The sequence below is a fragment of the Dendrobates tinctorius genome, unplaced genomic scaffold (assembly GCF_039654945.1).
Source record: "Dendrobates tinctorius isolate UK_male_01 unplaced genomic scaffold, ASM3965494v1 ptg000151l, whole genome shotgun sequence".
Taxonomy (NCBI): domain Eukaryota; kingdom Metazoa; phylum Chordata; class Amphibia; order Anura; family Dendrobatidae; genus Dendrobates; species Dendrobates tinctorius.
In genome coordinates, this window is record NW_027361818.1 from 20,576,585 (window position 1) to 20,720,763 (window position 144,179).

The 144,179-nt window shown below is 46.1% G+C and overlaps 3 protein-coding genes across 3 annotated transcripts; 2 read left to right on the forward strand and 1 right to left on the reverse strand.

The window, feature by feature from the left end:
• Positions 1–22,382: 22,382 nt before the first annotated feature.
• On the forward strand, positions 22,383–54,552 carry LOC141050033 (olfactory receptor 5P81-like). Its single transcript, XM_073546868.1, has 3 exons — positions 22,383–23,295; positions 32,688–32,816; positions 54,479–54,552. The coding sequence occupies exons 1-3, from the start codon at positions 22,383–22,385 to the stop codon at positions 54,550–54,552; spliced, it is 1,116 nt and encodes a 371-aa protein (XP_073402969.1).
• A 15,407-nt stretch (positions 54,553–69,959) lies between these two features.
• LOC141050034 (olfactory receptor 5P81-like) lies at positions 69,960–70,904 on the forward strand. The gene has a single exon (XM_073546869.1). The coding sequence runs from the start codon at positions 69,960–69,962 to the stop codon at positions 70,902–70,904; it is 945 nt and encodes a 314-aa protein (XP_073402970.1).
• Positions 70,905–104,413: 33,509 nt separating this feature from the next.
• On the reverse strand, positions 104,414–105,256 carry LOC141050001 (olfactory receptor 11L1-like). The gene has a single exon (XM_073546840.1). The coding sequence runs from the start codon at positions 105,254–105,256 to the stop codon at positions 104,414–104,416; it is 843 nt and encodes a 280-aa protein (XP_073402941.1).
• Positions 105,257–144,179: the final 38,923 nt, after the last annotated feature.

Below are 144,179 nucleotides of genomic sequence, written 5' to 3' on the forward strand. Positions count from 1 at the left end.
GTGCCTGCTGCGGGCACCAGTGACTCAGCATCCCCCAGTTTTACCAGGCAACAGTCCTTTATGCGCTGCATTGTAGGACCTATCCGTACCCCACTGCTGCGGGACGAACAAATTGAAGCCATTGTCGGATGGATGGCAGCTAACGCATCGACTTTAATGACTTCCATATCCTCTCAGGGCCAGAGCACTGAAGAGCAACCATCTGTCTCTTCACCACCTGCCAAATTGCCCAGGCAGTCAGAGAGCCCTGGACAGGAGTCATCTCTACTTCTGTTCTCTGAATCTGTTGACTTGGAAACAGGGGGCCAGCCAAGCAGCATTCTAGAATGTAAAGAAGAGGGAGTATGCAGTGATGCGCAACTGCTTTGTCCCTCTGAATCTGAAGAGGCGGGTGGGCCAGTGCCTATGGTCAGCACACCTCAGTATGCATCAGATGATGAGACTCAGGTGCCACTTTCTGGTGAAAGTGCTGGCGAGACTACCCAGGAGAAGCAGGTGTTTGAGGAGGGGAGTGTAGATGATGAGGTCCTTGACCCATCATGGCGTGAGGAACAGGAAGGTGGTGGGAGCAGCTCTGAGGAAGAGATTCCCTGTATGGCCAAAACAGGAGTGAGAGGGTGGGGGCAGACTTGGTTGCCTGTAGCCTCCACTTCGGCATCCGTTAGGAGCATTCCTCTTCCAAAACCCAAAAGGGGCGCTCCCAGGACTTGCAGTGCGTGGTCCTTTTTTGACACACTTGCAGATGACATTTGCTTTGTCAAATGCAAGCTGTGTCATCAGAAAGTCAAAAGAGGGAAAAGTGTCAGCAACCTCAATACTACAAATATGTGGAAACATGTGCGGACCAAGCACATGGTGAAGTTACAAAGACACACTGAAGACGTAGGCCAACCTACAGCACCACCTACCATCTCTTCAGCTCATGTTGTAGCCTCTTCCTCCAGCTCACACACAGCTGGTTTGGCTTCCTCACAGGATCACCATGGAAGAACCTCTGGCACTGTTGCCCAGAGACCCAGTGACATTCCACCCACAGCACCACGTTCCCTGTCATCCTCACACTCCCAGGCCACTCTACAGCCATCGGTAGCACGGGCATGGGAGAAAAAGCGGCCATACTCGGCAAACCATCCCCGAGCACAGGCTCTGAATGCTGGCATTGCAAACTACTGGCCCTTGAAATGCTCTCATTCAGGCTGGTGGAGACTGACACCTTCCTTAACTTTATGGCATTGGCAGTCCCACAATACAACGTGCCCAGCCACTTTTATTTCAGCAAGCAAGCCGTCCCTGCCCTGAAAAAGCATGTGGAGGGAAAAATTAAACAAGCGCTACTAAACACCATCAGTAGCAAGGTCCACCTGACTACCGATGCGTGAACCAGTAACCATGGACAGGGATGATACCTTTACCTCACTGCCCATTGGGTCATTGTTGTGGTGCCGGGTACAGATCTTGAGAGTGGCGCTGTACATGTTCTGCCAACTCCAAGGATTGCAGGAATCCAGTCTGTACACATTGACTCCTCCTCATACTCCAGTTCCTCTGAATCAGCGCTGCAGGAGCCTGTTACGACCGATATGAGCACAGCCGTGGCCAAACATCAACAGGCCGTACTGAAATTAATTTCTTTGGGAAATCGAAGCCACACAGCGCAGGAGCTCTGGAATGCCATCAAGCAGGAGAGCGACGTGTGGTTTGTGCCAGTGAATCTCCAGCCAGGCTTGGTAGTGTGTGACAATGGCCGAAATCTGGTGGCAGCTCTGGACCTAGGCAACCTCAATCACATCTCATGTCTGGCATATGTGCTCAACTGGGTCTAGTAGAGCTTTCTGAGGGACTATCCGGATCTTGATGCACTGCTGTACAAGGTCCGCATAGAGTGTGCTCACTTGCGGCGTTCCATCATGGCAAGATCGCGCATTGCAGCTCTGCAGCTCCGTTTCCGCCTTTCGGAACATCGCATCATATGTGACCTACCCATCAGGTGGAATTCAATGTTACATATGTTGGAGCGGTTGTGAGAGCAGCAGGCAGCAGTAATGGAGTACCAGCTGCATCAGGCGAAACAAGTCGCACTGTGCGCCTTTCACACTTCAGCACCACTGAGTGGGCCTCTATGAAGGACATCTGCCACGTTTTGCGTGCCTTCGATGATTCCACGCGGATGGCGAGTGCAGATGATGCGCTAGTCAGAATGACTGTCCCCCTTATCTGCCTGCTTCAAAAAACACTGCAAGCACTAAGGGAGGAGGTTTTGGAAGAGATGGAGGATGAGGAGTCACAAATGCCATCTGCTTCTGGACAGTCTGCGCAACGTGGTTCCTCACAAAGGCCTAGGCAGGGGATACTTTGTGAGGAGGAGTCAATGGAGGAGGAAGACATCTCTCCAGAGGAGGGAGGTACACAATGCTCTAGTAGTCAGTATGTACAGCGAGGGTTGGGTGATGCAGAGCAGGCAGAGATGATGCCTCAAGCAGGGGACACCGTTGCTTGGGCAGTTGGGAGTCAGCAGCACATGGTTGATTTCATGCTGCAGTGCCTGAGAAACGACCGTCACATCACCCACATTCTCAACACGGCTGATTATTGGGTGTACACCCTCCTAGATCCTCGCTACCGGGACAACTTACAAAGCCTCATAACACCGTTGAACCGGGAGCGTAAAATGTGGGAGTACCAAGACACACTGATGCATTCCATCATGTTCTCCATTACACCCGAGAGCAGTGCTGCTAGTGCTTTACAAAGCAGTTCTGTGCATCGAGGCAGTGGAGGAAGCTCTGCACAAAGAGAGAGCAGAGGCAGCGCCTCAGCACAAGGCAAGACCAGTATGGCCCAAATGTGGCAAAGTTTTGTGTGCCCGCCACAAATGTCTACACCATCACAGACGGCTCCAGTCAGCAGGAGGCAACGTTTCCGTCAGATGGTGACAGACTACATGTCTTGCCCTGTCAGTGTACTCCCAGACGGCTCTTCCCCCTTCAAGTTTTGGGTCTCTAAGCTGGATACATGGCCAGAGCTTAGCCAGTATGCATTGGAGGTGCTGGCTTGCCCTGCTGCTAGTGTATTATCGGAACGCGTCTTTAGTGCCGCAGGTGGTGTACTAACAGACCGTCGCACGCGACTATCCTCCAATAACGTTGACCGGCTTACTTTTCTGAAAATGAACAAGGCCTGGATCTCGCCGAAATTTGCCAGTCCTCTTCCAGAATAAATAATTGGTTGGCAACAGTATCCAGGTCTCCTGTTGTGTTCATGTTTCTACCGCCTGAACTGTAATCCCTGGTCTCCAACACCGCCAGTTGTTGCTCAGAAGTGCCGTCTGCACAGAGAAAAACACTAGCTCCTGAGTTAGTGGGGTTAAGTAACGCCAGCTGCTCCCCTGCTGTGTGTCCGGCAAAGTCTCCTGCTCCCTCCACATTCAAACTACATCAGATTTTACGCTTGCTCCAAGTAGGCCTCAGCCTACTCCATGATTGACCCTGGGCTCCCACACCGCCAGTTGCTGCTCAGAAATGCCATCTGCACAGAGAAAAACACTAGCTCCTGTGTTAGTGGGGTTCAGTACCACCAGCTGCTCCCCTGCTGTGTGTCCGGCAATATCTTCTGCTCCCTCCACATTCAAACTACATCAGATTGTACACTTGCTCCAAGTAGGCCTCAGCCTACTCCATGATTGACCCTGGGCTCCAACACTGGCAGTTGCTGCTCAGAAGTGCCGTCTGCACAGAGAAAAACACATGCTCCAGTGTTAGTGGGTTTCAGTAATGCCGGCTGCTCCCCTGCTGTGTGCCCGGCAAAGTCTCCTGCTGCCTCCACATTCAAACTACATCAGATATAAAACTTGTTCCAAGTAGGCCTCAGCCTACTCCATGATTGACCCTGGGCTCCAACACTGCCAGTTGTTGCTCAGAAGTGCCATCTGCACAGAGAAAAACACTAGCTCCTGTGTTAGTGGGGTTCAGTAACGCCAGCTGCTCCCCTGCTGTGTGTCCGGCAAAGTCTCCTGCTGCCTCCACATTCAAACTACATCAGATATAAAACTTGATCCAAGTAGGCCTCAGCCTACTCCATGATTGACCCTGGGCTCCAACACCACCAGTTGTTGCTCAGAAGTGCCATCTGCACAGAGAAAAACACATGCTCCAGTGTTAGTGGGGTTCAGTAATGCCAGCTGCTCCCCTGCTGTGTGTCCGGCAAAGTCTCCTGCTGCCTCCACATTCAAACTACATCAGATATAAAACTTGCTCCAATTAGGCCTCAGCCTAAACCCTGATTGACCCTGGGCTCCAACATCGCCAGTTGCTGCTCAGAAGTGCCGTCTCAACAGTCAACATATGCTCCAGTGTTATTGGGGTTCAGAAATGTCATCTGATTCCCAGCTGTGTGTCCGGCAATTTCTCCTGCTCTGTCCACACTCACACAACTACAGATTTTAAATTTACTCCAATTAGGCCTCTGTCTCCACTCTGTTTGTAGTATTTTCCCTGGGTTCCAGCACCGCAAGCTGTTTCTCGGCATTGTCTTTGGCACAGGTACTCCCTCCTGCCAGCCTGGTTCCAGCACGCCTGCTGTTTCCGGGTTGTGTCAATGTCACTTTGCCACCAATACGTTGTCCTGTCGTGTTGCGGTCGGATTAGCCGTGTCTATGGTGCCTGCAGTTTATGGGCTTCCTATGTGGGCTGCGGGATCTGGCAACAAAGGCTGGTTCCATAGTGCCAATAGGACAAGCACCCCCTGTAGGACTGTGGGTTTCGATAACTGTGGCCGGCTCGCGGCCTTGCAACTTTGTTTTTCATGGGTTCCTTCTGCTACCCATCTGGGTTCCAGCACCGTCAGCTGGTTCTCGGCGGTGCCTTTGGCTGAGGTGCCTCCTTCTCGGTATCCGAGTTCCAGCAACGTCTGCTGGTCCTTGGTAGTGCTTTCTAGCACAGGTACCTCCTGCTTAGTAACCGGGTTCCAGCACCGTCAGCTGGTCCTCGCTAGTTCCATTGGCTCTTGCAGCTTCTGCTACCCATCTGGGTTCCAGTACTGTCAGCTGGTTCTTGGCAGTGCCTTTCGCATAGGTGCCTCCTTCTCGGTATCTGAGTTCCAGAAATGTCTGCTCATCCTTGGTAGTGCTTTCGAGCACAGGTACCTCCTGCTTAGCATCCGGGTTCCAGCACCGTCAGCTGGTCCTCGGTAGTGCAATTGGCTCTTGTTCCTTCTGCTGCCCCTCCGGGTTCCAGCACCGTCAGCTGGTTCTCAGCAGTGTCTTTGGCACGGGTACTCCCTCCTGCCCAGCCTGGTTCCAGCACGCCTGCTGTTTCCGGGTAGTGTCAACGTCACTTTGCCACCAATACGTTGTCCTGTCGTGTTGCCGGCAGGTTAGCCGAGTCTATGGTGCCTGCAGTTTATGGGCTTCCTATGTGGGCCGCGGGATCTGGTTCCGTAGTGCCAATAGGACAAGCACCCCCTGTAGGACTGTGGGTTTCGGTAACTGTGGCCTTCTAGCGGCCTTGCAACTTTGTTTTTCATGGGTACCTTCTGCTACCCATCTGGGTTCCAGCACCGAATGGTTTTTGGTTATCACTCTGGATCTCCCTGACGATGACCCTGAAGACGACGACCCTGAAGACCACCCTGAAGAAGACGACGACCACGAAAACGATGACCATGAAGACGACGACCCAGAAGACCACCCCGAAGAAGACCAAAAAGATGACCCTGAAGAAGATGACCAAGAGGACAAAGAGCATGAAGACAACCACCAAGATACAGAACAACAAGAGACAGAAGACCAAGAAGCAGAAGGCCAAGACGCAGAAGAACAAAAAGCAGAAGAACATTAAGCACAAGACTAAAGATCAGAGCAAAAGATATTATCTAAATTATAAGCAGAATAAGACTAAGCAGTGTATGGGGGTGAGTCCGTTCCTCCTCGTGGTGCCCATGGAAAATGCCTGCTACTGCAGGCCAAACTGAACGCGGACAAATCCTGTTGTAAATCTTTTGTAACAGGCAGAACGGAAGGTGTAATCTTCAAACTTTTATAGATAACAACTACAGGAATGACTGTCACAATAAGAATATGATGAAGAAGAAGAATAGGAAGAAGATGAGGAAATAGAATATGAAGAAGAATAATAGTTGAATAAGAAGAATATGAAGAATGTAAAAAAAAGAATAATAGGAAGAAGGTGAAGAAGAAGAAGATGAATAAGGTGAAGAAGAAGTTGATGAAAAAGATGCTGCTGAGGATGATGAAGGAGAAAGTGTGGGAGAAGTAAAAAAGAAGGTGAAGAGCATGGAAGTAGTGAAACATACATATCTGACAAAATATAAAAAAGATTAACATAGTCAATATTTTTGTAACTCCGAACGTCTTAAAAAAAATTAATTCCTGCTATTCCATTTGATTGGGCTAAACCTCTATGGCTTTAATGTCTCCTCCACCTCCCCCAATACATTCTACATTATTATTAGTTGTTTTTCTTTATGTAGAATTAACCTACAAGGAAAGAAAGGGTTTTTTTTAATTCCGATATTTCTGTCCCATTGACTTGCATTGGTTTCCGGTATCGGAATCGGCGATATCCGATTTGGGTATCGTTCGATCCAATCCGATATTTCACGATATCGGATGGTATCGCTCAACACTGGCAATAAGAGACCGGACAATTTAAAGGACCATTTGGTGAGGGCCGATGTAGACACTGCGAAAACATTATTGAGTCAACGGACTCAACATTTCCTTGCTTGGGGTGTTTGCTATGCTCTAACATACTCAAAGGAGATACATTTACCCACCCTCAGTCTGGTCGACGTTTTACTATTAAAAGTTTTTTTAGCTGTGAATCCTCGTTTGTAGTGTATCTGATTAGGTGTCCGTGTGGTCTCGGATATGTTGGAGAGACGACCCAACATATCCGAGACCGTATTTCACAACACAAGTCCACCATTAGGTGCGCATGTACCTTGATACCTATACCATCTCATTACATTTCTATGGGACATAAAATTTCACAGCTTAAATATCAAGTGATCAATCACGTTCCGGCTCACAGAAAGGGTGGCAATAGGGTCAAGATTCTTAAGACTCGTGAAGCATTCTAGATCCATACCCTACAAACCCTAATGCCTTTAGGATTAAAGAGAGAATAAGAAATTCAATATTAGTCTTCCCTTATGTATATGGTCTATATTATTAGCAATATAGATTTTTTGGATTTATATTTGTAGTATCATATATTTTTTATCAATTTAGTTTTTTTCTCCTAGATATCTCATTAGATTCTACAACAGGTATCTGTTAGTTAATGTTCGGTATTATACTAACATTTTTTTTTATTAATTCATTCTTAATTACCATGTTTTTAATTTACTAATATAGCCATTATGCACTAATCCATTAAACTATTTCATTATTGTATCTTTATTAATGAATTTAGTATTGCCGCTATTTGTTACAGTCTTAATTGGCTGGGACTTTGAAAAGAGTGCCATAGAATTTACTATGGGGACTTCACACATGCGCAGATAAACATCACGATTCTTAGGTAGAGTTGTAACATCTAGTTCGGGCTTTTCAGGGTTTTCCCGGTCTGCACACCCGCAGTATAGGCTATTGCCTTGTCGGCTCCTGAGGTGTCAGTGCACAGGCGTCTGACTCGCCCCAGAGACCGTGGGGTACTCGGTGCTGGGCCCATTGATTTCAATGGGAGATGTCACAGTGGCAGTGACCCGGTCCGTGGCCTCAGGCAGTCAATGTAAAAGGGATAGAGTGATGGGGATAAAGTTATTGTGATGATTCGTGATGCCACCTGTGGTTTCTGGTCAGTTTGACCAGCGCTGCAGGGTTGCTTCTCTGGGACAGATGTTGTGGTGCAGCAATGATGTTGAAGCTCCCCACAGGTGGAGCTATAGTCCCAGGGCAGTAGTAGATGAGGTTTGTAAGTGAGGAGATGGTGTAAGAAGTAGATGTAGCAGAGCCGGGTGCAAGATACAGGAATAAGTGTAGGACACAAGGGAATGTAGTTCCAAAGCTTTACTCACAGTCTGGTGCGCACAGATGCCCACTTCAGTGCCATGTCCTCCAGGTCAGGGGCTCAGCCAACTCCCAGGCAAGGTAAAGTACACCGTTCCAACACTCCGGCAACATGTGCCTTCTCTGAACGTCTCCTTACTAGCTCTTAAACTGAAGTACTTGTAGTTGTGAATTAATCTCAAGTTCCTCCCTCCAGAAGTTACTTAGAACTATACTTTTACGGCAGACAGCTGTAGCCTGCTTCAGGGACTTCCTACTATCGTGTCCCAGCTCACACAAGTTGCTGTTGTGCCCCCAAGTCTTAGATGGGAATAAAGTGATGACTAGAGTTAAGCGAAACGGGTTGAAAAAATTCAAAAGTCGCCGACTTTTGGCAAAGTCGGGTTTCATGAAACGAAACCCGACCCTAGGATGAGGTCGGCCACGAGGTCGGCGACTTACGCGCCAAAGTCGCGTTTCAAAAGTTTGTTTTGCGCTCTTTTTCAGCCAATCAGGATCCACGGACACTGTGGGCAACGTGATGACATAGGCACGGGTCACCACCATCTTTCAGAAGGGCATGCAAGTGATTGGCTTGCTTTGGTGGGCGTAACAGGGGGTATAAAAGGGCGTGCACGCCGACCGCCATCTTACTTCTGCCGATCTCAGGATAGGGAGAGGTTGCTGCTGATTCTGTAGGGAGAGCGTTAGGCAGGGAAGAAGACCAAAAAACTGCTTCTGCTGCTAGCGATTTGGCCTGCACAACACACCAGTCACTGTGTGTGCAGTGCAAGGGGAGGCTATATAGTGGTGTATCAGTGGTGTTGGTTGTTGGGCTGCCTTCTAAGGCTTCCTGACAGGCTGGCATTGCTGTTTACCCACTGCTCCGCAAACTGCTTTTTTAAAAGCAATCCAATCTCCCTTATCCTCTAGTCACTTTGGTCACAGCTGTGCCATCGAGCCTGTCACATAGCGCTCAGATATTCATTGGGCCTCAAACTGCTTTTTTAAAAGCAATCCCAATTTTTTTTTTTGTCCTGCTGAGAAGAAAAAAAAACTGCTTCTGCTGCTGATAGCAATTTGGCCTGCACAACAAACCAGTCACTGTGTGTGCAGTGCAAGGGGAGGCTATATTGTGGTGTATCAGTGGTGTTGGTTGTTGGGCTGCCTTTTAAGGCTTCCTGACAGGCTGGCATTGCTGTTTACCCACTGCTCTGCAAACTGCTTTTTTAAAAGCAATCCAATCTCCCTTATCCTCTAGTCACTTAGGTCACAGCTGTGCCATTGAGCCTGTCACATAGCGCTCAGATATCAGTGGGCCTCACACAATCCAAAAGTGTCCAGTGTCCAAAAGTGTGTGCAGAGATTCAAAATCTCACTTATCCTCTAGTCACTTAGGTCACAGCTGTGCCATCGAGCCTGTCACATAGCGCTCAGATATTCATTGGGCCTCACACAATCCAAAAGTGTCCAGTGTCCAAAAGTGTGTGCAGAGATTCAAAATCTCACTTATCCTCTAGTCACTTAGGTCACAGCTGTGCCATCAAGCCTGTCACATAGCGCTTAGATATCAGTGGGCCTCACACAATCCAAAAGTGTCCAGTGTCCAAAAGTGTGTGCAGAGATTCAAAATCTCACTTATCCTCTAGTCACTTAGGTCACAGCTGTGCCATCGAGCCTGTCACATAGCGCTCAGATATCAGTGGGCCTCACACAATCCAAAAGTGTCCAGTGTCCAAAAGTGTGTGCAGAGATTCAAAATCTCACTTATCCTCTAGTCACTTAGGTCACAGCTGTGCCATCGAGCCTGTCACATAGCGCTCAGATATCAGTGGGCCTCACACAATCCAAAAGTGTTCAGTGTCCAAAAGTGTGTGCAGAGATTCAAAATCTCACTTATCCTCTAGTCACTTAGGTCACAGCTGTGCCATCGAGCCTGTCACATAGCGCTCAGATATTCATTGGGCCTCACACAATCCAAAAGTGTCCAGTGTCCAAAAGTGTGTGCAGAGATTCAAAATCTCACTTATCCTCTAGTCACTTAGGTCACAGCTGTGCCATCGAGCCTGTCACATAGCGCTCAGATATTCATTGGGCCTCACACAATCCAAAAGTGTCCAGTGTCCAAAAGTGTGTGCAGAGATTCAAAATCTCACTTATCCTCTAGTCACTTAGGTCACAGCTGTGCCATCGAGCCTGTCACATAGCGCTCAGATATTCATTGGGCCTCACACAATCCAAAAGTGTCCAAAAGTGTGTGCAGAGATTCAAAATCTCACTTATCCTCTAGTCACTTAGGTCACAGCTGTGCCATCGAGCCTGTCACATAGCGCTCAGATATCAGTGGGCCTCACACAATCCAAAAGTGTCCAGTGTCCAAAAGTGTGTGCAGAGATTCAAAATCTCACTTATCCTCTAGTCACTTAGGTCACAGCTGTGCCATCGAGCCTGTCACATAGCGCTCAGATATCAGTGGGCCTCACACAATCCAAAAGTGTTCAGTGTCCAAAAGTGTGTGCAGAGATTCAAAATCTCACTTATCCTCTAGTCACTTAGGTCACAGCTGTGCCATCGAGCCTGTCACATAGCGCTCAGATATTCATTGGGCCTCACACAATCCAAAAGTGTCCAGTGTCCAAAAGTGTGTGCAGAGATTCAAAATCTCACTTATCCTCTAGTCACTTAGGTCACAGCTGTGCCATCGAGCCTGTCACATAGCGCTCAGATATTCATTGGGCCTCACACAATCCAAAAGTGTCCAGTGTCCAAAAGTGTGTGCAGAGATTCAAAATCTCACTTATCCTCTAGTCACTTAGGTCACAGCTGTGCCATCGAGCCTGTCACATAGCGCTCAGATATTCATTGGGCCTCACACAATCCAAAAGTGTCCAAAAGTGTGTGCAGAGATTCAAAATCTCACTTATCCTCTAGTCACTTAGGTCACAGCTGTGCCATCGAGCCTGTCACATAGCGCTCAGATATCAGTGGGCCTCACACAATCCAAAAGTGTCCAGTGTCCAAAAGTGTGTGCAGAGATTCAAAATCTCACTTATCCTCTAGTCACTTAGGTCACAGCTGTGCCATCGAGCCTGTCACATAGCGCTCAGATATTCATTGGGCCTCACACAATCCAAAAGTGTCCAGTGTCCAAAAGTGTGTGCAGAAATTCAAAATCTCCCCTGTCCTATAGACACCTTGTACCTTGTCTTACATACTATATAGTTTGTTGGATTTTGTCTACATTTCTACCAAAAATGAGGAAGGCTGGTGGAAGAGGCCGTGGAATTGGGCGGGGGTTGGCAGCTGGTAATGATGGTGTTGGTGGTGGATCTGATGGTAGTGGCAAGAGCAAAATAGGACCGAATGCAGGAGGTGTTGAGCCTGCGTCATCGTCTGGCTACATAAGGCCTCGAACGCTTAGTTTTCTAGGAGTTGGCAAACCGCTTTTAAAGCCAGAGCATCAGGAAAAAGTTTTGTCTTACATTGCTGACTCAGCCTCCAGCTCTATCGCCTCCTCTTCTTCAGTTGTAAAAAGTAAAAGCACTGAGTCGTCATTGGAGGCTCATGTTCATGAACCACACCTTTCCTTGTGTCCTTCACCCCAACCAAGATTGAAGGATGACGCAGGCCATACTACTGATTACTCCATGGAGCTGTTTTCACATACCATGCCTGGATTATCAAGTCAAATGGTGAATTACCCAGGCCAAGATGAATCTGACATGGAGTGCACTGATGCACAGCCGCTGATGGATGATTCTGCTGGTACATTCACTCAGAGCACTACATTGTCCTCGCAGTGTACAGAGCCAGATTCTGACCCTGATGAGACTCAGGTGCCCCTTCCCGCACACTATACCACCATACACGGTGACACAGAGGAAGGTGCACATGACATAGAAGAGGAGGTGATGGATGACCCAGTTGTTGACCCAGATTGGCATCCATTGGGGGAAGAGGGTGCTGCTTCCAATAGCTCAGATGAGGAGCATCCACAGCAGACATCGACATCGCAACAGCTGTTATCTGGCAGGCCCGGAGCACTCCAAAGACAGGTTCCAAACATCAAAAGAGTTGCTGGACAGCTTGTCCAGAGGGTCAAAAGATCACAGCGTGCTAGGCCGCAAAATGTCTGCCAAAGTAGGAAGAGTGCAGTGTGGCACTTTTTTGAACAAAATCCTCATGATCAGGCCAAGGTTATCTGTAAGAAGTGCGCAAAGACCTTTAGCCGAGGGAAAAATCTGAAAAATTTGAATACCAGTTGCATGCTTAGACATTTAACCAGCATGCACTTGCAAGCGTGGACACAACACCAAACCTCAAGTGCCACATGTGCAACTGATCACAACGAAGGTAGTCATCAACGCTACATTGTTTCCCCCACTGTAAGCCCACCGGTTAGCACAGCAGCAAATGTTGAGGTGTCGTTGCAAGGCCACAGCAGTCAGGGAATCCCACTGTTATATCAACGAAATACTGATTCTAGGCCATCAGAAAGAACACCAACTCCATCACCATCATCAACCCTCTCTCAGTCCGCCCTGTCCACCGCTACTTCCACCATATGCCGCTCTCAAGTCCAGCTCACCCTCCCAGACACTATGAGTAGGTCAAGAAAGTACTCAGTCTCTCATCCGCGTACACTGGGTTTGAACGCCCACATTGCCAAACTAATCTCGTTTGAGATGATGCCCTTTCGGTTGGTGGAAAGCACAGCTTTCAGCGAACTCATGGCCTATTCAGTACCACGCTATGACCTACCCAGTCGCCACTTCTTCTCTCGCAAAGCCATCCCAGCCCTCCACCATCATGTGAAAGACCGCATTGTCCATGCACTCAAGCAGTCAGTGAGCGGAAAGGTGCACCTCACAACTGATGCATGGTCCAGTCGGCATGGCCAGGGCCATTACGTGTCCATCACTGCGCACTGGGTTAATGTGGTGGATGCAGGGTCCACAGGGGACAGCGGTGGTGGGACAGTGCTGCCTAGCCCACGGTATAGGAAACAGTTGGCTGTAGGCGTTCCACCCTCCTCCTCCTCCTCCTCCTCCTCCTCCTCCAGAAGCGAAAGCTCGTCCACAGAGCGCAGTCGTACGAGCACTCCATCTGCAGCTGCCACTGTTGCACACGATGTGTCCCCCTATCGAGCAGCTAGTGGAAAGCGTCAGCAGGCTGTGTTGCAGATGATGTGTTTGGGCGACAGACATACCGCCGAGGTGCTGGCCAAGTACTTGAAGCGACAAACTGAGTCATGGCTGGGCAGTGTACATCTTGAGGCAGGCAAGGTAGTTAGTGATAACGGCCGTAATTTTGTGGCAGCCATAGCCCTTTCAAAACTCAGCCACATACCTTGCTTGGCTCACACCTTGAACCTGGTGGTGCAGTGCTTCCTCAAAAATTATCCGGAGTTAACAACCCTGCTCCAGAAGGTGCAAAGACTGTGCGCGCACATCCGCCGGTCGCCTGTACACTCCGTTCGTATGCAGAAGCTGCAGCGATTGCTCCACCTTCCCAACCATCGCCTCATTATCGACATTGCAACAAGGTGGAACTCCACCCTGCACATGGTGGAGCGGCTGTGCGAGCAGAGGCAGGCCATAATGCATTTGTGGGAGGATACACGGCCAGGCACTTTGAGAGCAGACATGGAGTTGACAGGTGTGCAGTAGTCGAAGCTGAAAGACCTCTGTAAAGTCCTTCAGTGTTTTGAGGAATGCACACGGCTGGTAAGCGCAGACGACGCCATCCTAAGCATGAGCATCCCACTTATGCGTCTGCTCATGCAAACTTTGACGCACCTTAAGGAGCAGGCGTCTGCAGCCAATGTTGATGAGGAGGAAGAGGAGGAGGGAATCCTTGATGACATTCAGCCATTGTCTGCTCAGGGACCTCTCCTGGACGAGGTGGAGGAAGAAGAGGAGGAGGAGGATGATGATGGGGATGATTACTTAGGGGAGGAGGATGCATCTCGTGGGGCAAGTGAAAATGTTGGCGTGGCAAGGTCTGGTACAGGGTTTGTGCGTGACTGGAGGGATGTGGATTTGCCAGAAAGTGCTCCTCCAACCAGCACTCGCAGTGCATCATTGACACCGAGAACATTGGCCCACATGTCAGATTATGCCTTGCGGATCCTAAAAAGGGACCCCCGCATTGCCAAAATGATGAACGATGACGACTACTGGTTGGCCAGCATCCTGGATCCACGCTATAAAGGCAAATTCCAAAACATCATGCCACAGGAGAACCTTGACCTAATATTGGCTAATAAACAAGCAACTCTGGTAAATCGGTTGCTTGAGGCATTCCCAGCACACAGCAGCGGTGATGGTTCTCACACGAGCCATACGGGCCGGGGGCAGCTTGGCAGAGGTGTTCGTGGTGCACACCGCAGAAGTGGCGTTGGAGACAGGGGTTTCATGACAATGTTGTGGACTGATTTTTCAAATACCGCTCACACAACTGGTAATACTGCATTGATGGAAAGTGACAGGAGACAGCAGTTGTCAACCATGGTTACAAACTACTTTTCCTCCCATATCGATGTTCTCCCACACAGGTCATTCCCCTTTGACTATTGGGCCGCTAAACTGGACACCTGGCCTGAATTGGCACAATATGCCTTACAGGAGCTCGCTTGCCCAGCTGCAAGTGTGCTATCGGAAAGAGTCTTCAGTGCAGCTGGATCAATCCTGACAGAAAAAAGGACCCGTCTGTCAACCCAAAATGTGGATGATCTAACCTTCATTAAAATGAACCATGCATGGGTTTCCAAGGATTTTGTCCCACCTTCCCCTGATGACACATAGGGTGACAGAAAAATGGCTTGCTTTGGTCCACCTCTTCCTGGGACTTGACCTATTTCGCCTTTTGCATCAGCTGAATGTCCAACATCAACATATGCCACTTTCTAAAACTCCCTAACTGTGCTGCCTCCCCCCCCCCCATGGCCGGGGTCACCACCTAGCGCACGACACCGTGCGAGTGCCGTTGCCCTGGACAGGTGGGTAGGCCAACTCTTGGGCGCGGGCACTGGCACAGGGTCCCTCATAGTGCAATCAAGTGTCTCTGACGGTGGTGGTGCACACCCGCCGTCAGACACACCGCTGTACTATGAGGGGCCCAGTGCCAGTACCGACGCCCACGAGTGGGCCCCCCTTGCTTGGGCAGGGCCCCAGCATTTGCAATCTTTACCTCTCCCTGCTCCTCCGCTGTGTAATCTGGGCCATCAAATCCATACTGTGCCTGACACCGTCTGAGCCTGCCTCCTGAGACATATATTTTGAATGTGTACGCTATCCATACATGTTATCCGGGGATACGGTACCCTTTCTAACCTTTGTGCAATCACGTGCAATCCATACTGGGCCTAACACCGTCTGAGCCTGCCTCCTGAGACATATATTTTGAATGTGTACGCTATCCATACATGTTATCCGGGGATACGGTACCCTTTCTAACCTTTGTGCAATCACGTGCAATCCATACTGGGCCTAACACCGTCTGAGCCTGCCTCCTGAGACATATATTTTGAATGTGTACGCTATCCATACATGTTATCTGGGGATACGGTACCCTTTTTAACCTTTGTGCAATCACGTGTAATCCATACTGGGCGTGAGAACGGCTGGCGAGCTGTTAAGCAAGCTACAGCACCTGTGGTTTGCACACGTAAGTTTTTCATTTTTTCAGGAATGACGGTTAGGCCTAATTCCGGAACTGCAGTTGACCTGCACTTACTGGGAAATCATTGTTCGCGGGTAATAATTGTAATCAGTGATCCCCATCACTAACGTTGTTCAGCGGGTTATCTGCACCTGTAAGCGACAAACGCTGGCCTTTTCAGTGTAGCGCACATGCAGCCACGGACATGTAAGGGCATGACACACCAGTTATTGGCCAATCTCATGTTCCAGAGCCTCACGTGTCCCTCTAGTAAGCCGGACTCGGACCGCGGGGCATGACGGAGTCTCGTTCGTTAACGGAATTAAGCTTGCAATGTGTGCATCTGTTCTGTAGCTGGCATGGTTGAGGTTTCCCAGGTGGAGTCGAATTTAACCGTAGGTTCCACTCCTGGTGGTGCCCTTCTGGACATTCCTTTAAGGTTCAGCCTTGCAACCATACTGCCCATGTAAAACAAACACTTTGCCTTCATGAACGCTGTTTGGAGGGTCATGACTCGTGGGAATAACGCCGCCCAATCAGTTAACCTGCTAGAGAGATCCTTCATTGCTCCCAAGCATGACATCACACTCCCTAGGAGGAAGGTAATGCCACTGTGGCGACCGTACTCCTGGGGGCGACACAAGTGCACTGATGCCCAGCCACTGCTCGATGAATCTGCTGGTACATTGACCCAGACCACTACATTCCCCTCGCACGCTACACGGCCTGAATCTGACCCTGATGAAACTCAGGTTACCCTTCCCATATACAGTTCCATCTTACACGGTGACAAAGAGGAAGCTGCAGATGAAAGTGCAGGTTCGGCCCACCCGCCATCAGACACACCACCGTACTATCAGGGGCCCTGTGCCAGTGCCGTCGCCAACGAGTGGGCCCCCCCTGCTTGCTCAGGATCACAGCACTTGCAAGGTTGAAATACTGTGCAGTGAGATGGAAGATGGGGATGACGAGGAGTCCAGACTAGTACAGGGATTCCCTAGCGAGGAGACTTATTTGATTGTTTTCAATGTTGGGACAGCAATTTTTGGGGAGCACGTTACTCTGGAGAATGATAGATGGGGCCCACCATACACTGGAACATTCCAAAGGTGGACATCAGACACTGGAGCAGCATTTACAGGGCCCATTATACACTAGAGCATTAGAAATGGGGCCCATTATGTTTGGAGCATTATTTGGGCCCATAAGACAGTGGAGCTTCATCCATGGGGACCACATATACTGTAGCATTATGTGGAGCTCATCATATACTGTTTCAAACATTATATGGGACCAATGATTCTGTATGGAGAAATAGATGGGCCTCGTCATGAGATGTAAAAAGTGAAGTATTTTTCATTGTACTATACCGCTATTTCTCTGCCGTATCGGAGCATGATCATTGATGAGTTGTGGTATGTGTTAAAGGGGCGCTCTTTCGCCCAGGGCACATGAAAACCTGCAGCCAGCCCTCCCCCCCCCACTTTAGCCAAATAACCCCCATTTTTCAGTGCGTAACTTGTATTATGAAGTTAATTAAGGTTGACAAGCTTAAGTAAGAAGAAATGATGCTTTTGGCATTCAAATGGGCACTGTAGGTGTGTTTCCTGTCCTCCTCTCACTGCCGACTTTTATTCCCCATTGACTTACATTGGGATTCGTGTTTCGGGACGACCCCGACTTTTCCCTATAATCGGACGATCTTGCTCGACCCGACTTTTGGAAAAGTCGGGTTTCACGAAACGAAACGCGACCCTAAAAAACCAAAAGTCGCTCAACTCTAGTGATGACGACTCCTATTCCTCCGGTTTCTGTTGCAGGAACATCAGTATCCATACAACCTCGGAGACCGGACTCCGGACCATGCGCTCCTAACTTGAGGAAGGGCTCTGCTCTGACACTAGTCCTTAGTTTTCTTCTCTTTATGTTCCATACTAAAGTGTCTTCCATCTGAAGAATCAGGCTTTATCTTGCTCTTTCCCGTGCCAGCAGCTCCAGGTCACAGAAGTCTGCTGCAGCACTTGCTTTCATTCCATCCCACTCTGGGGATCTTCTCTCAATAACTGACCACTTCCTAACATTCTCCCGCTCTCTTGTGCAGTCTAAGCTCCTCCCACCTCCCAGCACTCTTCGTGTTCCAATCAGGGGGCCACAAAGGTTGCTCTGCTACACTACCGGTGTGTGTGGGATGTGAGTGTTGGAGTGTGGACAGGTGTCTCCACCTTACCTGGATAGTGGGATACCACACCTCAGGAGGAGGTGCAGTACCTCTGTGGCGACTGAACCCTCATGGGTGCCACACATCCTCCTCACAGGAAGCGCTCGGTTAACCTGTGACATTGAACGCTCAGCCATCCTGAAACAGGAAACATGCGGGAGACCACAATTATGGTGCTATAAAAGGGGCGCTTCTCTCACTATGTACACGGGCTCTGGCACTCATATGTGATAACGGCTTCCTGACAGGTATGAGATATCTGTGATAATTCTATGGCTATCTTGTGGGGATTTTGAGTTTAGTCTAAAGCTGTTTCTTGTTTCTCTACTTTACCTGATGTGTATATCATTAAATTGCAGTCAGCAGATTCTTTTGTTCCCCGTTTGGGGATAGCACCATTACTGATTGCCCCATATGTGGACTCTATTGAGAGCTAGATAAACTGATCCTGCATATTTCAGGTAATATGATTTCATTCTTATTTAAAGGAACAGTGTGTTCCTATTGGAATTTAAATGATTGTAAATTTTTCTCATGTTTTTCTATGATTTGTAACTTTTTCTCTTTTTCCTATTATGATTAATGATGAGATTAACTATTGATATGTCTATGACAACATGTCTTTTTCTTTTTGAATATTTGACCATCATTTTGCGATGGGACTCAATTAGATAATACTTTTTGAAATTTCTGTGTAATTTCACGGATTTCTTTAAATCTTTGGCTAGTGATAATTGAATTATCTCTTATGTATATAAATCTTATACTGTGTTTTATATTTTCATGCAGATAGAGGCTTGACAAAGGCCTATATTAGCCGAAATGTTGAACGTGTCTGAATTGCAAGTGTCTGAATTATCAAGAATTTTTAGAATTTTCTTTGAAAGGGTTGTGTCATAAATGCCCTGATTTTCTTTCTGTACAAGCCCCTGCCTGATATTTTGTGAAAAATAATAAAAATAATTTTGAGTGCCGAAGTTTTTTTGATTATTCAGGTACTCATAATGGCCATCCCTGGTGTTAAATGCTGTCTTCCATTCATCCCCCTCACGGATTCGTATCAGGTTATAGGCCCCCCCAAATCTAATTTGGTGAAAACTCTCGCTCCCCGTAATCTATCAAACAGTTCTGATATCAGGGGCAAAGGATACTTGTTCTTAATGGTGATGGCGTTAAGACCCCTGTAATCGATGCACGTATGTAGTTCTCCATTCTTCTTCTGGACGAAGAAGAATTCCACCCCCGCTGGTGACACTGACTTCCTAAGGAATCATCTTGCCATATTCTCCCTGATGTATAGAGTCATGGCCTCTGTTTCCAGGAGAGATAAGGGGTAGACTCGACACAGAGGTGGCTCAGCACCAGGCAAAAGGTCAATAGGACAGTCATAGGGGCGATGTGGGGGAAGGGTTTCTGCCACCTTTTTGGACAACACATCCGCATACTGTCGATAGTGTTTTGGAAGTGAGGAAAGATCTGCGGGGACTTCAGTGGAGGCAACCTGGACGCACTCTCTCAAACATCTACCCTCACATGACTTACTCCAACCAAGAATTTTCCCCGAGGACCACTCTATATTGGGGGAATGATACTGCAACCAGGGGACTCCTAGAAAGACCTGGTCGATACCCTCGGGTATGACGAGGAGGGATATCGTCTCCTGATGAGATGGAGAAACGGAGTGTATCAAAGGGGCGGTCTGGTGGATAATCTGTGAGGGTAGAGTTACACCATTCACCACTCTGACGGTAACTGGCTTAGATATCATAACCAGAGGTATAGCGTGCCATTGAGCGAAGGCAGATGACATAAAATTGCCCTCTGCTCCGAAATCCACGCACACCTCCACTGCCAGAGTGGAAGAACCAAACTCAAGTGTCCCCTTAAAGGACAGCTTTGAGGAAAACGCTGATTCTAGCGAGCCGCCTCCTACGACAACTAGACGCGAGAGTTTTCCCGGCCACTGTGGGCACCAGCTGGCAGGGTGACCAGACTGCTGGCAAACATGACTAGTCACAGGAGCTCAAACAGACCGGGGCTAGATCCCGCACGGGAAGCCCCCAGATGCTCGGACTCCCGATCGGGAGATTCCAGAGTTTTAGTAAAATTAGGTGCCAACCTAAATCTCTGCCTACACTGGGACCGCTCCAACTTTCGCTCGGTAAAGCAAAGGTCTATGCAGGTGGAGACGGTGATAAGCTCCTCCGGTGTGGCGGGAACCTCCCTGGTGGCCAGGGCGTCCTTCACATGGTCGGCCAGACCTGTCCAGAAAGCCGGAACGAGGACCTTATCTGGCCACTACAACTCTAAGGCCAGAGTCCGGAACTGGATGGCGAAGTGGCTGACCAAGGATGAGCCCTGTGATAATGCCAGCAGCTGGAGCGTGGTGTCACGGGTGGCTTGTGGCCCCCAAGAAGACTTACTTCAGAGCGGCCAAGAACTGAGAAGTGCTCTGCACCACTTGACCACCACATTCCCACAGCGGTGTGGCCCACTCCAAAGCCCTGCCCGACAAGAGGGAAATGACAAATTCCACCATAGCCCGCTCTGAGGGGAATCGTGCCACCAGCAGCTCTAGCTGTATAGAGCACTAGCTCACGAAGCCCCTACATGAAGCACTATCACCCGAGAACTTCTCGGGCAGCGGGAGACGGGACAAAGTCGGGGCAGGGATGGCAGTGGTCACACGGGAGACAGCCTCCGTGGCTGCCTGAACAGTGACAGCAGTAACATCCGCAGCTGAGGCTAAACACTCGAGAGCCGCCAACCTGCCCTCCAGTTGCTGGATGTACTGCAGCAGTCGCTGTTCATCCGCCATTACTGGCCAGACCCTGGCGCTAGTATAATGTTAGGCTGGTGGAACCCACCAAATATTAAAATTGACCATTAAGTGCGTTCACAGCCTGTGGTCCACAGTGCAGAGGTGTAGAACTGCTGCTTGGTAATGGTTGATGTTATACAGCAGACAATAAATGAACACACACGGGTGAACATCACTGGGTGTGTACAGACGTGAGTTGTTACTTCACAGAACCGTGGTGCTGCACAAGTAAATGCCGAAGCCTGTTAAGCTCACAGGATTTGGCCTGATGAGCGATAGATTACGGACACAGGACTCTGTCCCAAGGACACAGGATTAGAGTCCATCTAGTCCACTAGCACTCGGCGCTGCTGCAGCGGTGCCAGCATGGGATAAAAATGTCAGATAAGCGTGCAGGTGCACACAGAGCCACTCAGGCAGACGCATCTAATCGCCAAGGGTTGGGCCAGATAAGCGCACAGTTTGCGTAAGCGGCTGCACAAACGGTAGCTGCCACTTGCCATGGTACAATAGTCCCCTGCAGTTGGCGACACCATCAGACACTAGTGTGTGCAGAGTACTAGGAGCACAGTGGTGTGAGCGTAGCCACCCATTGGCGTTGACTCTAACTCTGAATCCTTAACACAAACACAACCAGAGGGAGGGAATCTTAATGAGTCAGTCACCAGATACATGCATCCATAATCATACACACAAATAAGCATAAGAGTCTAAACTAGCGCATGGCCATGCGGTCATGTGACTCTTCTATAGCAGTGTCCTTCCTGGACCTTCCTACCGGTCCAATGGGAGCAGCAACAGGACCTGAGCATGTGACCCCAGACCTCCAATGAGAGGACTTCCCACAGGCACGCTCAGCGGACCGAAAGAAGGACTTAGTCCCAGGAGCTGCTCGCTGCTGCCTGTTGCAGGTTACTATAGCTGAACCTGATTAGCAGGCAGTAACCAAGCCAACAGTAGTAGACTGAGCAAGATGCCAAGAACGACATCTTTGCTGAGCAGGCTCCTCTGTGGCCGGAGAGGAATGAAAGACCACAGACGGCAAGGATCAGGATTCCTCCTGTGCAGAGGCAAGAACCCGATGCCTAACAGATGTATCATATAATGACACAAAACTTTTAATTAGCCGTATAGTTACAAAATTTGTCAGTTGTTCTTCTGAAACTTTGCTTTTTATCACATCTAAAGAATACATTAGAATGCAAAAATAGGAAAATTTTCATAATTTTTTATCTGAAAATAAAATATGTTCTTGTGAAAAATAATAATTATTAGCAATAATAAACCATTAGGCTTTACAAAATAATGATCCATAACTAGACTTCCCCTTGGACAGTTATACTCTCATTTAATCTAAGCAGCCAGTCTTGTGTGTGTTTACTTCTTCCAGCAGAATGTGATTATCGGGATCCAGGGGGAATTTGCCATGTTTTTCTGACATTATAAAAGACGTCCACATTTGGGAGATTTCATCTTTACATGAGAAGACTCAACAATGGTTACATATCACATCATGGCTGAAATGATCAAAAGTCTCTTGAGAGCCTCCTGTAAGAAGAACTATCATAAAATGTTTTACTGTGATATATTTCAATAGTTTATAAATGATTTTTATTAAATTCTCTTAAATGTTTAGGAGATAAACATTTTTTGAATATTCATGGGCCACAATTATGTGTGAGGAGAACCAGACACAAGTCACGCAGATACGTCTTCTTGGATTCCAAAGTCTATCCAAATACAAACCTCTTCTATTCCTTCTGCTTACCCTGAGTTACATTTGTATACTGGCTGGAAACCTTCTCATTATCCTTCTAGTGACCACCATTGACCACCTCAAAATCCCAATGTTTCTTTTTCTCAAACATTTATCCATTGCAGACGTCTTACTGACCACCAGTGTTATCCCCATGATGTTGGACATAGCAATTGAAGAGGAAGGAGTTATGTCCCTTTGGGGCTGTCTATTGCAGCTTTTTGCCTTTGGTATATTTGGATTTATTCAATGTTTAATCATCGCCGTCATGTCTTGTGATCGATATTTGGCCATCTGCCATCCATTACGCTATTCTTCTCTTATGACTCCAGATCTTTGCCTTCGGCTGGTTATTGGGTCTTGGTGTTTGGTTATTGGGTTGATATCAAGTGAGTTCTTTGTTATTATCCAGTTTAACTTCTGTGGCTTGAATTCCATTGACCACTTCTTCTGTGATTTTAGTCCCATATTGCAGATGGTCAGTTCAGACATTTCTATTTTCATTTTGCAAGACTTAGTTTATAGCATCTTTTTGGTTTTTTTCCCATTTAGTCTTATTATTATTTCCTACTTTTGCATTTTTGTCAACATCCTTAAAATTTCTTCAACTAATGGTAGAAGAAAAGCCTTCTCCACTTGTAGCTCCCACCTGACCACAGTGTGTGTGTATTACGGCTCCCTAATCGCAGTCTATATAACTCCATCTGATGAGAGCTCATCCAACATCAACAAATACAGATCCCTGTTGTATCTAGTGGTGACACCATTGCTGAATCCCATTATCTACAGTCTGAGGAACAACGAGATCAAGAGAGCGATGCAAAAAATGAGTGATAGGTTTTTAAATGGATGGAGAAGGTAAAACGATAAGTTCAAAAGTAAAATTCAAAGGTTTCATTCAACTTTGAATCTCAAAATCCTATAGCTGAAAACATTAGTCACATCTCAGGTTGTTACCCATGTCTTTATTTTGCATCCACTAAATGTGTTGAATGTATAGTTGAATGAATCAATTGAAAGCACATCAAATTCACTACAAAATTCAGATTAAGACAAAGATTCTTCAGAATCAAATTTCTATTAATGTCATCAAAATGACATCTGGCAAACTAACATTTTCTCTGAGTCTTTTTTAAATTGAGGCTTGATAATAAACTATAATATATAATACCTAATTTCCCCCTCTGTTGTCTTTCTGCACCTCAATGTTTGGTCCTCTCCTTGCTCTCCATGGTCTTCCAGTACTGACTCCATGGTCTCCAGTTGGTCTCACTTTTATTAATTCTCACTGATTTATGCCAATCACTTGAGGAGTCTGGAAAGACCTCAGCGCAAAATAAACATCTTTTAATGGCAATCCGGAAACATTTTATTCTCATAGAATCAAACTATTCAGCTGAATTCAATCTAATATCCTGAATTCGATTTTGGGAGACACGATCTTCTCTAGTTGTAACAAGTAGAAACTGTCTGACCTGCAGTGTATCACTAGGTCTCTGCATGATGCAACACATAATTCTTTCGATTGAAAATAAGGTTTTGATTTTTGTTAATTTCGATTTAACCTATGAAAATGGATGAGTTTCCCACCCAAAAATATTTAATTATAGTAATTTAATCGGGAACTCTCCCTGTACCTCTATTGAGGTCTGATATTAACTATTAATAATTAATATCCACTTAGTAACGTCTTAACATTCTTTTCCTTATTACATACTAGCTGAGACAAAACAGTGCATCAATAAATGGTATTTATTACACACACAAGTCTACAGTCTGTTACATATAGTTGTGATCAAAGTTTACATACCCAGGCAGAATTTTGCTTTCTTTGCCAGAGACTATGAATAATAATATCAAAACCTTTTCTCTACTAATGGTGGGTGGTTGGGTGAAGCCATTTATTGTCAAACTACTGTGTTTTCTCTTTATAAATCATAATGACAACCTAAAACATCCAAATGACCCTGATCAAAAGTTTACATACCCCATTTCATGTATTGCCTCCTCTATCATGAATGACAGCTTGAAGTCATTTGTGGTAGTTGTGGATGACATTCTTTATTTTCTCAGATGGTAAAGTTGCCAATTCTTCTTGGCAAAATGCCTTAAGTTCCTGTAAATTCCAGGGTCGTCTAGCATGAACTGCGCGCTTGAGATCTTCCCAGAGTGGCTCAATGAAATTGTGGTCAGGAGACTTAGATTACAACTCCAGAACCTTCACTTTGTTCTGCTGTAGCCAATGACAGGTCAACTTGGCCTTGTGTTATGGATCGTTGTCAAGTTGGAACATCTAAGTACATTCCATGCACAGCTTCCGAGCTAATGAATGCAAATTTGCCACCAGTATTTGCTGATAACAAGCTACATTCATCTTTCCTTCAACTTTGACCAAGTTTCCTGTGCCATTGTAGCTCACACATCACCAAAATATCAGCGATCCACCTCTGTGCTTTACAGTAGGAATGGTGTTCCTTTCATCATAGGCCTTGTTGACCTCTCTACAATTATTTTTATGGTTTTGGCCAAAAAGTTCAATTTTGGTATAATCACTTCAAATAACTTTATTCCAGAAGTTTAGAGGCTTGTCTCTGTGCTGTTTTGTGTATTGTAGCTGAGATACGGTGTGGCATTTGCGCAGTAATGGCTTAACACATACCACAATTCATGATGCTCCGATATGGCAGAGAAATTTTGGTATAGTGCAATGACAAATACTTCACTTCATACATTACATGACTGATATCTATATTAAATTCTACAATAGCTCAAAAACCGGACAGTATATACCTCCATACAGTATTATGGCCACCACATAGTGCACCATACAGAATAATGAGCCCTATATATTGCTCCATACAGAATAATTGGTCCCATATAATGTTCCATACAGTATATGATGAGCTTCACATAATTCTACAGTATATGATGGTCTCCATAAAATGTGCCATACATTATAGAGCGGTCCCGATAGAGTAGAATGAGCTCCACATATTGCTCCATACAGTATAATGAGTCGCATATAAAGCTCCATACAGTATATGATGGGCCCCATATTTTGCTCCATACAGAATGGGCTATATATAATGCTCCATACAGAATAGGCCTCATATGTGCTCCATATAATGCTCCATACTCTTTATGATGCCCCATAAGTAATGAACCCCATATGATGCTCTAGTATATGATGGGCCCCATATGATGCTCCAGTGTATGATGGGGCTATACACTCTGTGCACAATTATAAGGCAAATGAGTATTTTGATCACATCATCCTTTTTATACATGTTGTCCTACTCCAAGCTGTATAGGCTTGAAAGCCAACTGCCAGTTATGTAAATCAGGTGATTTGCATCTCTGTTATGAGGAGGGGTGTGGTCTAATGATATAAACACCCTATATAAGGTGTGCTTAATTATTAGGTAACTTCCTTTCCTTTGGGAAAATGGTTCAGAAGAGAGATTTGAAGGTCTCTGAAAATTCAAAAATTGTGTGATGTCTTGCAGAGGGATGCAGCAGTCTTGAAATTGCCAAACTTTTGAAGCGTGATCACTGAACAATCAAGCGTTTCATGGCAAATAGCTAACAGGGTCGCAAGAAGCGTGTTGATAAAAAAATGCTCAAAATAACTGCCCATGAATTGAGGAAAATCAAGCGTGAAGCTTCCAAGATGCTATTTGACGCCAGTTTTGCCATATTTCAGAGCTTCAATGTTACTGGAGTATCAAAAAGCACAAGGTGTGCCATACTCAGGGACATGGCCAAGGTAAGGATGGCTGGAAAAAGACCACCTTTGAGCAAGAAACATAAGATAAAATGTCAAGACTGGGCCAAGAAATATGTTAAGACTGATTTTTTTAAGGTTTTATGGACTGATGAAATGAGGGTGACTCTTGATGGGCCAGATAGATGGGCCTGAGGCATGGATCAGTAAAGGCCAGAGGACTCCTCTCTGACTCAGACGCCAGCAAGGTGGAGGTGGGGTACTGGTATGGGCTGGTATAATCAAAGATGAACTTGTGGGACCTTTTTGGGGTTGAGGATGGAGTGAAGCTCAACTCCCAGACCTACTGGCAGTTTTTGGAAGACATCTTCAAGCAGTGTGACAGGAAGAAGTCGGTATCGTTCAAGAAAAACATGATTTTCCTGCAGGACAATGCTCCATCACATGCATCCAAATACTCCACAGCGTGACGGGCCAGTAAAGGTCTAAAAGAAGAAAAAATAATGACTTGGCCCCCTTGTTCACCTGATCTGTACCCCATAGAGAACCTGTAGTCCCTCATAAAATGTGAGATCTACAGGGAGTGAAAACATTACACCACTCGGAACAGTGTCTAGGAGGCTGTGGTGGCTGCTGCACGCAAAGTTGATCGTAAACAGATCAAGCAACTAACAGAATCTATGGATGGAAGGCTTTTGAGTGTCATCGTAAAGAAAGCTGCCTATGTTGGTCCCTTTTTTTTTCTTTTTGAATGTCAGAAATGTTTATTTCTAAATTTTGTGTTGTTATATTGGTTTACCTGGTGAAAACAAACAAGTGAGATGGGTATATATTTGGTTTTTATTAAGTTTCCTAATAATTATGCACAGTAATAGTTACCTGCAAAAACAGATAAACTCCTAAGGTAGCCAAATCTAAAAAAAACCCACTCCAACTTCCAAAAATATGAAGCTCTGAAATTTATGAGTCTTTTCGGTTGATTGACAGCATAGTTGTTGTTCAATAATAAAAAGAATCCTCTCAAATACAAATTTCCTAATAATAATAATTATGCAAACAGTGTATAATGCTCCATAAATAATGGGCCCCATTTATAATTCTCAAGTGTATAGTGGGCCCTATCTATGATGCTCAAGTGTATGATGGGCACCATATATAATTCTCCAGTGTATAATGCTCCTCATATATTGCTCCAAACATTAAAAAAATGAAATACCTGTCCTCGCTAGGCACTGCTCTACTATAGACTCCTCAGCGTTGCCATCTTCCAGCTCTGTGCATTTGGACTGTTCAGGCAGCGGGCGTACAGACGTGATGTCATCGTGCTCTCTGACCAGAATGTCACTGTCAGGAAATGTGGAAGAGGTCACAGCGGTGGAGCAGGAAGAGGTAAGTATTGCAAGTGCTGGTGCCCTGAGCAAGCATTGGGGCCCTCTCGTGGGCGACCGCTCTGGCACAGGGCCCCTCATAGTAGAATGGTGTCTGTAATGGCGAGTGGGCCCCCCCACTGTCAGAGACACCGGCCTACTGTGAAGGGCCCTGTGCCAGTGTCGTCACACACAAGTGTTCCCCCCCACCTGCTCAGGGCCCCGACACTTGCCCGCGTGTGCCAGATGCTGACGCTGGGTCTGGGGGGATGGGACAGCCCAGTTAGGGAGGTGAAAAAACTGGCATATGTTGAGGTGTAGACTGGACGTTCAGCTGCTGCAAAAGGAGGAATTGGAGAAGTCGGAGGAAGAGGAGGACAAAGCGAGCCATTTTGCTGGCAACCTATGTGTCATCGGGGGAAGGTGGGACAAAATCCTTTGAAACCCATGCATGGTTCATTTTAATGAAGGTGAGATCATCAACAGTTTGGGTCAACAGCGGGGTCCTTCTTTCTGTCAGGATTGCTCCAGCAGCACTGAAGACTCTTTCTGATAGCACACTACCAGCAGGGCAAGCGAGCTCCTGTAAGGCATATTGTGCCAATTCAGGCCAGGTATCCAGTTTACAGGCCCAGTAGTCAAAGGGAAATGAACTGTGAGGGAGAACATCGATAGGGGAGGAGAGGTAATTTTGAACCATAGTTGACATCTGCTGTCTCCTGTCTGTTGCAATCGATTCAGTATTATCAGTCGTGTGAGCGGTCCTCGAGAAATCAGTCCACAACATGGTCATGAAACCCCTGTCTCCAACGCCAGTTCGGCTGTGTGCACCATGAACACCTATTCCATTTTGCTCAGTACGGCTCGTAGTAGAACCTGCACCGCTGCTGTGTGCTGGGAATGACTCTAACAAACCGTTTACTAGAGTTGCTTGTTTGTTCGCCAATATTAGCCCTAGGTTCTCCTGTGGCATGATGTTCTGTAATTTGCCTTTATATAGTGGATCGAGGATGCTTGTCTAACAGTAGTCCTCATCCTTCATAATTCTGACAATGCGGGGGTCCTTTTTAGGATGCACAAGAGATAATCACACATGTGGGCCAATGTTCCAGCTGTCAATGATGCACTGATAGTGGTGGGTGGAGGAGCACTCTCTGTCAAAACCACATCACTCCAGTCATGCACAAACCCTGTACCTGACCTTGGCAAGCCAACATTTTCTCTTGCCCCCCGAGAAGCATCCTCCTCCCCAAAATAATCATCCACCTCATCCTCCTCCTACTCTTCATCCTCCACCTCGTCCGGGACTGTTCCCTGATCAGACAATGGCTGACTGTCATCGAGACTTCCCTCCTCCCTCTCCTCCTCTTCCTCCTCCGCTGCAGATGCCTGATCCTTAATGTACGTCAAAGTTTGCATGAGCAGACGCATAAGTGGGATGCTTATGATGGCGTCATCTGCGCTTACCAGCCGTGTGCATTCCTCAAAACACTGAAGGACTTTACAGAGGTCTTTCAGCTTTGACCACTGCACACCCAACAACTCCATGTCTGCCCTCAAACTGCCTGCCTGTGTATCCCTCCACAAATGCATTACAGCCTGCCTCTGTTCGCACAGCCTCTCAACCATGTGCACATCTATGATTAGGCGATGCTAGGGGAGGTTGAGCGATCGCTGCAGCCTCTGCATACGACTGGAGTCTACGGGCGAGCGACGGATGTGCGAGTACAGTCTTCGCACCTTATGGAGCATGGCTGTTAACTCCGGATAATTATTTAGGAAGGACTGCACCACCAGGTTCAAGGTGTGAGCCAGGCAAGGTATGTGTTTGAGTTTTGCAAGGGTTATGGCTGCAACAAAATTATGGCCTTTATCACTGACTACCTTGCCTGGCTCAAGATGTAGACTGCCCAGCCATGACTCAGTTTCTTGCTGCAAGTAGTCGGCCAGTACCTCCACCGTGTGTCTGTTGTCGCCCAAAGACATCATCTTTAAAACAGCCTGCTGATGCTTACTACTAGCTGTTCGATAGTGGGACACCACGTGTCCAACACTGGCAGCTGCGAATGGAGTGCTCGTGCGACTGCACTCTGTCGATGAGCTTTCGCTTCTGGAGGAGGAGGAGGAGGGACCGTGGGCTAGGCAGCACTGTTCCACCGCCGCTGTCCCCTTTGGAGCCTGCATCCACCACATTCACCCAGTGTGCAGTGATGGACAAGTAATGACCCTGGCCATGCCTACTGGCTCATGTATCTGTTGTGAGGTGGACCTTTCCACTCACTGATTGTTTGAGTGCATGGACAATGCGGTCTTTCAAATGCAGGTGGAGGGCAGGGATGGCTTTTCTAGAAAAGAAGTGCTGATTGGGTAGGTCATAGCATGGGATAGCGTAGGCCATGAGGTCTCGGAACACTGCGCTTTCAACCAAACAAAAGGGCATCATCTCTAATGAGATTAGTTTGGCAATATAGGCGTTCAAAGTCAGTGTACGCAGATGAGAGAATGAGTACTTTCTTGTCCTATTCAGAGTGTCTGCTAGGGTGAGCTGGACTTGAGAGCTGCATATGGGGGAAGTAGTGGTGGACCTGATGGACTGAGAGGGGGTTGGTGATGGTGCTGGTGGTGATGGCCTAGATTCAGTCTTTCGTTGCAAAAACATTGTGATTCCCTGACTGCTTTGGCCTTGCGACTGCACCTCAACATTTCTTGCTGGTGGTGTGCTTACCGGTCAGCTTACAGTGGGGGAAGTGATGGAGCATTGCTAGCTACCTTCAGTTGGAGCAGGTGCACATGTGCTACCTGAGGTTTTGTAGTCCATCCACGCTTGCAAGTGCATGGTGATTAAATGTCTAAGTATGCAACTGGTATTCAAATTTCAGAGATTTTTCCCTCGGCTAAAGGACCTTCCACACTTCTTACAGATAACCTTTGCCTCATCAATAGAATTTTGGTAAAAAAAGTGCCACACTGCACTCTTCCTACTATGGTATAAATCATCAGGGCTTGCACGCTGTGCGAATTTGACCATCTGAGCAAGCTGTCCTGCAACTCTTTTTGTTTTTTTACCACATTTTTGGACAGTTACGGGCCTGCCAGATAACCGCTGCTGCGATGTCGATGCCTGCTGCGGATCCTTCTCCTCTTCTGAGCTATTGCCAGCAGCACCCTGTTCCCCCAATGGATGCCAATCCGGGTCAACAACTGGGTCATCCATCACCTCCTCTTCAATTTCAGCTGCACCTTCCTCTGTGTCACCATGTAAGGTGGTATAGTATGCGGGAAGGGGCACCTGAGCTTCATCAGGGTCAGATTTTGGCTCAGTAGACTGCAAGGGCAATGCAGTTCCCTAGGTCAATGTACCAGCAGAATCATCTAGCAGTGGCTGTGCATCACTGCACTCCATGTCAAATTCATCTTGAACTGGGGAATTCAGGATTTAACTTGGTAACCCAGGCATGGTATGTGAAAAGAGCTCCATGGAGTAATCAGAAGTGTGGCCTGACACATCCTTCACTTTAGGTGGGGGTGAAGTACACAAGGAAAGGTGTTGTTCCTGACTAGAAGCCTGCATTGACAACTCGGTGCTTGTATTTTTGGACACTTCAGAAGAGGAGGCGAAACCCGACTTTGGCGAAAGTCGACAACTTTTGAATCTGACCGACCTGTTTCACTCAACTCTACTGGTTGCCATTGAAGGAAACATGAGTGTGGCCAAGTACAGAGATATGCTGGATGAAAACCTCTACCAGAGTGTTCTGGACTTTAGACTTGGCCGAAGGTTTACCTTTCAACAAGACAATGAACAACTCTGTGACCATGCTTGACTGCCCCCACCAGAGCTCTGACCTAAGCAAAAATCAGCATTTCTGGAGAGACCTGAAAATGGCTGCACACCAACGCTCCCCATCCAACCTGGTGAAACTGGAGTAGATCTGCAAGGGAGAATGCCAGAGGATCCCCAAATTAACTTGTGTAAAACTTGTTGCATCATACTCAAGAAGTCTCATGGCTGTACTAGCTCAAAAGGTTGCTTCAACTCAATACTGAGCAAAGGGTCTGTATACTTATGACCACGGGATATTTCAGTTTTTCCTTTTTAATAAATTCGCCGAAATTTCTACATTTGTATTTTTTTCAGTTAAGATGGGGTGCAGAGTGTATATTAATGAGACAAAAATGAAAATTTTTGAATTTGCCAAATGGCTGCAATGAAGCAAAGACTGAAAAATGTAAAGGGGTCTAAATACTTTCTGTACCCACCGTACTTTCCGTAAATTACCTGTGTTACTTTCCTTACATTTTTCTATCAATATTACTGCATGAAACTGATTGTTGTGCCATTTGATTGTGGCTGGAACTAAAAAAAAAAGTTGGAGGTGTTGCATGAGGTATCAGGGCTCTTTCTTATGAATGCTTAAACCGCTCCATTAATCATCAGATATCCAGTGAAAGTTCAATTCCAAGCTGTAAATGATGGGCCAGACCCTGATACCTCATGAATGGCCCATGTCTGACTGATTCTGTGACATTTTAAAAGGTTCTACCATCGGTGAATTGATCAATCAACTACCAGTGTTACTTTCCTTACATTTTTCTACAAATATTACTGTGTGAAACTTATTTTTTGCTCTCTGAGTGTGACTAGAAAAAAAATCTAGGTGTTGCATGAGGCATCAGGGCTCCCAGCTAAGCAGGTCTACACTGCTCCCTTTATCTTCAGGTTCTCAATGAAACTTCAATTGCAAGCAGGAAATGCTTGGCCAGACCATGATACTTCATGCATGGCCCATGTGTTATGAATGAGTCACAGTAGGAGGCCAAAACAGAAATGCTAGCTAAGTCCAGAAAACCAGAGAAGTTGGCAGCTATCGGATTGCAGACCCCTGAACCTATCAACAACAACTAGCAGTAGCCGTGGGGGGTTCCTATCTAAACTGCCCCAGAGCAGACCCCAAAGCAAAAGGCAGCCCCCAACATATAATGACGGTGAAGCAAGATGAAAAAACACTAAGACAGATAGAAAGATAGACTGAGCAAATGATGGGGCCCAAGCTAACTAGATAGGACAGGATAGGAAAGCTGCTGTCTGCAATCCGCGAAAAACCCTATCAAAATAAGAGCCAACAGACAGGGAAAAAGGCCCTGAAGACGCTAGGCTTCAAAAAGACTATGTCAGTACTCAGGTATTTTCTGAAGACACAGCAAACCGACAAAAAAGGAATTCAGCTCACCCCAGCAGGGAATGGCAGAATCCAGAAAAGCAAGGCAAACTAAAACCAAAACACAAATGCAAAAAGGCAAAGCAGAAAACTTAGCTTTTGAGGAGCAGGAATCAGACTGGTCTCCTAGAATTCCACAGAGAAATCACCAGCGAGGCAGAAGGGCGTCGGCTGCCTTATATCTAGTCAGAGATCCCTGTCGCCCAGTCATCCTCTCCCAGCTCAGGTGCTTGGTAATCAGCCTCACTACCTTCCTTCACCAGAAGAGGGAGTTCATCAGACCTCAATGGTGAAGGGGAAAATGAACTCATAACAGTACCTCCCCCTTGAGGAGGGGTCACCGAACCCTCATCCACGCCACCAGGGCGATCAGGGTGAGCCAGATGAAAGGCACGCACCAATCTTTTGGCATGAATATCAGAGGCAGAGACCCAGGAACTATCCTCCTGACCATAACCCTTCCACTTTATCTTTATCTTCCAAAAGGTAAGGGAGAAAACAAGGGGAACTGCTACCTTGGATCTAATCCTTATAAACAGGGAGGAAATGGTTGAGGAGGTAAAAGTGGCTGGGACCCTAGGAGGTAGCGACCATGCTATTTTAGAATTTTGGATAACTAGAGGCGGAAGACCTGTGAAGACTCAGACGTCAAGGTTAGATTTCAGAAAGGCAGATTTTAAGGGATTCAGAAAGAGAATTGGAGGGATCCAATGGCTGGATATCCTTAAAGACAAAAATGTCCAGGAAGGATGGGAAATCTTGAAAAATTAAATTCTCAAAGCACAGTTGTTAACAATTCCGAAAAGAGGGAAGAATAGGAAGCATTTAAGGAAACCAGGATGGATGAACACAGAACTTAAGCATATGCTAAAAAGGAAGAAAAAAATGTTTATAAAATGGAAAGAGGGAGGCATATCTAAAGAAGAATATAATGCTGTCTGCAGAACCTGCAGGGCACAAATCAGATTACTAAAGCTGAAAATGAATTGAGGCTTGCAAGAGATGTCAAAAGCAATAATAAAGGATTTTGGGGATATGTCAAAAGTAAAAGAAAAGTCAAAGATGCTATAGGATTTTTACAGGATGAAAATGATGAAATGGTAAGACAGGATGTTGAGAAGGCTGAACTTTTAAATTCCTATTTTGCATCTGTTTTCTCTCAGAAAGGAAATGTAACATCAACTGTTATTCACTGTCCTATTAAGGGAATAGAAGAATTCAGGATATCTATAAACAGAAAGATAGTGAGGAAACACTTAGCTAACCTAAATGAATTCAAGTCTCCAGGTCCAGATGAATTACACCCCAGAGTACTGAAGGAGATAGCAGAAGAAATTTTTGAACCCCTCTCCATAATCTATGAAAATTCTTGGAGAACAGGAGAAGTGCCAGAAGACTGGAGAAGAGCAAATGTTGTTCCTATCTTCAAAAAGGGGAAGAAGGTGGACCCAGGCAACTATAGGCCGGTGAGTCTGACTTCTATACCAGGAAAGATCTTTGAACAAGTTATTAAACAACATGTATGTCAATACCTGGATAAGAATGAAGTGATTAAACAGAGTCAGCATGGGTTTGTAACTAATAAGTCATGTCAGACTAACTTAATTTCCTTCTATGACGGTATCACTGATTGGGTGGATCAAGGAAATGCTGTAGATATAGTATATCTTGACTTCAGCAAAGCATTTGACAAAGTCTCTCATACAATCCTTATTGAAAAAATGACTAAGTATGGAATGGACAAGGCAACTGTTAGGTGGATTCATAACTGGCTTAGTGATCGGACCCAAAGAGTGGTCGTAAATGGCTGCACATCCAGTTGGAAGAATGTCTCAAGTGGGGTACCACAGGGCTCTGTCCTGGGCCCTGTATTGTTCAACATCTTTATCAACGATTTAGATGAAGGAATTGAGGGTAAACTGATTAAATTTGCTGATGACACAAAGCTAGGAGGGATAGCTAATACTAGAGAAGAGAGAGAGAGGATTCAAAAAGATTTAAATAAACTGGAGAAGTGGGCAGCAACTAATAGAATGGTTTTTAACAGGGAGAAATGCAAAGTACTACATCTGGGCAATAAAAATGAAAAAAGCATATATAGAATGGGAGGAATAGGGCTAAGTGACAGCACATGTGAAAAAGACTTGGGTATACTAATAGATCACAGACTGAATATGAGTCAACAGTGTGATGCAGCAGCAAAAAAGGCAAATGCAATTCTAGGATGTATTAACAGAAGCATACAGTCTAGATCACGTGAAGTCATTATTTCCCTCTACTCCTCTTTGGTCAGACCTCATCTGGAATATTGTGTCCAGTTTTGGGCACCACATTTTAAAAAAGACATCAACAAACTGGAGCAAGTTCAGAAAAGAGCGACTAGAATGGTGGCCGGTCTGCAAACCCTTTCTTATGAGGAAAGGTTGCAGGATTTGGGAATGTTTAGTTTGCAAAAGAGAAGACTGAGAGGAGACTTAATAGCTGTCTACAAATATCTAAAGGGCTGTCACATTGTAGAAGGATCAACTTTATTCTCATTTGCACAAGGAAAGACTAGAAGCAATGGGATGAAACTGAATGGGAGGAGACACAGATTAGATATTAGAAAAAACTTTTTGACAGTTAGAGTGATCAACGAGTGGAACAGGCTGCCACGAGAAGTGGTGAGTTCTCCTTCAATGGAAGTCTTCAAACAGAGGCTGGACAGACATCTGACTGGGATGATTTAGCGAATCCTGCCTTGAGCAGGGGGTTGGACCAGATGGCCCAGGAGGTCCCTTCCAACTCTACGATTCTATGATTCTATGATTCTATGATTCACTTAACCAAACACTGGAGTCTCCGTCTAGCCAGACGGGAATCCAGTATCTTCTCTACCTCATATTCCATGTTACCTTCAACCAATAGAGGGTCCGGAGGTGCCACCCCAGGAACTACTGGTTCAACAAACCTCTTCAACAAGGACTTATGAAACACATTATGGATTTTAAATGTGACAGGAAGAGCCAACCGAAAAGAGACCGGATTAATGATCTCCAAAATCTTGTACGGCCCAATAAATCTAGGCTTAACTTAGGAGAAGCTACCTTCATAGCGATATTTTTTGATGATAACCAAACCATATCACCCACCTTAAACTGGGGACCAATGGTCCTATGTCGGTTGGAAAACCGCTGGGCATTTTCCTGAGAGAGAGATATGTTGTGAGTTAATTTTCCCCTTCTTCACTGAGGTCTGGGGAACTCCCTATTCTGGTAAAGGAAAGTAATGAGCCTGATTATCAGGCACCTGAGTCTAATGAGGATGACTGGCTGAGTGGAGTCACTGACTGGATATAAGGCTGCCGACGCCCTCCTGCCCTACGGGTGATTTCTCTGTGGACTTCTAGGACACCAGTCTGATTCCTGCTTCCCTAAAGCTAAGTTTCTGCTTTGCCTGTTTGCATTTGTGTTTTGTGTTTGTTTTCCTTGCTTTTCTGGATTCTACCATTCCCTGCTGGGATGAGCTGAATCTCCTTTTGCCGGTTGCTCTGTCTTCAGAATATTCCTGAGTACTGACATAGCTTTTTTGAAGCCTATCGTCTTCAGGGCCTTTTTTACTGTCAGCCTGTTGGCTCTTATTTTCATAGGGTTTTTCACGGATTGCAGACAGCAGCCTTCCTGTCCTTTCCTATCTAGGTAGTTTTGGGCCCCGTCTTTGCTCAGTCTATCTTTCTGTCTGTGTTAGTGTTTTCATCTTGCTTCACCGTCATTATATGTTGGGGGCTGCCTATTGCTTTGGGGTCTGCTCTGGGGCAGTTTAGATTTCCCCTTTCTTTCTTTAGGCCTATTTAATTCTCCGGCTGTGATCGAGGGGTCTAGGGCATCGTAGGAACCCCCCACGGCTACTGTTAGTTGTTGTGATAGGATCAGGGGTCTGCAATCCGATAGCTGCCAACCTCTCTGGTTTTCTGGACTTAGCTAGCATTTTTGTTTTTGCCTCCTACGGTGACTCAATCATAACAGAATCACCCGCCATACCGCAGATCCTAGGGTACTCAATAGCAGGAAAGAATTGTGTTTAAAAAAAAAAAAAAAAAAAGTGTGTGTATATTCTTTCCTCTATATCTCTGAGGCCGTAGGGGGAATTTTTTTTTCTCTCAATGGAGATAAAGCAATTGTCTGATCGTGTGGAGCAGCTCGCTTCGGAAGTGCTGGGAATTTCCGCCTACCTTGCTCGTTCGCATGCTGTTGAACCAAAGATCCCTACACCTGATGTATTTTTTGGGGATCGATCTAAATTTTTGAGTTTCAAAAATAATTGTAAATTATTTTTTGCCTTGAAGCCTAACTCGTCAGGGAGCTCCACGCAGCAGGTTAAAATTGTCATCTCTTTGCTGCGTGGCGATCCCCAGGATTGGGCATTTTCTTTGAAACCAGATGATCCTATTCTGACTAATGTGAACGCATTCTTTCAAGCTTTGGGGTTGTTGTATGATGAACCTAATGCTATTGATCAGGCTGAAAAGACCCTGTTGGCATTAAACCAGGGTCGAGATTCTGCAGAGTTGTACTGTCAAAAGTTCCGAAAGTGGGCGGTCCTTACTACCTGGAATGATAATGCCTTGGCTGCTCTCTTTCGGAAGGGTTTGTCAGAAGCCGTAAAAGATACTATGGTGGGATTTCCTGTTCCCTCTGGTCTGGACGATTCTATGTCATTAGCCATTCAGGATGATCGGCATTTACGTGACCGCAGGATTGCACGAGAGGTGTTGCCACCGGTTGAACTGACGTCTGAACCTATGCAATGTGATAGAGTTTTGTCTAAGGCACAACGTCAGGAGTTCAGAAGGCGTAATAAGCTGTGTTTTTTCTGTGGAGATGCCTCGCATATTATTTCTGTTTGTCCTAAACGAGAGAAACGCTTTGTACACACGTTTTCTGTTGGTGGTGTTCAACCTAAGTTTCTTCTGGCAATTACTCTGATCTGCTCCCTGTCCACATTTTCCGCCAAGGCTTTTGTGGATTCGGGAGCAGCGCTAAACCTAATGGACTTGGATTTTGCGAAACGTTGTGGATTTCCGATGACACCTCTGCAGACGCCTATCCCTTTGAGGGGGATTGATGCTACTCCTTTGGCTAAAAATAAACCTCAGTTTTGGACCCAGGTGGTCATGCGGGTCGCCCCAGACCATCAAGAAAATTGCAGATTTTTGGTGTTGCATGGTCTGCATGATGCCGTTGTTCTGGGGTTTCCCTGGTTGCAAATTCATAATCCAGTTTTGGATTGGAAGTCTATGTCTGTGGTGAGTTGGGGTTGTTGGTGTGCCTTTAGTGAGGCTCCGGTTTTTTCCACCTCTCCTCAGTCGCATGATGTTCCTGACTATTTGGCGGACTTTTATGATGTATTTAGTGAGTATGAGTCTGCGTCCTTGCCTCCTCATAGGAGTTATGACTGTGCAATTGAACTAAGCCCGGGGTGTGAATTTCCCAAGGGTCGGCTCTTCAATTTATCTGTACCCGAGCACGAGGCTATGCGGTCCTATATTAAGGAGGCGTTGGAGAAGGGTCATATTAGACCATCCTCTTCACCCTTAGGTGCCGGGTTTTTTTTTGTGGCCAAAAAGGATGGTTCTTTAAGGCCTTGTATTGATTATCGTGCCCTCAATAAAATTACTATTAAATATCAGTATCCGTTACCCCTGATTTCGGATCTATTCTCTAGAGTTAGAGGTGCTTGCTGGTTTACCAAGCTTGACCTCAGGGGGCGTATAATCTTATCCGCATTAAGCAGGGGGATGAATGTAAGACGGCGTTTAATACTCCGGAGGGATATTTTGAGTACCTGGTGATGCCTTTTGGGCTCACTAATGCCCCTTCTGTCTTCCAGTACTTCATGAACGATATTTTCTGAGACTTTGTCAATAAATTTTTGATTATCTATCTGGATGATATTTTGATCTTCTCCAAGGATTGGGATTCTCATGTGGAACATATTCGGACTGTGTTCCGGATCTTGAGGGAGAATTCCCTGTATGTCAAAGGATCGAAATGCCTTTTTGGAGTACATAGCATTTCATTTTTGGGATTTATTTTGTCTCCGTCAACTATTGAAATGGACCCGGCCAAGGTACAGGCTCTTTTATGATTGGGTTCAGCCCACTTCTTTGAAGGCCCTCCAGAAGTTTTTGGGGTTTGCTAATTTTTATCGGAAATTTATAGCAAAATTTTCTAGTATTGCCAAGCCATTGACTGATCTGACTAAGAAGGGTGCTGATGTGTTGAATTGGTCTCCGGAGGCTGTTGCTTCCTTTCAGGAGCTGAAGCAAAGATTTACCTCCGCCCCGGTTTTGCGGCAACCAGATGTCTCACTCCCGTTCCAGGTAGAGGTGGATGCTTCTGAGATTGGTGCAGGAGCTGTTTTGTCCCAAAAGGATCCTGTAACATCTAAAATGAATCCCTGTGCTTTCTTTTCCCGAAAGTTCTCTCCATCTGAACGTAAGTATGATGTGGGGAATCAGGAACTGTTGGCCATGAAATGGGCATTTGAGGAGTGGAGACATTGGTTGGAGGGAGCTAAACATCAAGTTGTGGTCCTCACTGACCACAAGAATTTGATTTACCTAAAGTCGGCTAAACGCTTGAACCCTAGACAGGCTAGGTGGGCCTTGTTTTTTACACGTTTTGATTTTGTGGTTTCTTTTCTTCCTGGAACTAAGAATGTCAAGGCAGACGCCCTCTCTAGGAGTTTCTTTGCTGATTCTCCTGTGGTGACCAAGCCTGCTACCATCTTAGGCGAAGGGGTAGTTCTTTCTGCCATCTCACCCGATTTGAGACTTGCTCTGCAAGAGTTCCAGGAGGACAAACCTGAGCGTTGTCCCAGTGGAAAGTTGTATGTTCCTGACCAGTGGAAGAAGAGAGTGATGTCTGAAGTTCATTGCTCTGCATTGGCTGGTCATCCAGGTATTTTTGGTACTAGAGATCTGGTGAGTCGCTCTTTTTGGTGGCCCACCTTGTCTCATGATGTCAGGAATTTTGTGCAGTCCTGTGGGACTTGCTCCTGGTCTAAATCTTGTTCTCGCTCTAGTGGGTTGTTGATGCCTTTGCCGGTCCCCAGGAGGCCATGGACCCATATTTCAATGGATTTCATCTCTGATATGCTGGTCTCTCAAAGAATGACTGTTATTTGGGTGATTTGTGATAGGTTCTCTAAGATGGTTCATCTTGTACCACTCCCTAAGTTGCCATCTTCCTCTGGGTTGGTGCCCCTGTTTTTGCAACAGGTGGTTCGCTTGCACGGGATTCCTGAGAACATTGTATCTGACAGAGGAGTTCAGTTTGTGTCTAGATTTTGGAGGACTTTCTGTTCCAAGCTGGAAATTCAGTTGTCCTACTCCTCTGCTTTTCACCCTCAGACCAATGGGCAGACAGAGAGAACAAACCAGACCTTGGAGTCGTATTTGAGATGTTTTATTTCCGCTGATCAGGATGATTGGGTTTTATTTTTGCCCTTGGCCGAATTTGCTTTAAATAATAGAGCTAGTTCTGCCACTTTGATGTCACCTTTTTTTTGTAACTTTGGGTTTCATCCTCGATTTTCTTCAGGGCAGGTGGAGCCTTCTGCCTGCCCAGGTGTTGACACTGTGGTGCAGAGAATGCACCAGATCTGGGACCAAGTGGTGGATAAGTTATCTCTCTCCCAGGAAAAGGCCCAGCGGTTTTCCAATCGACATAGGACCATTTGTCCCCAGTTTAAGATTGGTGATATGGTGTGGTTATCTTCAAAAAATATTGCTATGAAGGTGGCTTCTCCTAAGTTTAAGCCTAGATTTATTGGACCTTACAAGATTTTGGAGATTATTAATCCGGTCTCTTTTCGTTTGGCTCTTCCTGTCACATTTAAAATCCATAATGTGTTCCATAAGTCCTTGTTGAAGAGGTTTGTTGAACCAGTTGTTCCTGGGGTGGCACCTCCAGACCCTGTATTGGTTGAAGGTAACATGGAATATGAGGTAGAGAAAATACTGGATTCCCGTCTGGCTAGACGGAGACTCCAGTATTTGGTTAAGTGGAAGGGTTATGGTCAGGAGGATAATTCCTGGGTCTCTGCCTCTGATATTCATGCCAAAAGATTGGTGTGTGCCTTTCATCGGGCTCACCCTGATCGCCCTGGTGGCGTGGTTGAGGGTTAGGTGACCCCTTTTCAAGGGGTAGGTACTGTTGTGAGTTCATTTTCCCCTTCTTCACTGAGGTCTTGGGAGCTCCCTATTCTGGTAAAGGAAGGTAATGAGCCTGATTATCAGGCACCTGAGTCTAATGAGGATGACTGGCTGAGTGGAGTCACTGCCTGGATATAAGGCTGCCGACGCCCTCCTGCCCTGCGGGTGATTTCTCTGTGGACTTCTAGGACACCAGTCTAATTCCTGCTTCCCTAAAGCTAAGTTTCTGCTTTGCCTGTTTGCATTTGTGTTTTATGTTTGTTTTCCTTGCTTTTCTGGATTCTGCCATTCCCTGCTGGGATGAGCTGAATCTCCTTTTGCCGGTTGCTCTGTCTTCAGAATATTCCTGAGTACTGATATAGCTTTTTTGAAGCCTAGCGTCTTCAGGGCCTTTTTTACTGTCAGCCTGTTGGCTCTTATTTTCATAGGGTTTTTCACGGATTGCAGACAGCAGCCTTCCTGTCCTTTCCTATCTAGGTAGTTTTGGGCCCCGTCTTTGCTCAGTCTACCTTTCTGTCTGTGTTAGTGTTTTCATCTTGCTTCACCGTCATTATATGTTGGGGGCTGCCTATTGCTTTGGGGTCTGCTCTGGGGCAGTTTAGATTTCCCCTTTCTTTCTTTAGGCCTATTTAATTCTCCGGCTGTAATCGAGGGGTCTAGGGCATCGTAGGAACCCCCCACGGCTACTGTTAGTTGTTGTGATAGGATCAGGGGTCTGCAATCCGATAGCTGCCAACCTCTCTGGTTTTCTGGACTTAGCTAGCATTTTTGTTTTTGCCTCCTACAGTGACTCAATCATAACAGAGATAACTTGTCCACCACTTGGTCCCAGATCTGGTGCATTCTCTCCACCACAGTGTCAACACCTGGGCAGGCAGAAGGCTCCACCTGCCCTGAAGAAAATCGAGGATGAAACCCAATGTTACAAAAAAATGGTGACATCAAAGTGGCAGAACTAGCTCTATTATTTAAAGCAAATTCGGCCAAGGGCAAAAATGAAACCCAATCATCCTGATCAGCGGAAATAAAACATCTCAAATACGACTCCAAGGTCTGGTTTGTTCTCTCCGTCTACCCATTGGTCTGAGGGTGAAAAACAGAGGAGAAGGACAACTGAATTCCCAGCTTGGAACAGAACGTCCTCCAAAATCTAGACACAAACTGAACTCCCCTGTCAGATACAATGTTCTCAGGAATCCCGCGCAAGCGAACCACCTGTTGCAAAAACAGGGGCACCAACTCAGAAGAAGATGGCAACTTAGGGAGTGGTACAAGATGAACCATCTTAGAGAACCTATCACAAATCACGCAAATAACAGTCATTCTCTGAGAGACAGGCATATCAGAGATGAAATCCATTGAAATATGGGTCCATGGCCTCCTGGTGTCATGGTATGCCTAGGTTACTTTAGGCAAAAACCCCGGGACCCCTGCGATGTCCCTCAGACTAGGGGAACCCTGTCTGTCCCTCTACCCAGGGTTTACACTGAAGGTGTGCCTGCCTGAGCCTCCACCCTGTCCCTGTCTCCTGTCCAGCCCTAAGCTGAACCCACCACCCTCCACCCAGTGAGGGGACCAGACACCAGACCCCACAAATACGTATGGACAGGGGTAAAAGAAACACCACACAGTTAATACACAAGGGAATACAATAATGTGCAAGGGCAACCAAATATATATAACAAATTGGAGAAAGAACCACTGAGGGATATACTGCACCAGATATCAGACGCTCCAACACCACCACTGCTGACCGGTATTGCTAGCACTAGGCTAAAGCTATAGTCGGCGACGCCCATAGTCAGGACGAACTATTTAAAGACCAAGGGCGTGGCCCAGCCCTCAGCCAGCATGACAACCTGGTTAACCCTATCCCGACTGGAACAGAATAGCCAACAGGGTATTACCGCTGTCTGCCGGACACCCTGGTGTGAACAGTGTCCGACATGACAGTACCCCGCCTTCTACGAGGGACCTCCGGAACCTCACCATGTCGAGGACCTGGCTTGTCCGGATGGCGACGATGGAACATAGTAACCAGTCGATCAGCATGAATGTCAGAGGCCGGCACCCATGTCCTCTCCTAAGGACCATAGCCACGCCAGTGGACCAGGTACTGTAGAGTGCGACGCACAACCCTAGAGTCCACCACTTTGGACACCTCAAATTCCAACGCGCCATCCACCAAGACGGGAGGTGGTGGCCCGGGGGAACCATCCACCAAACCCACGACCTTCTTTAGCAATGCTTTGAGAAATACATTATGAATCTTATACACAGCCGGCAACTCCAAACGAAATGCCACTGGGTTGATCACTGCGGAGATTCTAAATGGGCCAATGAACCTGGGACCCAACTTAAGTGACGGTATCTTGAGCTTAATGTTCCTAGTAGATAACCACACCCAATCACCCACACACAGGTCCGGACCTGGCACACGTCTGCAGTCAGCCACCCGTTTGTACCTGGAACCCACCTTCAACAAGCGCTGCTTGACTCTCCTCCAAACAGACGACAATTGAGCTCCCAACTGGTCCTCTTCAGGGACGCCAACTGAGCACCCCTGACGCAAGGTGCAAAATTGAGGATGTTGACCATACACACAAAAAAAAGGAGATTCCCCAGACGATTCCTGGCAATGGTTGTTTATTGCGAATTCTGCCAGAGGAAGAAACGCTGACCACTCTTCCTGATTGTCGGAAATAAAGCAGCGCAAGTATTGCTCCAGGTTTTGGTTCATCCGCTCAGTCTGTCCATTCGACTGAGGGTGGAAAGCCGATGAATGAGATAATTTGATTCCAAGGCGAGAACAAAAAGCTCTCCAAAACTTTGCCACAAACTGCGTACCTCGATCAGACACAATGTCAGACGGGACACCATGAAGTCTGACCACCTCGCGAATAAATATCTGAGCAAGAGTCTTAGCATTGGGCAAAGACGGTAAAGCAACGAAATGTGACATTTTGGAGAACCTATCAACAATTACCAAAATGACCGAGTTCCCTGCCGAGGCGGGCAAGTCAGTAATAAAATCCATGGAAATCTCAGTCCATGGCTTACTGGGCACCCCGAGAGGCTGCAAGCTACCAGCGGGACGGGAACGAGGAGTCTTGGCCCGTGCGCACGTGGTACAGGCAGCCACATATGAGGCCACATCCTGCCGGATTTTAGGCCACCAAAAACGACGCGATACCAGTTCCAGAGTGCTCTTAACCCCTGGATGACCTGCCAGTACCGTGTCGTGATGTTCGCCCAACACTCTAGAGCGTAGATGTAGCGGCACAAAAGATTTATTAGCAGGTAACCCCGGCGGTACCACCTCCTGAGCCTCGGCAATCTCTGCCTCAATCTCTGTCGTGATGGCAGATACCACCACACCCTTTTGGAGAATAGGCACCGGCTCTTCACATAACTCTCCACCAGGAAAACACCTGGATAAAGCGTCTGCCTTAACATTCTTCGACCCAGGTCGATAGGTAACAATGAAGTTGAACCGGGTGAAGAATAATGCCCAGCGAGCCTGTCTGGAGGACAGGCGCTTAGCAGATTCTAAATAAAGCAAATTCTTATGGTCGGTTATCACAGTAATCTGATGAACAGCCCCCTCCAAAAAGTGTCGCCACTCCTCAAATGCCAATTTGATGGCCAATAGTTCCCTGTTGCCAATATCATAATTACGCTCCGCAGGCGACAGCTTCTTGGAGAAGAAGGCACACGGATGCAACTTGGCCCAAGAAGGGCCCTGAGACAGTACAGCCCCCACTCCAACCTCCGACGCATCCACCTCCACGACAAACGGTAAGGAGACATCGGGCTGCACCAGAATGGGCGCTGAGGCAAAACTATTCTTGAGGAATTCAAACGCCTGTACCGCAGGCTCAGACCAGTCAGAAAAGTCGGTACCCTTCTTAGTCATGTCAGTCAGTGGTTTGGCAATCATAGAGAAGTTCTTAATAAATTTCCTATAGTAATTGGAGAAGCCAAGAAATCGCTGAAGCGCCTTAAGATTATCAGGCCGATCCCAATGTAGTACCGCCTGCACCTTTGCGCTGTCCATCTTAAAACCTGAGGCGGAGATTATATAACCCAAGAACGGTAGCTCCTGTACGAAAAACACACATTTTTCAAGCTTGACATAGAGCCTTTTCTCTCTGAGCAACTGCAGAACCTGTCTAACATGCTCTATATGTGTATCATGGTCGCGAGAGAAAATGAGGATGTCGTCAAGATAAATTATAACAAACCTCCCCAACAACTGAGAGAAGACATCATTAATGAAGTGTTGAAAGACCGCCGGTGCCATAGTCAACCCAAACGGCATTACCAAACTCTCAAGAGTGACCCTCAGGGGTATTGAACGCTGTCTTCCACTCATCCCCCTGACGGACTCTTATAAGATTGTACGCCCCCCTGAGGTCCAGTTTGGAGAACCACCTGGCACCAACCACTTGGTTGAATAAATCGGGTATAAGTGGCATAGGGTAAGGATCACGGACCGTAATCTGGTTGAGTTCTCTGAAATCCAGACACGGGCGTAAACCGCCATCCTTCTTTTTAACAAAGAAGAAGCCAGCAGCCAGAGGAGACGAGGAAGGTCTAATATGACCCTTGCTCAGGCTATCCGCAATGTATTCCTTGAGAGCTAGCCTCTCGGGACCTGAGATATTAAACATTCTAGCTTTAGGTAACTTGGCCCCTGGTTTCAACCTAATAGCACAGTCATAGGGGCGATGCGGTGGTAGTTCCGAACAACCCTTCTCAGAAAATACATCCGCATAATCCAGCAACGGCTCCGGGATACTGGGGGTCAAAGCGGAAATACATGTAGCCAGGCACCTCTCCTGACACTCCCTGCTCCACTGAATTATGTCCTGGGTCTTCCAATCAATAACAGGATTATGCATTGACAACCATGGAAAGCCCAGAACCATCTGAGCCGGTAAGTTACTAAGCACCTTACAAGTTACCCGCTCTGAGTGTAATACTCCGATGTGGAGTTGTATATCCAACACACACTCTGTGATCTCCCCTTGAGACAACGGGGAAGCATTGATGGTAACCACCCGGATGGGGTTCGGCAATTTCTCCACCGGAAATCCCGCTGTATGCGCGAACCTCTCATCAATGAGATTGGCAGCTGAGCCACTATCAATAAATACTGTAATAGAGAGCATTTGCCCCCCAAGTACCACCCTAGCAGGGAGCATACACTGGGAAACCATGACGGAGGATACACAAAGGCTCAGACTAGACTCCTCCAAACCCTCTGAGCCTATCAGTTTTCCGCCGGCGCGCCCTTCTTAGGTACCAGGGGGCAAGCGTTAATAAAATGTCCTCCTTTGCCACAAAAAAAACAGAGCCCCTGCCTTCTGTGCCAAGGACGTTTAGGCTTGTTACTCGGTGACTGTGCTATACCAGCGATCTGCATGGGTTCCACGGATTCACCCGCGGCAACCTCACCGACCACTCCCCCACCTCCCGGAGGCAACGAAACCAGCGCCCCCTGACGGAGACGTCGGTCTATGCGTACTACAAGTGCCATCGCAGCCTCCAGAGAGGCGGGAGTCTCGTACATTAGGAGAGTCTGTTTAACCCTTCCAGAAACCCCATGCAAAAACTGACTTCTAAGCGCAGGGTCATTCCACTGCGTGTCCACCGCCCAGCGCCGGAATTCCGTGCAGTAATCCTCAGCTGGTCGATCACCCTGTAGCAGTGAGCGTATCTTAGACTCTGCTAAGTTTAATCTATCCGGATCGTCATAGATCAAACCCAGAGCAGAGAAAAAAAAATCTACAGATTCAAATGCCTGTGAGTCTGAAGGGAGTGAAAAGGCCCAGGCCTGTGGGTCACCACTCAGCAAAGAAATCACCAAGCCCACGCGTTGAGCCTCATTGCCTGAGGAATGTGGACGCATACGGAAATACAATTTGCATGATTCACGAAACACCGTGAACTTACCACGATCACCAGCAAATCGTTCAGGAAGGGGAAACTTGGGCTCAGCTGCCCTGGCTGCAGCCTCAGCAGGTACTGCAGGAGCTGACAGGCCTTGTTGCTGGACCACCCCCCTGAGTTCAGTGACCTGTATGGATAGAGCCTCCAGCTGCTTGGTTAGGGAAAGTATAGGATCCATAGTAAGTAACCCCTATATTCCCTATCTATACCTTTTTTTTTTTTTTTTTTCTTCTCACTTTATTATTTGGGCCGACTATAATGTCATGGTATGCCTAGGTTACTTTAGGCAAAAACCCCGGGACCCCTGCGATGTCCCTCAGACTAGGGGAACCCTGTCTGTCCCTCTACCCAGGGTTTACACTGAAGGTGTGCCTGTCTGAGCCTCCACCCTGTCCCTGTCTCCTGTCCAGCCCTAAGCTGAACCCACCACCCTCCACCCAGTGAGGGGACCAGACACCAGACCCCACAAATACGTATGGACAGGGGTAAAAGAAACACCACACAGTTAATACACAAGGGAATACAATAATGTGCAAGGGCAACCAAATATATATAACAAATTGGAGAAAGAACCACTGAGGGATATACTGCACCAGATATCAGACGCTCCAACACCACCACTGCTGACCGGTATTGCTAGCACTAGGCTAAAGCTATAGTCGGCGACGCCCATAGTCAGGACGAACTATTTAAAGACCAAGGGCGTGGCCCAGCCCTCAGCCAGCATGACAACCTGGTTAACCCTATCCCGACTGGAACAGAATACCCAACAGGGTATTACCGCTGTCTGCCGGACACCCTGGTGTGAACAGTGTCCGACATGACACCTGGGGACCGGCAAAGGCATCAACAACCCACTAGAGCGAGAACAAGGTTTAGACCGGGAGCAAGTCCCACAGGACTGCACAAAATTCCTGACATCACGAGTCAAGGCGGGCCACCAAAAAGACCGACTCACCAGATCTCTAGTACCAAAAATACCTGGATGACCAGCCAATGCAGAGCAATGAACTTCAGACATCACTCTCTTCTTCCACTGGTCAGGAACATACAACTTTCCACTGGGACAACGCTCAGGTTTGTCCTCCTGGAACTCTTGCAGAGCAAGTCTCAAATCGGGCGAGATGGCAGAAAGAACTACCCCTTCGCCTAAGATGGTAGCAGGCTTGGTCACCACAGGAGAATCAGCAAAGGAGCTCCTAGAAAGAGCGTCAGCATTGACATTCTTAGTGCCAGGAAGAAAAGAGACCACAAAATCAAAACATGTAAAAAACAAGGCCCATCTAGCCTGTATAGGGTTCAAGTGTTTGGCCGACTCCAGGTAAATCAAATTCTTGTGGTCAATGAGGACCACGACTTGATGTTTAGCTCCCTCCAACCAATGACTCCACTCCTCAAATGCCCATTTCATGGCCAACAGTTCCCGATTCCCCACATCATAGTTACGTTCAGATGGGGAGAACTTTCGGGAAAAGAAAGCACAGGGATTCATTTTAGATGTTTCAGGATCCTTTTGGGACAAAACAGCTCCTGCACCAATCTTAGAAGGGTCCACCTCTACCTGGAACGGGAGTGAGACATCAGGTTGCCGCAAAACCGGGGCGGAGGTAAATCTTCGCTTCAGCTCCTGAAAGGAAGCAACAGCCTCCGGAGACCAATTCAACACATCAGCACCCTTCTTAGTCAGATCAGTCAATGGCTTGGCAAACTAGAAAATTTTGCTATAAATTTCCGATAAAAATTAGCAAAACCCAAAAACTTCTGAAGGGCCTTCAAAGAAGTGGGCTGAACCCAATCATAAATGGCCTGTACCTTGGCCGGATCCATTTCAATAGTTGACGGAGACAAAATAAATCCCAAAAATGAAATCCTCTGTACCCCAAAAAGGCATTTTGATCCTTTGACATACAGGGAAATCTCCCTCAAGATCGGGAACACCGTTCGAACATGTTCCACATGAGAATCCCAATCCTTGGAGAAGATCAAAATATCATCCAGATAGATAATCAAAAATTTATCCACAAAGTCTCGGAAAATGTCGTTTATGAAGCAATGGAAGACAGAAGGGGCATTAGTGAGCCCAAAAGGCATCACCAGGTACTGAAAATGTCCCTCTGGAGTATTAAATGCCGACTTCCATTCATTCCCATGCTTAATGCGGATAAGATTATACGCCCCCCTGAGGTCAAGCTTGGTAAACCAGCAAGCACCTTTAACTCTGGAGAATAGATCCGAAATCAGGGGTAACGGATACTGATATTTAATAGTAATTTTGTTGAGGGCACGATAATCAATACAAGGCCTTAATGAACCATCCTTTTTGGCCACGAAAAAAAACCCAGCACCTAATGGTGAAGAGGATGGTCTAATATGACCCTTCTCCAACGTCTCCTTAATATAGGATCGCATAGCCTCGTGCTCGGGTACAGATAAATTGAAGAGCCGACCCTTGGGAAATTTACACCCCGGGCTCAGTTCAATTGCACAGTTATAACTCCTATGAGGAGGCAAAGACGCAGACTCATTCTCACTAAATACATCATAAAAGTCCGCCAAATAGTCAGGAATATCATGCGACTGAGGAGAGGTGGAAAAAACCGGAGCCTCACTAAGGGCACACCGACAACCCCAACTCACTACATACACAGATTTCCAGTCCAAAACTGGATTATGAATTTGCAACCAGTGAAACCCCAGAACAATGGTATCATGCAAATTATGCAACACCAAAAATCTGCAATTTTCTTGATGGTTTGGGGCGACCCGCTTTACCACCTGGGTCCAAAACTGAGGTTTATTTTTCGCCAAAGGAGTAGCATCAATCCCCCTCAAAGGGCTAGGCGTCCGCAGAGGTGTCATAGGAAATCCACAACGTTTAGCAAAATCCAAGTCCATTAGGTTCAGGGCTGCTCCCGAATCCACAAAAGCCTTGGCAGAAAATGTGGACAGGGAGCAGATCAGAGTAATTGCCAGAAGAAACTTAGGTTGAACACCACCCACAGAAAACGTGTGTGCAAAATGTTACTCTCGTTTAGGACAGACAGAAATAATATGCGAGGCATCTCCACAAAAAAAACACAGCTTATTACGCTTTCTGAACTCCTGACGTTGCTCCCTTGACAAAACTCTATCACATTGCATAGGTTCAGACACTTGTTCAACAGGTGGCAACATCTCTTGTGCAGTCCTGCGTTTACGTAAACGCCGATCAACCTGAATGGCTACTGACATAGAATCGTCCAGGCCAGAGGGAACAGGAAATCCCACCATAGTATCTTTTACAGCTTCTGACAAACCCTTCCGAAAGAGAGCAGCCAAGGCATTATCATTCCAGGCAGTAAGGACCGCCCACTTTCGGAATTTTTGACAGTACAATTCTGCAGAATCTCGACCCTGGCTCAATGCCCACAGGGTCTTTTCAGCCTGATCAATAGCATTAGGTTCGTCATACAACAACCCCAAGGCTTGAAAAAATGCGTTCAAATTAGTTAGACTAGCATCATCAGGTTTCAAAGAAAACGCTCAATCCTGGGGATCGCCACGCAGCAAAGAGATGACAATTTTAACCTGCTGCGCGGAGCTCCCTGACGAGTTAGGCTTCAAGGCAAAAAATAATTTACAATTATTTTTTAAATTCAAAAATTTAGGCCGATCCCCAAAAAACACATCAGGAGTAGGGATCTTTGGTTCAGCAGCATGTGAATGAGCAAGGTAGGCGGAAATTCCCTGCACTTCCGCAGCGAGCTGCTCCACACGATCAGACAATTGCTTTATCTCCATTGAGAGAAAAAAAAATCCCCCTACAGCCTCAGAGATATAGAGGAAAAAATATACACACTTTTTTTTTTCTTCAATTCTTTCCTGCTATTGAGTACCCTAGGATCTGCGGTATGGCTGGTGATTCTGTTGTGAATGAGTCACAGTAGGAGGCAAAAACAGAAATACTAGCTAAGTCCAGAAAACCAGAGAAGTTGGCAGCTATCGGATTGCAGACCCCTGAACCTATCAACAACAACTAGCAGTAGCCGTGGGGGGTTCCTACGATGCCCTAGACCCCTCGATCACAGCCGGAGAACTGCCTAGCCTAAAGACAGAAAGGGAAATCTAAACTGCCCCAGAGCAGACCCCAAAGCAAAAGGCAGCCCCCAACATATAATGACGGTGAAGCAAGATGAAAAAACACTAAGACAGATAGAAAGATAGACTGAGCAAATGATGGGGCCCAAGCTAACTAGATAGGACAGGATAGGAAAGCTGCTGTCTGCAATCCGCGAAAAACCCTATCAAAATATGAGCCAACAGACTGACAGGGAAAAAGGCCCTGAAGACGCTAGGCTTCAAAAAGACTATGTCAGTACTCAGGTATTTTCTGAATACAGAGCAAACCGACAAAAAAGGAATTCAGCTCACCCCAGCAGGGAATGGCAGAATCCAGAAAAGTAAGGCAAACTAAAACCAAAACACAAATGCAAAAAGGCAAAGCAGAAAACTTAGCTTTTGAGGAGCAGGAATCAGACTGGTCTCCTAGAATTCCACAGAGAAATCACCAGCGAGGCAGAAGGGCGTCGGCTGCCTTATATCTAGTCAGAGATCCCTGTCGCCCAGTCATCCTCTCCCAGCTAAGGTGCTTGTTAATCAGCCTCACTACCTTCCTTCACCAGAAGAGGGAGTTCATCAGACCTCAATGGTGAAGGGGAAAATGAACTCATAACACCCATGGCTGACTACTTATATGCCATTATAAAAGTTTTTACTATGGGTCAATTGATCCATCCACTACCTGTATTACTTTTCTTGCATTTTTCTACCAATAGCACTGTATAAAACTAATTTTTTGCCAACTGAGTGTAGATGGAAAGAAAAAAATAGTGGAGGTGCTGATTGAGGTATCAGTATTCCAAGCTGAGAAGCCTTACATTGCTCCTTTAACCACCAGGTCCTCATTGATACTTTAATTCCAAGCTGTAAATGCTGGGCCAAATCCTGATACCTCATGCATGGCTCATGGCTGACTGCTGCTTTCCCATTTGCAAATTTCTACTGTGGTTCAATTGATACCACATTTCAAGGTGTTTGCCCTTTATTTAAGCTGGTTGGGAAGCTTTTTGTCACCCCTAAAGGTGTTGTGTATATTTTTGATTTGGCCTCTCATTGAATCTAATGAGGTTCAGGTACGCTCGTCGAACTGTTCGGCGAACATCTAAACATTTACCAAATCAATCCGAACCTTCAACAATCTCTACTGAAGACACGCACTGAGAGAATGCTGGCTGCCGGGCATGACAAAACCTCCAAGTCGATTATCCATCAGGACAGCAGGACAGCAAGACAAAAGCAACAAGGTGTGACTGGTGAGCTCAGACCACTCTTCCATTTTTGAAGATCAAATGCAACACGGTCACAACCCTTATGATGGCATTGATTTTGAACTCAAGATACTTATACACCATCCTCTACAGTCAGTCACTATCCAATCGCTCACTATATAAAACCTGTACTCTGTTCTGCTGGTGCATAGGATGTCTAAAAAATGTGTGAAATGATTCACAGAAGGGTGCAGAGGTCCTTCATCTGTGCCTACTCCGCAAATGTCCATACTGCATTGGCACAGGCTATGAAAAAGGACATACTGCAACAGGGCTCCCCACTGCTTCCACAGTTAATCTATGTGCAGAGTGGAATTCCATCATGTCAGCACATCGCATATCAACTGGTAGGCTGAAAGAACTCTGCCGTGATGCAAGGTGATGACCCGTGGGGTGCGAACAGCGGAAGTGAGCACACTGTGACCATGCTTTCTGCAGCAAAGCATCCAGACTGGGATAGTGTAGGATAAACTGCAGTACCACCAGTAATTGCACACTGCCTTCCCTTGCTCCAGGTTCAGTGGAGACAGCTATTGCTAAAAACTCAGTATAGATAGCTGTCCACAACTCTAGAACTGTGTGACTGCAATATCAAAAGCATATTATTTTAAACACTGCCTGATTGCGGTGAGACCTATCCGAGTAGTATGGAGATGGGGGTTCTCTTTCCACTATTGTAACGCGTGTCTCATTAAGGGAGAGGTTGAGGGCACAGGTGGATGCCATAGAGGAGGAGGGGGAGGCAAAAGTAGAGGAGGAAATGTTGGATACAGAGTTTTGTCCCGCAAGCCTTAGGGATTTCAAGAATTGTGAAGCAGCCCCTTCCCCACCTGCTCCCACAGCCATCAGAGTCACCCAGTGCTCAGTCACCTAGATGTAACGCCCCTGGCAATGTTTGCTCGACCAGGAGTCAGTGGAGAAATGAACCCTGTAAGACATAGATTTTTTGAAGGAACAGGTGATGTTGTCAGACATGGTGGTGTAGTGCAGGTGCTAATTTTTTGAGAAGTAATGGCGACAGGACAACTGGTTCTTGGGGACTGCGACGACCATCAGCTTTCTGAAATCATCTGTATACATCAGGCGGAAAAGCGGCATTTCCTTTGCCAACAGATTGGATATGGTGAAGATCAAGTTCTTAGGCTGGTTTCACACTTGCGTTTTTTTTCACGGGATTTTAGCGCTAAAAAACGCATGCGTTTTTTTTTGCTATACTTTGCATGGGATGCGCTTATGTGCGCATACACATGCGTTTGTATGCGTTTTTCTGCGCATGCGTTTTTTTGCGGTATGCGCTCGGGCGCACAAAATGCATCCTGTTGCATTTTTTGGGCGTCCGACTTGCCTCAAAAAAACGCATGCGCGCGCAATGCGTTTTTTTTACAGCAAGACACCCATTATAAGTCTATGGGTGTGCATATGTGCGCATTGGCATGCTTATGTATGCGTTTTTTTGCGCATGCGTTTTTTTTTTTACCATTAGTTGGACAATGGAATTTAGGGGTTTGGGTTAGAGTTAGGGTTAGTTAAGGGGGTTTAGGGCTAGGGTTAGGGTTAGCTAGGGTTTAGAGTCAGGGTTAGGGTTAGGGTTAGTATGGTTTGGTTAAGGGTTAGGGTCAGGGTTAGGGTTAGTATGGTTTGGTTAAGGGTTAGGGTTAGGATTAGGGTTAGGGTTAGGGTCTGGGTTAGGGTTAGGGTTAGTAAAGTCATGGTTTGGGTTAGTGTGAGGGCCACCTAATGTTGGAAAAAAACGCAAACGCGGTAAAAACGCACTAAAAACGCATACAAACGCATAAAAACACTGCGTTTTTTTCATGCATGCTCATAAAAATGCTTGAAAAAAACGCAGCATTTGTATGCGTTTTTATGTGTTTTTTCAATGCGTTTTTTTTGCGGGAAAAACGCGCTGCAAAAAAAAGCAAGTGTGAAATTAGCCTTAAATTTGTAATGTGTAGGAGCACAAATTCTTTTACATGATCATAACTACAGGACCAAGGGCAGGCTGCTGTGCTGAGAGAGGGTGATGTATTGTGTACATGACGAACTGCTGGAATGTGAGTAAGGTGCAGGTGGAAATATTATGGTGACTTTAGATAAATGTAGTGTGCTCACTGTCTAAGATCGGTTACAAACAGCATGCATATCCACTTCCGTAACATCTGACTTGCTCTCACTCCAACTTTAGACGATAAACAACTGGAGGTTCTGCTGACAGAGATGTGTGTGAGAACACTTGCCATGGTGACTGAGGAGGAATAAGTAGTAGATGCATTTGAAGAGGCGGCCAGTGGTTGGTGAGGCCCGATAGGACGCAATGTAGCACAATGAGATAGCCAAGTTAATGCATGTTGATTGTACATGTGTCAGTGCATGCTTGTTGTAATCAAATTATATTATTGGAATTTTTGCCTCTACTGAGTTGTTTTTTACAAAGTTGTCAGATAACGTCAGATGGGTCATCCTTTGTGGTATCTACTGGAGCACATGCTCTTTCTAGTCTTCATCTGCAAGCCATACCACTGTGCAAGTGGCAAAGAAAGGAAATCGAGTAGCCTGTCCAGTAGCAGAAGTTGTCAGTCATCTTGGGATAGGACGTGTTTGTTCAGTAGAGCTTTCGGTAACATTACCACCTGCCCCTTGTACACCTTGAACACTAGGCCTTTTCACTATTCCACCAAGACCTTGCTTTTTACTTCTCTTGTTGGAGGTACCCTTCCCCTTTTTTACCTCGCTGTTTCACAACCCTAGACGCAGACCTATCAGTCAACTGTCAATAAATTAACAGTCAGCATTTATTTGCTGAGATAATGTGGCTGAGTCACAGAATTGGCACAAAAGATTCTTGTGGTGAAATGTGGACTGGTGGTTTGACCACACAATTAGCAATAGGGAGTTATATGCTGAAACATTGACTGATGGTTTGACCACACCATTGGCACAAAGGATATGGACCATCACAAAGGTCCCGGAAGGACGCTGCTATAAAAAGCTTGCATGGCTGATCGGCTATGCGCTATTATAGACTCTAATTGTATTTTGTGTGAGTAATGATGGATGCATGAAACTGGTGACTGACTCATTATGACTCCCCTTCCTTGGATATGCATGTTATAGGGCTATTAGAGTTAGAGTCAACGCCTACTAGTGGCTTTTTCTGCGCCACTGTGCTTCCACGTCTCAGCACCTCATTCAGCGCCATATGGTGCTGTCCAGCTCTGGGCACCTTCAGTACCACATTAAGCGACTGCATCCGCCAGTGCGACACCGTGCGCAAGTCTAACGCTCTACTCCCCTGTCCAGGTGCTAGGTAGTTAGTGGCGTCCGCCAGAGCACTGTGATTCACACTTAGTGTGCTTTATTTATTCTTTTTGTTCCTTCCTGGCACCACAGTTGTGGTGCCGAGCACTGGTCTGTCTACAGGGACTGTAACCCAGTAACAGGCTACGGCATTTGTATTTGGCAATCAGGCGGCTCTGTGAGGTAACAGAGTCCTCCTCTATTCACATTCGGTGGAGTTAACCCTGTGTGTTCCTCTATTGTACCGCCATATAATGTCTGCCATTATCGAGCAGCAGTTACCATCTCTGCACGGTGGACCCCAGGCTGCGAACGCATCTAACTACCTTCTTTATTATTTGGTGCGTTCCTCCAGCCCGTAACAATATCTCACACAATCCGTATTGAAAAAATGACTAAGCATGTGTGAAGAAACCAGAGTATATCTTAATTGCCCAGACGGCTATATTTTTGCAGGCCTGGAGGAATGGACTTTTTGTCTGTATATTTGGCTTGTGGATTTAAGTGTGGATTCTGGTGGGTCAAGAAGAGTGACTTGCACAATGATATACCATGTAACATAGTGTGTGCTTATCTGATGTTTGCTTATATTATGGAATCAGTTGTTGACTTTGAATGTAGATAGGGAAAAGCTGTGAGGGTGTACTGAAGGACACTGGGTGGTTCTAAAAATAGCTTATCTGCCTCAGGTATAAAAAGACAGAGAGCCGGGGTCTCATCTCAACACACATTCTGCAAACACACAATGGACAAGAAACTCTTAAGGATCCCAGCTGAGGGTATGTCAGACCCGGCTGAAAAAACACAGGACTACTCTCGGTTATCTTCGTACATAATGTGCACCATTTTGGGGAAATTGCTGGAATTCTTCTGTTTGTTAGTGGGTGTTGTGGTTCAATAAAGCTTGGCCACACTGTTTTACCCTAACCCTGTGTTGTCTGTGTAGTGTTCTGCCCACAAGGAGATAGAGTGGGTGTTCAGTGTTATGAGCCCTGGTCCATGCAGTCTTGCTAAGACAGCTGGACCAGCGGACGAGAGCACCCACTAACCCCGTTTCTCCACACCTGGTGGCAGCAGTGGGATACTACTCAGCCCAGCGGAACCGGGGGGCTGCAGGGGACTGGTGTTCATAGACACGGTCCAGGGCTTCACAAACAAAGAGGCATACAGACAGACCCAGCAGACCATTAATGAGGCATAAACAGTAGGTTTCAGACTGCACCATGTCCAACCCCACCAACTTTGCCTTGAGAAGAAGACCGGAGAAGATGTATAGCCATAACAAGAAACAACAACTACAGGAGCTGTGCCAGCTACGACGTATTGAATACCGGACCACAGACACTGGTTCTGATTTGATCAAGGAATTAGTTCGTAGGGATACCCAGAACATCGTGGAGAATGACAAAAACTCTGCTGAGATGGACCCAGAGGAATTGTCAGAACCAGGACCCTGTGCTGGTCTGGAATCGACCTAGTCACCTGCAGCCCAAATCCAGGAGTTGTTGGTTGCATTGGGACCTGGAGCTTGTGGGCCGCCCTCCCAGGGCCGTGGGGTACTCTGTACCGGGCCGGTGTCAGGGGGATGTTTCACAGCAGCAGCAACCTGGTCCGTGGCCTTGGGAGCCCAAATTAATGGTGGTTTGTAATATAGGTTAGGTGAATAGTTCGTGACGCCACCTGTGGTGTTGGGCAAGTAAGATGTTAAGCTAACGCTGTGGGCAGATCCGCAGTAACTGATGGTGTGATGCAGCAAAGATGGTGTAGCTCCCCACAGGTGGAGCTGTAGTCCCAGGGCAGTGTAGGTGCAATGGGTCTGGAGAAGTGCAGGATGGTGTGGATGCTGGTACCCAGATGTAGCGGTGCTGAAGGTATTAGCGCACAAATCAATGGAGGACACCAGAGTTGCAGTTTCAAAGCTTTACTCACAGTTCGTGGTACACACTGGTGCCTGCCTCCGTGCCGTGTCCTCCGGGGTAAAGACTCAATCAACCTCCCAGGCAAGTCAGGGCTCTCCTCTCCAACACTCCGCCAACATGTACCTTTCCTGAATGACTCCGCCAATGCGCCTTGTGGTGTGAAGCACTCCAGTACTTAGTTACCCTTGAATACCTCCTTTCTAGAGGTTCCTAGAACTCTACTTGTATGACAGTCAGCTATAGCCTGCTCGAGGATGCTCCTGGATCCTGGCTCTCTATCCGTGTTGCTGTTGTGTCCCAAGTCTTGGATGGGAGTAGTACATTTACAGCCAACTACTCCACCGGTGTCTGCTGCAGAACCATAAGTGTCCATACAACCTCGGGGACCGGGCCCCGGCCTTGCGCTGAGAACCTATAGGCAGGGTTCCTATCCAACCCACTCCTCCTCTGTGTTCTCTACTCCTTCGTTCCGTACTTGTCTCTCCTTCGTATGGATGCTGAGGTTGCAGGTCTACGTCTCTCCACCTTTCTTACTTTCCCGTGCCAGCTGGCTCAGGTCACTGGTGTTTGTTTTCTAGTACTTTGCCATCTCGTTGCCATTTCTAGATCTCAAACATAATTTTTCATCCAGAGGTGTTTTTTTAACTACTTTTTCAAATCCGTACTTTGCATCAGTCGTCTCATTTCTATTTCTAAGCCATTTTTTCTGGATTGATGTTTATTTTTTATTAGACTGGGAAATACAAAAAAAAAATTGGCATCAGCCGTCGTGTTGCCAGTTCTAGGTCCAAAAAATAATATTTCTGAGTCGATGTGTGTTTTCTAGTAGTGTGTGAAAGAAATCATTTGCATAAGCCTACTGTTAGGGTTTGCGGATCGCACTAAATATAAATAATGATAAGGTGCGATCGCAACCCGGGGTCCACAGTGCAGAGATATAAGCTTGTATAATGACGGAATTAAACAGCGCACGTACCCTAGTACAGCTGCGTTCGCTCCATGCAGTATGAACTGAATGATATATACTCTGCTCTGTTAGCGTCACAGAGAGACAGAGCTATAAGGTTCTGCTGGCTCTGAGAGTTACCCGTGCCAATCGCACACATAGCCGAAGCAGAAGCAGAGCCAAATGAAAAAAACTAAGCTGACGCTAGCAACAAAAAGAGCCCTGTTGAACTCACACGGGAGCAAAGCTCTGTGGTTGGATCTTGCTCTATTTCTTAGCTGTACTAACCACACACACGACTGGATACAGATCCTAAACCAAGTGAACACCCTAACTGGCTACAAGCTGAACGAGATCACAAACACACACTTGTGCAGTCAGAGTGGTAGCGTGTCTACTCACACACACCAACCACAAATTATACTAGCGTGCCCGCAGGTGTCGCTGGGAGCCTTTTAAACCCAAAGCTCTAACCCAGACACTCACGCTGAAAGCGCCTGCAGGCCAATCCGGAGCTGCCACATCAGCTGAGCAGATGACGTACAAATACCAATAGGAAGGCACTACATCATAGACATGCTTAGTGCGGTGACCTCAGGACTTAGCCTCCAGAGTGCCAGGCTACACCTGAATATTCCTGATTACCAAGGACTTGGCAAGAGAGCCAGCAGTAACCAACCGCATATCACGGGCCTGAGCAAGGTGCTGAGACCAACGGCTACGCTAAGCAGTACCTGCGCGCAACTGAAGCAGAATGGCAGATTACAGAGGCAGATAAGACTTGGGATCTGTCCCGTGCAGTGGAAGAATTCTGACACCTACATTACCCCCACCGCTAGCATCCCCTCTGCTAGCCTCACCATGCTCGAAGGCCGCAATAAGCAAAGGAGCATGAATGTGCTCAACAGGCTCCCAGGTCCTATCCTCCGGTTCATGACACTTTCAGTCAAACAGAATTTTTATTTGCCTCCTACCAGCTTGGACACGACAATCTCATTCACCTCAAAACTGTCCGAAGATGTATCAGAGGTCCCAATAGGTGACTCAGAAAGCCGAGACATATGCATGGGTTTTAAGAGAGAGACGTGAAAAGTGTGGGTAATATTTATGTGCGGCAGAAGGCTCAGGCGATACACTAGAGGGTTCACCTGCTCAAGGAACTTGAAAGGGCCTAAGTAGTGCCTATAAACAATAAGTGTACTCTGCAACAGTTTTCGTCAAGTTGTGTCTCTAAAATATCTGTGTACTATACATTGTTTTTCTGCAAGGCAAGTACAGTGGGTAAAAAGTAACTTCTCTGCCTTGTTTATTTGTAGGTACTGTGTCTAAATTAAATGCACTCTGTACTCTTGTTATGGGCTTGCGGAATGCACCAAATAATATAAGATGGTCTAGAGGTGCTTTCACAGCCCAGGGTCCACTGTGCAGAGATGTTAATTGCTGCTTAGTAGTGACGGAGCACTAACTAGACACCGGCGGGATAACTGCTGACCCGGTGTGTACAGGAGCGAACTCAGTTACTTCACTGAGCCACTGGGATGAGTGCGAGAGCCTGTTTATCCTCACAGGACTCGGCAGGAGAGCGCTAGTGCTAAGACACAGGACTGTGCCCAAAGGACACAGGGTTAGAGCCCCTCTAGTCCCACTAGCGCTCAGCACCGCCGCAGCGATGCATGAACAGACATTAATAGAATGCTGTGCACTGTTAGCAGTCACAGGGTGCAGCTGCATTTAGCTTATCGCACTAATGTGTGTGTACTGAGCAGCTCTGGAGGATGCCACTAACCAGCCTAAGCTCAGGGCTGGAAAGTATATAGGAAGTGCACGGCGTCGCTCTAAGGCTAGTTTCACAATAGCGCTTGAAGGCGCAGCACACGCTCGGTGTAAAGCTCCGCCCCCGTCACACCTCCTACAGTCAGCTCCGCCTATGGGCCCATGACGCTGCATGCGACCTGGGTACCCTATCTTTAGCATTGGGTACGCAGGCCGTGCGCAGGTATGCTTTTGCCAGCGCATGCGTCCTTTTGACGATGCGTCGGGAGAACCAAAACGCAACACGGTGCATTTGGTGCTAGTCGGTGCAGCGTCAAAACGATGCATGCGCTGGCAAAAGCATACCTTCGCATGACCTGTGTAACCAATGCTAAAGATACGGTACGCAGGTCGCATGCGCCCATAGGCAGGGCTGACCGGAGGAGGCGCGGCAGGGTGCGGAGCTTCATGCTGCGCCACCAAACGCTAGTGTGAAACTAGCCTTACAGATGCTGCAGTACCTGCAGTAGCGTAGTACCTAAGGTAGAGTGACGCTCTCTGGCGCTAGCATGTGAGAGGTGCTGGAAGCACTTCGGCGCTAGGCAGTGCCCCAACTAGGTGCTGAGACCGGACTCTAAACTCTAACAACATGCATATCAAAGGGAAGGAGTATCATAATGAGTCATTCAGTGGTTCACAAACATCCATCATCACACACATCTCTACCAATTAATGTGTATACTAGCGCATGGCCGAGCAGCCATGCAAACCTTTTATAGCAGAGTCCTTCTGGGACCTTCCTGATGGTCCAATCCAAGCTGGAGAAGGACCTGAGCATGTGACCTCCGATCTCCAATGAGAGATCATCCCACGAACATGCTCAGTGGATTGAAAGGAGGCCTTAGTCCCTGGAGTAACTCGCTGCTGACCAGCATGCATTGCTATAGCTGGACCAGACGTGGCAGCAGCAACCGAACCCACAGTGCTGGTCTGAGCAGAGAGCCGGGATCGACGATTCTGCTGTGCAGCCTTCTCTGCGGCCGGAGAGGAATGGGCGACCGCTGAAGGCAAGGCTTGCGATTACTGCTGTACAGCGACAGGAACCCGATGCCTAACATTACCCCCCCTCCTAGGGCCCCCTCCTCTCTGAACCTCGCTACACTCAAATGTCACAATGAGAAGCAGAGCGTGGATGTTCTCCACAGGCTCCCAGATCCGAGCCTCTGGACCATGACCCTTCCGGTCCACCAAATAAAACTTTTTTCCACGTACCACCCTGCATCTCACGATGGCAATAACCTCAAACTCATCCAAGGACAGGTCTGATGTCTAGGCAAATGACTCGGAGAGCCAGGGCATGTGGACAGGGTTAAGGAGAGACACGTGGAAGGTGTCAGTGATAGCCCAGTGTGGTGGAAGGGCCATACGGTAGACTACAGTGTTGATCTGCTCAAGGACCTTGAAGGGGCCAATGTAGCGAGGTGCGAATTTAGTGGACTCAACCTGCAGCCTGATGTTACAGTTGGAGAGCCACACTAAGTCGCCAGGGGCAAAGGTCGGAGCAGGGCACCGGTGAACATCAGCGGAAACTCTCATTCTCTCCTTGGAGGCTCGGATAGCATCCTGAGTGCGATCACAAATGTCACGTGCCGCCACCGCCCAGTCTGCCACCCTAGAGTCGGTGGGTGACACAGGCATGGGCACAGGGATGCGTGGATGCTGGCCATAATTTAGGAGGAATGGGGTCTGACCGGTGGAGTCGGCCACATCATTGTTCAAAGCAAACTCCGCCCACGGCAGCAAGGATGCCCAGTCATCCTGCCTGGCCGAGACAAAATGTCATAGATATGTGACCAGGGTCTGGTTGGCTCTCTCTACCAACCCATTTGTCTCGGGATGATAGGCCGAGGAGAGATTCAGCTCAATGATGAGCAGGCTACAGAGCTCTCTCCAGAACCAAGATGCAAACTGGGGACCCCGGTCACTGACAATCTTGTCCGGCATGCCGTGCAGGCGGAAAACATGCTTCATAAACAACGCTGCCAGGCCACGTGCAGAAGATATCCGGGAGAGAGGTACCAGGTGCACCATCTTGGAGAAATGATCGGTGACAACCCAAATCACAGTGCTGCCACTGGACTTGGGCAGCCCCACCACAAAGTCCATATCGACCATAATCCCAGGGCCTGTCGGCTACCAGCAGGGTGTAAAGTAGCCCAGAGGGACGCTGCTGAGAGGACCTATTCTGGGCGCAAGAGATGCACGCCCAAATGTAGTCCCTGACGTCACAGACCATATGCAGCCACCAGTACATACTCGCCAAGAGCTCAGAGGTCCGTTTTGTCCCGAAATGTCCACCCACCCTGGACGAATGAGCCCAAGAGAGGACCTCCGGTCACAGACGGGCAGGGACAATTGTCTTGCCCGGAGGTACTGACTCAAGTGCGACCCGAGCCATGGTCCTCAGGCTCTCGGATGGGACGATCAGCCGAGGCTCCTCCTCCTCCGATGACACTACGGAGCGGGAGAGAGCATCGGCCCGGATGTTCTTCTCACCGGATAGGAAATGGAGGGTGAAATGGAACCAGGAGAAGAACAAGGACTAAATTTCTTGGCGAGAATTTAGCCGCTGGGTTGTCTGCAAATACACCAAGTTCTTGTGGTCAGTGAAAACCTGGAAAGGGTGGCGAGCCCCCCTACAGGAGGTGTCTCCACTCCGAGAAGGCCAATTTCATCACTAGCAACTCCCTGTCCCCAGTGGGAAAATTCCTCTCTGCCGATGTGAATGTCTTGGAGAAAAAGAAGCTTGGGTGCTTCCGACCTTGCGAGTCGTTCTTGAACAGGACCGCTCCAGAACCGACGGAAGAGGGAATGGGGTTCTTGCCAATCCATCATCGCCTGTAGCTTGGCAGGATCCTTGACCAATCCCTGGGCAGAAATGATATAGCCCAGGAAAGGCAAGGACTCCTGCTCTAACACACACTTCTCCAACTTGGTATAGAGGGAGTTTGCCCGATGGAAGTCAAAAACTTTGCATAACATCTCTCCGGTGGGAGTCAATATCTGGAGAGTAGAAGAGAATATCATCCAGATAGACTACTACCGAGGTGGTAAGCATATCCCAGAAGATATCCTTCACAAAGTCTCGGAAGATGGCCATAGCATTACAGAGCCCGAAGGGCATCACCAGGTATTCATAGTGCCCATCCGTGGTATTAAATGCCGTATACCATTCGTCCCCCTCACGGATGCGAATCAGGTTTTAAGCCCACGCAGATCAAGTTTGGTAAACACTATTTCTCCCCGCAACCTATCGAAAAACTCCGATATCAGGGGCGAGGGTACTTGTTCTTAACAGTGATGGTGTCAAGACCCCGGTAGTCTATGCATGGACGTAGTTCCCCGTTCTTCTTCTGTATGAAGAAGAAACCTGCCCCTGCAGGTGACACTGACTTCCTAATGAATCCTCTTGCCAGATTCTTCTGGATTTACTGAGACATTGCCTCTGTCTCTGGGAGAGAGAGAGGATAAACTCGACCCCGAGGAAGCTCAGCACCAGCCAAGAGGTCAATAGGACAGTCATAGGGACGGTGAGGCGGAAGAGTCTCTGCACCGTTCTTGGAGAACACATTCGAATAGGGCCATTACACTGTGTGCAGAATTATTAGGCAAATGAGTATTTTGATCACATCATCCTTTTTATACATGTTGTCCTACTGCAAGCTGTATAGGCTTGAAAGCCAACTGCCAATTATGTAAATCAGGTGATTTGCATCTCTGTAATGAGGAAGTGTGTGGTTTAATGACATCAACACCCTATATAAGGTGTGCTTAATTATTAGGCAACTTCCTTTCCTTTGGCAAATTGGGTCTGAAGAAAGATTTGACGGACTCTGAAAAGTCAAAAATTGTGAGATGTCTTGCAGAGGGATGCAGCAGTCTTGAAATTGCCAAACTTTTGAAGCGTGATCACCGAACAATAAAGCGTTTCATGGCAAATAGCTAACAGGGTTGCAAGAAGCGTGTTGATAAAAAAAGGCGCAAAATGACTGCCCATGAATTGAGGAAAATCAAGCATCAAGCTGCCAAGATGCCATTTGCCACCAGTTTAGCCATATTTCAGAGCTGCAACGTTACTGGAGTATCAAAAAGCACAAGGTGTGCCATACTCAGGGACATGGCCAAGGTAAGGAAGCCTGAAAAATGACCACCTTTGAGCAAGAAACATAAGATAAAACATCAAGACTGGGCCAAGAAATATCTGATTTTTCTAAGGTTTTATGGACTGATGAAATGAGAGTGACTCTTGATGGGCCAGATGGATGGGCTCGAGGCTGGATCAGTAAAGGGCAGAGAGCTCCACTCCGACTCAGACGCCAGCAAGGTGGAGGTGGGGTACTGGTATAGGATGGTATCATCAAAGATGAACTTGTGGGACCTTTTCGGGTTGAGGATGGAGTGAAGCTCAACTCCCAGACCTACTGCCAGTTTCTGGAAGACACCTTCTTCAATCAGTGGTACAGGAAGAAGTCGGTATCGTTCAAGAAAAACATGATTTTCATGCAGGACAATGCTCCATCACATGCATCCAAATACTCCACAGCGTGGCTGCCCAGTAAAGGTCTAAAAGACGAAAAAATAATGAGATGTCCGCCTTGTTCACCTGATCTGAACCCCATAGAGAACCTGTGGTCCCTCATAAAATGTGAGATCTACAAGGAGGGAAAACATTACACCTCTCAGGACATTGTCTGGGAGGCTGTGGTGGCTGCTGCACGCAATGTTGATCGTAAACAGATCAAGCAACTGACAGAATCTATGGATGGAAGGCTTTTGAGTGTCATCGTAAAGAAAGCTGCCTATGTTGGTCCTTTTTTTTTTCTTTTTGAATGTCAGAAATGTTTATTTCTAAATTTTGTGTTGTTATATTGGTTTACCTGGTGAAAATAAACAAGTGAGATGGGTATATATTTGGTTTTTAATAAGTTGCCTAACAATTCTGCACAGTAATAGTTGCCTGAAAAAACAGATATCCTCCTAAGATAGCCAAATCTAAAAAAAAAGCACTCCAACTTCCAAATATATGAAGCTTTGATATTTATAAGTCTTTTGGGTTGATTGAGAACATAGTTGTTGTTCAATAATAAAAAGAATCCTCTCAAATACAACTTGCCTAATAATTCTGAACGCAGTGTAGTGTTTGGAGAGAGAGGAAAGATCTGCGGTTACCTCTGTAGTAGCAACCTGAAGGCAGTCCCTCTGACATCTACCCTCACAGGATTTACTCCATCCCAGAATTCTCCCTGAAAATCACTCTATATGAGGGGAGTGGTAGCGTAGCCATGGCATCCCCAAGAAAACCTCATCAATTCCCTCGGGCATGACTAGCAGGGAGATGATCTCCTGATGGGATGGAGACATGGATAGAGTAAATGGGATGGATTGATGTGTTATCCATGAGGGTAGTGTCGACCCATTTATCACCAGTATGGTCACTGGCTTGGCGAGCATCACCAGTGGAATTGCGTGCCATCAGGCAAATGCAGTAGACATAAAATTGCCCTGTGCCCTGGAATCCTCGCAAAGCTCTACCACATGGGTGGATGGGCCTGTACCGATTGTCCCCCTAAAGGTGAGCTTAGAAGATGGCGTTGCTGCATCTAGTGAACCAGTTCCTAAGGTCACTAAGCGTTGACGTTCCCTCGCTTGCTGAAGACACCTAGAGGCGAGATGTCCCGACTGCCAGCAGATACGACAGACCTTGCATGTACGAGCGGTCCGGGACATAGACCCCGCTCGAGACACCTCCATGGCCTCATGTGGCTTGGACATCTGGGCCGGAGATTCCAGAGGTTCGGCGAATGTGGGAGTCAGCTGAAACCTTTGCCTACACTGGGCTCGCTCCAACCTTCTCTCATTAAAATGAAGGTCGATGAGGATAAAAACTGCTATTAGCTCCTCCAGTGTGGCAGGAATCTTCCTAGTGGCCAAAGCGTCCTTTACATGGTCAGCCAGCCCCCTCCAAAACACTGGAATGAGGACTTCATCCGGCCACTCCAGCTCGGAAGCCAGAGTCCGTAAATGGACAGCAAAATGGCTGACCATGGACGGACCCTGTGTAGATGCCAGCAGTTGGAGCGCCGTATCGTGGGTGACTCGAGGTCCCAAAAGGACCTGTTTCAGAGTGCTCAGAAACTGTGAAGCACTCTGCACCGCACGATCATCATGCTCCCACAATGGTGTGGCCCACTCCAACACCCTGTCTGACAAGAGAGATATTATGAATTCCACCTTGGCCTGCTCAGAGGGGAAACGTGCTGCCAGGAGCTCAAGGTGTATCTCACAATGGCTCACGAATCGCCTACATGACTGGCTATCACCAGAAAACTTATCTGCAGCAGGAGGCGGGATAATTTTGGAACAGGGGTGGCAATGGAAAAAGTGGCTACAGCCACGCTAGCAGCCTGAGCAGCTACTGCGGTAACATCCACGGCTGTGGTTGTGTGCTCAATAGCCTCCAACCTACCCTCCAGCTGCTGGATGTACCGCTGTAGTCGCTGCTCATCCGCCATTACTAGCCAGACCCTGGCGCTAATATAATGTTAGGGCTGGTGGAACGCACCAAATAATAAAATGATAGTAAGGTGCGTTCACAGCCCGGGGTCCACCGTGCATAGGTGGTAAACTGCTGCTTGGTAATGGCAGATGTATATAGTATATAGGTATACAGAAGGTCACACGCGGGTTATTGTCATCCGGTGTGACCAGGAGCGGACTCTGTTACGTCACAGAGCCGCAGTACCATGGAACATAAATGTTGGAGCCTGTTAGAACTCACAGCACTCGGCAAGAGAGCGTTCAGTATGTGGTCACAGAACTCAGCACAAGGGACATGAGGTCTGAGTCCCTCTAGACCTACTGAGCATGCGGCGTCGCACCTGCGGATTCCCCTAATGAACGCTGACCACCGATTAGTGTCGAGCAAGTGCACTGTGGCGTGTAGAGCTGCCAGTGGACACTGATTCCAGTCTCTGACTTTGCCTCTACCTACACCTAGGACAGGGCGCTTAACAGGCTAGGCTGCACAACACATGCGTACCAAGGGTAGGGGTTTCTTAATGAGTCATTCACCAGAGACATTCATACATGCATACAACACTCACTCGACATTGTCTAATCTTTTTCTATACTAGCACACAGCTGTGCGGTCGTGCGATCCTTTTATAGACACAGCCTTCCGGGACCTTTCTGATGGCCCAATCTGAGCTGCATTAGGACCTAAGCATGTGACCTCCGACCTCCAATGAGAGGTCATCCCATGGGCATGCTCAGTAGGAGAAAAGCAGGACTTAGTCCCAGGAGCGTCTGCTCGCCGCTGTCTCATGCATGGTACAAAAGCTGAGCCTGGAGTAGCAATCAGACGCCTATCATTAGCCTGGGCGAGATGCTGTGACCGACATCTCTGCTGAACAGGAACCTCTGCGACCGTAGAGGAATGGGTGACTGCTGAGGACATGGCTTGAAGTCCCCCCTGTGCAGTGAGAGAACCTCAGCGCCTAACAATCGCCCAAGAACTGAGCGCTAGGAGCTGGATACCAGAGTCCGTGGTTGCATGGGTACTACTACCCAGTGGCACAGCAGCATACCAGAGTCTGGAGCCAACACAAGGAGCGGCACCTGTGATAGGCTCCAGCTGCCTGCCATGGGGGCAAAGGTTTGCTTTTAAATCAGAGAGAGACTGTTAGCAGCAGGAGGGTGAGCTGTTAGGCAGCAAGGAAAAATGGAGGACAGCACAGAAGGAATGCCTCCCTACCTACCTGTCCAGGTGTATCCAAAATTGCTTCCAGGCTGCCCTGCTCTCCATTGCAATCTGTTACCAGTGATAGTTCTGTACTATCAACCTTAAAGTAAAGGAAGATAAAACTACGGCCCTTGTGTCCTCCAGTGATCTCTTGCACCCTGAGTTCTGCACCACAAGGAACAGGAAACCTGACATAAACAGATCTGGTAGCCCTGGGGCCCAGCTCCACCTGTGGGGAGCAGAAGCATCACAGCTGCGTCACCATCACCCCCAGCAGTCTCCTTTAGCAGCATCGGCCATCCGTTTCCAAACATCACAGGTGGCATCATGTTAAATCCCATATACATATTCCCCATTATATGGAACTGCCACGTCCACGGAGTCGGGTCACGGCCCCGTGACTTCCCCAAAGAAATGTCCGACCTGGTTCCGAGTACGCCACGGCACTGCTGGGCATGTCAACCACAAGGTCAGAACATCAAAAGCAGGCAAAGATGACCCACACTTTCTGGCTGAATGAGGAGATGGTGAATAAAGCAGAGTAGGAGGAGGAGGCAAAATGGACAGACAGCTGACTTAACGACTAAAAGCCATAAATAATTTCCCCATCTGAATAAGTTTGCAGAGCAATTGTCCTGATCTTATCCCAATTTAGTTTTCTTTTGCATCCCACAAGCCCTCACTATGACTATTTTACAGCCATTTTTAAGCTCCATAGTTTGGGTCCCCTTTGACTTCTATTTTGTTCGGGTCCAGGGTTAATTTTGAGGTCAAGTTTGGCCCCTAACCAAACATTTTACTTTATGTTCGTCAAAATTGGTGAACTCGAACATCCATGGGTTTGATCATCTCTAAACATCTAGTTTGTGGTAAGGACTATCTCAGCTCACGCAGGAACCATTTGGGACTGTGGGGTCAGGATCTCTAGTCTGTAGGAACCGGCCTGATCCATTGCAATTTTAAGTGTGTTTTACATTTTCCAAAGTGAGTTGCTACACTATCATGACCCTCAGCTGGTATTTTGTTTGGGAAAAGTATCTCTTGCAGTTCCACTTATTAATTTATATTTAGTAAGTGCAAGTTGTTGTCACAGATATACAAAAGAAAAAAAACTTGAATGATCTGTTTTAGAGTCATAGTATAACACTTTTTCCAATTAGATTTTTTTTTACATATGAAACATAACAAAAACCTTACAAATAGCATGCAGATAGAATAAAAGATGAACTCGCATCTGCTGCAAAGACGTCTCAGATGAAAAAAACAAACAATCAATCTCTGGTCTGTAATAACTATTAAATGTTCGGATCTCTTTGTATATTTTATGCCAAGATTGTTCTACACTGAGCTGCACAATGAATATGTGTGATGCATCATATGATGTGACACAAAACTTTTAATTAGCCGTTTAGTGACAAAAAGTTGTCACTTCTGCGTCTGAAACTTTGCTTTTTATCACATCTAAAGAATAGATTAGAATTCATAAATAGGAACATTTTTACAATTTTTTATCTGAAAATAAATTATGTTTTTGTGAAAAATAATAATTATTAGCAATAATAAACCATTAGGCTTTACAAGATAATGAGCCATAACTAGACTCCCCCTTGGACAATTATACCCTCATTTAATCTAAGCAGCCAGTCTTGTGTGTTTACTTCTTCCAGCAGAATGTGATTATCGGGATCCAGGTGGAATTAGCCATGTTTTTCTGACATTATAAAAGACGTCCACATTTAGGAGATTTCATCTTTACATGAGAAGACTCAACAACGGTTACATATCACATCGTGGCTGAAATGATCACAAGTCTCTTGAGAGCCTCCTATAAGAAGAACTGTCATAAAGTGTTTTATTGTGATGCATTTCAGGAGTTTATAAATGATTTTTATTAAATTCTCTTAAATGTTTAGGAGAAAAACATTTCTTTGAATATTCATGGGCCACAATTATGTGTGAGGAGAACCAGACACAAGTCACGCAGATACGTCTTCTTGGATTCCAAAGTCTATCCAAATACAAACCTCTTCTATTCCTTCTGCTTACCCTGAGTTACATTTGTATACTGGCCGGAAACCTTCTCATTATCTTCCTAGTGACCACCATTGACCACCTCAAAATCCCAATGTTTCTGTTTCTCAAACATTTATCCATAGCAGACGTCCTACTGACCACCAGTGTTATCCCCATGATGTTGCATTTAACAATTGTGGAAGAAGGAGTTATGTCCCTTTGGGGCTGTGTATTGCAGCTTTTTACCGTTGGTACATTTGGATTTATTCAATGTTTAATCATCGCCGTCATGTCTTGTGATCGATATTTAGCCATCTGCAATCCATTACGCTATTCTTCTCTAATGACTCCAGATCTTTGTCTTTGGTTGGTTATTGGGTCTTGGTGTTTGGTTATTGGGTTGATATCAAGTGAATTCTTTGTTATTATCCAGTTTAACTTCTGTGGCTTGAATTCCGTCGACCACTTCTTCTGTGACTTTAGTCCCATAATGCAATTGGCCACTTCAGACATTTCTATATTCATTTTGCAAGACTTTGTTTATGGCATCTTTATGCTTTTTTTTCCATTTAGTCTTATTATTATTTCCTACTTTTGCATTTTTGTTAATATCCTTAAAATTTCTTCAACTAATGGTAGAAGAAAAGCCTTCTCCACGTGTAGCTCCCACCTGACCACAGTGTGTGCGTATTACGGCTCCCTAATCGCAGTCTATATAACTCCATCTGATGAGAGCTCATCCAACATCAACAAATACAGATCCCTGTTGTATCTAGTGGTGACACCATTGCTGAATCCCATTATCTACAGTCTGAGGAACAACGAGATCAAGAGAGCGATGCAAAAAATGAGTGATAGGTTTTTAAATGGATGGAGAAGGTAATACGTTAAGTTCAAAAGTAAAATTCAAAGGTTTCATTCAGCTATGAATCTCAGAATCCTATAGCTGAAAACATTAGTCACATCTCAGGTCGTTACCCTTGTCTTTATTTTGCATCCACTAAATGTTTTGAAACTTTATTTGAGCGAATCAATTAAAAGCACATCATACCTATTACAAAAATCATATTAAACCTTTAATGACCATCAATACATCTTTTTACTGACCTGTCAAATAAGAGACTCGCATCCCCATACAGGTGACAATCCAGCAGCTGTCGGCCGTCCACTATAGCTGACAATTTGCTGTATCAGCCACGATGAGTGTTGGCACCGACTATGGTCATTTAACCCCTGCTGTCAATAGTGAGTGCATCACATAAATGCTTAACAGAGTGTGGGGGCTTCACCTTTAACCCCGTCAGCATTCTGAGATCATGATTGTGTGGTCCTGATCATTGTCTTGGCAACTGATGGCCAAATAACGGCCTTAGAGTCTGCCGCCTGTAGCGACCTTTCCAGAAGTTAGCGACATTCAGATGGTAAAAATACACTGCTTCATTCCTGTCAAGTCACTTTCATTAATTCCTGAAAATCACCTGAAGGGTAAATAAACTACCTGACAGCAGTTTTCGATATGTCAGGGGTGCTGTTTTTTTTGGAGGTTTTCCAATATATAGGGCCCCCAAAGTCACTTCAAACCTGAATAGGACCTTCAAAAATATAAATTTTGTAAATTTCCTTTAAAAAAATGAAAAATGACTGCTACATTTTTAAACCTCCTAAAATTCTAACAAAAGAAAAGAACATTTTACCATTGAAGCTGATATAAAGCAGACATGTGGGAAATGTTACATGTTAATGTTTTTCTGTGTTATAACTATCTGAATTAAAGGGATAATCATTCAAAGTTTGAAATTGCTTTTTACATCTTTGTCAAATTTCTCATATATAATTTTTTTATAAATAAACACAAACCATATTGACCTAAATTTACCATTATCATAAATTATGATGTGCCACGAAAAAACTGTCTCAAAATCACTGGGAATTGTTGAAGAATTCTAGAATTATCACCACATAAAGTGACACTGGTGAGATTTCAAAACTTTTGCCCTGTTACTAAGGGGTTAAAATATGGATTCTCCGGAATCTGATTTCATTTACGGTCATCAAAATGACATCAGGAAAGCTACTATTTTCTTAGTCTTTTCGAACGTGAGATCTGATAGTACCGTATATACTCGAATATAAGTCGAGATTTTCAGCCCAAAAAATTGGGCTGAAAGTCCCCCTCTCGACTTATATTCGAGTCATATACAAAGGGGGTCGGAGGGGGCGGATGTGTCAGGTCATACTTACCCGTCCTGACGCTGTCTTGAGCCCCCAGCTTCTCCCCGTGCTCTCTCTTCCTGCCTTCAGCGGTCACGTGGTGCCGCTCATTAAAACTCATCAATATGTGCATATTGATGAGTTTTAATGAGCGGCACCACGTGACCGCTGAAGGCAGGAAGAGAGAGCGCGGAGAAGCTGGGGGCTCAAGAGACAGCGTCAGGATGGGTAAGTACAGCGATACTCACATGTCCTGCATCCATGGCTGCTTGCTGCTGTCTGTCATCGGTCAGTGACTTCAGACAGCAGAGGGCGCGGTGACGTGGTTAGTGCGCGCCGCGCCCCCTGCAGTATGAACGTCACTGACTGATGACGTGGCAGATAGCGGTGAGCAGCCATGGACGCAGGACACGTGAGTATCTGACACCCAGTGACGGAGAGGTGAGTATGTCATTTTTTTTATTTTTACATGCAGCAGCAGCATGGGGGCAGCATATGGGGGAATAATCTAAGGAGCTTCCTATGGGGGCAGCATATGGGGGAACAATATGGAGCTTCTTGTGGGGGCAGCATATGGGGGAATAATCTATGGAGCTTCTTATGGGGGCAGCATATGGGGGAACAATATGGAGCTTCTTGTGGGGGCAGCATATGGGGGAACAATCTATGGAGCTTCTTCTGAGGACACCATATGGGGGAATAATCTATGGAGCATTTCCCACCCTAGACTTATACTTGAGTCAATAAGTTCTCCCAGTTTTTTGTGGCAAAATTAGGGGGTCGACTTATACTCGGATCGACTTATACTCGAGTATATACGGTAAATACTAGTGTATTATAGCAACATTTCCCCTCTATTGTCCTTCTGCACCTCAATGTTTGGTCCTCTACTTGCTCTCCATGGTCTTCTAGCACTGACTCCTTGGTCTCCAGTGTGTCGCACTTTTATTAATTCTCACTGACATCTATGCCAATGATATATGGAGTCTGGAGAGTCCTCAGTGCAAAACAAACATCTTTTAATGGCAAAATTTTTATTCTCATGCAAACTATGCAGCTGAATTCAGTCTGATATCCTGAATTCGATTTTGGGAGACACGATCTTCTCTAGTTGTAACCAGCAGAAACTCTCTGACCTGCAGTGTATCACTAGGTCTCTGCATGGTGCAACATATCGTTCAATGGAAGGTGTGGTTTTGTCATCATTTGAATTTAACCTACTAACGACAATATTTTGAAAAAGGACACGTTGCATCTTGATTAAGCTAACATGCTGAGCTTTCCATCTACTTGTTTCACATGGTTGACCACAACAACACAATGACTTTATTTGGTCTACGATTTCTAAGTTACTTTGCTATTGATTTTTAAGGCTAAGACTTCACAACTGTTTATCAAGATTGGAGTGAAAAATTCTAATTAATATCAAAGACATTTTGGGGAATTGTTGCTAACTAAAATTTAGCAATTTGGGGAAATTGCTTCCCTTTTTCCATTATGATTGCATCCCTGTGCACAAATTGAGTTTCATAAAGGCATAGTTTGTGCAGTTTGGAGCGAGGAAACCGGAATTATTATCTCAACCCTATTAGAAACTCAACATGCCAACCACAAGGCAAACCTTCTCATCACAACCAAGTGTCTAAATCAGAAACATGGTGCAAATTGACACAGTAAACTAAGAACTCTTGTTAACAGCCTTTTTAGAAGAATGTGTTCATCTAAAATAAGGTGCATAGCCCCATAATAGCTCACAATTTTTGGAAAGGGATGTCCATCAAGATGAAAAAGGTGAAATAGGAAACTTTTAGCCAGGTGGTGCATCTCACAGACCAGTACTATGAATGGAAGTTAATTTCCAATGAGAAGTCTATAGCCATACCACTCATGATGAGTGAATACATTCGGCACTATTGGTTACTCGCACGAATACTGCGGTATTTGGGCTATTCGTTACTCAGTGAGTAATAAGGTATTTGCCTCGGTATATTTAAGTGACCTGCCCAGCATGTTGGGTGCTTTATTTGCAGCCAATGAAGAAGCTTGCCAATCACAATAATGCCGGCGCCATCTTTGGTGTGGCATTACTGTGATTGGCTGGCCTTCCAGTATCATAGGGAATATTTAAAGGCTGCAGGTGCCATCTTGTGCACATTGCAGGCAGAAACAGCATAGGGAGAACGTAGTTTGAGCGTAGGGAGAGTGAAAGGAGCGTAGGGAGAGTAATAGGAGTTTATACTGAGGATTTGTTAATTCCAAAAAACTCTTTTAAGAGCTGAGGAATGTGTAGAGATTAGATTACTTGTTTGTTAGTTGGGGATTTCAGTAGTAGTGAGAGATTTAATAGGAGAGAAGGAGGGATGGTGAAAAGCAGGAATCTTGGTGTTCTGATCATTGCAAGTAGATGCTGCAGATCTCTATTTTCCATTGTGTTGTATAGTAGTTAGTACTAGGAACAGACTGTGGGATTAGACTAAAATAGGGAGTTTTTCATCCAGTTCCAAAATAGAAAAATCAGCTACTTCTAGAGGGAAAGGATATTAGGTAATAACAACATATGCAAAACCATTTTTGGGGAGCCACATAATATTCCTGTGTAGCAGCTTGTACATTAATTTTTTTTACGCCAAATAATATTCCTCAGTGACAGCATCTAGTAACATCCATTTTAAAATCAAATTGCTAAATAATATTCCTCGTCTATTGCTTAAATAGCTAATATTTGTCTAGCGGTTGTGCGAGTGGCGCAATCCTTGTAGAAATAATCTTACGTGACAATTTTGCAGGGGCAATAATCTTCATTACTCTGCACTTGGAGTATGTCAGCAAGGCGATCAAAAAAATAATTTTCTATTGGTGTAAAAAATAGCGTATCTTTATCTAGCAGCTGTGTGACTGTGTGAATGGAAGACCAGGGATGGCCACTACGAGTATTTGGTCATGCTCTTCGGCTTGTGCAATGCTCCCGCAGTATTCCAGGAATTCGTGAATGACATTTTCCGAGATCTCCTGTACTCTTGTGTGGTAGTGTATCTGGACGACATTCTTGTCTTTTCCTCGGATTTGGCTACCCATAGGAAGAGTGTTCGCCTAGTGCTCTCACGCCTGAGGGAGAATCGCTTGTATGAGAAACTGGAGAAATGCTCCTTTGAACAAACCTCTCTTTCGTTCCTGGGGTACATTGTTTCTGATTCAGGCTTAAGCATGGATCCAGAGAAAGTGTCAGCTGTGTTCAACTGGCCGCAACCTCATAGAGTCAAGGCAATTCAACGATTCCTGGGTTTTGCCAATTACTACCGGCAATTCATCCCTCATTTTTCGTCCTTGACCGCTCCCATCTCCTCTCTGATTCGTAAGGGGGCCAATCCGCATGTTTGGACCTCAGAGGCCGAAGAATCCTTCCTTGCCCTGAAGCAAGCCTTTGCTTCTGCTCCAGTCCTTTACCGCCTGGAGACTAACAAACCTTTTATTTTGGAGGTGGATGCTTCTGCCATCGGGGCCGGAGCCATACTCTCCCAGAGATCCCCATCCGGGCGACTGGTCACCTGCGGCTTCTTCTCGAAGACGTTCTCCTCTCCGGAACGCAATTACTCCATTGGTGACAGGGAGCTTTTGGCCATCAAGATGGCGTTGCAGGAGTGGCGGTACCTTTTGGGAGGAGCTGTGCATCCTTTTAAGATCTACACGGACCATAAGAACTTGGTTTATATCCGATCGGCACAGAGGCTAAATCCACGACAAGCAAGATGGTCTTTGTTTTTCGCTCGGTTCGATTTTGAATTGCACTTTTGCCCGGGTAGTAAGAACCTCAAGGCTAATGCGTTGTCCAGATCCTTTCTTGCTATCGATGCCGAGGAAGACCCTACGCACATCCTGGATCCCTCCAAGATCATCACAGTGGCAGGTTGTCAACCCTACCACCGGGTAAGACCTTCATCGCAGTGACCAACCAGAGACGAGTCCTGCATTGGGGTCATGCTTCCAAGATTGCAGTCCATGTTGGGTTGAAAAAGACCCTTCATCTGGTCTCACGCAAATATTGGTGGCCTACTCTTCCCCAAGATATTCGTAGCTTTGTAGCCTCGTGTCCATCCTGTGCCAAAAACAAGGTTCCCAGACAATTACCTTCTGGACTCTTGCACCTGCTTCCAGTTCATTCGGTCCCCTGGCAGTACATTGCTATGGACTTTATCACTGACCTACCTCGTTCGTCTGGATGTACTGTCATTTTTGTCGTTGTGGATAGATTCTCCAAGATGGCCCATTTCATCCCCCTGTCTGGACTACCTTCGGCTCCTGAATTGGCGAAGATTTTTATCCACCATATTTTTCGTCTCCATGGCTTCCCTCAGTGTATTGTCTCTGATAGAGGAGTCCCAGTTCACCTCCCGATTTTGGAAAGCGCTCTGCAAGTTTATGAACATCACACTGGATTTCTCCTCCGCTTACCACCCTCAGACCAACGGTCAAGCAGAGCGTACTAACCAAATTTTGGTTAATTACCTCCATCACTTCTCCAACGCTCACCAGAACGACTGGTCAGACTTGCTCCCATGGGCCAAATTTGCGTATAACAACCACACCAGCAAATCTTCTGCCAAGTCTCCCTTCTTTATCGTCTATGGGCTACATCCAGGCGTACCTCTACCAGTTCCTCCTGTCTCGGGTGTGCCGGCCGTTGATCTTCTGTCTGGGGAGTTCTCCAGGATCTAGCAGGAGACCAAAACCGCTCTCGAACAAGCTCAGGTTCAGATGAAGAGACACGCAGACAAAAGGCGCTTGGACCCACCTCTCTATCATCCTGGCAACAGAGTGTGTTTATCCTCCAAGTTCATCCGCCTTAGGATTCCTTCGCACAAATTGGGTCCCCGGTTTATTGGACCCTTCGAGGTCTTGTCTCGCATCAACGACGTCTCTTACAAGTTAAAGCTCCCTGCCTCGCTTCGCATCCCCAATTCATTTCATGTTTCTCTGCTGAAACCTGTGGTCCTCAACCATTTCCATGCCACTACCACCCGCACCCCCCAGCCTGTTTCCGCCGATGATGTCTTCGAGGTTAAAGACATTCTCGCCATGAAAAGGCTAAGGGGAAAGACCATTTTCCTGGTCGATTGGAAAGGTTTTGGCCCTGAGGAGAGATCTTGGGATCCTCGGGAGAACATTCAAGCTCCCCGGATTTTGGCAAGATTTCCCTCCAGCCTTGGGAGGAGGGCGCGTAAGGAAGGGGGTACTGTTACGTCACCGTTTCCTTCTGCCGTGCCACCGCTCCCCGGACTCACCAGATTGCAGCTTCCCGGCGTGTCCCCGTCTGTTCCTCTGCTCTGACGACAGCGCTTGCTTCCTCCCGGGTGCGCGCTCCCCGCAGCTCTCTCCGTGCACGAGCACTTCCCCCTCTTTGAGCCGGTCACTCTTCCTGGTCCTCTCTATGGTCAGGAGGACCCTGACCCGGGAGCTCCTCCCCACGCTCCCATATCAGGCCGTCGCTCCCTAGTGCCTCTTGCTGGCGTTCACCGCCGCTTCCTCCTCGTCTTGTCGCCTGCCTTGCTCTCTCACCTATGTTACCTGTTCTCTCCTATGTTTCCAGTGTTCCTGCCTTGCCAGCCCACAGCTCCAGTCTCCTGTGTTCCTGCCATTCTACCCTGGTCCAGTCTCCTGTGTTCCTGCCGCTCTACCCTTGTCCAGTCTCTTGGTTCCTGCCGCTCTACCCCGGTCCAGTCTCCTGTTCTCCTGACGCTCTACCCCGGTCCAGTCTCATGTGTTCCTGTCGTTCTACCCCGGTCCAGTCTCCTGTGTTCATGCCATTCTACCCCGGTCCGGTCTCCTGTGTTCCTGCCGTTATACCCCGGTCCAGTCTTCTGTGCTCCTGCCGCTCTACCCCGGTCCAGTCTCCTGTGTTCCTGCCGTTCTACCCCAGTCCAGTCTTCTGTGCTTCTGCCCTAGGTCTATTACCAGCTGCTGCGGTAATAGTTTCCCCTGGGCCTGTCCCTAACACTCCCTGTATAGGGGGTGGTCCACTCGCCCAGGGGAGGTTTGTTGCCGTGGTCCAGTGGGTTCACCTTCAGGGTTCCTAACACCCAGTCATCCTGCCTGGCCGAACCAAAATGTCACAGGTACGTGACCAGGGTCTGGTAAACCAAATTTTTGTGGTCGGTGTACACTTGGAAGCGATAGCGAGCCCCTTCCAAGAGGTGTCTCCATTCAGAAAAGGCCAACTTCATGGCTAGCAACTCCCTGTCCTCGATGGAATAGCTCCTCTCCACCGGTGAGAAGGTCTTAGAGAAGAAGAAGCAAGGATGCTTCTGACCTAGAGCATCCTTTTGGAACAGGACTGCTCCAGCACCGACAGATGAGGTGTCCACCTCCATAATAAATGGCTTATCTACATCAGGGCAATGTAAAATGGGAGTGCTAGCGAAGTGTGACTTGACAGAGAGGAAGGCCTTGGAGATCTCCTCCGACCAAAATTTGGGATTTGCACCCTTCTTGGTAAAGGCAACCAAGGGAGAAGTGGGGAATGAATTGGCGATAATAATTAATAAACCACATAAAGAGCTGCACTGCTTTGGGGAATGGGGCTCCTGCCAATCCATCACCGCCTGTAGCTTGGCAGGATCCATGGCCAATCCCCGGGCAAAGATGATATAGCTCAGGAAAGGCAAGAACTCCTGCTCAAACTTACAATTCTCCAACTTGGCATACAGGGAGTTTGCCCTTAGGAGGTCAAAGACTTTGCAAACATCTCTCTGTTGGGAGTCTATATCTGGAGAGTAGATGAGAATATCATCCAGATAGACTATGAACGAGGTGGTGAGCATATCCCAGAAGATGCTGTTCACAAAGTCCTGGATGACAGCAGGGGCATTACAGAGACCGAAGAGCATCACCAGGTATTCATAGTGCCCATCCCTGTGTTAAATGCCATCTTCCATTCGTTCCCCTCACGGATGCGAATCAGGTTGTAAGCACCCCGCAGATCAAGTTTAGTAAATACCCTCGCTCCATGCAACCTATCAAATAGCTCAGATATCAGGGGCAGAGGGTACTTGTTCTTAACGGTGATGGCGTTAAGACCCCAGTAGTCTATGCATGGATGTAGTTATCCATTCTTCTTCTGCACAGAGAAGAACCCCGCCCCTGTAGGTTACACTGACTTCCTAATGATTCCTCTTGCCAGATTCTCCTGGATGCACTGAGATATTGCTTCCATCTCCAGGAGAGGCAGTGGATAATCTCGAGCTCGGGGAGGCTTAGCACCAGGCAACAGGTCAATAGGGCAGTCAAAGGGGCGGTGAGGCAGAAGGGTCTCCGCAGACCTCTTGGAGAAAACATCTGCATAGGTGCAATAGTGTTTGGGGAGAGAGGAAGGATCTGCGGGTACCTCTGTAGTAGCAACCTGAACGCACTCCCTCTGACATCTACCCTCACAGGATTTACTCCATCCCAGAATTCTTGCTGAGGACCACTCTATATGAGGGGAGTGGTAGCATAGCCATGGTATCCCTAAGAGGACCTCATCAATTCCTTCGAGAATGACTAGCAGGGAGATGATCTCCTGATGGGATGGAGACATGGAAAGAGTAAATGGGATGGTCTTATGAGTTATCTGTGAGGGCAGTGTCGACCCATTTATCACACGTATTGTCAATGGTTTGGCGAGCATCATCATAGGAATTGCATGCCGCCGGGCGAAGGCAGAAGACATAAAGTTGCCCTTTGCCCTGGAATCCACGCAAAGCTCTACTATATGGGTGGATGGGCCAAAGTTAATTGTCCCCTTGAAGGATAGTTTGGAGGAAAGTGCCGCTGCGTCCAGTGAACCACCTCCTGCAGTCACTAAACGGGGACGTTCTCCCGATCGCTGAGGACATCTGGAGGCAAGATGTCCTGACTGCCGGCAGACATGACAGACCTTGAGTGCACGAGCAGTCCGGGACTTAGATCCCGCTCGTGACACATCCATGGCCTCATGGGCTCAGGCGCCTGGACCGGAGATTCCAGAGGTTTGGCAAAGGTGGCAGCTAGCCAAAACCTCTGCCTACATTGGGATCGCTCCAACCTCCGCTCATTAAAACGAAGGTCGATGCGAGTTGACACTGCTATTAGCTCCTCCAGTGTGGCGGGAATCTCCCTAGTGGCCAAAGTGTCTTTCACATGGTCAGCCAGTCCCCTCCAAAATACAGGGATAAGGACTTTGTCCGGCCACTCCATCTCAGATGCTAAAGTCCGGAAGTGGATGGCAAAATGGCTGATCATGGACGAGCCCTGTGTCCATGCCAGCAGTTGGATCGCTGTATCATGGGTGACTCGAGGCCCCAAAAAGACCTGTTTCAGAGTGCTCAGGAACCGCAGAGCACTCTGCACCACATGATCGTCACGCTCCGACAGCGGTGCTGCCCACTCCAACGCTCTGTCTGGCAGGAGGGATACTATGAATCCCACCTTGGCCCTGGCTGCAGCCAGGAGCTCAAGGTGTATAGTACACTGGCTCACAAACACCCTACACGTCTTGCTATCACCAGAAAACTTATCTGGCAGCGGGAGTCGGGATAAGGTCGGAACAGGGGTGGCAGTGGACAAACTGGCTGCAGCCACGCAAGCAGCCTGAACAGCTACTGCTGTAACATCCACAGGTGTTGTTGTACGCTCGAGAGCAGACAACCTGCCCTCCAGCTGCTGGATGTACCGCTGTAGTTGCTGTTCATCTGCTATTACTAGCCAGACCCTGGCGCTAGTATAATTTTATAATGTTTGGGTTGGTGGAATGCACCAAATAATAAAAAGATGGTAATAAGGTGCGTTTGCAGCCCGGGTTCCACCATACAGAGATGTTAGCTGCTGCTCTGTAACGGCGGACACTAAATTCAGGTATTGCACTAGACACACATGGGTTAAACGCCACCCAGTATGTAATAGCGATGGGCTCTGTTGCTTCTCAGAGCCACGGTAGCGCATAACACAGATGCCATACCCTGTTAACTGTCACAAGGCACAGCTGAGTCAGCGCTAGTGTACGGTCACAAGACTCTGCCCCAAAGACGCAGGGAAAGAGCCTCTCTAGACCCACTAGGCGCACGGCATCGCACCAGCGAGCGCCACTAATAGACTCTGGCTACTGTGGAGTGCAGACCAAGTGCTCAGTGGTGTATAGGCAAAGCCACTACTTGGCGCTGAAGCTAGGCCCAGACTCTGCCTCCTACCTGCACTATTAGCCTAGGCACTGTCTGGCAAGGCTGATCAACACATGCATACCAATTGTAGGGGTTTCTTAATGAGTCAGTCACCAGAGACATTCATATGTGCATACAACACACACTCCATATTGTCTATACTAGCGCACGGCATGCTCAGATGGAGAAAATCAGGACTTAGTCCCAGGAGCGTCTGCTCGCCGCTGACTAATGCAGGATGCTATAGCTGAACCTGGGGTGGCAGCAGCAACCAGACGTATAGCATTAGCCTGAGCACGATGCTGAGACCAACGTTTCCGCTGAGCAGGAACCTCTGCGGCTGCAGAAGAATGGGAGACCGCAGAGGACATAGCTTGAGATTCCCCCCCCGTTCAGTGGGGGAAACTCGATGCCTAACACTGGGCCTCTGAATCCTCAAACTAGTCCTTCTTCCTCTCACCATCAATAGTGCCAGGAGACATATTAACTCAATGCAGACATAGCTTGAGATTCCCCCCCCGTTCAGTGGGGGAAACTCGATGCCTAACACTGGGCCTCTGAATCCTCAAACTAGTCCTTCTTCCTCTCACCATCAATAGTGCCAGGAGACATATTAACTCAATGCAGGCCATTCGGAGAAACTGTTTATGTTCCTTTGTAATTTGTTAGGCCTCTCAACGTACACCATTAAAGCGGGTGATGAGGAGGTGGAGTGTAGTGATGCCTAAACATTTAAGCACCTGTGGCAAGGAGAAAGGCACATTAGGAAAGGTCAATTGCTGATTGAAGAGATGGATGATAATCATAAAGCACAATTGCCATTAGGTCAGCCTCAAATCGCAGCTCAGAAGGAGGATCAGATTGAGGAATTGGAAGACGACATGGTCGATGATGAAGCCACTGATCCAACCTGGCACGGTGGCATTCCTATCGAGCACAGAACTGCAAAGAGGGATGGATCAGTTGCAAGAAAACAGGCAAAAAGTGGTAGTGGTTTGCCCTTAGGTAGAACTCAGTCAACTGTTACACAGAGCCCCCCCATTCAGCTACATAACAGGCCAAAGGTGCGTTGTTCCCCTGTATGGCAGAAAATTTTTCAAAATTTCAAAATTTTTTACCATATCCATGTTCCTCGCATCATGTTCTCACATGCTTTAGGCATTTAATAGCCCTCTGTGTCTGTACTGTTACATATTTAGTCTGTTAACTGGTTCATGCAGCAACAGGAACACCCGATCTTACATTATGACTGGTCCAAACAATAAAAGCAATTGTTACCATCCACCTGTTGTGTCTCCCCTTTTCCCTTATAGATTGTAAGCTTGCGAGCAGGGCCCTCATTCCTCTTGGTATCTACTTTGATCTATGTGTTTACTGTTATGTTGTAATATTTATTGTCTGTACAAGTCCCCTCTAAAATGTAAAGTGCTGCGGAATATGTCGACGCTATAGAAATAAAATTATTATTATTATTATTATTATTATTATTATTATTATTATTATAAAGAATGTTATACAACACAAAACAAAATTATAGATGTCACAATGGAAAATGCATGAGTACATGAAATTCAGTAATGCAGCAGCCTTATTTGGTCACCGAATATATCAAGTGCATCTTTATACTAAGGGGAAGGTGTTCCATAAAAATTGAGGGTTTATATTATTATTTTAAAGTGCCAAAGCAAAAGGAAAATTCATTTCTAAAAGTTTTTTTTATCGACAAGGCTCAAGAATACCTGAATAATACATGGAGGTTTTTTTTTTTAAAATTATTATTTTAATATTTGTAAAAAATCACAACTGGTAATGGTGAGTGGGTTCATACACTTAAATAATGCAACAGCCTTATACAACTACAGTAAAGAATGTCAAATGCATCCATGTGTAAAGGAAAGGATATTCCATAAAATTCAGAATTTTGTATTATTATTTTAAAGTGACAGTGCATGAAGAGAGCTCTTATCATTAATGATAATAGAAAAAGGCTCAAAAATGTGTATGGCCCACATAGCAGTGTTTTCTGTGTCATCCCAAAAATATGCTGTCAACACTATGTAAGATGCAAACAATAATAGACAATCAATGGCCCCAAATGGGGGGAAAGCAATCAAGAACAATGAAATACACGGGTCTGCAATGCAACTTACACAGGATGATGCTGTAGATGGGTCTGTCCAACATCCCTCTGCCCCGACGCGCATTTCATCCACACTTCCTCAGGGTGCATCTGACATAACAGGTTCTAGCCCAGAAAATCAGGATGGGATATTACAGTCAGCATAAAAAAAAAGCTAAGCAGAGTCTTTTTAGGTTTTTACATTTTAAGATTTCAAGGACAGCTCACAATTCAGTCATTCCAAATAAGAATAGCAAAATGCCAATCTAGTTGTAGTCTGTGAGTGGAAACACAAAGATTCAAGTAATATCTAGTGAAATTCTCTAGTTATATAGTCACTCAGTGTGAGTGTGAATTGATCGATGTATGATATGCTGAAGTAATCAACATCTTAAAGAGCCCCTGTCAGTAGAATCAACCCTCCTAAGCCATCTAAGTCCTCTCTCCCCTCTGTATCAGTCTGTCATTGTTAGTTTGTTTACTGTAAGTGATATCTGTAATTTGTATGTAACCCCTTCTCATGTACAGCACCATGGAACCAATGGTGCTATATAAATAAATAATAATAATAATAATAATAATAATAATTTATATGGGTATATAGGTCATAGGCAGTTGAATTATATGATGCTTTAATATACGCAATTCAATGTTTTATTCCAAAGACATCCTCAATTTTCTTATGATATAAATTTTCAGTAGAGATCTATGGGCCGGACATAGATCCCACCAAGAATCTGACTCCAGGTTATTTTTTTTAATGAATGGAGCAATCATCAGTGAGAGCCATGTAATGGCTGACAGTTTGCTCTACTGATCTACATGTCTCACACTTGTATCTTTCCCATTCACTTAAAATAACCTTTGGAGGCAGATTACCAAGGAGTTCTATATCCTGTTCATAGTTCTTAACTTTTCATTTACATATTAATAAAAACTTGGATTTCTCTCGAATAAGACATTGGATCGCAGATAACAAGGTAATAATTTATTCAGTTCACTATGACCTATATGCCTGTGTAGACAGCTTCAGATGATTGACCCTATTGACAGAATCCCATTTAGAACATTATCTTTTTAATTCTTCTCACACTTCAAATAAAAAATGTCGTAATTTTGCAACTAAACCAAAATCCAATAACCAAGGCTTGTGTGTCACAGAATGTGTGCTTCCTACATTGTAAGACAGGCAAGCCATAGCTTTAAAAAATATGTCCATTATCCAGAAATCAAAACACAATTGAAGGCTTTTTAGCATTATGATAAATATGTTGCAAATCAAATTTTAGGGGGAAATTTTAACAAGGCTGGCAAATTCAAACTTCAAACAATCCAACTCTAAATCCCAGAATATGAAGAGCAATATATATATATATATATATATATATATATAAAAAAAAAACTTCCTTCTCACTCCCAATGGGGGTGGTCTTTATTGTCCTTTTTCATTCTCTGGTCCTCTACCAGAGGCCTGGGAGTTTGAGGGTTTTGCGCAGGATCTTAGTAATTCCCAGTATTGCACTTTTCTGGAAGAGAGCTCAGATGTTGCTCTTGGGATCTGTTGTAGCCATTCTTCAAACTTAGGGGTCACTGCTCCAAGTGCTCCTATCACCACTGGAGTCACTGTTGCCTTCACCTTCCACACCTCCAGTTCTCCTTTGAGGCTCTGGTATTTCCCCAGCTTCTCATATTCCTTCTTTCTGATGTTGCTGTCACTTGGCACTGCCATATCTATTATCATTGCTGTCTTCTGATCCTTTTCTACTATCACAATGTCTGGTTGGATAGCCAACACCTGCTTATCTGTCTGGATCTTGAAGTCCAACAGGATTTTTTCCGTTTCATTCTCCATCACTTTTTCTGGGGTATCCCACCTGGACTTAGGGGGACTTAGCCCATGTGCTGTGCAGATGTTCCTGTATACAATTACCGCTACTTGATTGTGGCATTCAGTATACACTGTTCCTGATTGCATTTTGCATCCTGACACTATGTGTTGGACGGTTTCTGAGGTTTCTTTCCATAGTCTGCACCTTGGGTCTTGTGTGGTAGATTCCTGCTTCTATGGATCTGGTACTTAGTGCTTGCTCTTGTGCCGCTATGATTAGTGCCTCTGTGCTGTCTCAGAGTCCAGCTTTCTCCAGCCATTGGTAGGATTTCTCCATGTCAGCCACCTCCATTATCTGTCCGTGGTACATCCCATGCAGCTGCTTGTCTTGCCATGGCACTTCATGTTCCTGTTCTTCCTTCCAGATTTGTTGTTGTTGCTGCCTTAGGCTTTCTCTCAGCATGTCATCTATTGATGCCATTCTTCTGATGCATTCCTGGATACTCCTTGCTTCATCCATGATGGTGACTTGGATGCTTATCAAGCCTCGACCACCTTCCTTTCTGTTGGTGTACAATCTTTGGGTGCTAGACTTAAGGGCCTGTCACACTAAGCAATATCGCAGCAATATTGCTATAACGTCACTGGTTTTTGTGACGTTATAGCGATATTGCTAGCGATATCGCTATGTGTGATACTTACCTCCGACCGGCTCCCCCAGTGATTATCGCTAATCGCCCGAGAACATCCTGGGCTGTTTCTCGTCGTCAGCTTCCTGCTGGGGCTTCTTGCTGTGGAGACGAGCGACGCGTGGACGCGGGCGGGAGGACATCAGGATCGCCTCATCGGACAGGTAAGTAGCGACCCCCGACCCCTGCTATGTTGCTGGTGAGATCTGCCTGTGTGGCAGCTCACTAGCGACCACTTAGTGATGCACCAGCGGTCCTGACCTCGTCATATCGCTGGTCGGGATCGCTGGTGCATCGCTAAGTGTGACAGTACCTTTAGGGTGGAAACCTCCATGCATTGGGAGGAGCTTTCATGTCTTCACATCTGCAGCTTCCATCTCTTATTTTGGCCAGCACACTATACCAGCAGGGTATCTGATAACTGGCAGGGCATATGTAATGATAATAGAAAAAATTGGAGTCCAGCTCACCAGGACTGGCTTTTTCTTTTCTTTTTCAAAAGAAAATATAGTGTGTACAAAACAAAATTTTCATGGTCGACATGACCCAGTTGACACGCTTCGACTGCACTAAGCAGTCTTACTCGTGTGAATATTTTTGTTCGTGATGCACTGATAGTAGTAAATTTCGAACAATATAATTTGTGCTTGCTTACGAAAATTTGGCAAATTTGACAACAATTTTCAAACGATGATGTTTTATGCTTTTTAAAAAGACCACATAAAAAGTTAATAAATAAAATTTACTATATGATTATTTTACATATGCATTATTCATGGAACAAGTATTTTTTGCGAAGATGCTCAAAGGTTTAACATTTAGCATTAATTTTCCAATTATTAAATATATTTGATTTTGCATTTATGTTTTTCTACAGGAGACAAGGGCATTGATTTTAGATGTTAAGGTGAGCATAATGTGTTTTTTTTTATTTTTAAATGAATGTGTAAAATGGTGTGGACATTTATGTTAAATAAAATATTTTATTCTGGATATTTTTTATTTACAATTTGACTTGTAGACGCCTCTCCATTAGTAGCCCCTATGCTTCATGTCAGCTACCAATACAAGGCATGAACCACAACCCTATTACTCCACTTGCCACCACACCAGGGCAATTGGGGCTTACTTAGTGATGCACCATTACTGGTGTGGCTGAGCACTGACATTTTTAGTCTGGAAGGGGGACAATAACCAAGTGAATCATTTTTGGGGGCTCCCCTACAATAACCAGGAAAGGCTAAGCAAACAGCTGTGAGCTGATATTAATAGCTTGGTAATCTTTATGGCTATTGGCTCTTTCCCATAATATCAACATTATGTCATGCACAGTGTAGGAAGGACTAAATGCAACATGAAGGGATAAGGGGAATGGAGTCCAACACTAGTGAAGTGGGGAGTGGAGACCCCTAGGCAGATCTAACCCTGTCACCCTGTCTGCCCTAAGAAATCCTATATAGGTTCTGCACCTATCGCCGAGCAGAATACCTATTCCTTGCCTGATCCTAGAAGTAAGCCTTGCTTAAGGATGGATGGGGTAATACTGGTCGATCCCAACTACAGCTAAAGACAAATGGGAAAGACAAACAAAGGGAACACTTAGCTTGAGTAGATTCAGAGAGAAACACAAATGTCATCTCAACACCAAAGAGGAAGATAACCAAGTGCTATAGCTCCCAGCCTCAACAGGGGGACAATGGAAATATCACCGGCAACTTCAAGCAGCAAGCTTCCAGGTGTGTCTATAAGAGTAAAAGGAAAGATGCCACTGGGTCTTAGAGTCAGAGGGACCAGGAAGAAGTCTGAAAAGCAAACTAATGAGACCTTCTGCAGTCAGATGCAGTGCGACGGTCTGCACCCTCTGACACACCCGTGACATGTTAGTCCTCAGCTGTCGGCTTTCCCTCAACTGGTTATGAAAACTGTGCTGGACCGCATGACATTTTTTATTTTTTATTTTATTTATTATCAATATTACTTGTTAATAAATACTTAAGTATTTAATAAGTATTTAAGGTGTTTTATAAGCATACTTCTTAATAAATGAAAAAATGGCATGTGCTCTCAATTAATTTTCATATCCAGTAGAGGGACAGTCGATGGCTGAGAGTTGATGTTAATATTCTGGGAAGGAGTCAATAACAATTAAGGTTCCCAGGCTAATTTAATACCTGCACACTGTTGTTTGATTAGCATTAACTGGCTAGTTTATAGGTGGACACTCAAAAAAATTAAAGTAGGGTCCGCCTATAAATTCTAACCAGCATAGGCCAAACAGAGAGTTGCAGTCTGATCCTAGGAGAGGATCATGGCTATTGGCCCCTTTTCAGACTAAAAACATCAACTCTCAGCCGCCCCTGAAATGGCGCATCAATAAGATAAGCCAAATTTTGCACTTAGCCTCACTTGTCCCACTTGATCTGATGCAGTGGCAAGTAGGACAATAGGGTACGTGTTCATGTCAGCCTTGTATTGGCATCTGACATGAAGACCAGTGGTTGGTAATAGAGAGGCATCTATAAGCCATCCCCATTACTAATTACATAGTCAAATTGTAAGTAAAAAAACATCGAGAATAAAGTCCTTTAGTTGAAATAAATGCCCATATTATTTTACACATTTATTTAAAAATAAAAAAATATACTCACCTCAACAGCTAATCGCTGATGCCCTTATCCTTTGTAAAACAAAACATATATCTCAATTGTCCAACATACAGTATTGCAGCAAAATTTGCTATTCAGCATTATTGTTGGCATGATGAGGCCGTTTATGCTGAAAAGTAGGGGAGAGTGAGCTGTAGAAAGTGGGCAACCGAACTGCAGTGACCTCAGTGAGATAACAACTAGCATTATGAGAAAAGTCTCATAGAATCATAGAATCGCAGAGTTGGAAGGGACCTCCTGGGCCATCTGGTCCAACCCCCTGCTAAAAGCAGGATTCACTAAATCATCCCAGTCAGATGTCTGTCCAGCCTCTGTTTGAAGACTTCCATTGAAGGAGAACTCACCACTTCTTGTGGCAGCTTGTTCCACTCATTGATCACTCTAACTGTCAAAAAGATTTTTCTAATATCTAATCTGTGTCTCCTCCCATTCAGTTTCATCCCATTGCTTCTAGTCTTTCCTTGTGCAAATGAGAATAAAGTTGATCCTTCTACAATGTGACAGCCCTTTAGATATTTGTAGACAGCTATTATGTCTCCTCTCAGTCTTCTCTTTTGCAAACTAAACATTCCCAAATCCTGCAACCTTTCCTCATAAGACAGGGTTTGCAGACCGGTCACCATTCTGGTCGCTCTTTTCTGAACTTGCTCCAGTTTGTTGATGTCTTTTTTAAAATGTGGTGCCCAGAACTGGACACAATATTCCAGATGAAGTCTGACCAAAGAGAAGTAGAGGGAAATAATGACTTCACGTGATCTAGACTGTATGCTTCTGTTAATACATCCTAGAATTGCATTTGCCTTTTTTGCTGCTGCATCACACTGTTGACTCATATTCAGTCTGTGATCTATTAGTATACCCAAGTCTTTTTCACATGTGCTGTTGCTTAGCCCTATTCCTCCCATTCTGTATATACTTTTTTCATTTTTATTGCCCAGATGTAGTACTTTGCATTTTTCCCTGTTAAAAACCATTCTGTTAGTTGCTGCCCACTTCTCCAGTTTATTTATATCTTTTTGAATCCTCGCTCTCTCTTCTCTAGTATTAGCTATCCCTCCTAGCTTTGTGTCATCAGCAAATTTAATCAGTTTACCCTCAATTCCTTCATCTAAATCATTGATAAAGATGTTGAACAATACAGGGCCCAGGACAGAGCCCTGTGGTACCCCACTTCAGACATTCTTCCAACTGGATGTGCAGCCATTTACGACCACTCTTTGGGTCAGATCACTAAGCCAGTTATGAATCCACCTAACAGTTGCCTTGTCCATTCTATACTTAGTCATTTTTTCAATAAAGATTGTATGAGATACTTTGTCAAATGCTTTGCTGAAGTCAAGATATACTATATCTACAGCATTTCCTTGATCCACCCAATCAGTGATTCCATCATAGAAGGAAATTAAGTTAGTCTGACATGACTTATTAGTTACAAACCCATGCTGACTCTGTTTAATCACTTCATTGTTATCCAGGTACTGACATACATGTTGTTTAATAATTTGTTCAAAGATCTTTCCTGGTATAGAAGTCAGACTCACCGGCCTATAGTTGCCTGGGTCCACCTTCTTCCCCTTTTTGAAGATAGGAACAACATTTGCTCTTCTCCAGTCTTCTGGGACTTCTCCTGTTCTCCAAGAATTTTCAAAGATTATGGAGAGGGGTTCAAAAATTTCTTCTGCTATCTCCTTCAGTACTCTGGGGTGTAATTCATCTGGACCTGGAGACTTGAATTCATTTAGGTTAGCTAAGTGTTTCCTCACTATCTTTCTGTTTATAGATATCCTGGATTCTTCTATTCCCTTAATAGGACAGTGAAGAACAGTTGATGTTACATTTCCTTTCTGAGAGAAAACAGATGCAAAATAGGAATTTAAAAGTTCGGCCTTCTCAACATCCTGTCTTACCATTTCATAATTTTCATCCTGTAAAAATCCTATAGCATCTTTGACTTTTCTTTTACTTTTGACACATCCCCAAAATCCTTTATTATTGCTTTTGACATCTCTTGCAAGCCTCAATTCATTGTCAGCTTTAGCTAATCTAATTTGTGCCCTGCAGGTTCTGCAGACAGCATTATATTCTTCTTTAGATATGCCTCCCTCTTTCCATTTTATAAACATTTTTTTCTTCCTTTTTAGCATGTGCTTAAGTTCTGTGTTCATCCATCCTGGCTTCCTTAAATGCTTTCTATTCTTTCCTCTTTTCGGAATTGTTAACAATTGTGCTTTGAGAATTTCATTTTTCAAGATTTCCCATCCTTCCTGGACATTTTTGTCTTTAAGGATATCCAGCCATTGGATCCCTCCAATTCTCTTTCTGAATCCCTTAAAATCTGCCTTTCTGAAATCTAACCTTGACGTCTGAGTCTTCACAGGTGTTCCTCCTCTAGTTATCCAAAATTCTAAAATAGCATGGTCGCTACCTCCTAGGGTCCCAGCCACTTTTACCTCCTCAACCATTTCCTCCCTGTTTATAAGGATTAGATCCAAGGTAGCAGTTCCCCTTGTTTTCTCCCCTACCTTTTGGAAGATAAAGTTGTCAACAAGAGAGGATAAGAATTTCCTTGACCTGTTAATTTTGCCTGAGAGAGATTCCCAACAAATGTCTGGATAGTTGAAATCTCCCATGACAACTATGTCATATTTTTTGGAGAACTTGGCCATTTGATGCATAAAGAGTTCATCCATATCTTCAGCTTGCACAGGAGGCCTGTAGTAAATGCCTACAATGGTGTCCTTTCCATTGTTCTGTCCTTGTATTCTTACCCAAACAGTTTCCACAGAACTCCCAGTCTCTGAAGCTTCAATCTCTGTGCAGATATACGCGTTTCTAACATACAATGCGACACCTCCTCCTCGTTTATCAAGTCTGTTTCTTGCAAATAAGTTGTATCCTTCTAGTCTTGTATTCCAATCATGTGTATCGTCCCACCAAGTTTCAGTGATTCCAATGACATCATATTTCTTTTCCTGCGTTAGTAGTTCCAATTCTCCTTGTTTGTTGCCCATGCTTTGTGCATTAGTATAGAAACATTTTAGTTTGTTATTGGTTTCTCTTTCTCCAATATTTTTATTATTTAGATTCTTTTGTCTTTGTTCTTCCTTTCCACTTCTAATAGCAGAGTTCCCAGTAGCATTTGTCAGGTGTATGGCTTTTTCTGGTCTTTTGCTTCCCTTCCCATGTTGTTCTAGTTTAAAGCTCTCCTTACAAGTGTAGCAAGGGGACTTCCAAATACATGTTTTCCAGTCTTCGTAAGGTGCACCCCATCTCTAGCAAGTAGTCCATCGTAAAGGTAATTCACTCCGTGATCCAGAAATCCAAATCGTTGCTGACGGCACCATCGACGTAGCCAGTTGTTCACCTGCAGAATCTTATTACACCTCCTTGTTCCATGGCCATCCACTGGGAGGATGGAAGAGAAGACCACCTGCGCTCCCAGTTCTTTCACTTTCTTGCCTAAGTCTTCAAAGTCACTGCAGATGGTTTCCAGGTCGTTTCTTGCTGTGTCATTTGTCCCCACGTGTAGTAGCAGGAATGGGAATGGGAATCTGTAGGTCTGAAGAGTCCTAATATCCTGTCAGCCACATCTTTAATTTTTGCACCTGGAAGACAGCACATTTCTCTTGAAGTTATGTCATGATCACGTGTGTCTGGACGCAGATGTTTCCGCAAGGCGAACCCATGTGACACACGTGACCCTGGATACACCGCCTCCAGCGGGGCGCATTTAAATAATAAAACGTGCAGGTGGATACGCCGCCTCCACCTGGCGAATTTGGGAATTACACGTTATACATAAAATCTGGAAACCCCGCCTCCAGTAAGGCGAATTTAAATAATAAAGGGGGAACCTGGGAAACTTTAACAATGGTGGGCCCTGCGATAGGGAATGGGGACATGGAGACCTCCTAAGCTCCCCTGAGCCAGTGTCCCTGCACTCCTTACATTCCCTAAACAGGCTCCGCACCTGTCGCCGCACGCGTACCTTTACGCCCTTGCTCACCCTGACCCTAAACCCTCACTAGGGAATAGGTCGGTGCGGAGACTAATCCCACCACTGCACTAATAACACACATGAGGAAAGAGACAATACAGGGGAAACACCACTTAGCTTTGCTCTGTTGCGTACGCTCCTAGCAACAGAGCCCACCACCTGCGTGCGCCTTCTCCTTCACCCGGATCCATCACCATAACAGGATCCTTCACCTTAGTGCAGCCTTGGAGCAGAGTCCACCACCAGTTGCAGCTGCTTAGAACCAGAGTCCCAAGGATGAGTTTAGCTTCTGCCACGAAGTCAAGCATGCTTGAGTCCAGCTCAGCGGCCAGGTCCCACATGGTGAGTGCCACTCTCCATAGTAGCCACTCCACCAGACCATGCAGACACTTCCCGCTGACACCATCACTGCAACCCCACCACGCCATGCCAGCCCTTCGTCCAGACACCATAGCTGAAACACGTCCCCCCTGGCTAAGCTGCGCAGGACTCCTCACCAGCTCCATCCTTCCTCCAGGCTCTCCAACTCAGAGTGAATACAAACTCACAATATCACAGGCAGTGATTGAACACCCTGAGCACACCTTTATAGGGTGTCACACCTGATCCATAATTAAGTGAACATTAACCTAAACCTAAGGTGCGATACCATTCCCCACCACGGGGCAACTTAGAATGAACGACACCACGTGATAATTCTAATGGCCACCGGGGGCAATCACGACACACTTTGGAACCAAAGGAAAAAAAGTTCACTTAATGCATTTAATACCGCCAGATCCAACACTGGATCATGACAGTACCCCTTCCTTAATGAGGGGCCTCTGGACCCTCAAGACCACCCCTCATTAGGGAAACACCCACAGCGGGGACGCCGAGACCCTGAGTTCACCCCACCATTACCTGCCACTTCAGGTTTATGACAAACACCGCTGATATTGGCAATATATGTTCCTTTTGGAGGCACCACTCATCTCCACAGCGCCGACCTGGGGAACGAGTTAATGTATGTGTAGGTTTGCTCAGAGCTGATCAGACTCCACAACACAATTCCACAAGATGTTTTTTGGTGGCACCCATACATGCTCGTTCACACACAGGTCCGGACCTGAACGTTTATTGCACACATACATATGTCATAACTCGTTGAACTCACTCTGGACTCAACAGAGGCGTCCCCCTGTGTCACCACACTCACACCCCCACTATTCAACAAGGGACACCACCCTCCAACCCTTTCACCATGAGGACTGCGCCTCTTAGGGTTGGTTAATGGCGAGGGTAGAGATTTGTCCCTACTCCCCCGCAGCATACCTGCTGCACACACCAGGAGGAGAAGGGGACCGGGAAGTGGAGGAAATATACACTCGCTGGTCGCCTGCACACGACCAGGAGGGCGGCTTCTTCGATGGTATGAAGATTTGGCGTAAAACCCCGCGGACTATCACACCAGTCAGCTCACCACAGGGGCGTACCCCTTCACCTCAGGGAATACCAGGCAGCTCCGTGGGGCACCATTCCTCCCACCTGCCTGGGTGCGCCCACCTGCATGAACCAGTCCTGCTCCCCAGCAGCGACTCTAGGGGGTTTTAGTACCATAGCCGCAGGAATATGGAGGAAAATATATATATACTCGCTGGTCGCCTCCACACGACCAGGAGGGGCGGCATCGAAGATTTGGCATGAGCCCCGCGGACTATTCACCAATCTGCTCACTACAGGGACGTACCCCTTCACCTCGGGGAATACCAGGCAGCTCCGTGGGGCACCATTCCTCCCACCTGCCTGGGTGCGTCCCCTGTAAGAGCAAGTCCCGCTCCCCAGCAGCGACTACACACCTAGTCTGCTCACCACAGGGATGTACCCCTTCACCTCGGGGAATACCAGGCAGCTCCGTGGGGCACCATTCCTCCCACCTGCCTGGGTACCTCCCCGTGCAAGAGCAAGTCCCGCTCCCCAGCAGCGACTCTAGGGGCTTTTGCCAGACCCGCAATTTGCCAAAGTCGCCATTTTGATTTCCTGGTTACCTGAGCAGAGGCCCCAGACCGTGAAAACTGCTGCTGCAGCGGCTCTAAACACCTTGCCGCTCCCCACTCACATCAGTGAGGCCCGGCAGCAATTACTCAGCGGTCTCCACATGGCCAAAGCTCACCAGAAAAAAAACTGTAGGGCCTGTGATAATGTCATGATCACGTGTGTCTGGACACAGATGTTTCCGCAAGGCGAACCCATGTGACACACGTGACCCTGGATACACCGCCTCCAGTGGGGCGCATTTAAATAATAAAACGTGCAGGTGGATACGCCGCCTCCACCTGGCGAATTTGGGAATTACACGTTATACATAAAATCTGGAAACCCCGCCTCCAGTAAGGCGAATTTAAATAATAAAGGGGGAACCTGGGAAACTTTAACAATGGTGGGCCCTGCGATAGGGAATGGGGACATGGAGACCTCCTAAGCTCCCCTGAGCCAGTGTCCCTGCACTCCTTACATTCCCTAAACAGGCTCCGCACCTGTCGCCGCACACGTACCTTTACGCCCTTGCTCACCCTGACCCTAAACCCTCACTAGGGAATAGGTCGGTGCGGAGACTAATCCCACCACTGCACTAATAACACACATGAGGAAAGAGACAATACAGGGGAAACACCACTTAGCTTTGCTCTGTTGCATACGCTCCTAGCAACAGAGCCCACCACCTGCGTGCGCCTTCTCCTCCACCCGGATCCATCACCATAACAGGATCCTTCACCTTAGTGCAGCCTTGGAGCAGAGTCCACCACCAGTTGCAGCTGCTTAGAACCAGAGTCCCAAGGATGAGTTCAGCTTCTGCCACGAAGTCAAGCATGCTTGAGTCCAGCTCAGTGGCCAAGTCCCACATGGTGAGTGCCACTCTCCATAGTAGCCACTCCACCAGACCATGCAGACACTTCCCGCTGACACCATCACTGCGACCCCACCAAGCCATGCCAGCCCTTCCTCCAGACACCATAGCTGAAACACGTCCCCCCTGGCTAAGCTGCGCAGGACTCCTCACCAGCTCCATCCTTCCTCCAGGCTCTCCAACTCAGAGTGAATACAAACTCACAATATTACAGGCAGTGATTGAACACCCTGAGCACACCTTTATAGGGTGTCACACCTGATCCATAATTAAGTGAACATTAACCTAAACCTAAGGTGCGATACCATTCCCCACCACCAGGCAACTTAGAATGAACGACACCACGTGATAATTCTAATGGCCACCGGGGGAAATCACGACACACTTTGGAATCAAAGGAAAAAAAGTTCACTTAATGCATTTAATACCGCCAGATCCAACACTGGATCATGACAAGTTATATCCGGTCTGCAGATAGCGGCCTCTGTTCCTCTCAACAGGGAATCCCCCATGACCACCACTCTCCGTTTCTTCTTCACAACATTTTTCTTTCTCCATCCAGGAGGACTCTGAAGGTGTACAAGGTTGCTGTTTGTGGGCAAAGTCTTATCCTGATGTATTTCTTCATCGTTTTCCTGCGTGAGAGCCTGGTACTGGTTCCTGAGAAGTATGGGTGCTGACTGCCTCCTGATCCTCCTGGTTCTCTGGGTCACATGTCTCCATTCTTCTGTTTCTTCAGGTGCACTTCGAATTTCTTCTCTTTCTGTAACATGAAGAGATAATTCTGCTCTGTCTAAGAACTCTTCACCTTCCTTAATGATCTTCAACGTAGCTAACCTCTCTTCGAGATTTTGCAACTTTTCTTCCAACAGGGACACAAGCTTGCATTTGTGGCATGTGAAGTTTGGCTTTTCCACTGGTAAGTCTGTGAACATGTAGCAAGAAATGCAGCTCACCAAATGGCTCCTGGCCTCTTCCATATTGAGATTTCTTGAAAACAATGAAAGATGAGCCAAAATTTGCGCGCCGACAGGCGCCGTTTTCCGATTTCCTCTTTTCAGCTGCAACGGCCAAAACTCAGTGATCGTTGAGCTCGCGGAGACTCTTCACTTATCCCAGAAGGCACTGGGAATATGCAAATGATCTCCTCAAGACTCTTCCCCATGGTGCTGCGCTGAGCTCAGTGAGTTCATGGCAGTTCATCGTGATCTCATGGTGAATTGAGGTGAGCTCAGTGAGCTGAGCCTACCACCGTGAGACTTTTTCACATGGTACTAGCAGTGATTTCACTGAGGGTACCCCAGTTCATTGGCTTGCTCACTGAAGTTCAATCTCCCCTCCTCTTCAGAATTAATGGTAACATCATGCCACCATTTACGCTAGAGAGCAAATATCACACCGATTGATTATGATGTGTGTGTTTTTTACAGGGGACAAGGGCATTGTGAATTAAGTGTTAAGGTGAGTATAATGCTTTTATTTATTTTTACATCAATATTTCTTTATTTACTTTTTTTTAACTAAGAGTACAGGCACCAGCTGAGGAATACTTCCATCAGCGGCACCTGCTCTTGCCGTTAATAGTGTTAGCAGTCATACACTGATGTGGGTAGTAGTCCCATCAACCGTTGCCTATGACCAGTTGCAAGTATTTAACCCCTTCACCCCCAAGGGTGGTTTGCACGTTAATGACCGGGCCAAATTTTACAATTCTGACCACTGTCCCTTTATGAGGTTATAACTCTGAAATGCTTCAATGGATCCCGGTGATTTCTCGTGACATATTGTACTTCATGTTAGTGGTAAAATTTCATTCAAATAACTTGCATTTATTGGTGAAAAAAACGGAAATTTGGCAAAAATTTTGAAAATTTCGCAATTTTCCAACTTTGAATTTTTATGCCCTTAAATCACAGAGATACAGCACACAAAAAACTTGATAAGTAACATTTCCCACATGTTTACTTTACATCAGCACAATTTTGGAACCAAATTTTTTTTTGTTAGGAAGTTATAAGGGTTAAAAATTGACCAGCGATTTGTCATTTTTGCAACACCATTTTATTTTTACAGACCACATCACATTTGAAGCCACTTTGAGGGGTCTATATGATAGAAAATACCCAAAAGTGACACCATTCTAAAAACTGCACCCCTTAAGGTGCTCAAAACCACATTCAAAAAGTTTATTAACCCTTTAGGTGTGTCACAGGAATTTTTTGAATATTTAAAAAAAAATGAACATCTAACTTTTTTTCACAAAAAAAATATTTCAGGTTCAATTTTTTTTATTTTACCAAGGGTATCAGGAGAAATTGGATGGCAAAAGTTATTGTGCAATTTCTCCTGAGTACGCTGATACCTGATATGTTGGGGGAACCACTGTTTCGGCGCATGGCAGAGCTCAGAAGGGAAGGAGTGCCGTTTAACTTTTTCAATGCAAAATTGGCTGGAATTCAGATCGGACGCCATGTCACGTTTGGAGAGCCCCTGATGTACCTAAACAGTGGAAACCCCTCACAAGTGACCCCATTTTGGAAACTAGACCCCCCAAGGAACTTATCTAGATATGTGGTGAGAACTTTGAACCCACAAGGGCTTCACAGAAGTTTATAACGTACAGCGGTGCAATTAAAAAAATCATATTTTTTCTGCAAAAATGATCTTTTCACCCCGAATTTTTACTTTCCCAAGGGTAACAGGACCCTAAAAGTTATTGTGCAATTTGTCCTGAGTACGCTGAAACCCCATATGTGGGGGTAAACCACTATTTGGGCGCATGGCAGAGCTCGAAAGGGAAGCAGCGCCATTTGACGTATTTGGCTGGAATTGAGATCGGACACCATGTCGCGATTGAAAAACCCCTGATGTACCAAAACAGTGGAAACCCCCCACAAATGACCCCATTTTGCAAACTAGACCCCCTAAGGAACTTATCTAGATATGTGTTGAGAACTTTGAACCCACAAGGGCTTCAAAGAAGTTTATAACGTACAGCAGTACAATGAAAAAATCATATTTTTTCCACAAAAATGATCTGTTCACCCCCAATTTTTATTTTCCCAAGGGTAACAGGACCCTAAAAGTTATTGTGCAATTTGTCCTGAGTACGGTGATACCGCACATGTGGGGGTAAACCACTATTTGGGCGCATGGCGAAGCTCAGAAGGGAAGCAGCGCCATTTGACGTTTTTTCCTGGAATTGAGATCGGACACCATGTCGCGATTGGAAAACCCCTGATGTATCAAAACAGTAGAAACCCCCCCCAAATGACACCATTTTGGAAACTAGACCCCCTAAGGAACTTATCTAGATGTGTGGTGAGAACTTTGAACCCCCAAGGGCTTCACAGAAGTTTATAACATAAAGTCGTACAATTAAAAAATCATATTTTTTCCACAAAAATGATCAATTAGTCCCCAATTTTTTTTATTTTCCCAAGGGTAACAGGAGAAATTGAACCCCAAAAGTTGTTGTCCAATTTGTCCTGAGTATGCTGATACCCCATATGTGGGAGAAAACTACTGTATGGGCACACGTCGGGGCTCGGAAGGGAAGTAGTGACGTTTTGGAATGCAGACTTTGATGGAATGGTCTGCGGGTGTCATGTTGCCTTTGGAGAGCCCCTAATGTACCTAAACAGTGGAAACCCCCCACAAATGACCCCATTTTGGAAACTAGACCCCCTAAGGAACTTATCTAGATGTGTGGTGAGCACTTTGAACCCCCAAGGGCTTCACAGAAGTTTATAATGCCCGGGCATGAAAATAAAAAAATCGTATTTTTTCCACAAACATGATCAATTAGTCCCCAATTTTTTTATTTTCCCAAGGGTAACAGGAGAAATTGGACCCCAAAAGTTGTTGTCCAATTTGTCCTGAGTACGCTGACACCTCATATGTGGGCAAAAACTACTGTATGGGCACATGTCGGGGCTCAGGAGGGAAGTAGTGACGTTTTGGAATGCAGAGTTTGATGGAATGGCCTGCGGGTGTCATGTGCGTTTGGAGAGCCCCTGATGTACCTAAACTATTGAAACTCCCCACAAGTGACCCCATTTTGGACACTAGACCCCCCACGGAACGTATCTAGAGTGGTGAGCACTTTGAACCCCCAAGGGTTTCACAGAAGTTTATAACGCCCGGGCGTGAAAATAAAAAAAATATTTTTTTTCCACAAAAATGATATTTTTGCCCCCAATTTTTTATTTTCCTAAGGGTAACAGGAGAAATTGGACCCCAAAAGTTATTTTGCAAGTTGTCCTGAGTAAGCTGATACCCTACATGTGGGGGTAAAACACTGTTTGGGCACATGGCAGAGCTTGGAGGGGAAGGAGCACCATTTGACTTTTTCAACTCAGAATTGGCTGGAATTGAGATCAGACGCCATGTTGCATTTGGAGAGCACCTGATGTGCGCAAATAGTGGAAACCCCCCAATTCTAACTCCAACCCTAACCCCAACACACCCCTAACCCTAATCTCATCCCTAACCCTAGCCCTAACCCTAACCCTAGCCCTAACCCTAGCCCTGGCCCTAATCCTAACCCTAATGGAAAAATGGAAATAAATACATTTTCTTTTAATTTTATTATTTTTCCCTAACTAAGGGGGTGATAGCGGGGGGTTTGATTTACTATTTATGGCGGTTTTTATGTTTGGCGGCTGTCGCATGCTAAAAGACGCTTTTTATTGTAAAAATATTTTTTGCATCACCACATATTAAGAGCTATAATTTTTCCATATTTTGACCCACTGAGTCATGTAGGTCTTATTTTTTGCGGGACTAGTTGACGTTTTTATTGGTATCATTTTCGGGCACGTGACATTTTTTGATCGCTTTTTATTCCGATTTTTGGGACGCTGAATGAACAAAAACCAGCGTTTCATGAATTTCTTTTGGGGGGTGCATTTACACCGTTCCGCGTAAAATTGATAAAGCGGTTTTATTCTTCGGGTCAGTACGGTTACAGCGATACCTCATTTATGTCGTTTTTTTATGTTTTGTCGGTTTTATGCAATGAAAACTATTTTAATTAGCTGACACCCGGCCGCGATCAGCGGCGCTCACCACGTGGGCGCCGCTGATCGTGGTAGACGTACTATCCCGTCCATGGGCATAGGGGCCCGGATCCCATGGACGGGATAGTACGTCTCATGTCAGAAAGGGGTTAACAGCTGGACACAGCTGTGGGCTCACGCTGTCTTTTAATTGTGTGGGAACCACAGCTCTCTAACTGGAAGTAATAATTAGTGATGATCGAATAGTGAAATATTTGGATTACCGGCACAAATAATTTCTAATATCCGTGTATTTGTACCGAATAACGTATACAATGCATGTCAATGGGAAAGCCAAATATTTCCCTGCTGGATGCAGCAGGCAGGTTTGGAGGGCATGGGAAAAAGGCTGAAATTGATGGGAAAGACCTAAATCTAAATGGGAACAGCATGGAGAAGAGGCCTGCATACTTTTCTGACTCATTTATGGTATTTGGGAATAATGTTGTCAGACTATTATGCCGGTTTTACGGATTTTTAAAAAACCCTAACAAACTAAACCAAAATTTTTTTTAAAGGGAAAAATGCTAAGAAACATTATTAATGTTATGGCTGGCGGAAAGCACCAAATCATATAAAGATGGTAATAAGGTACGTTCGCAGCTCGGGATCCACCGTACAGAGATGTTAACTGCTACTCGGTAATGGCGGACACTAAATGGCGCTATCGCACTGGACACATGTGGGTTAAACACCACCCAGTATGTACTAGCGACGGGATCTGTTGCTTCACAGAGCCCCTGTACCGCATAACACAGATGCCGTACCCTGTTAATTGTCACAGGGCTCGGCTGAGTCAGCGCTAGTGTATGGTCACAAGACTCTGCCCCAAGGACGCGGGGTAAGAGCCTCTCTAGACTCACTAAGCGCACAGCGCTGCACCTGCGAATGCCACAAATAGACGCTGGCTACTGTGAAGTGCTGAGTGCACAGTGGTGTACAGGCAAAGCCACTACTAAGCATTGAAGCTAGGCTCTGACTCTGACGCCTACCTGCACTCACTTGGAAGGCTGATCAACACATGCGTTGAAAGGGTAGAGGTTTCATAATGAGTCAGTCACCAGAGACATTCATACGTGCATACAGCACTCACTCCACAAGGTCTATACTAGTGTGCGGCCATGCGATCCTTTTATCACCGCAGCCTTCCGGGACCTTGCAGATAGCCCAATCCGAGCTGCTTGAGGACCTGAGCATGTGACCTCACGGGCATGCTCAGATGGAGAAAAGCAGGACTTAGTTCCAGGAGCGTCTGCTCGCTGCTAATTCTGAATTCTATAGCTGAACCTGAGGCAGCAGCAGCAGCAACCAGACACATAGCATTATCCTGAAGCAAGATGCTGGGACTGGCGTCTCTGCTGAGCAGGAACCTCTGCAGCTGCCGAAGAATGGGAAACCACAGAGGAGATGGCTTGAGATTCCACCTGCGCAGTTACTGGAATGTGGCACCTAACAATTTCCTTCATAATTACATGTATATAACACAAAACAAAAAATATATACTTTCCCTTTAGCATGTTCACACGGAGTGTTTTGGCTTTATTTTTTACTTTATTATTTGTGACGGCTCTCACTCAAACATTTGAGAGGACCATCCCTCATTCCAAATAGTTAGCAAGACAGTGGAATACATATTCCCCATCTCTTTACAATGCCAGCTTGAACATGCTCATTTGAATTTTATGCTCTGCCCGCCATCAAGACAATGTCCACTGCCATGTCGTTATGCAGTCCTTGCTGACAATTAGCAGAGTGCCAGCAGGTGCTGTGAAATCTGAGTCTGTATGGGCCCTCAGGTGGCCTTGTATCATACATTTGGGAGAGCTATCACTCCTACTTTTGGGAGATCCCTCCTTCATCGCAAATAGTTAGCCAGATAGTGGAATACACCGTTGACAGTATTCAGCTTTTAAATGAGCTTTTTGGAATAAATAACGCTCACAGTAACCTCCTACCACTCTCCCTACGCTCCTTTCACTTTCCCTGCGCTGAAACTATGCTCTTCATATGCTGTTTCAGGCTGCAATGTGCACAAGATGGTGCCGCCAAACTTTAAATAGTCCCTATGACTCTGGAAGGCCATCCAATCACAGTAATGCCACACCAAAGATGGCGCCGGCATTACTGTGATTGGAAAGCATCTTCATTGGCTGCAAATAAAGCACCAAACATGCTGGGCTTGTCACTTGAATAATTACTTGTCGAGTAATGAATAGCCCGAATACTGTACATTTCGTGTGAGTAACAAATAGTGCTGAATGTATTTGCTCATCACCAGTATTAATCGTATCGCCGATCAGAGCCACTGGTGTCATACAGATGCAAGTGTGGGAGACACCAGATGTTCAGGTTGGTGAACCCGAATAGTAATATGGACTCCCTAAAGAAGTCCATGTTTGGCATCTGTGACCGAACACTAGGTATATGGTGCGGACCTCGAACTTTACTTTTTGGGTTAGCCCATCTCTTAAAATTATAAAACAACTCAATTCTGCAGGTTTTTTTCATTTTTTTTGCTTTATGGTATTCAGTGTGCAGCAAAATTGCATAATTCTTCAGTTCAGTACAATTATGGACAAACCAAACTTATGCAATCTTTTTTATTATTAATTGGAAAAATAAACTTTGAGTTTCCTAAAAAAAAAAAACTCAAAAATATTCCTAAAAGCATTTGGAGAGCCTCAGGCTGAATGTCCATCCTTAAATGTCTGACAAAGACATACGCAGACCAATGTTTGATATTACAAGTGATCATAGGGGTGGAAGTGTGATAAAGAATCATAGAATTATCTCAATGCAAGGTTTGATGCCGGCGGTGCAAAAGGTCTGTCAAGGAGCAATCAATGCGATGTCAGCAGCACAACTCATTTCTCGAAGCTGAAATAAGATGGATAAGAAGTTGCTATGATAGCCATTAGCAGGTTCAGTAGTTAATTGAAAAAGGAGAAGTACAGTGGTAATCCTGCCAGTGTGATAACTGTTTTTTGAATAAAAGGGCTATTTTAGTTGTCAGAAGCTTCATCTACCTGTGGATAAGTGACAATCTCAAGACTTGTGTGAGTCACAAAGCTGGTCTCCCATTCTAGTGATCAGTGTAAGGGTTCCGTTACATTTAGAGATGCATCAGCGATCCCGACAACGATACGACCCGGTCAGGATCGCTGGTGCATCGCTAAATGGTCGCTAGTGAGCTGCCAAACAGGCAGATCTCACCAGCGACGCAGCAGCCCGTCGGCGGTCATTCTTTTCTGTCACACCACAGCGATGACGACGAATTCCGCCTGCGTCCATGTGTTGCTAGTTGATGCCAGTGGTACTCCAACGAGGGAAAAATGGCCCAGGACATTCGAGCGTGATCAGCGATATCCAGCGGGGGGGCCGGTTGCAGGTACGTGTCACATGTAGCGATATCGCTGTTGCATCACAAAATCGGTGACGCTTTAGCGATATTGCTAGCGATCTCGCTATGTGAGAAGGGGCTTTAGTCTGAACAGTTGAATCTTAACTAATTTACAAATTATTGCTGATCTCATGAACAGACAATAACGCCTTGTAGCTGTAATATCTTGCAACGTTTCACTAGCTGATTAACTTTTATTTTCCGATTTTTAATACCTATGTTAAGAATGCGGATGTCAACATTGATCTACAATTTAGCTTTTCCATGAATAATACAACAGGATTACAATTTTGCAATGAGAAAAGTTGATGAATAGTTTCCTTAGCGCCTGCTTAATATCTCTATTACTCAGACTGTAAATGATGGGATTAAGAAGTTACTACAGTGTAGAGCAGGGATAGTAATGTCTTAGCATTTTGCTGATGTGGAAATATATAGATGATAATGATTGACCCGTAGAATAAAGACACCACAGTCAAGTGGGCAGTACAGGTGGAGAAGGTCTTCTGCCTCCCGGTCACAGTCGGGATCTTTAATATGGTTGAGATAATGTACACATAGGAAACCATAATAACAGTAAGAGGACACACCGCAAGAAGAATAGACAAAAATAAACTTTCCATCTTGATTATAAAAGTATCTGAACAGGAGAGCTCCAGTAGAGGTTGTAAATCACAAAAGAAATGGTCAATGACGTTTGGTCCACAGAAATCCAAACGACTAACTGTAAAAAAAAACATTAACATCATTGTTAAAATGATCAACCAGGTCATTAAAACGATTCTCAGACAAAATGTGAGGTCCATAACTGAAGTATAATGTAGAGGGTGACAGATGGCCTGATACCGATCATAGGACATGATGGTCAGGAGAAGACATTCCAAGGCTACAGAGACAGTGGAAAAATAAAATTGTATTAGACAGCCAATAAAAGACAAAGATCTTCCTTCATCAAACAGAATGTGAAGCATGTTGGGTTCTATTGTGGTGGTGAGAAGGATATCTGACAGAGAGAGTTGTGTGAGGAAGAAGTACATGGGCGAGTGGAGCAATCGGCTGGACGACACCACCAGAATGATCAGGAGGCTTCCACCTACAGTCACACAGTACATAATTAGAAGCAGAACAAAAAAAGGAAAATTTAACATTTGAACATTTTGAAATCCCAATAGCAAAACTTCAGCCACTTTGCTAAAGTTATGAGGCTGCATATTCATGGAGGAGAATTTCTTGAAAAACTGTAACAAGGAAAAGAGACAGAACATATTAGAGTGAAGAAAATTATGGTTTTCGGTGTCAGCAGCCTGTGTATATCAGCTCTACAGAAACTCATACTTTAGAATCCAGGAGAAGGAACAAGAGCATGCGGTAAATTGCATATAAAAATATCAAAACTTTATTTAGAAAAAGTGCTACAGGTAATATATCAAGATTCCTCTTGATAAAGCGGCCTGGGGTGCAGCGAAACACGCGTCGGGGGTGGCACAGCCTGGTTCTCCCTCTCCTACCTATCCCGGTAAGCTCTCTTGTGGCCAGCTTTGATATTACTTGGCTGCAGATTGCGGCCGGTTATTACATCACACCGGTGCTCTTCTTTACCGCCCTTGTGGTGTTTGATTTTGGATTCAGTGTTTGGGTACTACTACTGTATATTTACATGGTCTATTGGGTATATGTCCACAATGTGGATGCATACTGGGATTATTTTTCCATCTTGGTGGGAGAAGTTGGGCATTTGGGTTGATACCGTCTGTATTGTCTGATTGCCACCTTGTTACGTATATATTACCTGTAGCACTTTTTCTAAATAAAGTTTTGATATTTTTATATGCAATTTACCGCATGCTCTCGTTCCTTCTCCTGAATTCTACAATTTCTCCTGAGCTTGTGCATTTGGCGTTGGTGTTTAGGTTGCTCTTCCCCATCTCCATTATGCCACATTATGTTTAAGGGATTTTTGTTGTCGAGAAACTCATACTTTCATCATTTTGGTCTACTCTAATCAATACATATTTATATCATTTTCTTGTGGTCAAAAATTTGTTCAGGCTTTAAAATATATATTTTTCTACATTTTACAGAAGCATGAACTGACACTATTAATTTAATATTCTTAATTATAGTGCACAAAGTTCAGCAGGAGACAATGATCATATTGACTTACTGACCTCGAATTGGCCGAAAGATTTCACTTCTGGTCCATTCTTTTGTAGATTTTCCAGTAGTCACACGTAAGACACAATGTCATTGCTCAGCCTCCTTTATATAGGAATCTAGCAGCACTTTCACTGCACAATCATGGAGAATTCCCACTGGGACTATGAGGATATAGATGTAAAAGAAAATAAAGCAATTAAATAATTTGTATTTGTACACTTAAAATATAAAGATTACTTAAAGCATTATTATCTCTCACTGTCATTGCCGGTTTTGGCATTATAGACACAACCCTTTTATTCAAATCTGATTTGTCAGCATACATGGTTAAAAAATTGGAAAGCTTCTTCTTATCCAAGTCATTATGAGCTAATTTTTCATGATACATAGTACCTCATGTTACCTGTAAATTTAATTTAATTTTACCGTAGGTCATTTAGTTGTTTTTTTTTTCTCAAATTTTTTGAAAATTTTGAATTTCACAAACTTTAATATTACTAACTGGCATTGAGTGGACAATATATTATAAATTCTCATCCCATATATTAGTCCATTACAAAACTGCACAGTCCAATCACCATCCAGAAAGCTTGATTTGTTTTTCAAAAATTCAGTTTATGACAAATACAGATGTGAGAATCTCAAAACTGAAAGGATTGTAATTACTCAGAAATTACATGTAAAAGAGTGGAGAGAGAAAGAACCGTGATGACCATAAGAGCTTACATTTTAAAGCCAAGAGAAAGAGGCCTCATTTACTATATGAGCTTACACTCCACAGGAGGGAGAGAAGAACCTCACTGACCAGAGCAGCTTACACTCTACAGGAGGGAGAGAAGAACCTCACTGACCAGAGCAGCTTACACTCTACAGGAGGGAGAGAAGAACCTCACTGACCAGAGCAGCTTACACTCTACAGGAGGGAGAGAAGAACCTCACTGACCAGAGCAGCTTACACTCTACAGGAGGGAGAGAGAAGAACCTCACTGACCAGAGCAGCTTACACTCTACAGGAGGGAGAGAGAAGAACCTCACTGACCAGAGCAGCTTACACTCTACAGGAGGGAGAGAGAAGAACCTCACTGACCAGAGCAGCTTACACTCTACAGGAGGGAGAGAGAAGAACCTCACTGACCAGAGCAGCTTACACTCTACAGGAGGGAGAGAGAAGAACCTCACTGACCAGAGCAGCTTACACTCTACAGGAGGGAGAGAGAAGAACCTCACTGACCAGAGCAGCTTACACTCTACAGGAGGGAGAGAAGAACCTCACTGACCATAGCAGCTTACACTCTACAGGAGGGAGAGAGAGAAGAACCTCACTGACCAGAGCAGCTTACACTCTACAAGAGGAAGAGAGAGAAGAACCTCACTGACCAGAGCAGCTTATACTCCACAGGAGGCAGAGAAGAACCTCACTGACCATAGCAGCTTACACTCTACAGAAGGAAGAGAGAGAAGAACCTCACTGACCAGAGCAGCTTACACTCCACAGGAGGGAGGGAGAGAAGAACCTCACTGACCAGAGCAGCTTACACTCTACAGGAGGGAGAAAGAGAAGACCCTCACTGACCAGAGCAGCTTACACTCTACAGGAGGGAGAGAGAGAAGAACCTCACTGACCAGAGCAGCTTACACTCTACAGGAGGGAGAGAGAAGAACCTCACTGACCAGAGCAGCTTACACTCTACAAGAGGAAGAGAGAGAGAAGAACCTCACTGACCAGAGCAGCTTATACTCCACAGGAGGCAGAGAAGAACCTCACTGACCATAGCAGCTTACACTCTACAGAAGGAAGAGAGAGAAGAACCTCACTGACCAGAGCAGCTTACCCTCCACAGGAGGGAGGGAGAGAAGAACCTCACTGACCAGAGCAGCTTACACTCCACAGGAGGGAGGGAGAGAAGAACCTCACTGACCAGAGCAGCTTACACTCTACAGGAGGGAGGGAGAGAAGAACCTCACTGACCAGAGCAGCTTACACTCTACAGGAGAGAGATGGGAAAATACTCTGCTGTATAAACTGTGCTCCACTTTAAGCTAATGATTGGTCATGGTCCAGGTACTGAACACCAATATACAAGGTATGATAACCTATAAGATGTCATTACTGCAAGAGATTATGGACAGGTCCATGTGCAATTTCAAAACGATGTTAGTCCAGTGTCTGATTCCTCAACAGTACGGGAAATGGTGCAGGGCAATTTTGTATGCACGGTATATATATATATATATATAAATAATATATAAAGCTCAATCTGGGTGTGTATGTATGTATGCATGTCCGGGATTGGCATCCGCACCGTCGCAGCTACAGCCACAAAATTTGGCACAGTCACACGTCTGGACCCCTAGAGTGTCATAGGCTATGTTGTGAGGCGAAATTTTAACCCTGTGCGTTCCAATTCACCAAACAATTTTGCCCCTATCTACATAATGGGGAAAAAGTGAAAGGAAAAGTGTTGGAGGCAAATTGACAGCTGCCAGATGTGAACAAGGGGGACTGAAAGAATGAGAGCGATGGCGCCAAAGAGTATATACCGTACAGTTGCTAAGGTGGGGCCCTGACATGGGATACTCACCACACACGGGGATATGAACACACACACAATGCGCCACACACTACCACGTGCTTCAACACATATTCTACCCTCAGCGCACATTTCACCACACATACACCAACCTCACCACCTAAAAGTCGCCACTCAAAACTCGCCACGCTGTCCCAGAGCTGTTTACAAGATGAAAAATGAGCTGTGATTGGTTGCTATCAGCAACAGTTTTCTTTGTAGACAGTTGTGGTAACTGAGGCCTATTATTCTTATCATTTCTATGGTGTTATCGTCCTTCTGTAAAGCTGGAAATAACACAATTTATTACCGTGCCAACACAGACCACCCTCTGACACAGACTGCAGGGGGAGCCCAGTATCACACAGGATAGGATTAGATACACAGCTCAGCAGACAGTATCAAACAGGATAGGATTAGATACACAGCTCAGCAGACAGAGTCACACAGGATAGGGTTAGATACACGGCTCAGCAGTCAGTATCACATTGGAGAGGATTAGATACACGGCTCAGCAGACAGTATTACACAGGATAGGATTAGATACACAGCTCAGCAGACAGAATCACACAGGATAGGGTTAGATACACGGCTCAGCAGTCAGTATCACATTGGAGAGGATTAGATACACGACTCAGCAGACAGTATTACACAGGATAGGATTAGATACACAGCTCAGCAGTCAGTATCACACAGGATAGGATTAGATGCATGGTTTTTATGTGCAATATAATCATTACAATTTGTTATAACTAACCACAGTTGGTTACTATGCCCAGGCATCGCCGGGTTCTTCAGCTAGTGCATACATATATATATATATATATATACTGTATGTATATATATATATATATATATATATATATATATATATAAATATATATATATATTTCACAAGTTTTTCTACCTACAAAGTTTGGAGAGGTCTGTAATTTTTAGTTTTTCTTTAAGAAGCCTCCTACTCTGCATTCATGACTAGTGTTGAGCATTCCGATACCGCAAGTATCGGGTATCGGCCAATATTCGCGGTATCGGAATTCCTATACTGAGTTCAGATACTTTTAGAATATCAAATACCGGAATCAGAAGTTCCCATAATGATATGAGCCAGTTTGATTTGATTCAGCCAGTGAGGAATCCTCAGAAGTGTGGGCACATCCTGTTAGGCATGTAGGCATGTTAACTAATGGCATGGCTGTGATTGGCTGCTGAAATTATGTCATGATGCACTATAAAAGCTGCCGCCGCCATTTAGGGTTCACTCTGCTTTGAATTCAGTTAGGGACAGGCTGCTGTTCAAGACTGTGAGGGACAGTTAGAAATAGCGATTCTCAAAACAATATTGTGCTTTACCCAGGCTACATAAACCACCGCTGTAGCTTTCTTTTGCCTAGCAGCAGTGTTCACAGCTGTCTGCAAGGGCTGTGTGAGTGCAGCCCACGCTGTGTAGTGTGTCCTGCTGCTACGTCTGGTTGTAGGCCGCTCAGCGTGCGTCACTGCCTCATACATATTTTTCTTTTATTGCAGCTCATGTTTTATTCTCCTATTAGTTTGCATCCATCCGTATCCATCTACATTGGTTGGTTGCAAACACTATATAGGAGTAGATAGAGGAGCCTTTTTGCTGGCTTGTGCCCTGCAGCCGCAGCAAGATTAGTATTACCCTATTTTTTGGAGCCTCATATTTTGCATTGTAGGTTACCTTCCTGCATTGTAAGAGCTCCAAAAAGTTTGTGATACTATCGCTTTCAAATCTTTGGTCACATCCTTTTTGTTTTTTTGGCAAAAAAAAAAACAAAATAAAGTTCACCAAACACTCCACTTGACAGTTGTGTAGGCCACATTAGCTCATATTAAAGTGTAGACCACACACTTTATAAAATTAGTGTTTCTTATACCTGTTAGCAGCTGTTCAGGAATAAGCGCACTAAGCCCCCCTTTGTACCTTTCTGCCTATCTTTATCAGTCTACTAAGATAAAGAAGGCAGGGAGTAAGGCACATGGGCGTGGGCGTGGAGTTTCAGCAGGGAGAGGATGTGGGGATTCTGTGCCTGCTGCGGGCACCAGTGGGTCAGCATCCCCCAGTTTTACCAGGCAACAGTCATTCATGCCCAGGTTTGTAGGACCTCACCGTACCCCACTGCTGCGTGACGAACAAATTGAAGCCGTTGTCGGATGGATGGCAGCTAACGCATCGACTTCAAAGACTTCCACGTCCTCTCAGGGCCAGAGCACTGAAGAGCAACCATCTGTCTCTTCACCACCTGCCAAATTGCCCAGGCAGTCAGAGAGTCCTGTACAGGAGCCATCACAGTCTCTACTTCTGTTCTCTGAATCTGTTGGCTTGGAAAGAGGGGGCCAGCCAAGAAGCATTCAAGAATGTGAAGAAGAGCACTATGCAGTGATGCGCAACTGCTTTGTCCCTCTGAATCTGAAGAGGCCGGTGGGCCAGTGCCTATGCTCAGCACACTTCAGTATGCATCAGATGATGACGAGACTCAGGTGCCACTTTCTGGTGCGTACGGTGCTGGCGAGACTACCCAGGAGAAGCAGGTGTTTGAAGAGGGGTGCGTAGATGATGAGGTCCTTGACCCATCATGGCGTGAGGAACAGGAAGGTGGTGGGAGCAGCTCTGAGGAAGAGATTCCCCGAACGGCCAAAACAGGAGGGAGAGGGAGGGGACAGACTTGGTTGCCTGTAGCCTCCACTTCGGCACCCGTTAGGAGCATTCCTTTTACAAAAGTCAAAACGGGCGCTCTGAAGACTTGCAGTGTGTGGTCCTTTTTTGACACAGTTGCAGAGGACATTTGCTTTGTCAAATGCAAGCTGTGTCATCAGAAAGTCAAAAGAGGGATAAGTGTCAGCAACCTCAATACCACGAATATGTGGAAACATGTGCGGACCAAGCACGTGGTGGAGTTACAAAGACACACTGAAGACGTAGGCCAACCTACAGCACCACCTACCACCTCTTCAGCTCGTGTTGTAGCCTCTTCCTCCAGCTCACACACAGCTGATTCGGCTTCCTCACAGGATCGCCATGGAAGAACCTCTGGCACTGTTGTCCAGAGACCCAGTGACATTCCACCCACAGCACCATGTTCCCGTTCATCCTCACACTCCCAGGCCACTCTACTGCCATCGGTAGCACAGGCATGGGAGAAAAGGCGGCCATGCTCAGCAAACCATCCATGAGCACAGGGTCTGAATGCTGGCATTGCCAAATTACTGTCCCTTGAAATGCTCTCATTCAGGCTGGTGGAGACTGACACCTTCCAGAACTTCATGGCATTTGCAGTCCCACAATACACCGTGCCCAGCCGCTTTTATTTCAGCAGGCAAGCTGTCCCTGCCCTGCAAAAGCATGTGGAGGCAAAAATTAAACATGCGCTACTAAACGCCGTCAGTAGCAAGGTCCACCTGACCACCGATGCGTGGACCAGTACCCATGGACAGGGACGATACCTTTCCCTCACTGCCCATTGGGTCAATGTTGTGGAGCCGGGTACAGATCTGGAGAGTGGCGCTGTACGTGTTCTGCCAACTCCAAGGATTGCAGGAATCCAGTCTGTACACATAGACACCTCCTCATACTACAGTTCCTCAGAATCAGCGCAGCAGGAGCCTGTTATGACCGATATGAGCACAGCCGTGGCCAAACGTCAACAGGCCGTACTGAAATTAATTTCTTTGCGGAATCGAAGCCACACAGCACAGGAGCTCTGGAATGCCATCAAGCAGGAGAGCGACGTGTGGTTTGTGCCAGCGAATCTCCAGCCAAGCTTGGCAGTGTGTGACAATGGCCGAAATCTGGTGGCAGCTCTGGGCCTAGGCAACCTGACTCACATCCCATGTCTGGTACATGTGCTCAACTTGGTTGTGCAGAGCTTTCTGAGGGACTATCCGGATCTTGATGCACTGCTGCACAAGGTCCGCATAGTGCGCTCACTTGAGGCGTTCCAGCACGGCAAGATCGCGCATTGCAGCTCTGCAGCGCCGATTACGCCTTCCGGAACATCGCATCATATGTGACCTACCCACCAGGTGGAATTCAATGTTATATATGTTGGAGCGGTTGTGTGAGCAGCAGGCAGCAGTCATGGAGTACCAGCTGTATCAGGCGCAAACAAGTCGCACTGCGAGCCGGTCACACTTCAGCACCACTGAGTGGGCCTCTATGAAGGACATCTGCCTCGTTTTGCGTGCCTTTGATGATTCCATGTGGATGGCGAGGCAGATGATGCACTAGTCAGCTTGACTGTCCCCCTTATCTGCCTGCTTCAAAAAACACTGCAAGCACTAAGGGAGGAGGTTGTGGAAGAGGTGGAGGATGAGGATTCACAAATGCCATCTGCTTCTGGACAGTCTGCGTTACGTGGTTCCTCACAAAGGCCTAGGCAGGGGACACTTTGTGAGGAGGATGAGGAGGAGTCAATGGAGGAGGAAGACATCTCTACAGAGGAGGGAGGTACACAATGCTCTAGTAGTCAGTATGTACAGCGAGGTTGGGGTGATGCAGAGCAGGCAGAGATGACGCCTCAAGCAGGGGACAGCGTTTCTTGGGCAGTTGGGAGTCTGCAGCACATGGTTGATTTCATGCTGCAGTGCCTGAGAAACGACCGCCGCATCATCCACATTCTCAACACGGCTGATTATTGGGTGCACACCCTCCTAGATCCTCGCTACTGGGACAACTTACAAAGCCTGAGAACACCATTGAACTGGGAGCATAAAATGCGGGAGTACCAAGAGACACTGATGCATTCCATTATTTTCTCCATGCCACCCGAGAGCAGTGCTGCTAGTGCTTTACAAAACAGCTCTGTGCGTCGAGGCAGTGGAGGAAGCTCTGAACAAAGAGGGAGCAGAGGCAGCGCCTCAGCACAAGACAAGACCAGTATGGCCCAAATGTGGCAAAGTTTTGTGTGCCCGCAACAAATGTCTACAACATTACAGACGGCTCCAGTCAGCAGGAGGCAACGTTTCCGTCAGATGGTGACAGACTACATGTCTTGCACAGTCAGTGTACTCCCAGACGGCTCTTCCCCCTTCAAGTTTTGGGTCCCTAAGCTGGATACATGGCCAGAGCTTAGCCATTGGAGATGCTGGCTTGCCCTGCTGCCAGTGTGTTATCAGAACGCCTCTTTAGTGCCGCAGGTGGTGTACTAACAGACCGTCGCACGCGTCTATCCTCCGATAACGTTGAGCGGCTTACTTTTCTAAAAATGAACCAGGCCTGGATCTCGCCAGAATTTGCCAGTCCTCTTCCAGAATAAATAATTGGTTGGCAACAGTATCCAGGTCTCCTGTTGTGTTCATGTTTCTACCACCTGAACTGTAATCCCTAGGCTTCAACACAGCCAGTTGTTGCTCAGAAGTGCCATCTGCACAGAGAAAAACACTAGCTCCTAGTTAGTGGGGTTCAGTAACACCAGCTGCTCCCCTGCTGTGTGGACGGCAAACTCTCCTGCTGCCTACACATTCAAAATACATCCGATTTTCTACTTGCTCCAAGTAGGCCTCAGCCTGCTGCATGATTGGTCCTGGGCTTCAACACAGCCAGTTGTTGCTCAGAAGTGCCGTCCGCACAGAGAAAAACACTAGCTCATGTGTCAGTGGGGTTCAGTAACGCCAGCTGCTCCCCTGCTGTGTGGACGGCAAACTCTCCTGCTGCCTACACATTCAAAATACATCTGATTTTCTACTTGCTCCAAGTAGGCCTCAGCCTGCTGCATGATTGATCCTGGGCTTCAACACAGTCAGTTGTTGCTCGGAAGTGCCGTCCACACAGAGAAAAACACTAGCTCCTGTATCAGTGGGGTTCAGTAACGCCAGCTGCTCCCCTGCTGTGTGGATAGCAATATCTCCTGCTCCCTCCAAAATCACACATCTTATTTTCAACTTGCTCCAAGTAGGCCTCAGCCTGCTCCATGATTGATCCTGGGCATCAACACAGCCAATTGTCGCTCGGAAGTGCTGTCTGCACAGAGAAAAACACATGCTCCAGTGTTAGTGGGGTTCAGTAACGCCTGCTGCTCCCCTGCTGTGTGGACAGCAATATATACTACTACTACTAGTAGTACCCTACTACTAGTAGTAGCAATATGGACAGAGCAGGAGACATTGCCGGACACACATCAGGGGATCTGCTGACGTTACTGAACCCCAGTAACACAGGAACAAGTGTTGATTGTGCAAACGCCACTTCTGAGCAGCAACTGGCGGGGTTGGAGGCCAGGGGAAATACTAGAGACAGAGTGGAGCCAGAGGCCTAATTGGAGCAAGTTTTAAATCAGTAGCAGTCTACAACAGATATTAAACTTTATGAAATTAGGCCTCAGCCTACACCCTGATTTACCCTGGGTTCCAACATCGCCAGTTGCTGCTCAGAAGTGTCTTTGGCAGAGGTGCCTCCTCTGTATCCGAGTACCAGCAACATCTGCTGGTCCTTGGTAGTGCTTTGTAGCACAGGTACCTCCTGCTTAGACTCCGGGTTCCAGCACCGTCAGCTGGTTCTCGGCAGGGTCTTTGGCATGGGTACTCCCTCCTGCCCAGCCTGGTTCAAGCACACCTGCTGTTTCCGGGTAGTGTCAACGTCACTTTGCCACCAATACATTGTCTGGTCGTGTTGCAGTTTGGTTAGCCGAGTCTATGGTGCCTGCAGTTTAGGTGCTTCCTATGTGAGCTGCGGGTTCTGGTAATAAAGGCTGGTTCCGTAGTGCCAATAGGACAAGCACCCCCTGTAGGACTGTGGTTTTCCGTAACTGCGGCTGGCTCGCGGCCTTGCAACTTGGTTTTTCATGGGTAGCTTCTGCTACCCATCCTCGTTCCAGCACCGTCAGCTGGTTCTCGGCAGTGCCTTTGGCCGAGGTGCCTCCTTCTCGGTATCCGAGTTCCAGCAACGTCTGCTGGTCCTTGGTAGTGCTTTGTAGCACAGGTACCTCCTGCTTAGACTCCGGGATCCAGCACCGTCAGCTGGTCCTCCGTAGTGCCATTGGCTCTTGCTCCTTCTGCTGCCACTCCGGGTTCCAGCACCATCAGCTGGCTCTCATTAGTTCCATTGACTCTGGCAGCATCTTCTGCCCCTCCGGGTTCCAGCACCGTCAGCTGGTTCTCGGCGGTGTCTTTGGCACGGGTACTCCCTCCTGTCCAGCCTGGTTCCAGCACGCCTGCTGTTTCCGGTTAGTGTCAACGTCACTTTGCCACCAATACATAGTCTGGTCGTGTTGCAGTCGGGTTAACCGAGTCTATGATGCCTGCAGTTTAGGTGCTTCCTATGTGGGCTGCGGGTTCTGGTAATAAAGGCTGGTTCTGTAGTGCCAATAGGACAAGCACCCCCTGTAGGACTGTGGTTTTCGGTAACTGCGACTGGCTCACGGCCTTGCAACTTGGTTTTTCATGGGTAGCTTCTGCTACCCATCCGGGTTCCAGCACCATCAGCTGGTTCTCGGTAGTGCCTTTGACCGAGTTGCCTCCTTCTCGGTATCCGAGTTCCAGCAACGTCTGCTAGTCCTTGGTAGTGCTTTCTAGCACAGGTACCTCCTGCTTAGTAACCATGTTCCAGCACCGTCAGCTGGTCCACGGTTGTGCCATTGGCTCTTGTTCCTTCTGCTGCCCCTCCGGGTTCCAGCACCGTCAGCTGGTCCTTGCTAGCTCCATTTGCTCTTGCAGCTTCTGCTACCCATCTGGGTTCCAGTACCGTCAGCTGGTTCTCAACAGTTCCTCAGCCTTCTTGTACCTTCCGCTACTTTTTCAAGTTCAAGCTTGTGGAAATGGTTTTTGGTTCTCACTCTGGATCTCCCTGAAGACGACGACCCTGAAGACCACACCGAAGAAGACCAAAAAGATGACCCTGAAGAAGATGACCAAGAGGACAAAGAACATGAAGACAATCACCAAGATACAGAACAACAAGAGACAGAAGACCAAGAAGCAGAAGACCAAGAAGCAGAAGACCAAGAAGCAGAAGAACAAAAAGCAGACTAAAAATCAGAGCAAAAGATATTATCTAAATTATAAGCAGAAGAAGACTAAGCAGTGTATGGGTCCGTTCCTAATCGTGGTGCCCCTGGAAAATGCCTGCTGCTGCAGGCCAAACTGAATGCGGACAAATCCTGTTGTTAGTCTTTTGTGACAGGCAGAACCGAAGGTGTAATATTCAAACTTTGTAGCTAACAACTACAGGAATGCCTGTCATAAATAAGAATATGGTGAAGAAGAAGAATAGGAAGAAGATGAAGGAGTAGAATATGAAGAAGAATAATAGTTGAATAAGAAGAATATGAATAATGTCCAAAAAAAGAATAATAGGAAGAATGTGAAGAAGAAGAAGATGAATAAGGTGAAGAAGAAGAAGTTGATGAAAAAGATGCTGCTGCTGCTGAGGATCATGAAGGAGAAAGTGTGGGAGAAGTAAAAAAGAAGGTGATGAGCATGGAAGTTGTGAAACATACATATCTGACAAAATATAAAAAGGTTAACATAGTCAATATCTTTGTAACTCCGAACGTCTTTAAAATAAAAAAAAAATATTCCTGCTATTCCATTTGATTGGGCTAAACTTCTATGCCTTTAATGTCTCCTCCACCTCCCCCAATACATTCTACATTATTCTTAGTTGTTTTTCTTCATGTAAAATTAACCTACAAGGAAAGAAAGGGTTTTTTTTAATTCCGATATTTCTGTCCCATTGACTTGAATCCGACTTCCGGGATCGGAATCGGCGATATCCGATACTTTTTGGGTATTGGTCCGATCCAATCCGATCTGATATTTCACGATATCGGATGGTATCGCTCAACACTACTCATGACCTCTATTAATTGCACCTGTTTGAACTTGTTAAGCCTATAAAAGACAGCTATCCACACATTCAATCAACCACACTCCAAATCCACTAAGGCCAAGACCAGAAAATTGTCTAAGAATACAAGGAACAAAATTGTAGACCTGCACAAGGCTGGGAAAGTCTATAGGACACTAGCCAAGTAGTTTGGTGAGAAGGCAACACCTGTTGGTATAATTATTATAAAATTGAAGAAACGCAAGATGACTGTCAATCTGCCTCAGTCTGGGGCTCAATGCAAGATCTCGCCTTGTGAAGATGGGATAAATTTGAGAAAGGTCAGGAATCCACCCAAAACTATGTGGAAGGACCTAGTCATTTACCTGGATAGAGCTGGGACCACATTCTCAAACATTACCACTAGTACCACACTACGCCGACATGGATTAAAATCCAGCAAGGTCCCCATGCTCACACCACCACATGTTCAGGCCAGTTTTAACTTCACCAATGGCCATCTGTTTGATCGAAAGGAGACAGGGGAGAAAGTCATGTGGTCAGATGAGGCCAAAATAGAACTTTCTGATATCAACTTCACTTGCCATGTTTGGAGGAAGAAGGATGAGTACAACCCCAAGAACACCGTGCAAACCTTGAAGCATGGTGGGGGAAACCATCATATTTTATGGATGCTTTTCTGCAAAAGTAAAATGACGACTGCACCGTATTTAAGGGAGGGTGGATGTGATCATGTATCGCAAGATTTTGGCCAACAATTTTACTTCCCTCAGTAAGATTATTGAAGATGGGTCGTGGCTGGGTCTTCCACCCTGACAATGACCAAAAACACACAGCCAGGGCAGCTAGGGAGTGGCTCCGCAAGAAGCATTTCAAGGTTCATACAGTCATGGCCGAGAGTGTTCACACTCTTGAAATTGTTTCAGATAATGAAATATTTCTCCCAGAAAATTATTAAAATTACATATGTATTGTTATACACGTTTATTTCCTTTGTGTGTATTGTAACAACACAAAAAAAGGAAAAAAGGCAAATGGATATAGTTTCACACAAAACCCCAAAAATGATGAAGACCAAATTGTTGGAACCTTTCCAAAATTGTAGGTAGACAACTTTATTTCAGGCATGTGATGCTCGTTTAATCTCATCTGTGGAAAGTAATAGTTGTGTGCAAAAATCACACCTAACACCAGATAAAAAGGGGAGAAGTTGACTCAATTATTGCATTGTGTGTCTGTGTCTGTCACACTAAGCAAGGAGAACAAAAAGAGAAGAGAGCTATCTGAGGACTTGAGAACCAAAAATGTAGAAAAATATCAACAATCTCAAGGTTACAAGTCCATTTTCAGAGATCTTGATGTTCCTTTGCCACCGTGCCCATCATAATCAAGCAGTTTATAACCCATAGCTCTGTAGCTAATCTCCCTGAATGTGGACAGCAGAGAAAAAATGTTAATAGACTGCAACTCAAGATTGTCTAGATGGTAGATAAGCAGCCTCAATAAAGTTCCAAAGAATTGCAAGGTGTCCTGGTCCTGAAGGCCCAGGTGCATCAGTGTCAGTGAAAGATATACATCGACATTTGAATGAAATTAAAATGTATGGCAAAAAACCCAGGTGGACTCCACTGCTGATGAAAAAACATAAAAAGCTAGACTGCAGTTTGCCAAAATATACATGAGTATGTATTCTTGGGAAGCGTCTTGTGACCAGATAAGACCAAGATAAAGATTTTTGGTAACTTTGTCCGCATGGGTGTACCAAATCTACTGGCCATACTGAATACTCTTTCTAACATGAAACTGGAGGTTTAACTCTTTGAGGTCACCAATGTTTACCAGTCCAGCTGGGAGCACAGTCTCAGTTATAGGCGGTAACCTCAATGATGTCACCGCTAGTCACTGAAGCTGCGCTCGCAGCAGCTCATTTCCCAGTGGTTCTTAGCCAGGACGGTCGCACCTGGGCACCATGCAGGTTGGAAACTGTTTATTCCCAGGCATGAATTACTTCTTGGGACAAAACAATGGACAGGCGATGGATATGATTGTTTTATATTTTTACTTTTTTTTTACAGAAGATCATGGCTTCAATGGAATGGGCGTTAGGTGAGTATAACTGCATTTGATATTTGAAATTTATTTTATTTTAAATAAAAGACTTTATTCTGGCTGTTTGTTTATTTACCATAGAACTATAGAATTAGTAATGATATATAGATATTTCTCCATTACTAACCTATAGGCTTCATGTCTCTAGATAATACAAAGGTTGACATTAACCCCACAAATATGAGCCTGGCAAAGTACCAGAATTGGTGCATCTAATAGATGCACCTTTTCTGGGCAGCTGCGGGCTGCTATTTTTGGGCTGGAAGGCCCAGTATCCATGGCCCTTTCCCAGCCTGAGAAAACAAGCACCCAGCTGTATGATTTAACTTGGCTAGTTGTCAAAAATGGGTGACCAATATGCCATCTTTTAAAATTATTTGTCTAACTGGTTATCAAAAATACAGGGAAACCCATGCCTGTTTTTTTTATTATTTATATAGAGCACATGAACCGACTGATGATGAATACTCCCATCAGCCACCACCTGCACTCACTTTTATTAGCAGCAGTAGACATAGACTAATGGTAGTAGTAGTCCCATCAGTTGACGTCAGTAGCTGGAGGTATACTTTTTACCTCCTATCACAGCTGCGGGCTCGCGATATCATTTGAGAGCGTGGGGACTGCGACTGACAAACAGTAATTGTCTTAACGCCATAGGCAGTGTTTGCCATGCTGTCATGCACATGACAGTGTGGGAAACACCCGGTGTTCAGGATGCCGAATTTGAACGGTAACACGATAACACATAACATGTTCGGAACCAAAATTTTACTGTTTGGGTTCGCCTAACTCTAATCATAAGCAAACATCTAATTAAGTCAAAAATTGTTTAGCAAAGAAAAATGATTGCCTGTTGCAATGGCCAAGTCAATCACCTGATTTAAACCTTATTGAGAACCTTTGGAATGAGTTAGGCTACTTTCACACATCAGGTTTTCGGCGTCAGGCGCGATCCGGCGTCGTGCCGGAACGCCGGATCCGGCAAATGTTTCGTAAAACCGGATGTGACGGATCCGGTTTTCTGCCGGATCCGTCTTTTTCTTGACAGACAAAACCGGATCCGTCTCATCCGGTTCATCCGTTTTTCTATCCGTTTTTCGACGGATTACGCCGGATCCGGTTTTTAAAATTGACCCTTGTGGCCTTCCGAACGGGATTGGCTACTGGAAAACTATATATAGCATGTTCCTACAGCCCTTCTTTGACAGGTTGTAGAGGAGAAAGTGCAGGTTGGAGAGAAGAGCAAGTTACTGGCGAAGATGGATGTTGTCATTGGAAATATTTTGAAGAATTTGGCGGATTTTATAGCGGAGGTGAATCGTTTGAGGGTGATTGTTCTGGAGAAGGAGAGAGCGAGACAGCAGCGCATCAGGCATCGTAGACGACGTTTGTGGATCCACCCCATCACAGCCAAGAGAATGACGCGTGGGGTCTATTCTACACTATGCATGGACCTTCGACGAAACCCGGATAAATTTTTGGGATATGTTAGGATGAAAATGGAGAATTTTGATTACTTGGTGGAGCGCATTGCACACCTCATAAGAAAAGCGGACACCTATTGCCGCTTCTCTGTTTCACCCACAGAGCGTCTGATGGTGACTTTAAGGTAAGCCACATTTATTGGATATGATCGCATCAGAGCACACTTTCACTGCAATCTTGTTGGTGGTAGTTTGTATCTCCAAGTGTTATAGGTCAGTTTTGGTATGTAATGCTGTGATTTAAAACTAATTTATTGTTTTTTAATTCCCCACAGATTTCTTGCAACTGGAGAATCCCTTTCGTCACTGCATTTCCAGTACAGACTCGGGATTTCCACCATATCTGGAATTGTGAAGTACACATGCCGTGCACTGTGGGACTCCTTAGCTGAAGAGTTTTTACCAGAGCCCACAACAGAGAGGTGGATTGAAATTGCTGACAAGTTTCAACAGATATGTCAGTTTCCAAACTGCTTGGGCGCTGTGGACGGGAAACATATCCGCATTGTAAAGCCAGCTGGATCGGGATCGGAATATTTCAATTACAAGAAATATTTTTCAATTGTCCTCATGGCCATCGCTGACGCGGAATACAAATTTATTGCGGTTGATATTGGGGCCTATGGCCGCTCCAATGACTCTCAAGTTTTCAAACTGTCTGCCATGGGGCGTAAACTGTATGGAAACACCTTCCAGTTCCCACCACCTAGACCGCTGCCGCAAACATCTGGTCCACCTATGCCATTTGTCTGTGTAGGGGATGAAGCCTTCCAGCTGTCAGAACACCTTTTGAAACCGTACTCTAGCAGAGGATTGACAAGACCAAAACGCATTTTTAATTACCGCCTCACAAGAGCAAGAAGAATGGTTGAATGTACCTTTGGTATTCTGACAGCCAAATGGCGGGTCCTATTGACTGCGATCAACCTCAAGACAGAAACTGTGGACGAGGTGATCAAAGCGTGCGTGGTACTCCACAATTTTGTTATCTGCAAGGAACCCATTTCCATTGAGGACACCTCTGAAGAAACCACCTTGCAAGATTACCATGACATTACCACTAGAAGTTCTGTGACGGTTTCAGTAATGAGGGACAATTTTGCACTATACTTTATGTCACCTCAAGGCAGAGTACACTGGCAGGATGACAGAGTGTGAAAGATTTGTGCCCAACCAAACTTGTGTACCTTCTGTACCAACAGTATATACCTTTGCCAACCAAAGTTGGCTATCTTGTCATGGTCTCTATTTTTAGCTTTAGGCCACAGGTGTGTACCTGGTTGTGTTTTATGCAAAGTATTTCACCTTTTAACAAAAGTTGTGTACATTGTTAGGAAATCACCAACAATAAACACAACTTTTTATTTGAAATACTTTGCTTCAAACACAACCAGGAACACAACTGTGGCAAAAAGCTCAAATTTACCCACAGTTATATACCTAGTTTTGAATACCATTTCACCTTTTAAATACCCTGTATTTAACCTTTTCCGCCGCAGAAAGAAATGACAGACAACCAGTGTAAAATAATTTAACTTTTATTGAAAAATGTTTTTTTTAGTAAACTTTTTTAAAATTTTAATAAACTTGTTTAATAAAACTTTGAAACTATAAAACTGAAACCATAAAACTGGTCATTTTTATTTAAATACACACATTATAAATCTGTGTAGTGTGTAGTGGAAATACTGCTGTAGGGGCTGCGGGACACTTCGACACTGGGAGTGTGGAGAGAGGACTGGGATCGTGGTGGGGAAGGAACAGTTAGAGGTGAAGGTGTGGAAAAAACTACAGAATGGGTGGACATGTGGGAAGCAGAAGAGGTGGTGGGTGGTGGAGTGGAGGGTTGGGCAGGGACTGTAGGAGCAGATGATGTTGATGGCAAGTTGTATGGGGAAGGAGTTTGGTACGGGGCAGGTTGCTGGAAGTGGGGAGATGTCTGGTACGGGGCAGGTTGCTGGAAGTGGGGAGATGTCTGGTACGGGGCAGGTTGCTGGAAGTGGGGAGATGTCTGGTACTGGGGAGGTTGCTGGTACTGGGGAGTTTGCAGGTACTGTGGAGGTTGCTGGTACTGGGGAGGTTGCTGGTGCTGGGGAGGTTGCTGGTGCTGGGGAGGTGGATGGTGCTGGGGAGGTGGATGGTGCTGGGGAGGTGGATGGTGCTGGGGAGGTGGATGGTATGTAATAGGAGGGGGAGGATGGAAAGTGGCTGGAGGTGGATGGTATGTAATAGGAGGGGGAGGATGGAAAGTGGCTGGAGGGGGTGTAGATGTAATAGGAGGGGGAGGATGGAAAGTGGCTGGAGGGGGTGTAGATGTAATAGGAGGGGGAGGATGGAAAGTGGCTGGAGGGGGTGCAGGTGGAGGAACTACTGTGGTGGGAGGAGGAGGTTGGGAGGTAACTTGCTGGAGAGCAGCGTGGCATGAATGCATTACATGCATCTGCTGGGCAGGAGAGAGCGTTTCCATGCGCTCCACAACAGACCTGAAAAAGGTGTGGTTTGGCGAAGATCTTGCTTCTGAATGCATGGTTTGCAGAAGTGTCTTCACCTCCAGAATGCTGGAGTTGATCTGCTGATAGCCTGCGGAGATTTGCTCTGACAAGACTTTTAGACAGTTCTGGAAAGATGCATTCAGATGCAAGAACTCTGGCGCATAAGTCTTTTCCTGACCCCTCTGCCGCTGCCGCCCAGTACCCGCAGGTGTACTAGAGGTGGCAGGGGCAGAAGGGTGGGGTAAAGGGAAAGCGATCTCCTCACCAGCAGCTTCATGTAATGTAGGTGGCCACGATGCTCCTGTGCTGGTGGATGGGACAGATGGGTCGAATGTGTGGGAAGGCTGGGAAGGTGCAGATGTACCGGGGCGGTCGAAGTGTCCCTCGGTGCCGGTCTCCTTAGGGATCGCCTCAGAAGGGTCCAATCGTGCAGGCTTCCGAGTGCTGCTCACCGTGCTGTGGAATAAAGAGAAAAAAAACAATTAAAATACTGACATGGTATGGCCCTGGCTGAAAAAAATTTTTACATCTAACATTTTTTTTCACATGTGGTGTGTAATATTTACCTTCTGGTGACCATTGTCTCCCGGAGGAACGACAGGGCTTCTGCGTACTTGTACTTGCTCCTGCGTCCTCCAGATCCACTCGGGGCCCGCATCTCTTTATTGAACTCCTTCTTGAAACGATCCCTCACAGACCGCCACCGATTCACAATTCTGTTCCCTGAAACGAGAAAGGAGTGGTTAGTATACAACATCAGTGTTTCCCAAACTCCAGTCCTCATGGTCCCCAGGGGTCATGTTTTCAGGATTTCCATAGTAAATAGAAATCCTGAACACATGATCCGTGGGGACCACGAGGACTGGAGTTCGGGAAACACTGGTTTACATCAAGCAACCGGTACTGTATATACTTACGCTCTGTAATCTGGGCCCGAACATCGAGGTCCTCCCAGAGGCCCACAAGGAGCGAACAGATTTCCTCCCAGAGTCGTCGGGTAACGATAAGGTCAGCGTGGCGGCGGTCAGCCATATTCCAGAGCGGCTCCCTTTCTCTGACGAGATCGATGAGGTGGTCCACATCAAGTCCTCCATCCTCACCGTCAGAGTCGGGAGCACGCTGTGAAGGCTGTTAAAGAAAAAGACAAAAATAACATAATTAGCCTCCACATAAGAAATGAAATAAAAAGTGCAAAAAAACAAAGCAAAAATATTTATACTTACACGCTGGTGACCGCCGCGTTGCTGTCGCCGACGACCCTGGGAGGCACTGTGAGGACCTCTTGGCCGAGCACCAGATTGGGAAGACTAGAGAAGAAAACAAAAAATGTTATGTCTTTGGATGTAGGCATTTGTTTGCTGTGTGTGGTCTGCAGAACATTGTTTTCTATGTGTTGTGTGTAGTGTGATGTTGTGTTTCTGCGTTTGATGCAAAAAACTTACCAATTGTGAGCCCACTCCAGGTGTCTGTCCACCCCTTCCTTCTTCTTCTGGGAGCTCCTCTTCATCTTGTGATTCCTGTTTTGAAATAAAAGGCAATGAATAGACATATATTACAGAGATGATGGATTTTGGAAATAAAAACTTACCGTCAAACGCTGACGATGCGAGGGAGGGCTCCCAGAAGATGATGTGCTGTCTTCCTGGTGGCCACACTCCATGCCTGTGGGTGGTGTTCCAGCTGCTGCCATTGCTGCTGCTGCTGCTGCATCTATTGGGCGGCTGTTGAATAAAGAGAAACAAAGGGCCAATGAATATCTTGATATTCAATAGCCCTAGTTTGGAGGAATGGGTGATTTGATATTTACCGTCTCTCATCTGCTGCTGGCCTCCCCTCCTCAGCATGTTCTATTTGCTACTCCATTTGGGGTGGTGGTGGTGCTGATGGTGCTGCAGTGGTCTCCTGCCTTCTCCTGCTTCGCTTGGTTGCTTTCTTGGGTGGCATGTTGGGTGTGGCTGTGGGTCCCACTGTCTTGCTTTTATATATGTCTTGTGGGCAGAGCTACTGAGCATGCTCAGACCAAAAAACCGGATCCGGCCGCCGGATCCGGCTTTCGCCGGATCCGGCGCATTGCGGCGCTCATAGGCTTTCATTGTGTGAAAAAGCCGGACGCGCCGGATCCGGAGTGTCCGGCTTTTTCGCCGGAGACAAAAAACGTTACAGTAGCCGTTTTTTCCAGACGCCGGATCGCGACACATTGCCGGATCCGGCGAAAACCGGATGAAACGCATGGCCATCCGGCGCAATCCGGCGCAAATGCAAGTCAATGGGGGGGAAACCGGATCCGGCATTGCATTTCGCCGGATCCGGTTTCTGTCGAAAGCGCCGGATCGCGCCTGACGGCGAAAACCTGATGTGTGAAAGAGGCCTAAGGGTGATGAGTTAGGGCCTGTATCCATAGCATAAAGATAAAGATGAATTGTTGGAAGATTTGCCAATGGAATAGAGCAAAATCCCTCAGGATGTCTTGAATACCCTAGTGGCTTTAATGTCCTTTCGGTGTGGTGTAGTAATTAAAACAAAAGGTTATGCCACAGAATACTAAGTAATGGCATGGTAAACAATACTGTCTTTGTTATGATCAATAAATAGTATATTCAAAACTTTTGAAATAAATTTACTGTAATTAAATGACTATACCTATATTCTAAAGCATTTTGGTTAAAATAAAGGTCTTGCATGATGAATAGTGATGAGCGAAAACATTCGGCACTATTCGTTACTCGCAAGAATAGTGCCATATTCGGGCAGTTCATTACTCGGCACGTATTAGGTATTCGCATTGGTAAATTTGAGTGACCCGCCCAGTATGTTTGGCGCTTTATTTGCTGCCAATGAATGTGCTGGGCTGGTTTGCGAATCACAGTAATGCCAGTGTAGGGTTCTAGCAAGTTCTCAGGATGCAGTGCCGAGACACGAGACAGGGTATGACTTGTATAATAAACTTTTATAAATTGAAGCCACTAGTGCTATACTGAACAGTCAAAACGGGGGAACAAGCAATCTGTCCTCGCAGGGACTCAATGAACTAAACAGTACTTTTTGTGTAACTGCGAGTAACCTGCCTAGTCCGGGTGACGGAGGCCAGAATATGGCCAAACTATAACACTTATTTTCTAAAGTCCACTTATCCTTCAATGCGTCGCTCGGGATTGCAGATGCGGCCGCTTAGAGGTCGTTGATGCGGCTGCCTTGACGCCTCGATCTTTCGTGAAGGTTTGGGCTCGTCGGGACCTGAAGAAACTGTACCGGTGGGGCGCAACAGGCCCTGAAGAAACAATGCCGGTGGGGCACAACAGGCCCTGAGGAAACGGTGCCGACGGGGCGCAACAGGCCCTGAAGAAACAATGCCGGTGGGGCATAACAGACCCTGAAGAAACGGTGCCAGTGGGGTGCAACAGGCCCTGAAGAAACGATGCCGGTGGGGCGCAACAGGCCCTGAAGAAACGGTGTCGGTGGAGCGCAACAGACCCTGAAGAAGCGATGCCGGTGGGGCACAACAGGCCCTTTAGAAATGGTGCTGATTGGGTGCAACAGGCCCTGAAGAAACGGTGTCAGTGGGGCGCAACAGGCCCCGAAGAAGCGATGCCGGTGGGGCGCAACAGGCCCTGAAGAAACGGTGTCGGTGGAGCGCAACAGGCCCTGAAGAAGCAATGCTGGTGGGGCGCAACAGGCCCTTTAGAAACGGTGCTGATTGGGTGCAACAGGCCCTGAAGAAATGGTGTCAATGGGGTGCAACAGGCCCCGAAGAAGCGATGCCGGTGGGGCGCAACAGGCCCTGAAGAAACGGTGCTGATGGGGGCGCGGTAATGATGCGGTCTCTAAATATAACTGTTCACCAACCTCTGCTCAGGGTCCCTTAGCAAACCTGACGGGGGCCTCTACTACCGCCTGTAGCGAGGTGGCGCCCCCTGGGGCCGGTGATGACAGGGCCGCAGCTGTGGGAGAAGGCAGGGGGGCAGTGTCCTGACCGCTGTAAAGGAATGGTCTGTCGTCGCAGCGGTCACCATAGGTAGCCGCCTTGTCACAATAGGGTGGGAAGCAGCGGGAGTGGCTGTATGTGACTGTATGCGGGGAGCAGCCACCGGTGAAAGTCTCTCATGTGTCACTAGTCGGTGAGTCCGCAGCTTTCCTTTCACAGGCCCCTGTGGGTCTCTCCACAACACACCGTCCGATCCCTCGGTCCTCTCTGTCTCACACGGCTTCCTGTCTGTTGTCCTGCTCTCTGTCAACTGCCACTTCAGCGCGCCCCCTGCTCCTTTTAAGCTTGCCCCCTGTTTCTGTGACAACTTCAGTCAAGTCTTTCCTTTTACTGTCCTCCCAGTGTCGTTCCCTCAGGAACCCTGATGGCGGTCCCCTGGGTACCTGTCCTTTCACTGTCTGGGAGTCCTCCTCCCCACACCGGTGCCAGCTTTGATGTGGCATTACTGTGATTGGTTGGCCTACTAGCTTCATAGGGACTATTTAAAGGCTGCCGACGCCATCCTGCGCACATTGCATGCGGAAGCAGCATAGGGAGAGAGTAGTTTTAGCATAGGGAAAGTGAAAGGAGCATAGGGAGGGTGATAGAAAGTTATAGTGAGCGTTATTTATTCCAAAAACAGCTGAAAATTGTCAAGGGATTGCTTGTTTGTTAAGTGGGGATCTAAGTAGGGAGAGATTTAATAGGAGGGAGGGGGAAAGGCAGAAACCTTGGTGTTCTGATCATTGCAAGTACATGCTGCAGATCTCTGTGCTATTTTCCACAGTGTTGCATAGTAGTTAGTATTAGGAACAGCCTGTGGGATTAGGGTGAATTAGGGAGAGTTTCATCCACTACCAAAATATAAAAACCAGCTATTAGTAGAGGGAAATAATATTAGGTAGTACCAGCATATACAAAACCATTTTTTTGTTAGCTACATAATATTCCTGTGTAGCAGCCCATAACATTTTTTTAGCCGCAAAATAATATTCCTCAGAGGCAGCATCTAGTAACATCCATTTTAAAACCTAATTGCTAAACAATATTCCTCGTCTATTGCTAAGAATGCCTAATATTTGTCTAGCACTTGTGTGACTGGCGCAATCCGGGTAGAGATAATCGTATGCTACAACTTTGCAGGGGCGATAATCTTCATGACTCCGCATTTGGAGTGTGTCAAAAAGACGATTAATGATGAGCGAGTGTATTCGTTACTATTCGCACGGATAGTATAGTATTCGGGTTACTCGGTACATTGCGAGTATTTGTGTACTCGCTACAGTATATTCGAGTGTCCGGTCTTGTAGTTTGACGTCTCCTTTGCAGCCACTAAACATGCTGGGTTTCTTAACCAATCACAATAATGCCGCAGACATCTTGGTTGTGGCGTTACTGTGATTGGCTGGCCATCCAGTATCATAGTGTTTATTTAAAGGGAATCTGTCACCTCATTTTTGGCCGATGAGATGTGGCCACCGCCATCAGGGGCTTATCTACAGCATTCTGTAATGCATTCTGTAATGCTGTAGATAAGCCCCCGATGTAACCTGAAAGATAAGAAAAACGAGTTAGATTATACTCACCGGGGGGAGGTCCGGTCCGGTCAGGGTCTGATGGGTGTCACGGTCTGGGTCCGGCGCCTCCCATCTTCTAGCGATGACGTCCTCCTTCTTACTTCTGCTGCCGGCGTACTTTTCTGCCCTGTTGAGGACAAAGCAGAGTACTGCAGTGCGCAGGCGCCAGGAAAGATCAGAGAGGTCCGGTGCCTGCGCACTGCAGTACTCTGCTCTGCCCTCAACAGGGCAGAAAAGTATGCCTGCATAGGAGCTGCCGCAGAAGTAAGGAGGAGGACGTCGTCGCTAGAAGATGGGAGGCACAGGACCGGACCACGACACCCATCGGACCCGAACAGGACCGGATCTCCCCCCCCCCGGTGAGTATAATCTAACTCGTTTTTCTTATCTTTCAGGTTACATCGGGGGCTTATCTACAGCATTACAGAATGCATTACAGAATGGTCTAGATAAGCCCCTGATGGCGGTAGCGGAAAATTAGATGACAGATTCCCTTTAAGCCCTGCCGCCACCATTTTGCGCACATGGCATCTAGAAGCATGGAGAGAGATTGCTCAGCTGCTAGGGAGAGTCTTTAGGCCTCTTGATAACACAAAAGCCCTTTTCAGGGCTACCTGCAGTGTACTGTCTACTAGGCCAGTGTAGATTTTCCGATCAAAAAAGCTTGGAGAACTTCTTAATAAAATCAACAATTCTTTATTAAATACAACAATTAATAAAACACATAAATTGTAAGTAGTGCATGATTAGACAATACACGACACCTTCAAGTAAGAAGTCGGACAAATATCCCTTTACATAATCACTGAAAGAAAGTATTTTAAAGTGCAAAGTGCAATATAGTAGTGTTACATTGGTGCAAGGCAATCCCCATAGCAAAAAGATGCATCTAACCCCTAGGGTAACACACCGCTGAGTCAGACTGAAGGACCACGTGTGGGAACCCCCTAACGTGCATTTCGCGTTCTTCCTTCTTCATGCTTATGATATAGATTTAAAGTAGATATATGTGGGTATTGGATGGTGCTTTGCACAATCTGCAAAAAGGCATATAAGGACCTATAGGAAAGATAGTAGCAGGGTGCGCCGTGTAAATCACCAATGGGATGTCGTCTTTCTATCCCAGTAGAGAGCAGTGTAATAATATAAGAATCATCCTACATAAAGTATATAACATTTCTGCATTGATTTTGTATGAATAAATTGTGGAGATTAGTGACTGCAATTCTTGAGGATGTTATGGTGAATATAGGTCCATACTCCAATATAACGAGGACGGTGTTTTTGTGAAATTAATCATGTATTTTTAAAGAACTATCTAATATTTGTCCCACTTCTTACTTGAAGGTGTCATGTATTGTCTAATCATGCACTACTTAAAATTTATGTGTTTTATTAATTATTGCGTTTAGTAAAGAATTGTTGACTTTATTAAGACGTTCTCCAAGCTTTTTCGATAGGACAATTTAATCGCTGATTTAGGAGAATTAGTATTTTGTGCCCAAAACCATCGGATATATAGGTCAGTGTAGAGTAGGGAGAGAGATACTCGAGCAGGGACAGTTTAAAGGAGCCGGTGACAAGCTCCATAATGCCACCAAAAAATAGCTGTTATCAGAGCTGAAAACACACAACAAAGTCAGAGTTCAGGGAGGAGAGATTGTGTATTAGGTTGGGAGAGGTTAAAGTGTTCTTTCAGTGTCCATCTTAATACATCTCTTGTTAGAAGCAAAGCAATATTTCTCCAGCACACCAAGCAATAGCATTTAGTGCTACCATTTTTTTAAAGCACCGGTCTATTTTCCCCACTGTTTTTGTGGTCAGAGCCTAGCTTCTGCTGTCAGCATTAGTCCACTTAAAAAGGCGGTTAGTGCCCAACACAAAGCAGTAGTCCAAACATTTCCTACTGCCTGCTACGAAGCATGCACCAGGCCATTTCCTACACTATTTTGCCCGGTGTGCCATCTCTGCATTGCACAAGTACGTGTTAAACAATGTGAACCGTGCTCTCACCAATGCCATAACCGGGAAGGTCCACCTAACAACAGACATCTGGACAAGTTGTTGTGGACCAGGATGATAAATTTCTGCCGTGGCACACTGGGGGAACCTGGTGGAGGGTGGGACAAAGACACAATCTGGAACATCACACATCCTACCCACGCCAAAACTAGTGGTCCCAACTTCTTTCAGGGTTTCCACCTCTTCATATTCCACTTCCTGTCTCCTCTCCTCCTGCTCCTCATCCTCTGCTGAAGTACACTCCCCATCACTGCCTAGCTGGGACCTGTGCAGCAGTGAATTGACAAAGCGGCAACATGCTCTGCTGAAGCTGATGTGTTTAGGTCATAAACCACACACTGCAGCTGAGCTGTGGCAAGCTTTAAAACCACAGACTGATCAGTGGCTCTCCCCACATTCTGCAATTGACCAATTGACCAATTGACCAAGTTGTTCAATATCAAGAAGTCTTCTCTTCCAATATAATCTGGGGAATATTGTCAATTCTCCAACCCATCCTGGAGGGGGTATACCATTTATCCTTTGCCCATTGACTTGCCCAAGAGATATAATTGAGCTTGTCATCCAGTTGAGTAGTGCAGATATATTTTTCCGGTTCACAGAGTTCACCCAAACCTGAGGATCGCAGGTCGCACTCACTGCTACCTTCTAATGCTCCAGGTCTCTTGCCCTTTTTCCATGTAGTCTCTACCCTTAAATGAGTTAAATAATAGAGTGAGGGACATACAATATGGATAACTTAGGGCACTCTGAAATGTACACAAGGCGGCTAACCAAAATTTCTAGAGGAGGGCACTTCCAAACGTATGTTACAGGGCCACATGAGGGCTTTCACCAAACTCAGGTTTCCTGTCTACTGCAGGCCCTCTTAACATTTGAATTTAGGGCTGCAGAATCATGTGGTGGTGTAGGAAGGGGGGAGGAGGGTGAAGTCCAACACAACAATAGGCACATTGTGAACTGCTATGGAATATGTATTCCACTATCTGAGTGTCAATGAGGGAAGGACAGCCCAAATGTCTAAGTAACAGCAGTCCCTCCAAAAAGCATGTTGCATGGCCACCTGAGGCCTCTCAGGCCAAAGATCAACATACCTACTGGTACATTGTAGTTGGCCTTGCAAAGTGCTAGGGAATAGCTAGCTAAAAATGATGTATGGCAGAGGAACCTACAAAATGTATAAGTCACTTGTAAAAGGCAAAACAAAACACAACAGTACGTGTGAACAAACGCTAAAGGGAAATGTTTTGTTTCTCTGGTTTATTTAGCCTTATATACGAGTGATTATGCAGGAAAAACTGTTTTTTAGCCTTTTTGGTATGTTAAATGTAATTTAGGTTGGGTTTGGTAGTTGTTCCTGTGTATCTGTAAAAGTGGCGTAATACTGCAACACACGTATTCCCAGCAATCATATGTGAGTCAGAAATGCAGGCAGGCATATTCTCCAGGCTCTTCCCATTCTGTTTCATCACTTTCCCATCCATTTCAGCCTATTCCTCAGGCCCCCAGACCTCTTTGTAGGGTCCAGCAGAAAATTACTCGCATTTCCCATTGACTTGCATTGTACTCGCTATTCGGAACAAATACGCAATTTTTACAAAGTACTTGTTACGAGTATAGTGATTACGAATATTACGGCACTCACTCATCACTAAAGATGATTGAAAAATAAATCATAATTTACTATTGGTTAAAAAATTGTGAATCTTTATCTAGCAGTTGTGCGACTGGCGCAAAGCCTGCAGAGATACGCAATGTGACTATTTACCTACAATTTATGTCAGTCTGCTGTTGCCATGTATAATCAAGCTATGATCTCCAAAAAAATAGCCACACTTTGCTAGATACAGTGAATTTGTACATAAGACCTTTGTAAGGGTACTTGTGAAAAATGAAGCCAGTGTTTTTTGGTTTCATAAGCATAACACATTCAAGATGAGAAAGGGTGACGCTAAGGGATGTGGATGTGGTGCGGCCCACCAAGGCCATGTGACAGATCCAAAGGTAACTTTATCTCGATTTAGGTTCCTGCAAAAATTTAGTCAGCATGCTACACTACTAACGAACCCAGACAAGTGGATGCTGTGGGATGGATGGCAGACAAAGGGTCCAGTGTGTTGACAAGCAGAACCACAAAGTCTAGTCAGCATGCTACACTACTAACGAACCCAGACAAGTGGATGCTGTGGGATGGATGGCAGACAAAGGGTCCAGTGTGTTGACAAGCAGAACCACAAAGTCTTCCACAAGGACCAGTCTCAGTAGCCAAGAGGCGAGGCCTCTGAATTCTCAACCTGGTCTTTCTTCCTCCCACCATTAAGAGTCCCAGCAGACATATGACACCAACGCTGGTCACTCTGATGAATTGTTTACGTTCCCTTGTAATTTGTCAGGCCTCTCAAAGTGCACCATTAAAGAGTGTCATGAGTAGAGATGAGCAGCTGTATGTGTCACAGTTATGTGACAGTCACGACACATGCATGGAGAGCCTGTTTGTTGCAGAGCCAAACAGCTGACCAGCTGGAGCCATCCAGGAAGCCGGGTTTCCTCTGCAGCTTATTCGGCAAGTGCTATAGGTTGCCAAATAAGCCCCGATCCAATCAAATTCGCTCATCTCTACTCATGAGGAAGTGGAGTGCAGTGATCCCCAAACATTTGAGCACCCATGGCCAGGAGAAAGGCTCGTTGGGGATGGTCAATTGATGTCTGAAGAAGTGTAGGATAATCATGAGAAACAGTTTTCATCAGGTCAGCCTCAAATTGAAGCTCAGAAGGAGGATCAGATTGAAGAATTGGAAAACTATGTGGTTGATGATGAGGCCACTGATCCAACCTGGCGTGGTGGCATGCCTAGCAAGCACAGCAGTGCAGTGATGGATGGATCTGTAGCAAGAAAACAGGCAAGAATAGGTAGTGGTATTACCAGAGGTAGAACTCTATCAACTGTTCCACAGAGCCCTCCCATTTGGCTAGATAACAGACAAAGAGTGTGTTGTTACACTGTATGGCAGATTGAAAGTCCTTCAGATAAAACAACTGTAATTTTCAGCATCTGCCAAACCAAGCTAAAAAGAGGCAAGAACACTGCCAACCTGAGCACCACAAACGTGCAAAAGTACATGGCAGCCAAGCATCCCAGTAGGTTGGTGGAACACCTGGGTACCAAATCTGTGACTGAGAGTAAAACCACTTCCCCTTCCTCTGTGTTATGGCCTTCCCAATCTGCTGACCATGAAGCAGGTGCTGATGCCTCCTGCCCACAACCAGCGGTTGCACGCACACAACAGTCAGCAACTACGTCCACTTCATTGTCCCTGCACAGTGTTCCGTTGTCCCTGCCCCAGACAATTACTAGAAAGCAGAAATATCCAGCAACCCACCATGTTTAACACCCACATTGCCAGATTGCTAGCCCTGGAAATGTTACCATTTTGACTTGTGGCAACTGAGTCTTTCTGCGACCTCTTGGTGGTGGCAGCCCCATGGTACTCGATTCCTAGCCGACACTATTTTCCCGGTGTTCCATACATGCGTTACATAAGCACTTGTTACACAATATAAGCCGCACTCTGGCTAACGCAGTCACAGGGAACATCCACCTAAAACAGACATGTGGAAAAGATCTTGTGGACAGGGATGATACATTTCCCTGATGGCACACTGGGTTAACCTGGTGGAGTCTGGGACAGAGTCAGAAGCTGGGAAATCACACATCTTACCCGCATCAAGAATAGCAGGCCCAACTTCCATCAGGGTTTCAGTCTCCTCTTATTCCACTATCTGTCTCTCCTCCTCATCCTCAGTGGAACTAGCCTTCCTATTACTCCCCAGCTGAGAAATATGCAGCACTGCCTTGGCGAAGCGTCAGCGCGCTCTGCTGAAGCTCATCTGTTTAGGTGACAAAGCTCACAACATAGCCTAGCTGTTGAAAGGGATAAAACAGACCAATAAGTTGCTCTCCCCTCTAAACCTCCAACCAGGTATGATTTTGTGTGATATTGGGCGTAACTTGGTGGTGACTTTACACACTCCATGCATGGCCCACGTTCAGAACTTGGTTGTACTGCAGTTTTTAAAAACATATCCTGACTTGCCTGACATACTTGCCAAGGTATGCTGTGTCAGTGCACATTTCCTAAAAACATCTCAGACTTTAGCCAGTCTAGCTTCGCCGCAGCAGCAGCACTTTAATTTGCCTCATCACCGACTGATTTGTGACCTGCCCATGCGCTGGAATTCGACCTTCCATATGTTGGCAAGGCTTATTGAGTTGCAGAGGGCAGTCTCTGAATTCCAGCTTCTCAGTGCCCATCAGAGCAACACTCATAACAACTTGCAGAGTGGGTGTGGATCGCTGAGGTTGTCGTTTTAACGGTGCGGCGATCTGCGCCAAACGCAACGTATTGGATTTTGCTGCGGTTGCCACACCGTCAAAACGATGCATGCGCAGTCACCAGATCTAAACCCCATTGAGCTGTTGTGGGAGCAGCTTGACCGTATGGTACGCAAAAAGTGCCCATCAAGCCAAACCAACTTGTGGGAGGGGCTTCTGGAAGCATGGGGTGAAATCTCTCCAGATTACCTCAGCAAATTAACTGCTAGATTGCCAAAGGTCTGCAATGCTGTAATTGCTGCAAAGGGAGCATTCTTTGACAAAAGCAAAGTTTGAAGGAGAAAATTATTATTTCAAATAAAAATCTTTTTTTCGAACCTTGTCAATGTCTGGACTAGATTTTAAATTCATTTGGCAACTCATTTGATTAATAAAAGTATGAGTTTTCATGGAAAACACAAAATTGTCTGGGTGACCCCAACATTTGGAACAGTAGTGTACATGAGGGAATATATCGGGAGATTAGTTCAGAGATATATGAAGGATTCAGGTGATGGATAGCCTTGTAGGTCAGTATTAGTAATTTGAACTGGAAACGCTGAGGGAATGGGAGCCAGTGAGAAGTTTTTCAGTGGGGAGAAGTGGAGTAGCGAGGAAAGAGATGAATTAGTCAGGCAGCAGAATTAAGGATGGACGGTAGAGGTGAGACATTGTTATCAGGGAGGCCACAGAAAAGGATGTTGCAGTAGTCGAGGTGGGAGATGATGAGGGCATGCACAAGCATTTTAGTAGATTGAGGGTTGAGGAAAGGACAGATTCTGGAAGTATTATTGAGCTGGAGCCAACAGGATGTGGAAAGTGCTTGGATGTGCAGTTTGAAGGACAGGGCAGAGTCAAGAGTTACTCTGAGGCAGCAGACTTCCAGTACGGGAGAAAGCGTGATGTCGTTATTTGAAATAGATAGGTCAGGTAAGGAAGATCTGTGAGATGGAAGAAATATGAGTTCAAATTTGTCCACATTGAGTTTGAGGAAGCTAGAGGAGAAGAAGCAGGATACGGCTGATAGACACTCCGGGATTCTGGACAGCAGAGAGGTGACGTCTGGGCCAGAGAGGTAGATCTGAGTGTAATCAGCATAAAGGTGGTACTGGAATCCATGGTATTTTATGAGCTGCCCCAGGCCAAGTGTATAGATTGAGAAGAGTAAGAGTCAAGGAACAGAGCCTTGGGGGACTCCAACAGAGAGAGGGTAGGATGAGAAGCTAGTGTGGGAGTGGGAGACACTGAATGTGTGGTTGGAAAGGTATGAGAAGATTCAGGATAGGTCGAGGTCTTTGATGCCAAAGGAAGAGAGGATCTGTAGTAGGAGGCAGTGGTCAACTGTGTCCAAAGCAGAGGACAGGTCTAGAAGGAGGAGTATACAGTATTGTCCGTTAGCTTTGGCTGTAAGTAGGTCGTTAGTTATTTTGGTCAGGGCTGTCTCAGTGGAGGGCAGAAAACAGATTGTAGATTGCCAAATAGCAAGTTAGATGAGAGGTGGGAGGAAAGTTCAGCGTGGACGTGCTGCTCCAGGAGTTTGAAAGGGAGCAGCTGAACATAGCGGTTGGGTCGAGGGTTGGCTTTTTAATGATTGGCGTGATTGTGGTATGTTTGAAAGTGGAAGGGAAGATACCAGAAGTTAGTGATAGGTTGAAGAGGTGGGTTAAGGATGGGATTAGAGCGGTGGTGAGGTTGGGGAGGAGGTGGGATGGTATGGGGTTGAGTGCACAGTTGGTGTGGTGAGGTTTGGAGAAGAGACAATTAAGCACCCTTCAGTGATGTTGGAGAGGGAGGTTATGGGGTTTGGGCATTGGTCTGATATACAAAGGGGTTGTGGTGATTGAACAATGAAGACTTGTCTTGTTTGGTCAATCTCATTTTTGAAGTGTGTGGCAAAGTCTTCAGTTTAAGTTAGAAATGCTGGTTCAAGTCCTGTCCCATACATACATGCTGCACAATTATTCTATTTGCACTCTGTGTCAATTGATGTCACTGTTCCTGGTGTCTGCCCTTAATTTGAGCTGTTTTGGCAGCATTTATGTTACCTGAAGGTGTTGTTTATGCATTTTCTTTTGCCTCCCATTGAATTCAATGGGGTTCGGATAAGTTCGGCGAGCTGTTCGAAGAACATCAGGACACTTGCCAAACCGTACCGAAATTAACCTTGAGGCTGCGTTCACACGTTCAGGGTTTTTTGCGTTTTTGCGGCGGTTTTTACTGCGCGATTTTGCCCCGAAAACACAAAAAAACAGCATCCCATGCAATCCTATGGGATTCCGCAAAGCTGTGCTAATGCTGCGGATTTTCCCGCTGCGAAATCGCATCGTGGAAAAATACGCAGCATGCTCATTATTTTGCGGAATTGCAGCGATTCCGCCCTCATAGGAATGCATTGTTCTGCTTACTTTCTGCATGTGGCTGTGCACACCATGAGAAAAGTAAGCAGAACATTTCCCTGTAAAAAAAAATAGAAGCAAAATAAAAAAATTGGGTTATATTCACCTTCCGACGTCCCGCGCAGCGTCCCCAGGCTTCAGCGATACACGCGGCAGCTCCCGTTCCCAGTGATGCATTGCGATGACCTTTGCTGACTTCGTGACTCGCAATGCTGGAGTGGTCTTGCGAGACCGTGACGTCATCAAAGGTCATTGCCACAATGCATCACTGTGAACGGGACCTGCCAAGAGCATCGCGGAGGCCTGGGGACACTGTGCGGGACGTCGGAAGGTGAATATAACACGATTTTTTATTTTTTTATTATTTTTAACATTAGATCTTTTTACTACTGATGCTGCATAGGCCGCCTCAATAGCAAAAAATTGGTCACTCTCGTCAAACACTGTGTTTCACGAGTGTGACCAACCTGTCAATCAGTTCTCCAAGCGATGCTACAGATCGCTTGGAAAACGCTAGCATTCTGCAAGCTAATTACGTTTGCAAATCGCTAGTTTTTCGATTTTCCAGCGGAATGGAATTCCGGAATTCTTGCGGTAACTTCTGCGGGAATTCCGCTATGTGTGAACCCAGCCTGAAAGTTTCTCTCATCTATATTCACTTAGGCCTCTTTCACACATCAGGTTTTCGCCGTCAGGCGCGATCCGGCGCTTTTGACAGAAACCGGATCCGGCGAAATGCAATGCCGGATCCGGTTTCCCCTCCATTGACTTGCATTTGCGCCGGATCGCGCCGGATGGCCATGCGTTTCATCCGGTTTTCGCCGGATCCGACAATGTGTCGCGTCTGTCTTTTTCACACAATGAAAGCCTATGAGCGCCGCAATGCGCCTGATCCGGCGAAAGCCGGATCCGGTGGCCGGATCCGTTTTTTTTGGTCTGAGCATGCTCAGTAGCTCTGCCCACAAGACATATATAAAAGCAAGACAGTGGGACCCACAGCCACACCCAACATGCCACCCAAGAAAGCAACCAAGCGCAGCAGGAGAAGGCAGGAGACCACTGCAGCACCATCAGCACCACCACCACCCCAAATGGAGCAGCAAATGGAACATGCTGAGGAGGGGAGGCCAGCAGCAGATGAGAGACGGTAATTATCAAATCCCCCATTCCTCCAAACTAGGGCTATTGAATATCAAGATATTCATTGGCCCTTTGTTTCTCTTTATTCAACAGCCGCCCAATAGATGCAGCAGCAGCAGCAGCAGCAATGGCAGCAGCTGGAACACCACCCACAGGCATGGAGTGTGGCCACCAGGAAGACAGCACATCATCTTCTGGGAGCCCTCCCTCGCATCGTCAGCGTTTGACGGTAAGTTTTTATTTCCAAAATCCATCTTCTCTGTAATATATGTCTATTCATTGCCTTTTATTTCAAAACAGGATTCACAAGATGAAGAGGAGCGCCCAGAAGAAGAAGGAAGGGGTGGACAGACACCTGGAGTGGGCTCACAATTGGTAAGTTTTTTGCATCAAACGCAGAAACACAACATCACACTACACACAACACATAGAAAACAATGTTCTGCAGACCACACACAGCAAACAAATGCCTACATCCAAAGACATAACATTTTTTGTTTTCTTCTCTAGTCTTCCCAATCTGGTGCTCAGCCAAGAGGTCCTCGCAGTGCCTCCCAGGGTCGTCGGCGACAGCAACGCGGCGGTCACCAGCGTGTAAGTATAAATATTTTTGCTTTGTTTTTTTGCACTTTTTATTTCATTTCTTTTGTGGAGGCTAATTATGTTATTTTTGTCTTTTTCTTTAACAGCCTTCACAGCGTGCTCCCGACTCTGACGGTGAGGATGGAGGACTCGATGTGGACCACCTCATCGATCTCGTCAGAGAAAGGGAGCCGCTCTGGAATATGGCTGACCGCCGCCACGCTGACCTTATCGTTACCCGACGACTCTGGGAGGAAATCTGTTCGCTCCTTGTGGGCCGCTGGGAGGACCTCGATGTTCGGGCCCAGATTAAAGAGCGTAAGTATATACAGTACCGGTTGCTTGATGTAAACCAGTGTTTCCCGAACTCCAGTCCTCGTGGTCCCCACGGATCATGTGTTCAGGATTTCTATTTACTATGGAAATCCTGAAAACATGACCCCTGGGGACAATGAGGACTGGAGTTTGTGAAACACTGATGTTGTATACTAACCACTCCTTTCTCGTTTCAGGGAACAGAATTGTGAATCGGTGGCGGTCTGTGAGGGATCGTTTCAAGAAGGAGTTCAATAAAGAGATGCGGGCCCCGAGTGGATCTGGAGGACGCAGGAGCAAGTACAAGTACGCACAAGCCCTGTCGTTCCTCCGGGAAACAATGGTCACTAGAAGGTAAATATTACACACCACATGTGACAAAAAATGTTAGATGTAACTTTTTTTTTTCAGCCAGGGCCATACCATGTCAGTATTTTAATTGTTTTTTTTTCTCTTTATTCCACAGCACGGTGAGCAGCACTCGGGAGCCTGCACGATTGGACCCTTCTGAGGCGATCCCTGAGGAGACCGGCACCGAGGGACACTTCGACCGCCCCGGTACATCTGCACCTTCCCAGCCTTCCCACACATTCGACCCATCTGTCCCATCCACCAGCACAGGAGCATCGTGGCCGCCTACATTACATGAAGCTGCTGGTGAGGAGATCGCTTTCCCTTTACCCCACCCTTCTGCCCCTGCCACCTCTAGTACACCTGCGGGTACTGGGCGGCAGCGGCAGAGGGGCCAGGAAAAGAGTTATGCGCCAGAGTTCTTGCATCTGAATGCATCTTTCCAGAACTGTCTAAAAGTCTTGTCAGAGCAAATCTCCGCAGGCTTTCAGCAGATCAACTCCAGCATTCTGGAGGTGAAGACACTTCTGCAAACCATGCATTCAGAAGCAAGATCTTCGCCAAACCACACCTTTTTCAGGTCTGTTGTGGAGCGCATGGCAACACTATCTCCTACCCAGCAGATGCATGTAATGCATTCGTGCCACGGTGCTCTACAGCACGTTACCTCCCAACCTCCTCCTCCCACCACAGTAGTTCCTCCACCTGCACCCCCTCCAGCCACTTTCCATCCTCCCCCTCCTATTACATCTGCACCCCCTCCAGCCACTTTCCATCCTCCCCCTCCTATTACATCTGCACCCCCTCCAGCCACTTTCCATCCTCCCCCTCCTATTACATACCAGCAACCTCACCAGTACCAGCAACCTTCCCAGTACCAGCAACCTCCCCAGTACCAGACATCTCCCCACTTCCAGCAACCTGCCCCGTACCAAACTCCTTCCCCGTACCAAACTCCTTCCCCGTACCAAACTCCTTCCCCATACAACTTTCCATCAACATCATCTGCTCCTACAGTCCCTGCCCAACCCTCCACTCCACCGCCCACCACCTCTTCTGCCTCCCACATGTCCACCCATTCTGTAGCTTTTTCCACACCATCACCTCTAACTGTTCCTTCCCCACCACGATCCCAGTCCTCTCTCCACACTCCCATTGTCGAAGTGTCCCGCAGCCCCTCCAGCAGTATTTCCACCCCACACTACACCGAGTTATAATGTTTTTTTTGTAATAAAAATGCCCATTTGGTTTCAAACCTTTATTAAAAAAGTTTTTTTAACTTTAAAAACAGTTTACACAAAAAAAAATATTTTAAATAAAAGTTAAATTATTGTTTACACTGGTTGTCTGTCATTTCTTTCTGCGGCGAAATATGTTTAAAAAAAAGGTTAAATACAGGGTATTTAAAAGGTAAAAAGGTATTCAAAACCAGGTATATAACTGTGGGTAAATTTTAGCTTTTTGCCACAGTTGTGTTCCTGGTTGTGTTTGAAGCAAAGTATTTCACCTAAAAAGTTGTGTTTATTGTTGGTGATTTCCTAACAATGTACACAACTTTTGTTAAAAGGTGAAATACTTTGCATAAAACACAACCAGGTACACACCTGTGGCCTAAAGGTAAAAATAGTAAGACCATGACAAGATAGCCAACTTTGGTTGGCAAAGGTATATACTGTTGGTCCAGAAGGTACACAAGTTTGGTTAGGGCACAAATCTTTCACACTCTGTCATCCTGCCAGTGTACTCTGCCTTGAGGTGACATAAAGTATAGTGCAAAATTGTCCCTCATTACTGAAACCGTCACAGAACTTCTAGTGGTAATATTTCCAATGACAACATCCATCTTCGCCAGTAACTTGCTCTTCTCTCCAACCTGCACTTTCTCCTCTACAACCTGTCAAAGAAGGGCTGTAGGAACATGCTATATATAGTTTTCCAGTAGCCAATCCCGTTCGGAAGGCCACAAGGGTCAATTTTAAAAACCAGATCCGGCGTAATCCGTCGAAAAACGGATAGAAAAACGGATGAACCGGATGAGACGGATCCGGTTTTGTCTGTCAAGAACAAGACGGATCCGGCAGAAAACCGGATCCGGCACATCAGGTTTTACAAAACATTTGCCGGATCCGGCATTCCGGCACAACGCCGGATCGCGCCTGACGCCGAAAACCTGATGTGTGAAAGTAGCCTAAGCTGGGGCATTCATCTGTGACTACTGTAGCCTTGGGACATTTTTGTAACATTGTTGCAACACACACTTTATTCCACTCATTCTTACTGCAACTACATACAGAATGTAATTTTGCATACACAGAGGTGTATCTTCTGCCAGAAGTAATAGCCTAGCATGACGACGTTTGGAGTATCGGTGCATGGTTGTGATAAGAAGTGCCAAGTATCATGCTGGAAAAAGTGAGCGATGAGGTCTGTATTGTTTTTTGTTGTTTGCTTCTTTATTCTATAGTATAGTTACATAAGGGACATTCAATTTACAGAGATAAATTAACTATAAAATGACTTTCCTAGGAAATTACTTGCAATTTTATGAGTTAGGGCAGAGACACACTGCCATATTTTTCTTCCGAGAATTGCATTGTAAAACTCGCACTGGCTGTCGGCTCTCTGACCTGAGCTTGCCAGCTGCATAGTACTCCATCACGCTGTCATGCTCAGGTCAGGAGAGGTGCCGGCCAGTCCGTTCAGTGCGATGCGATTATGGCAGGAGAAATACACCAGTGTGTCTCTGCCCTTTGGCTGGTTTTGCATTTGCGTCTTTTTGCGCAGCGTTTAATCTGCAGCAATCCGTATGCGTCATGTTTCCCTATCTTTCACATGGTGTACGCTGGGGCATGCCTTAGCATCAGTTTGCATGCATCAGTGTACGCATGCGTTGTTTTTTGGTGTGCGGCGGGGTCCGGCTAACGCATCATGTTGGATTTTTGAAGCGGCAAAAATCCATCAAATAAACATGAGTTTGCATGCGTTTGGGAATGCAGATTTTACTCTGCGGAATCAAACGCTAAAGTGAACCTAGCCTTGGAATCTCATCAGATCCGCTTGGCTCTAGCTTTGACACAACACCACTCAGGTGTTTTCCACCGGGTCAGTAATCAAGACTCGTCTGTCCCTGATATTGAGAATCTTGTTCAATTGCTTCTAGAGATAGTAAAGTTTGATTAATAAAAGGTCTAAATTAGAGTTGAGCGAAATGGGTCGGTCAAATTCAAAAGTCGGCGACTTTCGCTGAAGTGGGGTTTCATGAAACGAAACCCGACCATAGCGTGAGATCGGCCACGAGGTCGGCGACCCGAGCGCCAATGTCGCGTTTCAAATGATGCTTCCAGCGCCCTTTTTCAGCCAATGATGGAGGACGCACACTGTGGGCAACGCGATGACATAGGCATCGGTCACCACCATCTTTGAGAAGGGCATGCAAGTGATTGGCTGGCTTTGTGTGGCGTCACAGGGGCTATAAAAGGGCGTGCACGCCGACTGCCATCTTATTTCTGCCGATCTTAGCATAGGGAGAGGTTGCTGCTGATTCAGAATAAGGGAGAGCGTTAGGCAGGGAAGAAGAACAAAAAAACTGCTTCTGCTGATAGCGATTTCCACTGTACAACACAACAGTTTGTGTGCAGTGACAGGGGAGGATATATTTTTGTGCATCAGCTCTATTGGTTATTAGGCTGCCTTATAAGGCTCCCTGATAGCTGCATTGCTGTTTGAACACTGCTGTGCAAACTGCTTTTTTAAAAGCAAAAACACTTTTCTTCCTCTTTTCTGCACAGTTACCAAGCGTT

Coding starts and splice junctions, on each gene's coding strand:
- LOC141050033 (XM_073546868.1), top strand. CDS start 22,383: ATGTGTGAGGAGAACCAGACACAAGTCACGCAGATACGTCTTCTTGGA. Junction 23,296..32,687: donor GAGAGCGATGCAAAAAATGA/GTGATAGGTTTT, acceptor GCCAACAGACAG/GGAAAAAGGCCCTGAAGACG. Junction 32,817..54,478: donor GAATGGCAGAATCCAGAAAA/GCAAGGCAAACT, acceptor CTCCAACTTTAG/ACGATAAACAACTGGAGGTT.
- LOC141050034 (XM_073546869.1), top strand. CDS start 69,960: ATGTGTGAGGAGAACCAGACACAAGTCACGCAGATACGTCTTCTTGGA.
- LOC141050001 (XM_073546840.1), bottom strand. CDS start 105,256: ATGCAGCCTCATAACTTTAGCAAAGTGGCTGAAGTTTTGCTATTGGGA.